Here is a 144,179-nt window from a genome sequence, read left to right on the forward strand (position 1 = left end):
GCGGTGTTCGTCACTCCGTTGAACTCTGCGCAGCCGCCTACGCAGTTCATGGGGCATTACTGGGGAAGCCGGCTTTGAGAACCCCGTCATGAAGAGGGAAGGCGGCGACCCCTCTACGCCGGACGAGATTGTTCCGCCGCCGCCTCCGCCGCTGTCTGTGAGTGCGCAAGGGGAGCAGCCAGCGGAGCATCCGGTGCCGCCAACCGAAGACGAGGCCGTGGCGAGGCTGCTCCTCCAAGTCGGCTCGCCAACGCGCCGCCGTCTGGAGAAGGCGACTTCGGCACCCCACCCCCTGGAAGCCGGCACCGCCAGCTCGGCGATCCCAGACGCTGAAGCGACAAGCGCTGCACCCATTGGGTGGGTGCGAGGAGGCGGCACAGGGCCGCTGAACCAGGCGCTCCTGGACGTCCAGGCGAAGCTTCGCGCTGAGGGCGACGCTCTCCAGAGTTGCACCAAGGCGTTCCTGGCATCGCGGGCAGTCGTCCGGGTATGTTTTTTCCTTTGGTTTTTGTTTTCTTGTTCCTCTCTGTGGGGGCGCGCCAACACACCCACTGGGTGTAGTCCCCGAGTTTCGGGCTGGCTGCTGAGCAGGCAGCCCGGAACTCCAATTGATGAACTCTGGGTATTAACTTTTTGTCTGAAATGTTCGTCGCAGGATTACCACAACCTCCGCGTCACTGCCTTCAACCATAACATTGAAGAGCTGGGCAAGCGGACCGCTGATCTGTCGGAGAGCCGGAGGAGGAGTGCAGCAAGCTTGCCACGGAGCGCGATCTGCTGGCCTCTCAATTGGCAGAGCAGGAGCTGCTTGTGAAGACGCAGAGGGAAGCGGAGGAGACGGAAACTGCCCTCCTGGCTGAGTTCGCGAGCGAGCGCTCCTCCTGGTCTGACAAGGAGGCAATGCTGGCCTCCGACTTCCACGAGATTGAAGACATCATTGATGGTGAGTTTCTTTATTTTCTTCGAGCTGCTGATTTAAGTCGTGCCGACTTATGGTTTTTGACTTGCTTCTTTGTTTCTTCCTGTCTTTGCAGACTTCTTTCCTGGGCACTCGCAGGCCGCCATCCAAGACATCGAGGCTGACCAAGAAGGTCGGAGGGCGGAGGGCGCAGAGAATGCCGCCGACGCCCCCCGAACTCTTGACGAGCACATCCTGAGCATCGAGGCTCGCCTTCGACCGGCTCACCGGATGCTGTGCCGGCCTCAGCGTGTTGGTGCCCAGGCGATTGCCGCCCTGTGGCCGGATATGCAGGCTCCACGCACCCCCAGCCTGAGGGCCGACTGGCTAGAGGTCGCGGTTGGTCGTCTTGAGGCCTGGAAGGGCTCTTCGGCCCGAGCTAGAGCGCATCGGGCCTTGGAGTTCGTCAAGGCATGGTATCCAGGGCTGGATCTAGACCGGCTGGCCACGCTTCGGTCAGAGGCCCAGCCGGAGCTAGCAGCTGCGGAAGACGCCCTCATCAAGCGTGCTGCGGCGATCGCCGAGTACACTGACACCAGTATCTTCGTCCCCGAGTGGTCTGAAGACGGCGAGGAGGTACCGCTGGAGTGGTTTGGGATGAACCCAGACTACGGCGAGGACTCGGCGGAGGTGATTGGCTCCAGCGTCGAGGAGGAGGGCGAGGCGGAGGACGGAGGCGAGGCGGAGGCACCAGAAGACGGAGCAGACAGCCAACCTCAGCTCGATCGCGCCTCCAGCAACGAGCCATGCGCGACCGAGTCGACTGCCGCTGGAGGCAATCAAACCGAGACTAGCCAGCCGGACACCTCGACGCCTGATGCTGCCGCCTCCTCCGACCCTCCGAATCCGTCTGTTGCTTCCTAAGTTGCCGCTTTATTTTATCTGCTTCAGTAGTCTTTGAAGAACTTGTTAATTCGCACAATTCCACCCACGGGGTGTATTTTGAACTTCTCCTGGAAGATTCAGCCAAGGGCCTATGTTATGTAAATATATTTATCCGAGTTCCATCTTTTCTTGCTCATTGCTCTTTTGGCATTTTTCCTTTGCTGCTTTCTCTTAGTTGCCTGCCTTGCCAATCGGACAGCTGCTCTGCGGACTGCCGCTGGATCAAATGCTTGGCTACTTTGGGAAGGCAAGTACTTAGCCATTTTTAAGAGTTTTTTTGAGCAAGTTGAATAGAAGACGGTAATCCGACTATTTGAGAGTCGGTTTGCGAGAAAGGCTGGAAGCCGTCTTGAGCTATGTTTTATGCTTTGAGTCCTTAGCCATTTTTCATGTGAATGCCCATTCTACCTTACTTCTGCCCACCGTTCAGTCGCTCTGCGAGCTGCGGCTTCTGACAGGAGACGGTTTAGGCGTTTACACAATACTTGTCCGACTGCAGGAAGCATTTCATAGTGCAAGGCGGCAAGTCCCCGGGCCGACTTGTCGAGCCCGGTGCCAAGCGGTATGACAAAGAGTAACATACTTGTAGGCATAATCTTTATCATACAGACAAAAGAGGGCAGTCCCCGAGTTCATCTCGGGGGCCCGAAGTCTTGCTACTTTAATACAAAAGGTAGCATGGTACATACTGCATCAACTGTAAAATCTTCGGAGGAGATTTGCATTCCATGGCTGCTCTGTCTCCTTGCCGGAGTCGTCCCTCTTGCGTGCTCGGGGCTTCTAAGCGTCAATCAGGTAGTAGGAGTCGTTGCCCAGTACTTTGTTGATGATGAAAGGGCCTTCCCAAGGCGCCGACAGCTTGTGCTGGCCGGCTGTTCGCTGGATCAACCGGAGCACAAGGTCGCCTTCTTGGGAAGATCTTGGCCTAACCTTCCTGTTGTGGTATCGGCGCAGGCTCTGCTGGTAGAAGCTGGACCGGCTAAGTGCCAACAGCCGGCCCTCTTCCAGCAGATCGACGCCGTCTTGTCGTGCTTCTTCTGCTTCCTCCTTGGTGTACATGGTGACTCGTGGGGAGTCGAACTCTATATCCGTTGGGATGACGGCTTCGGCACCATAGACGAGGAAGAAAGGCGTGAAGCCGGTTGACTTATTTGGAGTCATGCGCATACTCCAGAGGACGGCTGGTAGCTCATCGAGCCAGCAGCCAGCTGAGCGCTCCAGAGGCTCGATCAGCCGGGGCTTGATGTCGGACAGGATGAGGCCGTTTGCTCGCTCCACCTGGCCATTTGACTGTGGATGGGCGACGGATGCTAGGTCCAGTCGGATGCCCTGTGTTGCATAAAAACGGGCCAAGGCGCCTTTGGCGAAATTTGTGCCGTTGTCGGTGATGATGCTGTGTGGTTTGTCGTACCAAATTGTGATATCGGCGATGAAAGTCACGACAGTTGGACCGTTCAGCTTCTTGATTGGCTTCGCTTCTATCCACTTGGTGAACTTGTCCACTGCGACAACTAAGTGAGTTAAGCCACCTTGTGCTGTCTTGAATGGTCCCACCATGTCTAGACCCCAAACTACGAAAGGCCAGGCAATGGGGATGGTCTTGAGTGCAGAAGCTGGCTGGTGCGGCTTGGAGCTGAACTTCTAGCACCCTTTGCATTTTTGGACCAACTCCTTGGCCTCTTCCAAGGCAGTTGGCCAGAAGAAACCGTGTCGAAAGGCTTTGGCGATGAGTGCTCTTGAAGCCGCATGGTGGCCGCACTCGCCTTGATGGATGTCTTTGAGAATCTCTTGGCCTTGCTCTGGCTCTACGCAGCGCTAGTAGACACCAGTGATGCTGCGCCTGACCAGCTCTCTTGTAACACCCTCGATGCGACTATATCTCCCACATGTCGAGGCACGACTTAGAGGCATAATCGCATTGAAGGCATATGTCGCAAGTTAGGCAATCTTCACAACATCCCATGTAATATAGATAAATAAAGGGGAGATACATAGTTGGCTTACACTCGCCACGTCAATCAAGTACATAAATAACATTACATCATCCAAACACTCAGAGTGGAACAGACATAGTTGGAACATTATTTACTTGTTGGGATATCATTATATTGCCATGTTATCTTAATGCATCTATATACTTGGTAAAGGGTGGAAGGCTCGGCCTCTCGCCTAGTGTTTTGTTCCACTCTTGCCGCCCTAGTTTCCGTCATATCGGTGTTATGTTCCCGGATTTTGCGTTCCTTACCGGGTTGGGTTATAATGGGAACCCCTTGATAGTTCGCCTTGATTAAAGCTTTTCCAGCAATGCCCAACCTTGGTTTTACCATTTGCCATCTAGCCTCTTTTTCCCTTGGGTTTCCGGAGCCCTAGGGTCATCTTATTTTAAACCCCCGTGGCCCGCCTCCGCCGCCACTCGCCCGAGGCACGCCTCCCTCGCTGCGCCGCCCGCGCCGGCTGCCGCCTCGGCCGCGACGCGCCTCGTTGCCGGCGCCAACCCCGCCGACCGCCGCACGCCACCGCCCGCCACCTTCCTCGCCGGCGCTCCGCCGTGCCTCCTCCTACTCCGGCAAGGCCGCGCCGCCACCACCCGGAATCGGCGAGCACGCCGACGACCGCGCCCCGGCGAGCCCCTCCTCTTCTCGGCAAGTCCGGCGACGCCCCCTGCTTCTCCGGCGAGCTCCGGCGACTTCGGCAACGAACCTCGATCCGCGTGCAAACCGGATCCAGATCTGGAATCGGTTGACTTTTGCCCCGAAACCCTAGTTCATATGCTCATGTTTATCATGTCGTATCTCCTCACCCGTAGCTCCGTTTTTGGCATATAGCATATAAAAATGTTCGTCTCAGAGAGCACATCATTTCATCTCATTGCATCATTTTCATTTGAGTTTATCTTGATGCCTGAAATGCTGTTGGAAGAGTGCTACTTGAGATAATTGTCAGATCTGCTGCTCCATTTAGATATTTGTCATTTTTGCCATGATTATTGTGTGCATGATATGCCCATGAGCTCTACATGTGTTTTGTTAAGGGTTTTGCCATCTTTCCAGAGGTGAAACCCATGTATTTTTGTGATGTGTGTGGTGACTAGCACAAGCTTGCAAAGTGAGGCACTTGGTAATGCTGATTTCAGGGACTTAGCAATTCCACTAAGTCCTTGATCTGTTTTTCTCATGATGCCATATGTTCATGTTGTTTCCTAGTGATCCGTGCCTCTTTTGAGGATGATCAGTTAGTATGTTTTGTTAATCTTATAGTGCTCTATCCATCCATGCCTTTGTTTGAAATTATGGAGCACCCTAGCTTGAGTCAATCGAGCTCTACTTTTGCTACTTCGTGAATCTGGGCAGATTGTCTACTTGTTAGCAATTTTGCCGAGGATGTTGTAGTTGATCCGTGCATGCTATGTTATTGTTCTTGCAATGTCTAGCTTGAATTTTGTGTATTCTTGATGGGTGTATGCTTAGCTTGCCATGACTTGCTCTGTAGTGAGTGCTTCGAGCTCGTAAACATGCCTACTTGATATCTATTTCAGCATGCTCCAGTTTTCACTAAGTCTGTGATGTGATTATGTTTTTGCCATGTTCACCTGCTTGAAATTGTATTTTCTCATCCCTTTTGGCTCAAGGTCACTAAGGGACTTTTGTTAGCTCTTTGAGTAGCTCCATCCCATGCTTTACTTTGCCATGTTCAGGTCCTGTAGCTTGTAGTTTTGTTGCTCCGAAGAGTGCTATCTGATCTGAAATTCCAGACAAGTGTTAATTTCTCTAAGTCTGAGATCTGTTTATCATATGCATTTTTGCCATGCTTGTTTGAACCTGTTAATGGATGAATTGGCCGTAGCTCAGTGCTAGACTTTTGTTAAGCATCTTGAATGCACCCCTGCCATGTATTTTGTTGCCATGTTTGGGTGTTGTAGCATGTTCATCTCATTGCATTTAGATGGCTACTTGCTATAAATCGCAGATCGGTGTCATATTTGAATCGCTTGCCATTTCCAAACCGTAACTCCGATTCCGGTGATCTTTATATCGTTTTCAAGCGATTTCATCTCATCTTTCCAGTGGAACACTTGGATTTCCATGTTGAGGCCAGGTTCATGCATTCCTTGTCAATCTTGCATATGCATCACATATTGCATCCCGCATAGCATACCATGTTTGCATCATATTGTTTGAGTTGGCACGTGGTTGATTGTGTCCTTGTTGCTCGTTTGTCTTGTTTGGGTAGAGCCGGGAGACGAGTTCGCTAATGAGGAGCCCGTTGAGTTTGCTTTTGAGGATCCAGTCAACTCTGACAACTTTGCCGGCAAGATGATCATACCCTCGAAATCACTACTATCTTTGCTTTGCTAGATGCTCGCTCTTTTGCTATGCCAATGATACGATGCCTACCACTTGATTTCAAGCCTCCCAAATTGCCATGTCAAACCTCTAACCCATCATGTCCTAGCAAACCGTTGATTGGCTATGTTACCGCTTTGCTCCGCCCCTCTTATAGCGTTGCTAGTTGCAGGTGAAGATTGGAGACCGTTCCTTGTTGGAACATTATTTACTTGTTGGGATATCATTATATTGCCATGTTATCTTAATGCATCTATATACTTGGTAAAGGGTGGAAGGCTCGGCCTCTCGCCTAGTGTTTTGTTCCGCTCTTGCCGCCCTAGTTTCCGTCATATCGGTGTTATGTTCCCGGATTTTGCGTTCCTTACGCGGTTAGGTTTATAATGGGAACCCATTGATAGTTCGCCTTGATTAAAGATTTTCCAGCAATGCCCAACCATGGTTTTACCATTTTCCACCTAGCCTCTTTTTCCCTTGGGTTTCCGGAGCCCGAGGGTCATCTTATTTTAAACCCCCCCGGGCCAGTGCTCCTCTGAGTGTTGGTCCACCTGTCAGCTGCCGGTGGCCACCAGGGGCAACTCTGGGCTGGCCTACCCATACCTAAGACAATCTGAGTGTGCCCTGAGAAAGAGATATGTGCAGCTCCTATCGGGATTTGTCGGCACATTCGGGCGGTGTTGCTGGATTAGTTTTAACCTGTCGAAGTGTTTTGAAGAACCGAGGTACCGAGTCTGATCGGAACGTCTTGGGAGGAGGTCTATTCCTTCGTTGACCGTGAGAGCTTGTCATGGGCTAAGTTGGGACTCCCCTGCAGGGATTTGAACTTTCGAAATCTGTGCCCGCGGTTATGGGCAGATGGGAATTTGTTAATGTTCGGTTGTAGATAACTTGAGCCTTAATTTAATTAAAATGAATCAACTCTGTGAGTTACCGTGATGACCTCTTCTCGGCGGAGTCCGGGAAGCGGACACGGTGTTGGAGTAATGCTTGCCGCAGGATTGCCCTCTAGTTATGCGTTCACGCTTTGCCTCCTCTTCTCGCTCTCTTTTGGGAACAGGATAGCCACCATTCATGCTAGTCGCTTGCTGCAGCTCCACATATATTTACCTTGCCTTACCTATAAGCTTAAATAGTCTTGATCGCGAGGGTGCGAGATTGCTGAGTCCCTGTGGCTCACAGATTACTATTACACCAGATGCAGGACCCGATGATTCTGCTCCAGATGACGCGCTTGAGCTCAAGTGGGAGTTCGACAAGGACTCTCAACGATACTATGTTTCTTTTCCTGATGATCAGTAGTGGTACCCAGTTGGGGTGATCGGGACCGTGTCGCATGTTGGGTTGTTCTTCTATTTTGGCGCCGTAGTCGGGCCATGAGTGTTTGGATGATGTAATGTTATTTATGTACTTGATTGACGTGGCGAGTGTAAGCCAACTATGTATCTCCCCTTTATTTATCTATATTACATGGGATGTTGTGAAGATTGCCTAACTTGCGACATATGCCTTCAATGCGATTATGCCTCTAAGTCGTGCCTCGACACGTGGGAGATATAGTCACATCGAGGGTGTTACATCTCTGTTGACTATGGTGTAGGCTGCCGCCCGGCGTTGTACTTGCCGAGTTGAGGTCTCATCAGTCGGCAGCTCTTTGTTCACCAGGAACTTGAGGATGGGCTGGGCCCATGAGGGTGCTGCTATTTCTTCAACTACTAGAACTGCGACTTGGACGAGGGTGGTTGGGCTAGGAGGCGGCGGGTTGGAGTCAACAACCGCTTGCTGGGTTAATGAAGTCCCCAGGCCGACTGGCGCGGCCCTTGGGCCAAGTTCTGGAGTCTTCGAGTCCGCCACCGCGTTCCCCGGGCCAGGTTCGACTGTGGCGGCTTTGGAGTCATCCACCAAAATCCCCGTACAGACTGCCGGAGCTCTGGAGTCGGATCCGACGTCTTCGGGAGGAGCCGACACAGAAATGGAGTCTGATTCTGGTGAAGGCTTGACAGACGGCTTGAGGAGGCGTTGAAGGGCGACGCCAGATGGTATTGCTTGGAGGGTAGAGCCGATTCATGCCAAGGCATCTGCTTTGTCGTTGTCGTTTCTTGGCACATGGAGGAACTCGCACCCTTCGAAATACCCCTGAGCTGCTGCACGAGGAAACGGTAACTCGCCATGTTTGCGTCTTTCATGTCCCAGTCGCCAGATGATTACTGGACCACTAAGTCCGAGTCGCCATAACACAAGATCTGGCGGATGCCAAGTTGTTTGGCAAGCCGGAGCCCGTGAATGAGCGCCTCGTACTCGGCGACGTTGTTGGAGGCCGCGAAATGGATTTTTAATGCGTATTTGAGCTTGTCGCCTTTAGGAGGGGTGAGGACAACACCGACTCCCAAGCCGGTGCACATCTTGGAGCCGTCGAAATGCATCCGCCAATGGGTGGAGTCAGGAGCTGGAGGTAGCTACTAGGTCTCAGCCCAGTCGACGAGGAAGTTGGTCAGTGCTTGCGACTTGATAGCGGTGCGGGGCTGGTAGTGGATGGTGTAAGGAGCCAGCTCTATGGCCCACTTGGCCACTCGGCCAGAAGCATCTCGGCTACCAATGATCTCGGCAAGTGGGGCCGTGCAGACCACCGTGATTGGATGCTCTTGAAAGTAAGGCTTCAATTTCTTTGTAGTAAAGTGTACACCATAGCACATCTTCTGGTAGTGGGGGTAGTTCTGCTTGGAGGTCGATAGTACTTCGCTCAGGTAATATACCGGTCTCGGGATAGGTAGTGCCTTGCCTTCATCCTTGCGTTCCACTACAATGATCGTGCTGACCACCCGGCTGGTGGCGGCGATGTACAGGAGCATAGGTTCCTTTGGAGTCGGAGCCGCCAGGATGGGTGGAGTAGTCAGCATCTTCTTCAACTGGAGAAAAGCTTCGTCCGCCTTATGGTTCCACTAGAAAAAAGTGGTCATCTTCATGAGTTGGTATAAGGGGAGAGCTTTCTCGCCCAGCTGACTGATGAATCGGCTGATGGACGCCAAGCAGCCAGTGAACTTTTGTACATCCAGCAGTCGGCTGGGTACCTCCATTCTCTCAATGGCCTTGATTTTTACTGGGTTGCATTCTATACCGCGTTCAGAGACCAGGAAACCAAGGAGCTGGCCGGCTGGTACTCCGAAGACACACTTCTCGGGATTGAGCTTGATCTGGAATCGGCGCAGGTTCTCAAAAGTCTCCTTGAGGTCTTCCAGCAGTGTTCCACGCTTTTCCGTCTTCACCACCATGTCGTCCACATAGACGTGGGCGTTCCTGCCGAGCTGCTTGAGGAGGCACTTCTGCATGCAACGCTGAAAGGTGGCGCCAGCATTCCTTAAGCCGAACGTCATGGTGAGGTAGCAGAAGGCTCCAAACGGCGTGATGAAGGCGGTCTTCAGTCTGTCAGCCGGGTTCAGCTTGATCTGGTGATATCCTGAGTATGCATCCAAAAAACTCAACAGCTTGCATCCGGCTGTGGAGTCTATCACCTGATCGATTCTTGGTAGAGCAAATGGGTCCTTGGGGCAGGCCTTGTTGAGGCTCGTGTAGTCAATACACATTCACCACTGCTTGTTCTTCTTCAGTACCAGGACCGGATTTGCTAGCCATTCTGGAAATAACACTTCCATAATGAAGCCGACTGCTAGGATTTGGGCTATCTCTTCTCCGACAACTCCTCTCTTCTCTTTTGATAGGCGGCGCAGGGGCTGCCTGACCGGCTTTGCATCAGATCGGACATGTAACTTGTGCTCGGCGAATTCCGTCGGTACACCTGGCATGTCTTTGGGGGACCATGCGAAGATGTCCCGATTCTCATGGAGGAAATCAACGAGCTCGCCTTCCAATTTGATGTCGAGGTTTGCACCCACGATGACATGCCTCTCTGGATGCTCCGGATCCAAGGGTATCTTCTTTGTCTCTTTGGCCGGCTTGAACGAACCCTCAGCCTCCGACTCTTTTGGGTTGGGCGATACCTCAGGCTGCTTGCCGGCCATCGCCACAACTCGCTCAAGGAGCTGCTTCTTGGCCGCGATTACCAGGGACTCGGCCAGCCGACTGCTCTCAGCCGCGCAAGCAGATGACTTCCGGTAGTCGGCAGCCACAGTCAGAATTCCCCTGGAACTGGGCATCCTCATCTTGAGGTAGGCGTAGTGGGGGACTGCTATGAACTTGGCCAAGGCAGGTCGGCCAAGTAGCACATGGTATGGGCTCTCAAGGTCCACCACCTCAAACCAAACAGACTCTCTGCGGAAGTGATCTTTGTCTCCAAAGAGGGCGTCCATCAAGATCTTGTCGATTGGCGAGCAGGAAAGCCCAGGAACAATGTCGTGGAACACAGTTCGGCTGTTCTGACACTGTCTTTGCTTGATTCCTAACTTCTCCATGGTGTCCTTGTACAGGATATTGATGCTGCTGCCTTCGTCTATCAGAACTCGCGAAAAACGCGCGGCTCGTCTGTCCGTAGCAAAGGTGGCATCCAGGACCAAGGCAAGCCCGGACTCGGCATCACTTTTGGGTGGTCAGCCCTGCTCCAGCTGATGGGCTTCTCGGACCAGTGCATGAACTCTGGTGTCTCCGACGCTACTGCATTCACCTCTTGTCGCTGCAGCCGCCTGCTGCGTCGATCATCAGCCACACTGGTGAACACCATGTAGGCTCCGTGCTCTTCAGGGTATTCGTCTTGTACCACGCCGACTAGCCTGACAGCCGGCTGCTTGGGCGGCGGCGGAGGCGGCTGCCCAGCAGGTGGGGAAGGCAGGAGGTCGTCTCCCTTGGCGATCCTGGTGAGCCAGTGGCACTTCCGGGTGGTGTGATTCGACGGCTTCGCGCCGCTATGGAACTTGCAAGGTCCATCCAAGGTCTGATCATAGGAGAAGGCTGGCAACCAGTTTGGCTTGCCGCCTTTCTGTCGCTTGGGCGGAGGCTGCTCATTTGGCTGCTGGGCTTCAACGGTCGCGACTTGCCGGCTGCTGGAAGCCGGCTGCGGGGCCTTCCGCTTGTGGTCGCCCTGCTGTTGTCGCCGGTTGGCGTCTGCCGCCGGAGTTCTATGAGCTTGAGGAGCCACTTTGCCAGTTGTGCTGATTTGAATCTCCGCCTTCATGGAGGAGTCGGCCGTGGCGTACTTGTCCGCTATGATCAGCAGCTCGTCGAGGGTTTTTGGCTCGTCGCAGAGGAGCTTGTGCTTGAGGAGGGTGCCTTCTCTGCACCCGGCTGTGAAATACTCAATGGCCTGCACCTCATGCACGCCCTCACAGGAGTTTTGAAGCTCGGCCCAATGCGTGAGGTAATCGCGAGTTGACTCGTCGGGGCCTTGCACGCACAAGGAGAGCTGACGAGGCTTGGGAGGACGCTTGTATGTGCTGGTGAAGTTGCGGACGAATGCTTCGGTGAAGTCGACCCAGCTGTTGATGCTGCGGGGCTTTAGGCTGTTCAGCCATGTCCGGGCCGTGCCCCGGAGCATGAGCGGAACGTACTTTACGGCGACGCGCTTGTTGCCGTTCGCTATGCTGACAGCCGTGGAGTAGTCGACTAGCCAGTCTTCCGGCTTCACGGAGCCGGTATACTTGGGCGTGTCTCTTGGGAGCGTGAACCCTCTGGGAAAGGGCTCGTCCCGAATGCGGGGCCCGAAACAAGGCGGACCCAGCTCATCTTCTTCTTCCAGCGCTAAGGATCGGTGAAGTCGGTCGATCCGGTGGCGGGCGTCATTCTCTCCAACTCCCTCTCGGCGGCCAAGGCGGTCGCCGAGAGTCGGATGATCAACAAGCGGCGGGGAGACTCGCCTCTCCTTGCGGGGAGGGGAAGGCGGACAGTCGTCCTGTCGTTCCACTGCTCTCGGGCGGCCGTCTCGATCGTGCTCTATGGCAATGCGAGTCCGACTACGGCTGACAGCCGGCTCCCTGTCCCTTCTTCCTCGGGCGCCGCCAGTCGGCGTCCAAGACGTCGCGCCTTGCTCTCGGTGAAGGTCGTCGTTTGGCCGCTGTGGCGCCTCCGTGCGGCAGCCGGCCTCATTCTGCGCGGCGGCCGCGTCGAGGAGCCGCTGGACTCGCTCCATCATGAGGTGGTGCTCTTCGCCCTTGAAATTGTCCAGCTCATCCGCGGCTGCCTGGGTGGCTTGGATGTTCTCCGCTGGTGTAGCATACACAGGGCGGCTTGCCCCAAACAGGTTGGCGATGGCTATGCCGCGCTGTTGGACCGTGCCAAGGCGGCTGGGCCCCGCCGGGGCTGGCGAGCCGCCGACGGCGTGATCCATCTCCCGCTAGTAGGCTTCTGACAAGCGTCTCATGCTGGCCAGCTTCTTCACGCCTTCAACGAGCTGAAGGCGGCGCACCTCCATTGTCTCGGCGTCAGCGTCTTCTGGAATGGGTGCAGTTAGGTCTTGCAGCGCCACGTCGAGTGAGTCGTGCGCTCCTCCGCCGGGGAGCTCGTCATGACTGATGACGAGCACCTCGGTGACGGTGCTTCCGTTGCTCTCCGCGCGAGGGAGAGGTTCATCGTAGACCACCACGTTGGTGGGGAACGCGTCGAGCGACGCGGTGTCGGAGTCGACCATCATCGGGTCGATGGAGCCCACAGACTCCAAGTCTACGGCAGGCTCGCCACAAACATGGAGTTGATCGAGGAGGCCCGGGAGGAGGCTCTCGGGGCCGCCCGTGCCTGTGTTGGGTGCAGGTTCATCGGAGAGGCGGACCTCGCTGACATGTTCGGCCAGGCAGCTGGCTGCGCAGGCGATCTCAACGCCGCTTAGCGCGTCGGCGCAAACTCCGTCTGGCGTGCCTGGCTGGCTGCGCTCGCCAGGGAGAAAAAGGGTTCCCATCCAGAATCGGTCTCCGGACGGCGGTGCACTAGGCCCCATGGTGGGCGCCAAATGTCGGGGGTTTGGTGCGACATATGCCAAAGGATGGCTTATCATGGTGGGGGCGAGTAGAATGTCGCCGGTGCCTGGAAACGGGATGAGGCGAAGACATGCACGCCGGCGAATCTTACCCAGCTTCAGGGCTCTCTGAGGATATAATACCCCTACTGTTGCTCTGCGTGGTCTCCGCATGATCACTATGGCAAGGTGTTTACACGGTTGCTCCTTGAGCTGTTTCTAGGAGGTAGGAGAGGGCAAGGCTAGCTCTCTCCCTTCTATATGATCTGGTCTAGAGCTAATGGGTTCCAACCCTTTGCATGGGTGCCCTGGGGGGTTTATATAGGCCTACCCCCAGGGGTACAATGGTAATCCGGTGGGACGCGGGCCCAGCCGTCAGCGCCTCCGGCCTCCGTCTTCTCTGCCGACCACTGGGGCCCGCCGGCTGGCGGGCCCCGCTGATTGGCCTAGTATGGAGCCGACAGGCCGCGTCCGCCGCGGGCGGGTCTTGCCGGCTGCTGATTACTGTAGCCGTGCTTCTAATGACGCGGGCTTGATCATGGGGTCGTGGCAACAGCCCCGCCGCCTGGCGGGCGATCACTATTGCCACTCTCCATCACATCTTGATTAATGGTGCGTGGGCCCCGGGGGAGGGCTCGGCCGACTCCCCCAGGCCGACTTCCGATGGGTCTGACTAGTGGTCTTCTTGCCGTCTCTTGGGGTCTCACTGTCTGGTGGGACCCGCCGCCTCTGAGCCGTATAGACAAGCCGTCGTGGGTGCAGGATTCGGTCTTCGGTGCTGATGTCAGGGCCAGTACGGCAACAATGCCACGCCGCACGGAGATCTTCCGGGGTACGGCGTGCTGTCGCCATGCCCGCCCTTGGTAAGGGGCGGGAGTGGGCTTCACTGTAGCCACTCCCCTGCCCCATCCCCCCTTGACGAGGTCACGGGGTTTGTTGGAATCGCAGGCAGACTCCCCAAAGCCGGCTTCTCCGGAAGTCGCCAGTCAGGAGTCGGCTTACCTTGCGGTCGTCCCTGGGACTCGGCCGCGAGTGGTCAGTTGGCCGTCTTGTCGTGGACTTCTTGAAGGCGGCTCTCCGTCCTGGGGTCTCGAGGGGTGCAGCCTGCCCCGATGTCTTGAAAGGTTCTGGGCTCGGGTTGGCCTACCCGTGGCCCATTACTCCGACAATGATGAACCGCATCCGGCATAATTCTCCATCACCGATCCATTGCCTACGAGCTTTCCATATATTGTGCTTCGCTTATTTACTTTTCCGTTGCTATTGCTATCATCACTACAAAATACCAAAAACATTACTTTTACCATTGTTACCTTTTGCTACCGTTATCACTACTATCATATTACTTTGCTACTGAACACTTTGCTGCAGATATTAAGTTTCCAGGTGTGGTTGAATTGACAACTCAGGTGCTAATACTTGAGAATATTCTTTGGCTCCCCTTGTGTCGAATCAATAAATTTGGGTTGAATACTCTACCCTCGAAAACTGTTGCGATCCCCTATACTTGTGGGTTATGAAGACCATTTTCTGGCGCCGTTGCCGGGGAGCATAGCTCTATTCATTGAGTCACCTAGGATATATATCTGCTTATCATTATGAGGAACTTGAGAGATCCAGAAACCAAGATCTATCCCTCAACTACGAGGGGAGGTAAGGAACTGCCATCTAGCTCTGTACTTGATTCACCTTCTGTTATGAGTAAGTTTGCGACACCTACACCTGCTTCTGCTATTCGTTCTGATATGTCGCATGTTATTGATGATGCCACTCCTGCTATGCATGATACTTATGATGAAACTACCTCTATGCCTGATACTACTATGCCACTTAGTGCTTTTCTTGATGAACAACTTGCTAGGGCTAGAGAAATTGAAAATATTTAATCTGATGATACTGATGAAAGTGATGATGAAGAACCACTTGCCATTCCTAAGGGTTATGTCTTTGATTAAGATGCTTCTTTAGCCATTTTAGCTTGCAGAAATAGAACTGAACTTAAAAAATTATTAGCTAAATGGAGTAAGCAATCTCTATATGCTATAATGAAACCTGACCCTGCTTTTGCTACTTCACCTATCTTTATTACTAATAAGGATTATGAATTCTCTGTTGATCCTGATATAATTACTTTGGTTGAATCTGATCCTTTTCATGGTTATGAATCTGAAACTGTTGTGGTACATCTTACTAAATTAAATGATATAGCTACCCTGTTCACTAAAGATGAGAGAACTCGCTACATTTACATCCTTAAAATAATTCCGTTCTCATTAAAGGGTGATGCTAAGATATGGTTTAATTCTCTTGATCCTGGTTGTGTGCATAATCCCCAAGATATGATTTATTACTTCTCTGCTAAATATTTCCTTGCTCATAAGAAACAAGCTGCTTTAAGGGATATATATAATTTTGTGCAAATCGAAGAAGAGAGTCTCCCACAACTTTGGGGAGGCTTCTCCAATTACTTAATGCTTTGCCTGATCATCCTCTTAAGAAAAATGAAATACTTGATATCTTTTATAATGGACTAATCGATGCCTCCAGAGATTACCTGGATAGTTGTGTTGGTTCTGTTTTCAGGGAAAGAACACCGGATGAAGCTAAAATTCTATTGATAATATGTTGAATGAAAATAATTGGACACCTCCGGAGCCAATTCCTGAGCCTATTCCTAAACCAACTCCGAAGAAGAGGGGTATTCTATTTCTCAGTCCTGAAGATATGCAAGAGGCAAAGAAATCTATGAAAGAAAAGGGTATTAAAGGTGAAGATGTTAAGAATTTACCTCCTATTGAAGAAATACACGGTCTTAATTTACCGCCTGTTGAAGAAACATATAATCTTAATCCTTTACCTATTGAAGAAACTCATGGTCTGGATAACCCGACACAGGTAGTAAAGGTAAATTCTCTCTATAGATATGATAAAGCTGTCATCCCATTTACTAAAATTGCTAGCCCATGCTTAGATGAGTTTGATAAATTTATGGTAAAGCAAGAAGATTTTAATGCTTATTTTGGTAGACAATTGAAATACAATTCAAATATGCTTGGACACTTGGGTGATTATATGGCTAATGTTAAAGCTGAACTTAAACTTATTAGTAAACATGCTTCTATGGTTACCACTCATGTAAAACAAGTACTTAAAGCTCAGAATGATTTGCTCAATGAATTGAACAGTAAGAATAATGATAATGATGTTAGAGTTATGACTAGAGGTGGTAGAATGACTCAGGAACCTTTGTATCCTGAAGGCCATCCTAAAAGAATTGAGCAAGATTCTCAGAGAAATAATATAGATGCACCTAGCTCTTCTAAACAGAAGAAAAAGAAAAATGATAGGACTTTGCATGCTTCTAGTGATCCTATTGTTGAAACACCTGAGAATCCAAATGATATTTCTATTTCTGATGCTGAAACTCAATATGGTAATGAACCCGAAACTAGTGATAATGTTAATAAAAATGTTCATAATGATGCTCAACCTAGTAATGATAATGATATAGAAATTGAACCTGCTGTTGATCTTGATAACCCACAATCAAAGAATCAACGTTATGATAAGAAAGATTTTTGTTGCTAGGAAACACGATAAAGAAAGAGAGCCATGGGTTCAGAAACCCATGCCCTTTCCTCCTAAACCATCCAATAAAAAGGATGATGAGGATTTTGAGTGCTTTGCTGAAATGATTAGACCTATCTTTTTACGTATGCGATTAACTGATATGCTCAAAACCAATCCTTATGCTAAGTATATGAAAGATATTATTACAAATAAGAGAAAGATACCGGAAGCTGAAATTTCCACCATGCTTGCTAATTATACTTTTAAGGGTGGAATACCAAAGAAACTTGGAGATCCACGAGCACCCACTATACCATGCTCCACTAAAAGAAACTATGTTAAAACTGCTTTATGTGATCTTGGAGCCGGTGTTAGTGTTATGCCTCTCTCTTTATATCATATACTTGATTTGAATAAGTTGACACCTACTGAAATATCTTTGCAAATGGATGATAAATCAACTGCTATACCTGTCGGTATTTGTGAGGATGTGCCTGTTGTAGTTGCAAACGTTACTATTTTAATGGACTTTGTTATTCTTGATATTACCGAGGACGATAGTATGTCTATTATTCTTGGAAGACCCTTTTTGAATACTGTAGGGGCTGTTATTGATTGCACTAAAGGCAATGTCACTTTTCATGTTAATGGTAATGAGCATACGGTACACTTTCCAAGGAAACAACCTCATGTTCATAGTATCAACTCTATTGGAAAAATTCCATCGATTATATTTGGAGGTTTTGAATTTCCTCTTACTACTGTCAAGAAGAAATATGATATTCTTATTATTGGGGATGTGCATATCCCCGTTGAGGTAACATAGTGTTATTCGAAATTTCTCCGGTTCCATGTTATTCGGAATGAGTTCGTTAACAAGACTTGATCAACCTTGTTAGTGGATTCCTTTTGATGATCATGAGATGGATGAAACTAGAAGGCGGAACCTTCTGTACACCACTTATACTTTCTGTTATTTATATTAAATAAAATAAAAATAAATATTTTTCTGTCTGTTATCTGATTATCCATGTAATATAAAAATACCTCGAAAATAAAAGTTCTCCAAATGCCCTGAAAATTAAATATGATTTTTTCAGAATATTTGAGGATTTATGGAACTGAGAACACACCAGGGGGGTCAACCACCTGCCCACGAGGGTGGAGGGCGCGCCCCCTGCCTCGTGGGCCCACAGTGGCCCTCCTCCACTTATTCCTGCACCCACACACTTCATCTTCCTCCCCGAAACACGAATAACCAGCTCAAACCTGAGTCCAAGCTCGTTTTGCTGCCATTTTCGATCTCCTTGCTCAAAGCACCTCTCACAAAACTGCTTGGGAAGATTGTTCCTTGGTATGTGACTCCTCCATTGGTCCAATTAGTTTTTGTTCTAGTGATTTATTCATTGCAAATTTTTGCTGCTTAGGTGACCCTGTTCTTGAGCTTGCATGTCAAATTTATATGGTCAAAAGTAGTTTTGATGCATGATATAGGCCCTAGGCACTTGTAGGAGTAGTTACTATCATTATTATTGAGTTTGGTTTACTTTTATTTTGAAGTTACTAAAAAATTTCAGAATTTTTTAGAGGTAGAAAAATGCTTAGGAAAATGTTCCAAGGTGGTTCTTCCAAGAAGCACGGACCCAGGATTGCAATGCGTGATGCTGACGAAGAGCCACCAAGAGATGCTCCAGCGCGTCCTTGTGAGTGGCCTTCTGAAAATTTTATGGATTGAGCGGGAATAAAAGAACAATTGAACGCATATTTGCGTAACGCTGATCTTGTGAGCTTTGAGGAAGAGAAGTGCAGTCAGTATCATGATCTCACTAGCTCCTTTGTGAGGAGGTTTGAATTTTCAACTTCACGTAATTCTCCAATTGTCCTGTTTGATCTTTATGATAAATCTTATACCATGGACTTAGAGGATTTTACCATTGCATGCAAACTTCCACAATGGGGTAGTATAAGGGATCCTCGCAAATCTGAATTTAGAGATTTTCTTTCTAATATAACTGTGGGAGAATCTAGAGATATTATACAAGCTACCATATGGAGCATTCACTTTCCGGCTATACATTATTTTGCTATCTTCATAGGTAGATCCATAAATGGTAAAGATGAGGCATGTCACATGTGTGTCCCCGATCTTAGTATTCTTAGGAGTGCTGTGTTAGGAGACAAATCATATAATTTGGGAGCCATTGTTGCACGTAGGTTGCATCTGAATAGACTTGATGGAGATTTCTTTGATGGAATTTATGCAACCCGCGTAGCTAATTTTCTTGGTATAGATGTGCGCGAAGATGATATTGAATTACCTCCTGCCTATCTAGATTTTAATGCTATGGTTCACCACCAGTTTGTCGAGAGGAACGAATCACCTCTCAAGTATCTACTAATCTTTGACAGACGTCGTGATGTCCGTATTACTCTCCCTGCTCCTGCTTTCTTTGATTATCAGGCAAGAGGAGGACATACTATTACCAGAGAGGAGGTAGATGAGTACGAGAGGAGAGAGGAGGCAGCCCGTCGCCACGCTGTAGCTCAGCATGCGATAGCTGCTGCATCATAGTACGACCCTAGCTACTATTATGGATATCCGCCAGGCCAGCCGTGGCCATAGACCAACTTTGGCCAAAAGCCTAAGCTTGGGGGAGTATGTATTTCCCGCCTACACTACATTTATGTTCACACAGTCATTGCTAAATGTCGGCGCTCAAACTTTTTCATTGTATCATCCATGCTAGTTTATTTTACCTTTTATGCTTTCTTCTTGTGTGTTTAATAAACCTTAAGAAAAACAAAAAAAATAGTTGTAGCCTTTAATTAATTTACCTTCCATCCTTGTAGTAGTAATTAAAAAGAAAACCCAAAAATATTTCATGTTCTTCTTTTGCTTTTTGGGAGCTTTCCCGTGTAAATAGTTTTATTTCTTTTCTTTTCTTTGGGGGTCGATAGGAGAAGACCATAATTAAATTGTTGAAGTGGCTCTTATATGCATTAGTGTTGATCTCACAAAAGAGCCCATATTGCCTTGTCTTCCCCTGTTTGTTGAATGCCTGCAGATTCCAGCTTAGTCCAATGCTCGTGCACTATTATTATTATTCACATTGTTCGGTCATGCAAGTGAAAGGCAATTATGATGATATATGATGGACTGGCTGAGATGAGAAAAGTTGGTATGAACTCGACCTCTTTTGTTTTTGTAAATATGATTAGTTCATCGTTCTTGATTCGGCCTATTATGAATAAACATGTTTGCAATGACAACTAGAGATCATAGTTTCTTGTGCCATCCTTGATTAGCTATGAGTTATAATGGTTTACCTTGCGTGCCAGCATGCTATTAAAATGGTTATGATGCGGTATGATAGGGTGGTATCCTCCTCTGAATGATTTAAGTGACTTGACTTGGCGCATGTTCATGCATGTAGTTGAAACAAAATCAACATAGCCTTCACGATATTTATGTTCATGGTGGATTATATCCTACTCATGTTTGCATTCAGTGTTGATTAATTTTAATGCATGTTCATGACTGTTGTCGCTCTCTAGCTGGTCGCTTCCCAGTCTTTTGCTAGCCTTCACCTGTACTAAGCGGGAATACTACTTGTGCATCCAAACTCCTTAAACCCCAAAGTTATTCCACATGAGTCCACTATACCTACCTATATACGGTATCTACCTGCCGTTCCAAGTAAATTTGTATGTGACAAACTCTAAACCTTCAAATAAATATCCTGTCTTGTATGCTCGAATAGCTCATGTATCAACTAGGGCTGTCTGTATCTTCCATGTTAGGCGGGTCATTCTCAAGAGGAGTGGACTCCGCTCCTCACTCACGAGATAAATGGCTGGTCACTGGGATGCCCAGTCCCATGCTTTATGCAAACTAAATCAAAATAATTGCAAAAAAAACTCCCCCTGGGACTCTTGTTAGCTGGAGGCTCTCGTTGTTTCGAGCAAGCCATGGATTGATGCTTATGGTGGAAGGGGGAGCATAAACTTTACCATTCTGTTTGGGAACCGCCTATAATGTGTGTAGCATGGAAGATATTGCCATCTCTTGGTTGTTATGTTGACAATGAAAGTATACCACTCAAAATATTATTCACCTCTGTTTCAAAACCGAGCTCTGGCACCTCTACAAATCCTGCTTCCCTCTGCGAAGGGCCTAATATTTACTTTTATGCTGAGTCATCATCCTCTTATTAAAAAGCACCAGTTGGAGAGCACTGCTGTCATTTGCATTCATTATTGTTAATTTACATTGAGTATGACCTGACTGGATCTCTTTTACCATGAATTACAATGTCTAGTCATTCCTTGGTCTTTAAAGGTGCTCTGCATTTATGTTTTGCGGTCATATTATGATTGTTTTGAGAAAGTGTTGTCATCCGAGTTTTATTATTATGGCTTGCTAGTTGATTAAGCTATTGATATGAGTAACTTGAGACCTATGCGTTATTGTGAATGTGGTTAGTTATAATCTTTGCTGAAAACTTGAATGCTAGCTTTACATATTTACAACAACAATAGCAAACAGAGTTTGTAAAAGTTTTTCTTTATCACTTTCAGTTTGTCAACTGAATTGCTTGAGGACAAGCAAAGGTTTAAGCTTGGGGGAGTTGAGACGTCTCCAACGTATCTACTTTTCCAAACACTTTTGCCCTTATTTTGGACTCTAACTTGCATGATTTGAATGGAACTAACCCGGACTAACGTTGTTTTCAGCAGAACTACCATGGTGTTATTTATGTGCAGGAGCAAACATTCTCGGAATGACCTGAAACTTCACGGAGACACTTTTCAGAGGGCCAGGGGGCCCACCGTCTCTCCACGAGGGTGGGGGGCGCGCCCCCTACCTCTTGGGCCCCATGTTGCCTCTCCGACTCCAACTCCACCTCCATATAATGAGTTTCGGGGAGAAAAAAACCAGAGAGAAGAAATCATCGCGTTTTACGATACGGAGCTGACGCCAAGCCCTAAAACCTCTCGGGAGGGCTGATCTGGAGTCTGTTCGGGGCTCCGGAGAGGGGAATCCGTCGCCATCGCCATCATCAACCATCCTCCATCACCAATTTCATGATGCTCACTGCCCGTGCATGAGTAATTCCATCGTAGGCTTGCTGGACGGTGATGGGTTGGATGGGATCTATCATGTAGTCGAGTTAGTTTTGTTAGGGTTTGATCCCTAGTGTCCACTGTGTTCTGAGATTGATGTTCCTATGACTTTGGTATGCTTAATGCTTGTCACTAGGGCCCGAGTGCCATGATTTCAGATCTGAACCTATTATGTTTTCATCAATATATGAGTGTTCTTGATCCTATCTTGCAAGTCTATAGTCACCTATTATGTGTTATGATCCGTTATCCCCGAAGTGACAATAATCGGGATACTTACGGGTGATGACCGTAGTTTGAGGAGTTCATGTGTTCACCATGTGTTAATGCTTTGTTCTGGTTCTCTATTAAAAGGAGGCCTTAATATCCCTTAGTTTCCGTAAGGACCCCGCTGCCACGGGAGGGTAGGACAAAAGATGTCATGCAAGTTCTTTTCCATAAGCACGTATGATTATATTCGGAATACATGCCTACATTATATCAATGAACTGGAGCTAGTTCTGTGTCACCCTAGGTTATGACTGTTACATGATGAACCGCATCCGGCATAATTTTCCATCACTGATCTATTGCCTACGAGCTTTCCATATATTGTGCTTCGCTTATTTACTTTTCCGTTGCTATTGCTATCATCACTACAAAATACCAAAAACATTACTTTTACCACTGTTACCTTTTGCTACCGTCATCACTACTATCATATTACTTTGCTACTGAACACTTTGCTGCAGAAATTAAGTTTCCAGGTGTGGTTGAATTGACAACTCGGCTGCTAATACTTGAGAATATTCTTTGGCTCCCCTTGTGTCGAATCAATAAATTTGGGATGTATACTCTACCCTCAAAAACTGTTGTGATCCCCTATACTTGTGGGTTATCACTTACCAGCATGTCATACTTTGGTTCGGCGGTATTGTTGGATGAAGCATCCTAGACCGACATTACGCGTACGCTTACGCGAGACTAGTTCTACCGACGTGCTTTGCACACAGGTGGCTGGCGGGTGTCAGTTTCTCCAACTTTAGTTGAACCGAGTGTGGCTACGCCCAGTCCTTGAGAAGGTTAAAACGGCACTAACTTGACGAACTATCGTTCTGGTTTTGATGCGTAGGTAAGAACGGTTCTTTCTCAGCCCGTAGCAGCCACGTAAAACTTGCAACAACAAAGTAGAGGACGTCTAACTTGTTTTTGCAGGGCATGTTGTGATGTGATATGGTCAAGACATGATGCTATATTTATTGTATGAGATGATCATGTTTTGTAACGGAGTTATCGGCAACTGGCAGGAGCCATATGGTTGTCGCTTTATTGTATGCAATGCAATCGCCCTGTAATTGCTTTACTTTATCACTAAGCGGTAGCGATAGTCGTAGAAGCAATAGTTGGCGAGACAAGAACGATGCTACGATGAGATCAAGGTGTCGCGCCGGTAACAATGGTGATCATGACGGAGCTTCGGAGATGGAGATCACAAGCACAAGATGATGATGGCCATATCATATCACTTATATTGATTGCATATGATGTTTATCCTTTATGCATCTTATTTTGCTTTGATTGACGGTAGCATTATAATATGATCTCTCACTAAATTTCAAGATAAAAGTGTTCTCCCTGAGTATGCACCATTGCCAAAGTTCGTCGTGTGGAGACACCACGTGATGATTGGGTGTGATAAGCTCTACGTTCATCTACAACGGGTGTAAGCCAGTTTTGCACACGCAGAATACTCAGGTTAAAGTTGACGAGCCTAGCATATACAGATATGGCCTCAAAACACTGAGACCGAATGGTCGAGCGTGAATCATATAGTAGATATGATCAACATAGTGATGTTCACCATTGAAAACTACTCCATTCACTACAACAGGACCCCATATATAGCAACGCATTTTTCCATATCTAAAAGTTCATATATGCATTACTAGGGTCTGTACCAACGGTTTGGGATGCGTAGCCTTATCCAATGTTGCTAGCGCATAATGCAACTGTTATACTTCCGTTGGTAAAAGGAACAGTTGCAAGAGTACAACACATAAAACTGACTTTTGCAACACTCATATACGTTGGTGGTTAACATACAGGAATTCAAATCTCATCTACAGGCTTTCAAATCCCATTGATTGGCCACAAACAAAAATGTGAATAATATTTTATATATTGCCAACAATTAAATTAATGCACACAGTGATAAGTATGTATATCAAGTCGAAAGAGAAAATATATGCACAAGAGGAAGACATCATATATTAAATAAAACTGTGGGATTACAATAGTTGATATTACAGGAGGAATAACATTCAAATGTGATGCATAATATGAATATTCTCTTGACAGGAAAACTTAAACTGAAAGCATCCATCAACATCCCTATAACTTAACTAAAACTTAACCGAGGAACATCATCCAACAGGAAAAGCATCCCTACAACTAAACTAAAACTGAAAACAGCCATCATCGTCATCATCATGAACCAGAACATCATCATCATCATTGCAGTATACATGCCACGCACCCATAGAATCATCCATACATCTTTTGAATCTACAAAAAAAATAAAAAACTGAACTGTTAATAACTTAATACAAAATGCATTGACATGATGCAAATACTGATGGGTTGCCCAGCAAATAAGAAACATTACTTCTTACAGTGGGTCATTACTTTCGAAACATTGGTTGCCTGCCTAGATTACAACTATTACAAAGAAAAGTTGCAACGTGAAAGTATTCCCTTACAACTCAATATACTACTTCATAGAAGAAACAATGTAGATTATTAATTCACCTGCTCACTGAACACAAAGGTGGATGTGCTTTCCCCAACAGGTCCACATCCTCTCGTATTTGAGCTGGACGTGAAAGCCACCATTATCAAGCTACTACCTCCACCTAAATAACCTGATCATCAGACTCCTGAAAAGTGTGAAATTGCAACAAAAGCTTTGATTAGTAACTCATCACAACTGCAATACATAGACCTATTAAGACTAGATCCCTCCTTAAATATTGTAACTCTTGTAATAGACTATTTAATATGGGGTCCTATTAAGACTAGATCCCTCCTTAAATATTGTAACTCTTGTAATAGTCTATTTAATACGGGGTCCACATATATGAAGTAGTGCTTCTCTACATAAAAAAAGAGAAAGGATTAACGACTCATCTATCAAGGATGGATGAGTTAGCACTTAGCAGCGTGTAAGAATTTTTAAATTTTTGATGCTCCATTGATATCTAATAATACTAATTTAATAGAATAGCAATCAGTGCATAAATGTAAATCAACAGAGATCGGAAGTAAGTCTGCAGGACTATGAATGTTCGTCAATGAATTGCACCAGGGCCAAACTTTTTTGATAGAGATTTAGCTACAATAGAATCGGGGGTGCATACCTGTCAGATATAAAAGTTGCAAGAGACCAGGGTTCAACGTTTAGGACATAATAAGTATACCAGTTGTGGCTATACAAAAATTGCAGTGTAAGCTGAATAGACTTCTCCCCTGATAGTATCCCTTTAAGTTTTGCAAGCCTATCAGCATGCGCTGCCTCCTTTGGATCCACTGGGTGAGCATTTCCGTTTGCCGTAGTTGTGTCATCTCCCATCTGAACATCATCTGCTGGTTCTGTGCTAGTTGTACCAGCGTTAACAGTCTGATCAACTAGTAAAGATGACTGACCAGGAGTCTGTGAGTCCAGGCGATTCCCCACATTTAGAAGGAAGGCCTGATTTTCATTTTCCACTAGATCAAAAGCAATTTGGTATGCAATGAGAGCATCATCCTGCATAATGAACACAATATCTCAAGTAAGAAACAGAGACCACAATGTAAGTAGTGTGGTGGGCAGAGTAAAGAACAAACATATACCTGGCTTCCAGAAAGTAGTGTGTCCAATATATTCGCAACAGTTTCAAGCTCGCCCAGAACCATAAGGCACTGGCAAATGCTCGGATAGTCTAGATGCGGCAAAGTCTGGTATATTTTAACAAGACAGCGAAGAACCTGGCAATAAAATGAATTATTAGATCAACACATAAAGAATGTTAACTTTTGATTACTCTAAACTAATATTACTAGTTGCTTTTAACTTAATAAACCAACCATACTGGCAAATATTTTTAACATCGAAAAATTAGGATATATAACATGCCCCTACCTTAGAACGATATTCACGGTGACTAACATATTGATGAGAGAGGTTGATGCAATATGAAAGAGCCCCGGGAATATTAGCACACCAAACAATTGCTTCCTCCAGCTATTCCAGTTTCCTGCATTTAACAGCCATACCCATGGCCTGTTGGTATTTCCCATCAAGACTACACCTGCAGCAAAGAGTAACATTAGCTGAATACTCCATCTGATAAATAAGAGGATATGCGCAAACGGTAGGATATATTATCATACCTCTCCAACATCCTCTCCACTATGGTCTCTAGTCTAGGATCCACATTTTCTCTTCTTCCTCCATAGCTTTAGAAGCTCTTGTCTTGAAACTCACATATTCATCTAATGCTTTGGTTGAAAGAAAAGAACCACCAATTCAACACAATGAGGAAAAGAGATTCATGTGAAATAACATCCAGAATGATTGAGCAATAAAGACAACTCCTCACCTAAAAGAGCCTGAGCTTAATCTGAATCCTCAGAAACGTCAAACAGAGGTCCAGCACCAAGTGCATACGACAGTGCATCATTTAACTCGCCCAAGTAGTAAAACACCTACATGATAATGATATGCAGCAGTCATCAATATAAGAAATGCAAAATACACCTGAGGGAGTCCGGGATTAGGGGGTCTCCGGACAGCCGGACTATATCCTTTGGCTGGACTGTTGGACTATGAAGATACAAGATTGAAGACTTCGTCTCGTGTCCGCATAGGACTCTACTTGGCGTGGAAGGCAAGCTAGGCAATACGGATATGTATATCTCCTCCTTTGTAACCGATCTTGTGTAACCCTAGCCCCTTCCGGTGTCTATATAAACCAGAGGGTTTCAGTCCGTAGGACAACATACAATCATACCATAGGCTAGCTTCTAGGGTTTAGCCTCTCCGATCTTGTGGTAGATCAACTCTTGTAATACTCATATCATCAAGAATAAATCAAGAAGGACATAGGGTTTTACCTCCATCAAGAGGGCCCGAACCTGGGTAAAACATCATGTTCCCTGCCTCCTGTTACCATCCACCTTAGACGCACAGTTCGGGACCCCCTACCCGAGATCCGCCGGTTTTGACACCGACATTGGTGCTTTCATTGAGAGTTCCTCTGTGTTGTCGCCGTTAGGCTTGATGGCTCGTACGATCATCGATAGCGATGCAGTCCAGGGTGAGACTTTTCTCTCTGGACAGATCTTTGTGTTCGGCGGCTTCGCACTGCGGGCCAACTCGCTTGGCCATCTGGAGCAGATCAAAAGTTACGCCCCTGGCCACCAGGTCAGGTTTGGAAGCTTAAACTACACGGCCGATATCCGCGGAAACTTGATCTTCGACGGATTCGAGCCCCTGCCTTGTGCGCCACGCGGTCACGATGAGTACGATTTAGCTCTACCATCGGACCGTATTCAGGAGATCGCACCGGCAGCCGCACCGAGCCTCAATTCGGAGCCAGCTGTGCCATCCATGGACGTGTGGATAGACCCCGTCACAGAGGTCGTATCCTCAGCGGCGATAAAGCCGAATATCGACCTTACCCTTCATGAGAGCCGTGTTGCCAAACTGTCGGATCCTTCTCCGGCCACGGACTCCGAACTGCCTGCGCCCGTTCCTATCGAATCCGATTGGGCGCCGATCATGGAGTTTACCTCCGCGGATAATTTTTCAGCACTCGCCCTTTAGCGACATACTAAACTCATTAAGGTCTCTCTCCTTGTCAGGAGGATCCTGGCCGAACTATGTCCGACAGGATTGGGATGCGGATGACGAAGAAATTCGCCGCCCACCCACCACCCACTTAGTAGCCACTGTCGATGACTTAACCGACATGCTCGACTTTGACTCTAAAGACATCAACGATATGGACGACGATGCGGGAGACGAACAGGAACCACTGCCCACAGGGCACTGGACAACCAACTCATCGTACGATATATACATGGTGGACACACCCAAAGAAGGCAATGGCGACGAGACAACGGAGGATGACCCTCCAAAAAGCAACCCAAGAGCCGGCGTTAGCGGCGCCGCTCTAAGTCCCGCCAATGCAAAAGTGGTGATACCGGCACCGGAGATAATAGCACTCCGGATAGTGCCGAAGACAACAACAATCCCCTCCAGCAAGATTTAGAGCAGGAGGATGGAGGAGCCAGCCCTCCTGAGAGAGCGGCACATGGAGAGGCGGAGGATGATAATTACATGCCTCCCTCCGAAGATGAGGCAAGCCTCGACGATGACTAATTCGTCGTGCCAGAGGATCCCGTCGAACAAGAGTGCTTCAAGCGCCGACTTATAGCCACGACAAATAGCCTTAAGAAAAAGCAGCAGCAGCTTCAAGCTAATCAAGATTTGCTAGCTGACAAATGGACTGAAGTCCTGGCGGCCGAGGAATATAAAGTCAAACCCCCCACCAAGAGTTACCCAAAGTGCAGGTTGCTACCCCGACTGGAGGAGGAAGCACCAAAACCTACATGCTCGACGTATGACATGGCTGATCGGCCACCTCGTGGCCGCGACAGAGAGGCATTCCAGCCAAAAGCTTAGCCCGCACCCTGACGCCATTCAAATAAAAAGGCATGGGGAAATACGCCAGACCGGCGATATGTATTGGGGGACAAAGCAAAACATGCAAGATCGATCTACAGATCACGAGGGTGCGCCACTATGCGAGACGATAATCGTCACAAGAGCATGGAGCTCTTGCTGCACCTCGCCTACCCATGCCTCTTTCCTGCTCGGTGCGCTCCTAGGACGCTTTGTTTTCGTCCTCGGATAGCGCTTGCTTCAAGGTCGCCACCTCGGTTATGGCCCCTGACAAATTTACAATGATCCTGTCATTTTGCAATCACATTCTTTTTATATATATCCATAGACTAGGTACTACTTACCTTTTTTCTCTTCGAGCTACCTCTTGGCAAGGCCGAGCTCTTCCTTGGACCCTTCGAGGTCCTGCTTCAGTGCGGCGACCTCCGCAGTCAGTACGGCAGAGGCCAGCAGCGAAGCCTACATACGCATATAGACATACTTATATTAGACTCCTGCGATATTATTTGATCCTCTGTTCGGCTTTTCTTTGTGAACACCGAACAGAGCATCAGGGGCTACTGTCTATGCGGTAATATTTTTCCTATATTTCAAATACTTACCTCAAAGCCTGTTAGAAGGCTGGCACAGGCTTCAGTCAGTCCGCTCTTGGCGGACTGAACCTTCTGGATCACCGCACTCATAATAGTGCGGTGCTCTTCGTTGATGGAAGCGCTGCGAAGCGCTCCCAGCAGATTGTCCAGTGCCCTTGGATGGTCAGAGGTCACCGGCATAGGCGTCTTGCCCCTTTCGGAAGGAGGCCGCCTGCCCGAATCCGGAACCACTGGAGGTTCCGACGCGGTGTTCGGCTGAGGGCCGAACTCGGAGCCCTCGAGAGCCTTTTGCTCCTGGAGTCCGGAAGGTCGCCTTGAGGCACCTCCGGGATTGTCTCCCCTCGACCCGGTGCCTCTTGAGACAATACCTCGGCATTGTCCGTAGGGCAAGGGGAGATGGCGGTCAGAAGTGGATCGCTATCCATATCCGACGAGTCCAAGGAGCCGCCCGACGAAGATACGTTGATACGGGCTTGGGGCGGTCTGCATAATCATATTTGGCGTTAAGGGAAGAATTGCGACGAAGGTATGCTATGAGTTACTCTGGTATCCGAATACTTACAACTTCGCCAGGGGCTTGGCCCTGAGCAGCCACTCGTCTTTGCCTTCGGCGGCGGTGGTGGAGTAGTCCGGAAGGAGGGTTCTCCCCTTCTTGGACCCTTCGCCCCCCCAGTATGGGCGGACTTCCTTTTCATGTCTCCCCCGACTGAAGGGGGAGCATCTTCATCTTCCTCCTCGTCTTAGGGGGAGGAGTGCGTCACGGAGTTATCGGACGATGAGTCCGATAACACCTGGCGTCAGGAACTCTTTCGGGTTCCCTTGGCCTTCTTGGTCTTCTCCGGCACCTTGTAAGGAGCCGGAGTCAGCATCTTCGTTAGGAGAGCGTTCGCAGTGTCTTCGGGCAGAGGGCCGAACAGTTAATCTGCCCCGACATCGCCACCCAGTCCTGTTAAAGGCATGGAGCTTAGACCCCGCACATGGTTAAGTTAGGGGAAATAAATATCCTACGGGATGTATAGAACTCACCGAATGCGCTTGGCGCTTCGCGCTTAGCCCACGGTCCTTGGTAAGAGAAGGAGGGACCTCGGTGCCCTTGAACAGCACCCTCCAGACGTCCTTGTGCATCGTGTCGAAGAGCTCGCTTAGAGTCTGATGCCGGGCCAGGTAGAACTCTCATAAGTTAAAATCCCGTTGTTGACACGGGACGATCCGAAGGATGAGCATGACCTGGACTATGTTGACAAGCTTGAGCTTCTTGCTTGCCATATTCCGGATACATTTCTGGAGTCCGTCTAGCTCCACCGATGAACCCCAGGACAGACCCTTCTCTTTCCAGGAGGTGAGCCGCGTGGGGATTCCATATCAAAACTCGGGGGCAGCCACCCAATTGGTGTCGCGTGGCTCGGTGATGTAGAACCATGCCGATTGCCACCCCTTTATGGTCTCCACGAAGGAGCCTTCAAGCCATGTAACATTGGGCATCTTGCCCACCATGGCTCCACCACATTTTGCTTGTTGGCCTCCCACCACCTTCGGCTTGATATTGAAGGTTTTTAACCACAGGCCGAAGTGGTGACGGATGCGGAGGAAAGCCTCACACACAACGATGAACGCCGAAATGTTGAGGATGAAGTTCGGGGCCAGATCATTGAAGTCCAGCCCGTAGTAGAACATGAGACCAAAGACGGATGGATGGAGGGGAAACCCCAGTGTGTGGAGGAAGTGGTGGAGGAAAACTACCCTCTCGTGATGTTCTAGGGTAGGAACGATCTGCCCCGCATCGGGCAGCCGATGCGCGATATTTGCGGCTAAGTATCCGGCTCCGTGCAGCTTCTTGATGTGTCCCTCCATAACGGACGAAGCCATCCATTTGCCTCCCGCTCCGGACATGTTTGGAGAAGGTTGAGGAGAAGGATGTGGACTTGGGCGTTGGAGCTCGAGTGTGCAAGAATGGATGAGCAAGGAGGAAGAAGGTGTCGGTAGAGAAAGGTTAAGCCCTTATAAGGGCGGCCGAAACTATGCACCCCCACTAGCCTGGTAAAACTCGCTTATCCCCAAGCGCCGTAATTGATGGCGTGGTTGGGTTACCGACACCCGTACTGATGAGTATCCCATAATAAGGGGGACACGATCTCCGCTTTGACAAGACGTGTCAAGAAACTGCCTCGCGTTATGTGCGGGGCTAGTTAAAAGAAACGGTTCGAATAATCACCGGGCCATGGCATAATGTCATGTTGCCAAAACGTGTCAGCAGATTAGATTTGTGGAAATATTTTTCTCTCTACAATGGTATATATGTGGAACTTATTTTGCAGGGTCGGACACTATCCTTGTATTCAAATTCTTCAGTGGTGTATTCGGAGGAGGAACCCGCCTTGCAATGCCGAAGACAACACTGCGCGCCGGACTCATCGTCATTGAAGCCTGGTTCAGGGGCTATTGAGGGAGTCCGGGATTAGGGGGTCTCCGGACAGCCGGACTATATCCTTTGGCCGGACTGTTGGACTATGAAGATACAAGATTGAAGACTTCGTCTCGTGTCCGGATAGGACTCTACTTGGCGTGGAAGGCAAGCTAGGAAATACAGATATGTATATCTCCTCCTTTGTAACCGACCTTGTGTAACCCTAGCCCCCTCCGGTGTCTATATAAACGGAGGGTTTTAGTCCGTAGGACAACATACAATCATACCATAGGCTAGCTTCTAGGGTTTAGCCTCTCCGATATCGTGGTAGATCAACTCTTGTAATACTCATATCATCAAGAATAAATCAAGCAGGACGTAGGGTTTTACCTCCATCAAGAGGGCCCGAACCTAGGTAAAACATCGTGTTCCTTGCCTCCTGTTACCATCCGCCTTAGACGCATAGTTCGGGACCCCCTACCCAAGATCCGCCGGTTTTGACACCGACAACGCCGCTTCTAGAGAAGGTATAAAATAACATGAGATCCTACCTTAGAGACAACTAGTGCAACTAGCTGTCTCTAGTCAAACTCGTCGTCTTCATACATGCTCTCGCTGCAGGCAAAAGGATATGATGGAAACAAATTATTGAGTTGCCCCCTTGGAAATACAGACAAGAAATTTATAATCTGAACTAAAGAAACAAACACTAGATTGACTTCCCAAAACATGTCATCCTAAACTATTGCAAATTTGCAAATAACAGTTCAATGGTCAGTCTATCAAATATCTTTCAGGGCAAGCATTACAATACAACTGATTATAAGCAACTGAGTGAATCAAACTAGATGTCTACATGAGAAGAGAAGAACAGAGGTTGGAGAAAGGGGAAGAGAGAGAGGACAAAGCCAGGGGAGGGGATTCATTCAGTGGACATGGGGACGACATGTCCACCGGCGCCGGAGCCGATGGCCGAAACCCTAGCCATCGGGGGAAGGTCGTGGGTGGGCTTTGGTGGCCGCTACCGCCGGATCTAGCCGCATGGGAGGGCGCTGCGGTGTGAGGGGACGCCGGGCTGTCACTACAAAAAGAATACACTTCCGTGATGATAGATGTTTGTCACAGTAGGTCGCTTTTTTTGTCATGCATGTACATCCATGAAAAATTTATGACAGAATCAAGATAGTCATACCTGTGCTGTCGTAGAAGTGTTCCATGACATTACCAAAATTATCATCATGGAAGTGTCTAGTTCCATGACGATAAATCGTGCGTCACAGAAGTGCTTTCATCAAGGGTGACCGACACGTGGCATCCACCGTAACGGAACGCCGTTAAGCTATCGGGTCGGGTTTTGGATCCGATAACCCGTTAACAGCCCCGACCAATGGGAAATTTCCACGTGTAAAATTCTTATTGGCCGGACAAAACACGTGTCAGCTCGTCCGTGGGTCAGATAGGCGCCTATGATATGTCGACACGTGGCACGGCCCAACAGTGGCCCATTTAGCTTACAAAGCCGGCCCGTTTGACTTGGTCAAAAGTTAACGGGCTGGCCCATGAAAAGCCTGTTAACGGTCTCTTTGCAAATAGCCCATTTTATGGCCCGTTAACTCACGGCCCGTTAGGCCCTAAAGGAAATCGGCCCAACAACGTCATGTGGGCTGTCGAATATAATACCAGCCCATTTCACTTTTGGCCCATGTATGGCCCACGACGTCTTTCAGCCCATATGAGGCCTTCGTATCTTTCGGCCATTATAGGCCCACGGTGAGTCTAGCCCATAATGAACAGTAATTTTCTTTATACCCATTAACGGCCCGTTATTTACATGGGCCGTTTCCAGCCCATGTTAGCTGTCGGCCTATTGACGACCCATACGTTCTTGGGCTCCTTTTTGGCCCTTGATTACTTCCGGCCCGTTACTGGCCTGTTCCACTAATGGGCCAAATTCGTCCCATGGCAAGAGTCGGCCCGTTACTAGCCTGTTACCCTAATGGGCCAAAATCGGCCCATGGCAAGAGTCAGCCCGTTTCTGGCCTGTTAACCCGTTGCCCCGTTTCTAGCCCATCCTATATTCTGGCCCATTAACGACCCATTATGCCTGTGACAGAATTAACCCTTTGTTGTCCTACGGCCTATTAACCTCCTGTTACCGTGCTGGGCCGATACCAATTACGCCCGATTATGGCCCATGTAGACACATTTATCCGACGGCCCGAGGCCCACCGATTACAGGCCCATTTATCGACGGCCCGTAGGTGACCCATGGATCCTACGACCCGTATATGGCCCATGGTAGTTGCCGCCACTAGCAAACCAGGAAAAAAGAAGACTAGGAAATAAATAAGGCCGAAACTAACGCTAGGCTATGAAGGCGATTGCACAGCTTACATCCACTCGGCATCAAAGATCGCCACCAGTGCAAATATAGGGAACACCCTACACTATAGAAAAATGGCTTGCTGTTTTCTTCAGGCGGTGGCTGCACGTTAAGAATACATTTTGTATCACACCAAAACAAATTACAACTATATAACAAAAGGAAGGTTGGCATAAAACTTAACAGTCTAGCAGATAAATGCACCACCAGAAGTTCAGAAGCTCAGTTCATTTGACCTGACTGTTACGTTTTCATATTGTACTGTCCAATGGAGCACCATAACCCTCGCCTTCATTTCCCCTAGGCCCCTGAACAACATAGCAAATGTCTGATAGTCTGGTTTCAAAACCATGCATATCTTGACGACATTGAGAAATGTTTCTCCTTGTTTCACAAAGGGTCTCTGTTAGGGAATGGACTTGTGTCTGGAGCGCAGATACAACATTGCTTTGAGCTTACATATCTTGATCATGAGGCGGTTTGGACGATATTGCCTTAACAACCAACCTAGTATTACGCAGGAACGTGCTTTTGGCACTGTTAGTGGACAGGTACTGACCCACTGCAGCAAGAGCTGACATTGCGGTTATATTTGCCTCGCCACCTTCAGAAGGTGGCGGTTCCACCATTTTTTCCATAGCTTGCTGAAAAGTTGAGGTTTTACATTAGTAGTACTAGAACAGAAGATATTAAGGAGGCAGCAAAACCAAACAAAATAGCTTTGGTCTATATAGAACTTATTCTGGTGAACCCATGTAAAATATTACTTGTATTTTATTGCAAAGTAGATAATAAAACCAGGTTCCAAACATATGACCATGTACCATCGCTAATGTATTGTCTATTTTTTCACATTGTGTTGAGGGCTAAGGATGAAGAGACGAAGTTTATAATACGGTAAGCATAGTATGACGTCATTCATATCACAAAACAACTGAGAACAGACAAACATGCAATTGTAATGTTGTGTGGGCAAGTCCAGCACGGAACTAGATTTCGGGTCAAGATGAAAGGAACATCACTCCTCTCTTTTAAGCCTTGTAAGGTGCAATGATACGCGAAGAAAATTGTGTATAATATTGAAAAGAGTAATAGACATTGGCTGCAAACCATGCAGTTCAAGGCACAAGTCAGAGTAACTAGTAGTTAAAAGGCATGAGGATTAAGGACTTACAACAGCGGCTTTGACTGGTGTAGTCATGCCCTTCTTCTTGCTGGTGTGACAGTCCTTGAAGATTTCAACAACATTTGGTTCAGGTACTTTTTGGTCCTTGCGGGCTTTCCTCTGCATTTGGAACAAGTCAATATAGATCTGATAATATGGTACAGCGAAAAGAGTGAAACGGCAGCTAGTTACAAGAGCCTCGCAGTGTGCAATATAGCTACGACATCCTGTCGTCTGTTGGAATTTCACTTTCGTACGGTTGGCCTTGTTCTTTGAACAGTTCACCTACAAGAAGATAGATTTATATGGCACATGCGTAAATAGGACTTCAACATGTGATATGATGACATATGTATAATGTACCTGATACTTCGGATCGGACCAGTGTTTAACGAGGCCTCTCCAGTCTTCATCAGATATATTTTCCACTGGAGATGTTTGGGCAAGTTCACTGTTAGCCTTGCCTTCAAAGTGAGTTTTCCTCAAGTTATACCGATACTGTCACAGAGCAGACATGAAAACATGGGTGCAAGCTTGTCTGGTTGCATCATCTTGGCTATCCAACTTGAACCTCATCTGTTGAAAATTATGGGAGTCTCATTATCAGCAAGCTAGAAAGTATTGGACAGAGCAAGACGATATTACTAGTTTCCATACATAACCATACTTACAGATAAATGGTCGAGGAATGTGTTGAACTGGGTTTCGTCTTTGTCATTCCTGTACTGAATCCATGTTGGGAGGATACATACATGACACGTAACAGCAACAGGTGCCTCTGATACTAACTTGGCTGACTCTGTAGCATCACGTGGCCTCTTTAAACCTGCCTCAAAATGGATCTCCATTCTTCCTCCTCTAGATTTAGTTAACCTATCGAGCATTATCCCTGATGTTTGTTTCCTCTTGCGCCTAGGTATATGAGGAGACTGTGAGACTACATATAAAGAAGTGTTAGTGTACAGCAAACTGTGAGACTACATATAAAGAAGCATGCAACTGTAACTTGACTCCAGCAACTACCTTCTTGCTGTTGAAGCTCACAAGGTTCATCTGATATTGCCAACTCGTCTTGTGTCAAGAGTGCTTGGGAAGTAGTGTCAGGTGGCAAGGGAGCTTGGGAACGTGCTGCTAGCTCAGCTGACGCACGAGTACGTCGTGCAGCTGGTAGTACTGTGGTAGGTGTTGCAAGAACTAGGGTTGTCTCTTCTTGTTTGGTCGAAGCTATTTGTTTCTATTTGTCTTTTTTTGCAACTTGTGTAGCATGGGGTGACGTGTTTGTAGAATTTTCTGCTGGACTTTGACCTTCTATTGCACCATCAGTACCAGCAGAATCTGCAGGATTCATCCGCTTCTCATTCCCTGCCATTCTGTGTTTCTTCCTCTTTCTCTGTGCCATGTTAAGTCAAGCCAACAAGAAAAACGAATAACAGTTTAGTTCTTTAGAACAAATTGATGTGTGATGCATACGAACTGAACTTTGATGTTAGACAACCACATGATAGGAGGATGTAATATGTATGAAAAACAGGACGGAAGAGATAACCAGAACTATGATGTGTAAACTAAGAAGAAGACATTTCACCAAATTAGAAGCAATGCAATGGAAGTTAGACACCATATGAAAGATGCTACAAATATCGCTGTGCCAAGTTAACAGTGTCTCATCATAAATGGCATTTAAACAAATGTGAAGCAGTACAAGAAATAAATCATATGCAAGATGCAAACAACATCACACTACCATGTTAGAGGTCTCTCGTCATTAGTGCCATTGCATATTCACAACATTGCATATTCACAGCTTATGATGTGTAAACTAAGGAGAAGGCATTTCAACAAATTAGAAGCAATGAAAGCTAGACACCATATGAAAGATGCAACGAATATCACTCTACCAAGTTAAAACGGTGTCGTCATAAGTGCCATTTCAACAAATTAGTAGTACAAGCTAGAAAAGAATGTGAGATGTAACCTATATCACACTCCGAAGTCAAACGTGTCTTATGATAAGTGATTGTTGCAGGTTACACAACAGTAGTAATATGATGTAAGAACATGGTGTGATAGACAGATATTGTATGTTCTAGAAACAGGAACACGTGTCTTACTCAAGTATAATGTGTAAAGTAAGCAGATGGAATTCAACAAAATTAGAAGCAATACAAGCTAGACATCACACATAACATGCAACCACATATAACAGTGCCAAGTTAGAGGGAGCACCGGTGATGCTGCACTAGGGGAGACATGCTCATCATAAACACAGCTTTGTTGAGTGTCTATGCATGTGTTGTCTTGGAAATCATCTTGGGGGTGTGGAGGAGTAGAAGCTGTAGAGGCCCTCCGTTCGGAAGGAGCACCTTTATCCGCTGCCTTGCTAACTTCCTTCCGCTTTATTGATTTTGAATTGTCAAGTAAAACCAACAAGAAAAAGCTATAAAATTGTCTCTTCAGAACTCATTCATGCATGATACTGACAATCACTACTTTGATGTAAGGCAAACACATGATACCAGGATGGAATATGTACGAAAAACAGGACGACATGGCATGTTCACAACTGTTTGTGTAAACTAAGCAGAAACCATTCCAGCAAATAAGAAGCAATGCAAGCTAGACACCACATGAAAGATGCAACCAATATGACTCTGCCAAGTTAAAAGCCTCCCATCATAAATGGAATTTCAACAAATTAGAAGCAGCGCATGCTATAAATCATATGAAAGATGCAACTAATATCGCACTGCATATACTAAAGGTTTCTCTTCATGTTGATTGATGCGAGATACAAAAAAAACAATAGTTTTATATAAGGACATGCTTAATACACAGATGTACTATGTACTAAATACAGGAAGGCATGTCACATTAACATGTATAATGTATAAGCTAAGCAGACTAGCACATGCAGTTTAACCAGATTGGAAGAATTACAATCTAGACACCATATGCAACATGCAACCACATATCACGCTGCCAAGTTAGAGCAAGCACCTGCGATGCAAGTGTAGGGGAAATGCTGTAATCAACTACAGAGCTACGTTCACTATCTTCATGTAGCATTTCCGTTTCTTGAGAATCATGTCGGGAGGCTGACGCTGCATTCTTTAAATGAGGAGTAGTCCCCTTGCATGCCTGCCTCGTCATAAGTGATTGATGAGGGATACACAAGAACATTAGTTTGATGTAAGAACATGGTTAATACACAGATGTACTAGTATGTACCAAAAACAGAAAGGCATGTCATATTCAAAGGTATAATGTGTAAGCTAAGTAGATGCAATTTAACCAAATTGGAAGCAATACAAGCTAGACATTCGGCTGGAGTGGTGAGCATGATCATCTAGGACCCGAGAGCCTGGTGGGAGGCGGGCTGCTTCGCCACCATTATAGCTTTTTAGTTGGCTTCCAGGTGATGCCTATCTTTGCTGGGCTGGTCACTGACTCGGCCAGTGCCCTGACTAGCTATTTGTCTTCTAGTGCTCACGGGATGGTGGTTCATGTAAAAAAATATCTTTCCTCATCTTATCGACTTTGGCCTTTAGAATACAAGCTATACACCATATGGAACATGCAACCACATATGACACCGCGAAGTTAAAGCAAGCACCTGGGATGGTGGTTCATTGCAAGCGAGGTCATCAACTCTAGAGCTACGTTCCCCGTCTCCATCTGCTGACACTACACCCATTAAAGCATTGAAACGTTTCTTTCCTAGCCGCACAACAAACTGGAGCGACTTCTCTCTTTTCTTTTTGGCTTCTCTCATGGCAGCAGAGTCTGAAATACCCTTGCATAAAAACACAACAGTGAGAGTAAGGGTGAAGTGTGTGCAGAACTAGTGCACTGCAAAAGTAGCAGATAGCAGGTGGCTGAAAAATAAATGACAAGAGACATATGATAGCTCTACAATATTGCATGGCAAACAAAATTAGATTCTACTCCGTATGATTTTGTAATATATGAGCACAGGAAATGCAGGTACTCCTCCAGCACACCACCACATGTGGTCATTTCTAAGATAACAGTCGACTGAAAATAAATAGGTCAGTCGATTTTTTTAATGAACCGTCCGATCTATAAGGAACGGGCAGATGGCCTTTGTCTACCTCCCGCCAGTCACTGTTGACGATCTTTCTCAAACCGCCAGCGACCACCGGCCCAGACCCCTGCCTCCGCCGCCTCGCCCTCCCATCGACCTCACACCACCGCCGTGTTTAGCAACGCCCCCAGGCCATCCCTTTAATCCCGACGGACCTCCAGATCGGGTGCCAGTAGCTCTAGGCTGCACACGCCCCTATGATAAACACCAAGGCGCTGCTTCCCCAGCGTAATAGGCGTACTAGCGCCTGTTACGCCGGGGAATGCTTCCGTTAATTGGGAATCAAGTGGCCAGAAATTGAAATTCAGGGGGGCGACGGACCTCTAGCTAAGGTGAAATAGTATATGAGGAGAAACCTTGTGCATCGTGAGTTACTAGGAACATCTAGTATCAAGAAGAAGCAGTCAACTAGTGTTTTCTGTGGGATGAATACCGTCCAATCAGAAATGTAAGATTTGCATGAATAAGGGAAGAGGAGTACCTTTTTCGGTTGCCGGTGTGGTCACCCCCACATGTCGCGCCGATCTTCTTGTTTTTACCGGGGAAACCGATGTTCTAGAGGGTGCATGGTTGGACGAACCCACGGCCAAATTGTTGACTGTGTTGCCGTGGCCGTATGTCGGCGGAGGGGAAGCAGATCCGAGGCGGCGAAGGACGGCATAGCAGGACAGCTCCGGTGTGGTGGAGGACACTCGCAGCAGACGGCTAGGGCCTCGGTCCCCTGCTCGTATCCGGTTCGCCAAGTACCGTTGTCTCGGATTGCGCCAAGTACCACGACACTCAGAGCCTCGGGTCCGTCAAGTCCCTCGACGATAAGTGCATGACTATGCGGATTGTACCAAGAACCCCCTCGAGTTGACTGGATCGGCAAGTGTGAAACACCAAGTACCACGACGACCATCGACATGTACCCCTACACCACATGGAAACGCCAAGTACCCCTCATGTCGGCAAGACCCGCAAGTCGGACCCCGAACGATCGACGACCCGTCGACCGTGTACAACTACCGTCGCCTCGAGGACGTTGGATTCGTTAAGTACCTCTCCGAAAACGAAACGTATACCGCTACCATCGCAAGAATCGAGACTGACAAGTCCGAAGATGCAAGTACCACTCTGAACCATGTACGACAACCATCGCCGAAGACCTGTGTAACGCAAACGTCAAGTTCGACTACCGTCGCGTGAACCGATACTTCCACGACGTCCGTGAATGACTACTTCCACTACGAACGAGAACGATTACTTCCACTATGAACGTGAACGACTACCGTCACGAGAACAACTACATCCCGTCAAACTCGTTCCGCCCCGAAAACGCACGCTTCGAAGGTATAACCCCGAGATGACCGCCCGTGAACGGATTTATGTATTGTATGAGATGCCCATGTTTGCACCATGGTCAAATCGCTGCTTGCTCGGTCCTCCTCGTTTACCGTCGTCTCGTGGGACACCCGGTAACCGGGATCACCACACCATCTCTAGTTATTCCACTCCCGCCACACCACATTTTGCACCGGTATCTCCGTGAGCTACCGGAACCGATATGTTTTCGCTGCATCATTTTAGGATTCGTTGCCGTGGCACCCCTTTCATTTCCGCCACGGTGACAAATGCTTCATAATGCTCTTGTCAACTTTTAATGAAAATTGCATAAACTTGCACATGTCATCCGCATCATGATAACAACAATTAAAATGTTTAAAATTGTTGTTTGCTTTAAATTGCTAAATGCACATGAGAATTTACCAGAATTGTAGTTTGATGTTTACAACCTCATTTAAAATGCCTAACTATGTATTTTACTTATGCTTCACCTCTTGCGAGGCTAACCAACATTTAATATTGTTGAGTACATAAACGGGAGAGAACTAAATAAGTCATGTGGTGTTCCGTCAATATGCAACTCGTTGCATATTGAGCTCCACTTAATTTGTAGTTTTGCTTGTTGCACTTTGCCATGCCATGGATATTTAAACCGGACATGCATCATCCTTGATTGTGCATCATGCCATGTTTATGCTTGTTGGTTTACTATGTTGCTTGCTTCTTTCTGGGTTGCTTCTCTCGTTAGCTTCGGTTCCATTCCGGAGTTGTGAGGATTCGTTCGTCTACGTCCGTTTGTCTTCGTCTTGGACTCGTTCTTCTTCCTTGCGGGATCTCAGGCAAGATGAGCATACCCTCGAAATCACTTCTATCTTTGCTTGCTAGTTGCTCGCTCTAGTGCTATGCCGCGATACCTACCACTTGCTTTATCATGCCTCCCATATTGCCATGTCAAGCCTCTAACCCACCTTTCCTAGCAAACCGTTGTTTGGCTATGTTACCGCTTTGCTCTGCCCCTCTTATAGCGTTGCTAGTTGTAGGTGAAGATGGAGTTTGTTCCTTGTTGGAACATGATTATTGTTGGATATAACAATATATCTTATTTAATTAATGCATCTATATACTTTGTAAAGGGTGGAAGGCTCAGCCTTATGCCTGGTGTTTTGTTCCACTCTTGCCGCCCTAGTTTCCGTCATATCGGTGTTATGTTCCTTGATTTTGTGTTCCTTACGCGGTTGGGTTATAATGGGAACCCCTTGACAGTTCGCCTTGAATAAAACTCTCCAGCAAGGCCCAACCTTGGTATTACATTTCCAATAACAACTGTAAGTGCATCTAGTGCCACCCCTAGTTGGTTTTGGAGTATTGACGACAAACCTAGTTGAGGGACTAATGTGTTTATGAGAATTGCAGGATAACACAGGTAGAAGTCCCTCATTGATTCGGTTTTCCTACCAGAGATGACACCTAAAAATGTATGAAGACATTTAAGTCAAAGGTGGTATATGAAGATATTCACATTGAAGACTATGACAAGAGAAGACACCACATGAAGCCTATGGAGCTCGAAGACTTAGATCTGTCGTAGTTATTTTTTTTGTGTTGAGTCATAGGAACCACCGTACTGTTAAGTGGGGTCCAAGAGAATCAGTCAGAATGACTGAAGTGATGCCTAACCAAAACCTATGTCTTCGAGTGAAGACTATGAGAGCGAATCTTGTCCAGAGTCGGACAAGTCAGCTTTGCTTGCAGCCCAAGTAAAGTTGCCGTGTGAGTTTGAAATCTGACTGTTGGAACACGTGTCAGTTCCTTAGTGACCCAGGGTCATTTCGGACAAATCAGGTCGGGTTGCCAAGTGGCTATAAATAGCCCACCCCCTACAACCATAAACGGTTGGCTGCTCAGATTGAGAGTACGACTTTTGTCGTTTGAGAGCAACCCACCTCGAAGCCTTTGAGAGAGAATTCCTTGCAAGGATAAAGCCCTAATCACCCAGAGCCAAAGAGAATTGGGCATCACTTAAGTCTTCTTGCCTATGTGATCTGAAGACTTATTACACTTGAGGACTGTGCATCCTCCAGCCGGTTAGGCGTCGTGTTCTGAGCATCCAAGAGACATTGTGGATTGCCGGTGAACGAAGTCTGTGAAGGTTTGGGAGTCTACCTTGAAGACTTACGAGAGTGATTGGGCGAGGTCTGTGTGACCTTAGCTCAAGGGGAATACGGTGAGGACTGGGTGTCCTGAGCTGCGTGTTCAGGACTGGGTGTCCGGGACTGTGTGTCCTAAGGTTTAAATACCTAGCCGCCCCAACCTGATGTACAGTTGTCACAGCAACTGGAACTGGTCCAACAAATCATTGTCTTCAACGAGTCACTGGTTTCATCTTCCCTTCCCTTTACTTACTGTTACTGCTTGTGAAGTCATTGTATGTTTGCACTATCTTTTGTCTTCACTGAGTGACTGCGTGTTCTGTCTGGCTTCACAATATCTTCCTACCTAATCCTTACTACATTGCTGCTATTAGTCATTGTGCTTTCACTCTATTGAATACTTGACTATGGCTTGCCTAGTGTAGTCTACCTTCCGCTGCAGGGTATTAGGTTTATTTCTATCGTTTGTCTTCATAACTCCCACGTTTTGAAGACTTCCATAAAAATCGCCTATTCACCCCCCCTCTAGTCGATATAACGCACTTTCAATTGGTATCGGAGCAAGGTGCTCCCTTGTTCTGTGTGATTCGGTTTAACCACCTGGACTTTTAGCTATGTCGACTGCAGGGATAATTAAAGTCTCCGCTGCGTGCCCCGTCTTCGATGGAACTGAATATCCCTACTGGAAGAATAAGATGCGCATGCATCTTGAAGCCATTGATGTCGACCTATGGTATGTCGTTGAAAACGGCGTTCCCAAGGCTGGAGAAGGTGTCACTGCTGCTGATGTCAAGAAATTTGTTCAACTGGACTCTACTGCCAAGAATATCATCTGTGGTCACCTGACCAAAGGACAGTATGGCCGTGTGAGTGCTTTGAAGACTTCTAAGCTGGTCTGGGACTGGCTCTCCAAGGTCAATGAAGGCATCTCAACCCAGAGAGATCAGAGAATCAGTGTCCTTCGCAACCTCTTCAACCGCTTCAAGCGAAATGACAATGAGAATGTCCAGCACACATTTGACCGACTCACTGACATCACAAATGAGCTTCAAGCCCTCGGCGCTACTGAGATCACCAAACATGAAGTCGTCAAGACACTACTGAGATCACTTGATAGTTCGTTTGACATCCTAGCCCTGATGATTCAAGAACGTCCTGATTTCAAGACACTCGATCCATCTGACATACTTGAGAGGCTCAACACACATGAGTTTCAACTTTCTGAGAAAAGAGATATCTACGGTCCAAACTATGGGCGAACTCGTGCCTTGAAGGCAAAAGCTGTCTCCTCATCTGAAGAAGAATCTGACAGCAGTTCTGATGATCCCGAAGACATTGGAAGGGAACTTGTTATGCTTGTGAAGAAGTTCCAAAAATTCACCAAGAAGAAAGGTTTCAGAAAGTCTTCCCGATCAAGCTCAAGGAACGATGAAGCTTCTGCTCATGACTACAAGAAGAAAACATGTCACAAGTGCAAGAAACTTGGCCACTTCATCTCTGAGTGTCCACAGTGGGACAATGAGAACAAAAAGAAGAAGAAGAGCAAGGAATATGACTCTGACGAGAAGAAGAAGAAGAAATACTCAAAGTCTTCTTCCAAGTCTTCCTCAAATTCTTCATTACACAAGAAGAGCTCATCTGGCAAGGCACGTGCGTTTGTTGGCAAGGAAATGGATTCAGAGGAGGAGTCCGCTTCTGAGGAGGCGGAGGTGGAGTCTGAGGAGGAGTCTGATTCAGGCATCGCAAGTCTGGCTACAGCATACGTTGCCAAGTCCATATTCAATACTGAAGACAATGACCTCGTCACCGACACCGATGCAAATGACAAGGACTACTCCGCTTCTACCTACTGCTTCATGGCACGCGGTGCCAAGGAAAACACACACACTACTCACTATCAAACATCTAGTGACGATGACTCTTATTGTGATTCAAAACCCAGATACAAAACACTTGCTAAAATTGCAACTGAACAACAAAAAGCTATGGAACATATTCAAAAACTGTTAGACAGAAGCGATGATCTGTTAGGTGCTGAAATGACTCGATCTGAATCCTTAATTGAAGACATAAAAAATCTTCACGTTAAGTATCAGGAACTTGAAAGTCGTCATGAAACTCTCTCAACAACTCATGAAAAGCTTTCCTATGATTATCTTCAAAGGAAGCAAGATCTTGAGAAATTGAGAGCGGTTCATGAAGATCTTCAAAAGGAAAACGAGTCACTTCGCGCCAAACAGATCAGTCCTGCTCAGGAAGGATTTGAATCACCATGTCTTAAGTGCAATGAGCGTGATAATGCTACTTCTATTGCTGAATGTTCTACTGCTACTACTGTTGCAATATCTTCAACTGTTGATGTGGTAACTAACGCCTCTGCTGAGGATACCACTGCTATTGCTGATGAGAATGCTAGGTTGAAGACATTGCTTGAAACAGGGATGTACAAAAGTCTTAAAGGGCATCAGACACTATGTGATGTCCTCAAAAAGCAGATACTGAACCGAAACCCGAGGAAAGAGGGTGTTGGGTTCGTAAGGAAAACGAATGCTGATGGATCTTACTAGAAACCTGAGCAGTATCCCAAAACCATGTGGGTTGCTGCAAAGGAACCTTCAGCAGACCCATCCAATCTATCTGGCTTCACTTGTGCTAACCCCATTATCATTGATGAATCCTTTGATGCAAACTATATACTATTTAAGAATCAAAATGGTGAAGTGTTTGCCAAGTACATTGGTACTAACTGCAGGAATGGACCGCCTATGAAGAAGATCTGGGTTCCGAAAAGGTGTCTGGAGAATCTTCCTATGAATGTCATCATGACACCTCATGTGAAGAAGACAAACCTCAGACCAAAGGCTTCATACGGTCCAAAGGCTTCATACAGACAGAGGACTCACCTGAGTCGCACTAACGCAAATGTTTTGCAGGGAAACCATACTCAGGCATATCAATATGAGAGCGGTTCATCAAACTGCCATGTTCATAAGACCAAGAACTATTCAGCTTATTCTTATGAGTACTATTGTCCGCCTGCAAGACTGTTTGCTAGGGCTCCAAAGCCAAAATTCTCAGATGCTGCACTTAGACTTATTGCTTCTCAGCCACCCTTGAAGATGTGGGTGGCTAAGAAAGCTTAACTCTCTTTTGTAGGGAAAGGTCTCCAGCAGAAAACCAAAATCGTCTGACGCCATTGCTGGGGACCTTAAACATCTTGTAGGGTGCAAGATCAAATGCCCAAATGGTCTTACTATGTACTTCATTCCTGAATCGCTTGCTACTCTCCCTATTAGTCCTAATCTGGATCTAAGCTTTCATAACCCATTGGTTCGTCAAATGTTTTTGCTTCACAATGCTCTTGGTGAAGCCTATCCCCCTAACTGCACTGTAGGGTACGACACCAGCGTCTTCAGAATGGATTATTGATAGTGGGTGTACAAATCACATGACTGGCAAAAGAAGTCTTCTTATGGACTCAACCTTACGTCCATCTGACAAGAGCCACATCACATTTGCTGACACTGGTAAAAGTAAGGTATTGGGTCTAGGTAGAGTTGCAATCTCAAGGGATCAACACATGGATAAAGTCATGCTTGTTGAATCCCTTGGCTTCAACTTAATGTCTGTCTCAATGCTTTGCGATTTGAACATGATTGTAATATTTGGAAAATATCGTTGCCTTGTACTAATGGAATCTGACAAGTCTCTAGTGTTTGAAGGGTATCAAAAAGATGATCTGTACGGAGTAGATTTCTCAGCAGGACCATAGCTTCCCGTATGTCTTCTAGCAAAAGCTTCAGAATGCTGGCTCTGGCATCAGAGGCTTGGGCATGATGGCATGAGGAACCTCCACACCCTGGCAAAGAAGAAGCATGTCATAGGCATCAAGGGCGTCAAGTTCAAGAAAGATCACTTATGCGGTGCCTGTGAAGCAGGGAAGATGTCGAGGGCCAAACATCCCTCGAAGACAATCATGACCACTACTCGACCCTTCGAACTGCTTCACATGGATCTTTTCAGTCCCACTCTTTACTCAACTCTTACTACTACTGCTTGCCTCTATGGCTTCGTTATTGTTGATGATTATTCTAGATATACTTGGGTGCACATAATCCTTTACAAGACTGAAGTGCAGGATGTCTTCAGACGCTTCGCCAATTGAGCTATGAACAATTATGGAGCCAAGATAAAGCACATCAGAAGTGACAATGGCACTGAATTCAAGAACACTGGCCTTGATACATATCTTGATACCTTGGGCATCACACATGAATTCTCGGCCCCGTACACACCACATCAGAATGGCGTCGTCGAACGCAAGAACAGAACACTCATTGAGATGGCCAGAATGATGCTAGATGAATACAAGACTCCAAGAAAATTTTGGCCTGAAGCCATTGATACTGCATGCCATACAATCAATCGTCTTTATCTTCACAAGCTTCTGAACAAGACATCTTATGAGCTTCTTACTGGCAAGAAGCCAAATGTCAGTTACTTCAGAGTATTTGGAGCCAAGTGCTGGATCAAGGACCCACATCACACCTCAAAGTTTGCACCAAAAGCACATGAGGGTTTTATGCTTGGATATGGAAAGGATTCGCACTCCTACAGAGTCTTCAATCTCTTTCATTACAAAGTGGTTGAAACAGTGGATGTGCGGTTCGATGAGACCAACGGTTCACAAAGAGAGCAACTGCCAAATGTGCTAGATGAAGTTCCATCCAGTGAATCAATCAAGCTAATGGGAACTGGAGAAATTATACCTTCTGAAGCTCATCCTAAAGAAGAACTTATCATCTCAGCACCTGATCATCATGAAGACAATGCTCAGCCTGAAGACATTCCTTCTAACAACGACAATGATCAGCAAGAGCAAAATCTTCGCCCTGTACATCCTCGCGTTGCCAATGAAGTGCAGATTGAAAGAATAATTGATAACATCAATGCACCTGGTCCACTCACTCGTTCAAGGGCAACTTAGCTAGCAAATTTCTGTGGGCACTTCGCATTCGTCTCAATAACAGAACACAAGAAAGTTGAAGAAGCCTTCATGGAACCTGAATGGGTTCAAGCTATGCAAGAAGAGCTTCAACAGTTTGAGCTGAATAATGTATGGGAACTAGTTAAGCATCCTGATCCATGGAAGCACAATATAATACGCACCAAATGGATATACCGCAACAAGCAAGATGAGCATGGTCAAGTTGTCAGAAACAAAGCTCGTCTCGTTGCTCAAGGATATACTCAAGTGGAAGGCATTGACTTCGATGAAACATTTGCTCCTATGGCTAGACTTGAAGCCATACGCACACTGCTGGCCTATGCAAATCATCATAACATAATTCTATATCAAATGGATGTGAAGAGTGCTTTTCTCAATGGCAAGATTGAAGAAGAAGTGTATGTTGCACAACCGCCTGGCTTTGAAGATCCAAAACATCCTGACATGGTATACAAGTTCAACAAGGCACTGTGTGGCCTCAAACAAGCCCCTCGGGCTTGGTATGACACACTCAAATACTTCCTGAAGAGCAAAGGCTTCATACCTGGTTCCCTAGACCCCACTCTCTTCACGAAGACATATGATGGTGAACTGTTTGTGTGCCAAATATATGTGGATGGCATTATCTTCGGCTGCACCAATCAGAAGTACAGTGAAGAGTTTGGATATATGATGCAAGAGCAATATTAGATGTCCATGATGGGAGAGCTGAAGTTCTTCCTCGGTCTTCAAATACGACAACAACGCAACGGCATCTTCATATCTCAAGAGAAGTACCTCAAAGATTGCCTGAAGAAGTTCGGTATGCAAGACTGCAAAGGCTTCACAACACCAATGCAAGCCAAACATCATCTGGGTCCCGACGACAATGGTAAAGAGTTCGATCAAAAGGTATACCGCTCCATGATTGGTTCTTTACTTTATCTATGTGCATCCAGGCCAGATATTATGCTTAGTGTTTGCATGTGTGCTCGATTTCAAGCGGCACCAAAGGAGTCGCATCACTTAGCTGTGAAGCGAATTCTTCGATATTTGGCTCACACCCCAACTCTAGGATTATGGTATCCAAAGGGCTCAGAGTTTGATCTGGTTGGATTCTCGGATGCTGATTATGCTAGTGACAAAGTTGATCGCAAGTCTACATCAGGCACATGTCACTTTCTGGGACAATCACTTGTATGTTGGTCTTCAAAGAAGCAGAACTGTGTATCTCTCTCCACTGCTGAATCTGAATACATTGCTGCTGGATCTTGCTGCACTCAGCTTCTGTGGATGAAGCAAACACTCAAGGACTATGGAATTCATCTGAAGCAAGTGCCACTTTACTGCCACAACGAAAGCGCCATCAAGATTTCTAACAACCCAGTTCAGCACTCGAAGACAAAGCACATTGAAATTTGTCATCACTTTCTCAAAGATCATGTTGTGAAGGAAGATATTGATATCATACATGTCAACACTGAAGAGCAATTGGCAGATATCTTCACCAAGCCCTTGGATGAGAAGAGATTTTGCAAGTTACGGTGTGAGCTAAATATCCTGGAATCCTCAAATGTCATGTGATCAGGCACACATCCTAACCCTTATGCATATTGATGACTTAGATGTGCAACACACGAAGTAAAGTATATCTTCAATCAATGAAGACATACATTCTAAGTGTGAATACATTAATGTGGAATTTGACTTCGGAGCGCCACGACAATTGTGCGCCGTGTCTGGGTCTAATACTTCCTATACGGTGGGTAATGCCACCACCAAATGTTCTGTTTGAAGTGTTTCACTCATGGCGTTACATTTGCTATGTCTTCACATTTGGTTTGGCTTCAATCTCAACATATCTTCATGATTATCTTCACTATGTTGATTAAATAGATATATATATATATATATATACTAGTGTTCTGTCCTCTACAGCATTCACTTATAGCTATGTCTTCTTGTTAAATCTTTTGAACTAAGTGAATGTGATCGGACCCTAACCTCTCTATGCTTTCTATCTCAAATTCTATCTCTCCAAATCATATGCATTCTATTGAAACTGTCGAATGTCTTCTCTGCATCCTTGTCAGCAGAAGATACATAGACAACCATTAAGTCTGTTTTCAATGCTCATTCCTCCACATGAAACCCGGAGAAGTAGGAATGACCACCCGACAATCCAGGCGTGTGTGGGACGTGGAACAAACCCCAAAATTCTGCATAATGGCCACGTGTTCCTCAGATGCGAATCGCCAGGGGCACCTGTGTAATAGCGCAGTGCCGCCCATGTACCTATAAATACACACTTCACGGCGGTCATTATCTCTTCTTCCACTCTCGCACAAACCCTAGCGCCACCACTAGCCCTCGACGACACCAGCGACGAAGCGCTTCGCTGCCGCAACCTCTCCGACGCCGTCTTCACGCCGACCGCGGACATTGTCCTCTCCGCCGTCGCTGTAGGTGTCCTCCGTCGCCAAGTTAGGGCACGGAAGATCGAACTGCTCGGCCTCATCTTCCACTCCGTCTAGCAGTTCTTAGTGTGGTAAATAAAACTCCCTTTTTACAGCACCGCTGATCGTATGGATTTGTCACTTTCTACCACAAGCAGTTTCTATTCACACATGTTAGATCTCTCTCATACTGCATCTCATAACATGCCTAGTATATTCACTTATGCTTCACAAAGTAGTTAGATTCCTCACTTGTACTGATCTGTGGATTCGTACGAATCTGGAACCAACTCCTTATCTATGAGTGAATGTTTTCGCACGATGAGGTCAATGTCTTCTAAACTGATTTATCTTCAAAATCTTCTGAGAATGCATATGACCTCTTCCCCTTCCCTCGCACCTTAATGCTGTCACAGGTACATGTCCGTGGGAGAATCCTTTGGTTCTCATAGTCTGCATTCATTTGCAGAATTCTTACAGCATCACATTAATTCTCCCGATGCCAGTTCCTGTTGGTCCAGCAAGCAAAACCCTTTGAAGCCTTTGAACGTGTTGAAGCCTTTCAAGTTAAAGTTTATGGCTTCAGAGAAAGTAGCAAGGAAGGGTGGCAGAAAGCGTCGTGGAGAAACATCCAGAGATCTGCCAGATGAACTCTCAAAACTGTACAAGACAGATCCTGAAGAGGATTACAATCAGCTCAAGACCCGAATCCAATGGATTCGAAGATATTGGGCAGAACAATGGTTCAAATACCGATTTGTAACCCAGGAATATGCTGAGAAAAATGCCATCAAGAGACCATGGGGAGACATCCTATACAAGAATCTTCTACCCAGGTCCAGACATGAAGCCATTGCACAAGGCTTCTATCCCTGCATGGTCCGTGGGCCACAGCCTGCTGATGCACACCCATCGTCACTACTATGGTGTCGTGATGACAATTTGTTCAAGCGCAACTTCCAGTTTGCCCAGAACTCAGCGAAGCAGAACAAGAAGACTTTGGGGGTAGACTTCAACCCTGGTCCGTCAGCACCAAGGGCAGATGTCACACGATATGCGGAACCCAATGTCATCGGTCCTTTCTACAACCTTGAAGGCCTCATCACCCGCATCTTAGTTCAAGGGACTGCAGTGAATAAGCCTGCAGCTGACGCTGAATTAGATGAAGTGCCAAAGACAAAGAAGCTGAAGAAGCCTAAAGCTTCAAAGCCTGCCCCTTCACCAAAAATCTCACGGGCGAAGCCACTGGCAACTGCACCTCCTGAAGACAGTGTGCAGTCCGAAGACTTATCTCGCATCTCCAAGCCCTAGAAGGTCAAGATGCCTCTGCCTCACACCGGACAAGAGCTAACTACTGCTTCCATTCTGCGCAATGACGACATTGATCTGTCAAGTGATGAAGATCTAGCAGATGACGCTCTTGAGCAACTCATCAAGAGCAAAGAAGAAGTAGAAATCTTTAATGATCTGCCTCTCTTTGATGTGACCATCATCCACAACTTCATTGACGAGTGGTTTGACACGCCAAACATCAGCTTTGAAGATCTGCAACTACCAATTGGCCTCAGTGTAGCCTTCCAAGGCGCCATTGCTTCAGAACTCGCTATTGCCCAGCGCATTGTTGAACTGAAGCAAAAGATTGACTATGAAAAGGCTCAGTTCAAGAAGCATATGGCCAAGCTCAGCGTGCAGGAAGTGCAAGAGTATGATGCACGAGCTCAAGGAAGCCTTTGTAAAGAAACTGCAGAAGCTCAGGGCTCGCGTGAGCGCATGAAGACTCTGGCTGACAGATGTGTGCAAGCCTACAATGAGGCTAAGAAGCGTAAGGCCCTTGGGCGTCCTGGCATCGACCCCAGGATGGCCGCAAAGAAGAAGAAGAAGCCTGATACGGCTGAACCTGACGCACCAAGGCAGGAAGCAGTTCTGATTGTCTTCCCAACTGGACTGACTGGCTCGAAGCCAAAAAGCCGGTCAACCGCTTCAGAGCTCAAGAAGACAAGGACTGCTGAGGCTGAAGCCAGGAAGAGGAAACATTCTGAAGCCTCTCCAACTGCCCCCTCCAAGAAGAAGAGGAAGACCAAGAAAGATCGGGCTGCTCCCACAGAGCCCTTGATAGTTGAACCCATCTCTATGGTCTATCCTGAAGCTTAACGCCAACTGACTATCAATGAGCCTGCTTCCACAGAGGCTCATGAAGCTGAAGACTTTCCAGCAGCTGATCCCATCGCTGCTGAAGACATTGGTCAACATGACAATGTAGAAGATGGTGCAGTCCTTCCTCAGCTTGAAAACAGCGAACTCATCAGCATTGGTCGTCCACTGACGCCAATTGCACAGGATGCTTCATGGGCAGATCGCCCACAAGAGGAAGAAGACTATGAGGCCCAACCCACTCCAACTCCACAGGCGTCGTCCACGTTGTGCAGGCTTCGCAAAGGTCCAAGGCCTCAAGTCTCTGCTGAAGACAATCCGGCTGCATCAGCCGTAGAAGAAGAAGTCCCACAAGTTCCCACTCCCCTGTCCCACCAAGAAGCAGTTCTCAAGGAGAATGTGCTTGTAACCGACCCTCCATCTCGTCAAGTGCAGGATGAACATCTTGAGGCTGCCACAACCACCAATGAAGCTAATGTGGAGCCCTCCCCAACGGAAGAAGAAGATAGCGAAGCCACTGATCCCGTCACTTCTGTTCCTGAGTCTGCTGCCGGTCCCCAGTTCGACTATCATGTTAAGCACAGGCCTCAGGTATAGAAGCCAATCCCAAGATTGCCAAGGTTCCCAGGTCCTGCATCAGCACCTGGCTCCTTTAATATCAATGGCTTTAGGGCAGACAACACATTCTTCGATAGCTCCAGGAACCCCTACTCAAGGGAAAGGATATCATCTGATCGGTTCTGGAGCTATCCTCAGCGAAGCTATTACTCATGCATTCTTTACAACCAAGGTCGCATCTTCCCACACAAGCGCCTTGACATTGAAGCCATAGCTAGTCTGCCCTGTCTGGAAGAAGCTTTGGATTGCTTCAAGGAAGTTGGACTGCTGCCGTTCGTTACTGACCAAGAGCATTGGAATGAAGAGCTGCTGCTCCAATTCTATGCCACACTTCACATCCGTGGGTACAGCAGAGATCCGAAGACTTGGGTCCTCGAGTGGATGACCGGAAACGTTCATCACGAAGCCAATGCATTTGACATCATTGAGCTCACTGGTTTGCCCACTCCTGGCGATCTCTATGAGCGCTGTCAGCTACATAGTGAAGCTATTGAGAGCATCTTTAAGAGGCCGGAACCTGATATGAGTCAGATGCTCAGCATGATAAAGCCATTGCCCCAAGATGCTGCTTATCCAACAAAGTTCTTCGTTGAAGACCTTGAGTATCTGCCAAGAACCATCTATCACATCATCAGGCGAACTCTCTGGCCCATCAAAGGGCACTCTCCAAATGCCAAGCTTGAGGGTGCAATGAAGACTTTGGTCTTCTATATTCTTCATGGAAAATGCTTCAATGCACATGACTTATTCATCCGCCAACTTGCTGCATCAGGCTCTGATCTGTTTGGCTTGAAGTTCTACGCCCCATGGGTAATGTGGCTAATTAAACTTCACTCTGATATCTCATATCAGCCATCTGCTCGCAATCATAGGATTTTTCTGCCTGATGTGGATATCTCTACTGAAGCCATCTATCCTGAGCCTGCAAAGGAACCTCTAAGTCTTCAGAATGCAGAGCATCAGAGTTTCTCACAGAACATTGAAGGAGTTGAAGCAGTCACTCGGGTGTATCCTTTGGCTGGCACTACACGTGCACCACACCCTACGTCTACTGAAGCCACTGATAGTACAACTGCTCCAAGACCCAAGAAGCATACTCGTGTTCTCAACGACCGAGAACTTCTTGTGGCTCTTCATCAGAAACAGGATAGGCATCATGACTGGCTGAAGCGTCAGATGAAAAGCCTCTTGGTGGATGTTAATCGCATTCGCAATCTTGCCACCAAGAATGCTTTCGTTGCCCATGAAACCTGTTACCGCACATGGAAAGGGCTAACGATGATGTGTTCTGAAGATGATCTCCAAGAGGATGGCTTCACTGAGCGATTCAAGTTTGACTCCACACCTCCTCGAAGAGCTGTGCTGCTAGGAACTCCATCCCTTGAAGACTCTGAGTTCTCTTCATCTGCTGCAATAGTGACTGTCAGAGTTATCGAGGATGAAGATGATGCTACTTCACCACCACCTCCTTCAGCACACGTCAACTCTGCTCCAAGCTCTTCAGCACCGCCCAACACCACCAACGACCCTGCTACTTCACCTACTCCGCATGGGAATGAGTAGATGCTCTATGTCTTCAAACCTTTTTGGTCCTTACTGACAAAAGGGGGAGAAGCATATGAGGTTGATAGTCTTCAAGCGGGTCCATATGGGCGGGTGCTTTATATTTTGCTTCATGCTTAAAACTCTCATTTTGGTACATTTGGTTCTTTGAGTTGTAACACTTAAACTCGATGGTCGTCTGCTACTTATCTGCCACTTTGTTTTGCGATGATAAATTCCGCATGTGCGACGATAAATTCCGCACTTAGATCATTCTGCAGACGTCCATTTTCCATTATGCATTGTCATTATCTTCATATACTTTCACATGCATAGTGGATTGTCATCATAAGTTGAAGTGGATCTCCACAAGTACAACCTGCCATGTGCATTTGCATTCCAAAAGCAAATTACTTATATGCACATCTTCATAGGGAGCCCTTGCAACTTATGAAGACAATTCCTTATCCTTTACAATTTCACAGATTATATTCCCCGTTGAAAACTTCAACTAGTTTGTCATCAATCACCAAAAAGGGGGAGATTGTAAGTGCATCTAGTGCCACCCCTAGTTGGTTTTGGAGTATTGACGACAAACCTAGTTGAGGGACTAATGTGTTTATGAGAATTGCAGGATAACACAGGTAGAAGTCCCTCATTGATTCGGTTTTCCTACCAGAGATGACCCCTAAAAATGTATGAAGACATTAAAGTCAAAGGTGGTATATGAAGATATACACATTGAAGACTATGACAAGAGAAGACACCACATGAAGCCTATGGAGCTCGAAGACTTAGATCTGTCGTAGTTCTTTTTTTGTGTTGAGTCATAGGAACCACTGTACTGTTAAGTGGGGTCCAAGAGAACCAGTCAGAATGACTGAAGTGATGCCTAACCAAAACCTATGTCTTCGAGTGAAGACTATGAGAGCGAATCTTGTCCACAGTCGGACAAGTCAGCTTTGCTTGCAGCCCAAGTAAAGTTGCCGTGTGAGTTTAAAATCTGACCGTTGGAACACGTGTCAGTTCCTTAGTGAACCAGGGTCATTTTGGACAAATCAGGTCGGGTTGCCAAGTGGCTATAAATAGCCCACCCCCTACAACCATAAACGGTTGGCTGCTCAGATTGAGAGTACGGCTTTTGTCGTTTGAGAGCAACCCACCTCGAAGCATTTGAGAGAGAATTCCTTGCGAGGATAAAGCCCTAATCACCCAGAGCCAAAGAGAATAGGGCATCACTTAAGTCTTCTTGTCTGTGTGGTCTGAAGACTTATTACACTTGAGGACTGTGCATCCTCCAGCCGGTTAGGCGTCGCGTTCTGAGCATCCAAGAGACATTGTGGATTGCCGGTGAACGAAGTCTGTGAAGGTTTGGGAGTCTACCTTGAAGACTTACCAGAGTGATTGGGCGAGGTCTGTGTGACCTTAGCTCAAGGGGAATACGGTGAGGAGTGGGTTTCCTGAGCTGCGTGTTCAGGATTGGGTGTCCAGGACTGTGTGTCCTAAGGTTTAAATACCTAGCCGCCCCAACCAGACGTACAGTTGTCACAACAACTGGAACTGGTCCAACAAATCATTGTCTTCAACGAGTCACTGGTTTCATCTTCCCTTCCCTTTACTTACTGTTACTCCTTGTGAAGTCATTGTATGTTTGCACTATCTTTTGTCTTCACTGAGTGACTGCGTGTTTTGTCTGGCTTCACAATATCTTCCTACCTGATCCTTACTACATTGCTGCTATTAGTCATTGTGCTTTCACTCTATTAAATACTTGACTATGGCTTGCCTAGTGTAGTCTACCTTCCGCTGCAGGGTATTAGGTTTATTTCTATTGTTTGTCTTCATAACTCCCATGTTTTGAAGACTTTCATAAAAATCGCCTATTCACCCCCCTCTACTCGATATAACGCACTTTCAACAACCCAGCCTTTTTTCCCTTGGGTTTCCGGAGCCCGAGGGTCATCTTTATTTTAACCCCCCCGGGCCAGTGCTTCTCTAAGTGTTGGTCCAACCTGAGCGATGTCCGGCGTGCCCTGGGCAACTAGGGTCTATGCCAACCCGACATCTTGCTCATCCGGTGTGCCCTGAGAACGAGATATGTGCAGCTCCTATCGGGATTTGTCGGCACATTCGGGCGGCTTTGCTGGTCTTGTTTTACCATTGTCGAAATGTCTTGTAACCAGGATTCCGAGTCTGATCAGGTCTTCCTGGGAGAAGGAGTATCCTTTGTTGACCGTGAGAGCTTGTGATGGGCTAAGTTGGGACACCCCTGCAGGGTTTTGAACTTTCGAAAGCCGTGCCCGCGGTTATGGGCAGATGGGAATTTGTTAATATCCGGTTGTAGAGAACTTTACACTTAACTTAATTTAAAATGCATCAACCGCGTGTGTAGCCGTGATGGTCTCTTCTTGGCGGAGTCTGGAAGTGAACACGGTTCTTGTGTTATGCTTGAACGTAAGTAGTTTCAGGATTAGTTCTTGATCACTTCTAGTTTACGACCGTGCTTTGCTTCTCTTCTCGCTCTCATTTGCGTAACTTGGCCACCATATATGCTAGTGCTTCCTGCAGCTCCACCTCACTACCTTTTCCTACCCATAAGCTTAAATAGTCTTGATCGCGAGGGTGTGAGATTGCTGAGTCCCTGTGACTCACAGATTACTTCAAACAGTTGCAGGTGCCGATGATAACCGTGCAGGTGACGCAACCGAGCTCAAGGAGGAGCTCGATGAAGATCGTGTTCATTGTGTTGTTTCGTTTCTAGTTGATCAGTAGTGGAGCCCAGTTGGGACGATCGGGGATTTAGCATTAGGGGTGGTATTTCTTTATTTTGGTTTCGTAGTCGGACCTTGATTGTATTCTGGATGATGTAATGCTATATTCTTATATTGTGTGAAGTGGCGATTGTATGCCAAGTCTTTATCCCTTTCTTATTCAGTACATGGGATGTGTAAAGATTACCCCTCTTGCGACATGCCTACAATGCGGTTATGCCTCTCAGTCGTGCTCCGACACGTGGGAGATATAGCTGCATCGTGGGTGTTACACAAGGTCATCAAGGTCATCAAGGCAATCAAAGCAATCAGGGTGGTTACCATCAACAGTCAGGTTAGGGGAGTCAGCAGCAGCGATCTGGGTATGAGAGTAACCCGAAACAGTTGAATAGTGGGCAGTACCACGTCTTCACCACGAGTTTGTGCAAAACAGGATCAGAAGCTTCATAAAATGGCATTAAACTCCGTTGAACCGGAAGTGCCCCATTACTTGCGCTGGTCTGAGCAGCCAATTGTGTGGAATCGAGAGGATCATCCGCGCAGGGTTGATAATTCGGGTCATCTGGCTTTGGTGGTCGCACCTCAGGTTGGAGGGTATAAGTTCACCAAAGTGCTCATGGACGGAGGGAGCAGCATCAATATCATTTAATATGAAACCTTCGGTCGCATGGGGTTGACAGATAAAAGTCTTAAGCCATCAAACACTGGTTTCCATGGTGTGGTGCCTGGTAAATCGGCATATCCGGTCGATAAGATAGCTCTGGAAGTTGCTTTTGGAGATGATCATGACTCTAGATCAGAGACACTGACCTTTCAGGTGGTGAAAATAAAGAGCCCTTATCATGCTCTGTTTGGACGACCGGCTTATGATAAGTTCATGGCAAGGCCCTATTATGTTTATCTGCAGCTAAGATGCCGGTCATAAGGGGACCATCACAGTACATGGGAGCCGGACGATAGCCTTGGAATGTGAAGAGGGTGATGCGGCTTATGCTGAGTCGGTTTGTGCAATGGAGGAGTTGAAGTTTTATAAGGATAATGTTGACCCGGCAGATATGACGTGTTTGAAAAAACCAACCACAGAGCATGATCCAGTTTTAAAATTTAAGTTGGAAGATGACACCAAGATGGTTGACTTTGTTCCTGGTGACTCATCCAAACAGTTCAACATCAGTGCTAATCTATATCCGAAATAGGAAAGCACGCTCATCGAGTTCATCCATGCGAACCGGGACATCTTTGCATGGAAACCCTCAGACATGCCGGGTGTACTGAGAGAACTCGCTGAGCACAATCTTAATATTGATCCAAGGTTTAAACTAGTCAAGCAGTTTCTTCATCATTTTAATGAGGAGAGACGGAAGGCCATTGGAGAAGAAGTAGCCTGGCTCTTGGCAGCTGGGTTTATCATTGAAGTTTTTCATCCTGAGTGGTTGGCTAACCCGGTGCTGGTACTTCAGAAGAATGGCACTTGGCGTATGTGTGTTGACTACACAGATTTAAACAAATCTTGTCCGGCTGATCCTTTTGCTCTCCCTCGTATTGATCATATTATTGATGCTACGGCGGATTGTGAGCATTTGAGTTTTTTAGATGCTTATTCTGGTTATCATCAGATCAAAATGGCAGAAGGACCAGGAGAACACGGCTTTCATAACTCCCTTTGGAGCCTTCTGCTACGTGTCTATGTCTTTTGGGCTCAAGAGTGCCCAGGCGACTTATCAGAGGTGTGTGCAAAATTGCCTTCATAACCAAATTGGGCGTAATGTTCATGCTTATGTGGATGATATTGTGGTGAAATCCAGAGAGAAAGAGACACTGATAGATGATTTGAAGGAAACCTTTGATAATCTCTGGGTCTACAAGATGATGCTTAACCCGACCAAGTGTATTTTTGGTGCGCCGGCAGGCAAGCTCCTGGGTTTTTAGCGTCTAACAAAGGGATTGAAGCTAATCCGGAGAAGATTAAAGCTATCACCTCTCTGGCTAAACCGGCGTGTATTAATGATGTGTAGTCTCTGGCAGGTCGTATCGCGGCGTTAAGCCCGTTTATAAGCCGGTTGGGGGAGAAGGATATCCCTCTGTATCAGATGATGAAAAAGACAGATAACTTTGTCTGGAGTGATGCTGCTGATGCAACATTTGAGGATTTAAAGAAGCCTTTATTGATAAAGAGCCTTTGTTATTATATGTGGCTGCTAATAGCCGGGCCGTCAGTGTTGCCATTGTGGTAGAAAGAAAGGAAGCAGGAAAGGAGTATCCGGTTCAAAGGTTGGTTTACTATATCAGCGAAGTGCTTATTGAGTCCAAACAGAGGAATCCACACTGGCATAAGCTTGTATATGGGCTGTTATTGGCCAGCCGGAAGCTTAAACATTATTTTCTGGGTCATCCTATCACTATGGTCAGCTCTGCTCCTTTGGGAGATATCATCCAAAACAGAAAAGCAACTGGCCGGGTCGCCAAGTGGGCCATTGAGCTTGGACCTCATGAATTAAAATATGTGCCTCGCACGGCCATCAAGTCTCAAGCACTGGTGGACTTCATCAATGATTGGATAGAGCTACAGATGCCTGAGGAAAAGTCGGATAGCACATACTGGACTATTCATTTCGATGGTTCTAGGAAATTGGAGGGCTTGGGTGCTGGAGTTATTCTTGCTTCCCCTCGAGGTGATAAATTTTGTTATGTTCTTCATTTGATGTTTCCCTATACTAACAATGCAGCTGAGTACGAGGCTTTATTCCACGGTCTTCGGATGGATAAGAAAATGAATTTAAGCTGGGTTAGATGCTTTGGTGACTCAGATTTCGTGGCTCAACAAGTCTTTGGTACTTGGGATTCTAAGGATCCACTCATGGCGGCTTATCGACGAGAGGTGGACATCATTGTTGGTCACTTAAAAGGTTATCAAGTTGAGCACATTGATAGGAGGAAAAATGAAGCGGCAGGCGCCTTAAGCCGCCTGGGCTCTCAACGTAAGCCGGTGCCGCCTAATGTCTTTCTTGACGTCTTGCATAACCCATCGGTTAAGATTCCTACAGAGGAGGATTTGGCTATTCCTGACCCGGAGGCTCAGTTGGTGGCGGCTCTTCATGTAATCCCAGATTGGACAGTCCCTTAGTTGGCCTATATGACCCGGGGCGAGTTACCTGAGGATGAGACCTTAGCCAGGCAGATAAACTGGTGGTCTAAGTCAATGTCTATTGTCAACGGAGAGTTACATCATCACAGTGTCACTGGGCATTTTAACGTTGTGTTTCTCCAGAAGAAGGATGTGAGATCTTACGAGAAATTCATGAAGGAAATTGTGGTCATCATGCCAGTTCAAAGTCCCTTGTGGCTAAAACTTTCCTTCATGGGTTTTATTGGTTAACAGCTCATGCTGATGCAGAGGACCTTGTCCGCAGGTGTGATGGATGTCAGAAATTTTCACGCCGTGCCCATGTGCCGGCTCAAGAGTTGAGGGTGATTCCAATTACTTTGCCATTCGCAGTTTGGGGGCTCGATATGGTTGGGCCATTCAAAAGATCCAAGGACAAGAATACCCACCTTTTGGTGGCGGTGGATAAATTCACTAAGTGGGTAGAGGCAGAGCCGGTCAGTAAGTGTGATGCAGCAACGTCGGTTCAGTTCATGAAGAAGGTGATCTTCCGTTTTGGCTTTCCACACAGCATTATAAAAGACAATGGCACTAATCTCTCTAAGGGTTCCATGGAAGAATTCTGTCAACATGAGCATATCCAGCTTGATGTGTCATCAGTGTCTCACCCCCAATCCAATGGTCAAGCGGAAAGAACAAACCAAGAGATCTTGAAGGGCATTAAACCCCAGCTTATGGTTCCCCTGCAGAGGACGCCGGGTTGTTGGGTGGAAGAGTTGCCTTCCGTGTTATGGAGCATCAACACCACCCCAAACAGATCCACAAGATATACACCTTTCTTCATGGTTTACGGAGCAGAGGCGGTTCTCCTTAGTGACATCCGTCATGACTCACCGCGGGTGGCAGCTTATGTGGAAGCGGACAATGAAAGAGCACGTCAAGAAGCGCTTGATCTGTTGGATGAGGAGCGGGACATAATAGCAACTCGTTTGGCAATTTACCAGCAAGATCTGTGCTGTTATCATAGCCGCTGGGTTAAAACTAGAACCTTTCAAGAAGGCGACCTGGTGCTCCGGCTTATCCAGGACTAGACTAATATGCACAAGTTATCACCACCTCGGGAAGGACCCTTTATGGTCATCAAGAATCTAAACAATGGGTAATATTACCTTATCGATGTTCGAGACCACAAGGACTCACGCACGTCGGAGGAGGAGACCCACCGGCCTTGGAATATTGCTCAACTTAGGCCATACTATACTTGAGCCACAGGCTCTCCTTATGTACATATTTAGACAATGTATATATTATGATTGATATAATAAACCGGCATCCCTGCTAAAGCAGGGCCTCTTCCCTTCTCATAAATGAGTTTTTGATTACCGACTTAGGCATGAAGTTATGATTACCCTTTGAACCGGATAAAAAAAATACTTGGGGGCTTCCTACCCAGGTTAAAGGAACCAAAGAGAATCTGTTGTAAAAACACAGCTTAAACATAGGTACCTCTTGGGCACAGCCCACAATATCACTTGGGGGCTTGGTCGTATTCGAACCATAGCTTAAACCCTCTTGATTGGCGTAAGGCCACCAGGGAAATCACTTGGGGGCTTGGTCATATTAGAACCAAAGCTTATACCCTCTTGATCGGCGTAAGGCCACCAGGATGATCACTTAGGGGCTTTGGTCGGATCCGAACCATAGCTTAAACTCTCTTGATCGGCGCAATGCCATAGTTATGACTATTCAAAACCTCTTGATTTTTTAGGTTTATTTAATGCTTCTTATCATACTTTATGATTCCAATGCACCAGTGTTCATTAAGCCGGCCTGGTTTTGACTATAAGTCGCCAGGATAATATCCGGTATTTTTAACAATACCCGGTCCAGTTTTATTCATAAACCAGCAACATCTGATAATTATCAGGGTTCCAGTTGTGGGTTATAACCCTCACTGCACTAGTTTGGTAAACCAACAGTGTGATCAACCATCACAGGTATGATATCTTTTTAATGGTTATTATTTCCACTAGCTTTGGTTATGAATCATGATAAATTCATGTTAGAGCAGTATAATCTGTCCAGCGGTAAACCACCAGGACATTTTTTATTTGTCGCATGAAGGAATAGTTTCAGGATGGATAATATCATCAGGCATACATTGCGTATCCTCTCATGACGGATAAAGAAGTATCATAAAATAGCCAAATATGCACGAGGGCATGGCAAAGCAAAAAGTTTGAAGCTAGCCTATTACAAGGCATGTCGAGCCCAAAAGATAACTATTTTTTAGTCTCGCAAATATCAGCTGATAAACCGGCCCCGGCTCATGAATCCTGACCTCGCTGACTGGATGGTTGCACCTCACCCCATGCCGGTTTGTCTTCCTCCACTGTCTGGAAGTTAGGTTTGGACCAGTCAAAGCCATGAAGGGCAACGAATTCAACCTTGTCATCAATCAGACCAGATGGGTCAACCTCAGGGGCGAAAGTGTGCTTACGAATTGGCAGGATTAACTCCATCACTTTATATGAAGGAGGCACCATCTTCTTATTATCAGCATCAAAACCCGGCTGATACTTGGTGAGGTTGGTTTCTTCACCAATGATGGTAGCATGAGGACGAATTTCCTTCACACAAGCAGCCAAGTCTAATTCTAGCACCTAGGCTTTAGCTCGGCTTAAAGCTATTACAACTCCAGCTCTTGCGCACGATCGCTTGATTTCTTGGAATCGAGCGGGCAAGATAGACAACTTCTTCAAGATGTCACTTAATAGAGTCAGCCCTTGATTCATAGGGGAGATGGTGGCAAGGGTCCATTAGGCTCTGGTGTACAGCTGTTCAACTAGAGTGTAAACCGCCTTCAGCTTTACTATGGTATCTCGGCTCAGATTACTGCTCTTGGGAACTTTAAAGATTACACAATGAGTTAAGTAGCGGTTTATAATGGAAAATACTCAATTTGAGTACGTAACAAGGTGATTTACCGAAGATTGCAGAAACCATCTGCGACACACAGTTTTTTAAATCGGTGAGTTCAGCGGTAACCTCTTCCAGAGCCGCCTCAGCCTTCTCAGCACGCTGCATCAAGGTAGTCTTCTCATTGGTCCAAGCCTCTTTCTCTGCCGTGAAGCTGGTCTTCAGCTTTTCGGCCTCAGACACGCTCAACTGGAATTTGGATTCAGCTTTCTTTGTCTATGTCTCTTGAGTAGCCAGCCGGGTCTTGGCCTCAGACAGTTGGGATTCCAATTCTGCAGTTGCAGCCTACATATAGCATAACGCTGTTAAGTTTCATGGCCGGTTATAAAAGACAAGTCCCAAGTGCTTTGCAAGCAATAAACACTTGGCACTTGGGGGCTAATGTCTATCAACGCAAATTTTTCAAAGGGGACAGCTCTTTCTAAAAAAAGTCCCAAGTGTTATACAGGTAGCAACACTCGGCACATGGGAGCTAATGCATATTGCTTGACTTTTTTCTAGAATGAGTCGGATAAGTTGTCAATAGTCTCAGCCGGTTCATGAGGGCTATACGGTTCAGTTCTAAGCAATAATTAGTAGGAACGGCTCATTCATACTGATTAAACTAGCCCTTGGGGGCTACACATGCAAATTGAAATATTATAAGCATCCAGTTTAGTTGCAAACCTGACTTGGAGGGACTCTAAGATAGAGGTTTCTAAGGTAATCTAAGTCTACAGATCACTCAATATTTTCATAATCAGAATACTTGGAGGCTAGCAGGGTATATAACTTATATAATCCGGAGAACGTACCTCATATTTTTGGTGCATCTGCTTGACCATCTCAATTTCTGAATCGCGGCTAGAGTGCACTTGACTGAGATAACCAGATAAAACTTCACTAATACTCAGGTGAGCATAGTGGGAGACATCAAACCTCACCTTCTGCCTTTCCATAACTTCTTGTTTGGCAGAGTGTCTAGCCAGAACAGTTGGGTTCCCCGGTTCAACAAATCTAGTACCAGTGATTAAAACATCATCATTTTGTTTCTCCGGCGGGTTAGCTAAGCTTGATGGCTCAATACTTGATGGATCAATAGTAGTTTCGTCCACAGACGGTTCAGGCACATCTGGTTGAGCGTTAAAGGCAGGGTCCTCTGGTTCAGCATGTTCTGGTACAAAAGTTGACTGCTCCGGGTCCTCAAGATGTTCTAGTACAAGGTTTGGCTGCTCCGGTTCAGTGGTTTTTGGATTCTTAGCCGGCTTAGTCACCTTTGCTTTCTTGGGCTTTGCTTGACCGCTAACAAAGGATTTAGACAAGTCAGTATAATGATGCATATGTAAACATATATAAGAAGGGCATTTACCTTTACCCGGGGGCGGTTTTGAAGGCCGGCAATTGAGTTTGTGATGAATCGCTAGAGGAGGATCGGGAAATCTCCTGCAAAGGTAGAATCAAAAATGAGTAATGAAAGTAATTCATTGAACAAATACAAGGGTTCAAGGTCAAAGAGAACCTCATTCTGGCGTTTTCGAGGAGTCTTTGGTAAGTGTCGGTGTCAAAACCGGCGCATCTCGGGTAGGAGGTCCCGAACTGTGCATCTAAGGCGGATGGTAACAGGAGGCAGGGGACACAATGTTTTACCCAAGTTCGGGCCCTCTTGATAGAGGTAAAACCCTTCGTCATGCTTGATTGTTCTTGATGATATGAGTATTACAATAGCAGATCTACCACGAGATCGGAGAGGCTAAACCCTAGAAGCTAGCCTATGGTATGATTGTATGTTGTCCTACGGACTAAAACCCTCTGGTTTATATAGACACCGGAGGAGGCTAGGGTTACACAAGGTCAGTTACAAATGAGGAGATATGCATATCCATATTGCCTAGCTTGCCTTCCACGCCAAGAAGAGTCCCATCTGGACACGAGACGAAGTCTTCAATCTTGTATATTCATAGTCAAACAGTCCGGCGAAAGGATATAGTCTGGCTGTCCGCAGACCCGCTAATCCAGGACTCCCTCAGTAGCCCCTGAACCAGGCTTCAATGACGATGAGTCCCGCGCGCAGTGTTGTCTTCGGCATTGCAAGGCTGGTTCCTCCTCCGAATATACCATGGAAGAGTTTGAATGCAAGGATAGTGTCCGATCCTGCAAAATAAGTTCCACATACCACCGTAGAGAGAATAATACTTCCATAAATCTAATCTGCTGACATGTTTTGATAGTATGACATCACTTCGTGGCCCGGTTATTATTCGAACTGCTTTTCGCAACCAGCTCCGCACATATCGCGAGGCGGTTTTCTTCATATGTCTTGTCAAAGCAGAGATCGTGTTCCCCTTATCAAGGGATTCTCATCAATACGGATGTGGGTAACCCAACCGCGCCATCAATTACGGCGCCTGGGGAATAAACGGTTTTGCCAGGCAAGTGGGGAGACTCATCGCCTCCTCCGCCCTTATAAAGGGACAAAGATTTACTTTTTACACCCACGCCTTCTTCCTTCTCGCTTACCCATTCCCGCACACTCGAGCTCTAGCGCCCAAGCCCACATTCTTCTTCTCAAACCACTCCAAGCATGTCTGGAGCAGGAGGCAAGTGGATGGCTTCCTCCGTCACGGAGGAAAACATCAAAAAGTTACGGGAAGCCGGATACCTAGCTGTGAATATCGCGCACCGGCTACCGAATGCGGGGCAGATCGTCCCCACGCCCGAACCCCATGAGAGGGTAGTTTTTCTTACCCATTTCGTCCGCGAACTGGGATTTCCTCTCCACCTATTTGTCTGCGGGCTCATGTTCTACTACGGGCTGGATTTTCATGATCTAGCCCCCAACTTCATCCTCAACATCTCGGCTTCTATCGTCGTGTGTGAGGCCTTCCTCCGCATCAGGCCCCACTTCGGCCTATGGCTGAAAACCTTCAATGTAAAACCGAAGGTGGTGGGTGGCTAGCAAGCAAAGTGTGGAGGCGCCATGGTGGGCAAGATGCCTAATGTCACCTGGCTCGAGGGTACCTACGTGGATACCATAAAGGGGTGTCAATTGGGGTGGTTCTACATCACCGAGCAGCGCGACTCCAACTGGGTGGCATCCCCCAAATTTCGATCCGGAATCCCCACGCAGCTCACCTCCTAGAAAAAGAAGGGCCTGTCCTGGGGTTCTCCGGTAGAGCTGACCAGACTCCAGACCTGCATCCAGAACATGACAAACACAGAAATTAAGCTCGTCAATGTGGTTCACGCCATGCTCCTCCGCCGGATCCTTCTGTGCCAGCGACGGGCATTTGTCTTGTGGGAGTTCGACTCGGCCAAGCACCAGATGCTGCGAGAGCTCTATGACACAATGCACGAGGATGTCTGGAGGGCGCTGTTCAAGGGCGCCGGGATGCTTCCCTCCCTCAATGAGGACCGCGGACTCAGCGCAAAGCGCCGCGCCCACCCGGTAGGCTTTTATATCTCTTCGGGTATTTATGTGCCCTGGTTTGGTTATGTGCTGGATCTAAGCTTTCATGTTATTAACATGACTGGATAAAGACAGCGGAGCAGCTTGATTGCCTAGCCCCCCTGCGCGAAGATCCTGCAAACGCTCTTCTAACGAAGATGCTGACTCCAGTGCCTTACGAGGTGCCGGAAAATACGGCCAAGAAGAAGGCCGCGGGGACCCAAAAGGGTATTCGGCGCAAGACGGTTCTATCAGACTCGTCGTCTAATGAGTCCGATGCGCACTCCTCCCACGGAAATGAGGAGGAGAAAAGTTCTCACCCCCAGCCGGGGGAGACAAGAAAAGGAAGGCCGACCCATCCGGGGAGGCCGAAGGGTCCAAGAAGGTAAAGACCCTCCCTTCGGACTGTGCCACGACGGTCGCCGACAGCGGCGACGAGTGGCTACCTAGGGACAAGCCCCTGGCGAAGTCGTAAGTGTCCGGACACCATAGTACTTCATGGCACGTTTTATTGTACTGCCTTTGCTTATGCCGAACATGAATATGAAGTCCGGCCCAAGCTCATCTCGACGTACCCTCGTCGAGCGGCTCTTTGGGCTCGTCAAATATGAACAACGGTTCTCCTCCGACAGCTTCCACCCCTCGCCCTGCGGACAACGCCGAGGTGGTGTCTCAAGAGGCACCGACCCATGGGGAGGTGATCCTGGGGGCGCCTCACGGCGACCTCCTGGATCCTGAATACCAAGGGAGCGAGGCTCCTACGGGCTTCGAGTTCGGGCCCCAGCGGGACACTTCGCCGGAACCTTCGAGGGTTCCGGACTCCGGCAGGCGGTCCCCCATTAAGGGGGGCCAGCCATCCGTGCCGGTGTCCTCTGTCCAACCAGAGGCACCGGACAACTTGCTGGAAGCGCTTCATAGTGCTTCCATCGATGAAGAACACCGCACTATGATGAGTGCGATGGTTAAGAAGGTTCAGTCCGCCAAGAACGGACTGACCGAAGCTTGCGCCAGCCTCCTAACAGGCTTTGAGGTAAGCATTCAAAATATAAAAATATTACCGCATAGATAGTAGCCCCTGATGCTCTGTTCGGCGTTCGCGAAGAAAAGCCGAATAGAGTATGAAATGATAACCCAGGAGTCTAATTAGAGTATGTCTATGTGTATGTGCAGGCTTCCCTACTGGCCGCTGCCGCATGTACTATGGAGGTCTCTGCGCTGAAGTAGGCCCTAAAGCGATCCGAGGATGAGCTCATCCTTACCAAGGGGTAGCTCGAAGAGAGCAAAGATAAGATATACCCTAGTTTATATAGTTAAAAAGAAGTTCGGTGTAAAGTAATATGATCATCATGAATTTGGGGAAAACTTTGTTTTTGCTACTCTATCTTTTGCCAATTTTGCTTATGCCACTCTTGAGTTTGACATCTCACTTTTTTCACTCTTAACTTTTGACAATACATCACAAATGTCATTCCATGGCAAAAACAATAATTTTTCATTTCACTTTTGCCACTGTTAGCTTTTGACAACGTATCACAATTGCCACTATGAAAATTTTGCTTTTGCCATGGAATGACAAAAGTGATACATTGTCAAAAGCTAAGAGTGGCAAAAGTGATATGTCAAATTCTAGAGTGACATAAGCAAAATTGGCAAAAGTTAGAGTGGCAAAAACAAAGTTTTCCCATGAATTTGTCAGGGGTCACGACCGAGGTGGAGATCCTGAGGAAGGCGTTGTCCGCGGCCGAAGACAAAGCGGACAAAGAACGCATTGAACGGGAGAAACAAGAAGCCCGAGTGGGCGAGGTGCAGCAACAGCTCGAGGCTCTCGCCCAGAAGCACGAGTCCTTGGAGCTTGACTACAAGACACGGGAGTCCAAGCTCGCGCAGGTGCTTGAAAGCGTCCGGAGCGCCAAGGCCGAAGCACACAAGGCCCTCCAGGAGATTGATGCGGCGAAGAAGATAGCAGCGGGTAAGGCATTCAATATGCAAAGCAAGCATGTGAAGGAGACTTTCCTTTTTCTTACCCGAGTTTGGAACTCTCCAGAAGTGTTTGCAGATCTTCCCCGCAGTGTGCTAGATGCCGCAGAGTTTTTCTGGGCTGAGGAGGGGAGCTCAACAGAGAAGTTGTTCTGGTCTCAGTATTTTGGGACCGAACACCCCGTGTCCTTGAGCGACCAACTGAAGCAGTTGGTTGAACTTCACAAGGCGGCCGAACAGGCCATGAGGGGCCTTATAGTCCGGATGTGGCCTGGCGAGCCCCTGTCTGGCAGCTACTTTGGTCTGGTGAGGCGGCTGGTGGAAGCCTGCCCATGGCTTGAAGTCATCAAGCGATCCGTCTGCAACGAAGGTGCACACAGAGCTTTTGCCCGGGCGAAGGTCCACTGGGCGAAGCTGGACCCGGTGAAGCTTGTGAAGGAGGGGCCGCCCGAGGGCAAGGAGCATCGCTGCCCCGAGAATTACTATGAGAGCGTCCTGAAGGGTTCCCGCTTAGTGGCAGATGAGTGTGCCAAGGATGTAATTTTTGAATGAACATGCCCATGTGATCCTGTCATATGAAACGAGTTCTTTTGTGCCATGCGACGCTTTCTTAATTTAAAATATTACCTTTTGTGCGGCCGTTTATAAAATCTGAGAGTTGGCCAGTCGTCGGCTTCCGCCCCCATGTAACTAGTACTGGGGTGTTCGGGGTAAATCTGAACACTCTTTACCCCAATTTTGGGTCCTTCAAGGGTGGTGCTCAGTGCAATGAACCAGGCAATCAGACTATAATGCTTTATCTATCTCACTTAGCCATAGAAGTCTATGATTTTAAATTTTTGGCGAAGCCCCTGGTATTCGGAGGGCCGAATTTGGGGCGCTATACACGCCAAGCCGGACAAGGCCGACTCCTCGCCCGAAGCGGAAAAAGTCTTTAAGGACTTGAGACCTCTCGAACAACGACCAGTCTCCCGCCTTATCATGACAGTCAGTTTTTGGCTTTCTCTACTGAGGTGCTCATCCGGAAGAACCAGGACACAATCACAGTAGTTCTCCCACCGCTACCTTAGCCGATATAGCGGAACGTAAGGTACCAAAGCATGGGAGCCGGGTAACCCAACATTTGACCCAAGACATGATTCAAAGCTGATGCATATAATGCTATAAGTTCGGGGTGCCACACTATCGAAAGTGTTCGGACTTCTTGCGCCGTATTACGGGGTAAATGAGAGTACCTGGCGTACTGACCGCACCCGAGCGTGCAGGTGCGAAATGTCGTAAATGGACATATAAGAGAAAGAGGAAAGCTTAAATAATTCAATGACAGAGTAATAAGGTGCATTGTTATTTGAATAATACGTCCAAGCGTACTGGTACAAGTAGTGCAATAAGCATAAAGTAGGACAATTCGAAATGTCCTATCCCAAGGCAAGCTACACATAAATAGTGAAAAGTGGGTATATCAAATATTACTAGAGACCACCTGGCGGTTCCCGTGTTCATCCTAGCTTCTTGCCGCCTTGGTTGTTGCTTCTGGAATGTGTTCGGCAATCGGATTGCCGGAAAGGGCTTCCGTAAAGTTACACCCTGAAAGAGAAAAGGAATGTCAAAGGTATACAACCCCTGGTGTGGTTAAGCCACAATGCGGGCCGTGTCCTGATTGTGCCCCCGCCTATGTCCATGGTATTTTTAATGCGTAGTTATGTACGCGCAGCACGAATTTCATCGCTGAACTAGGACTGGGACGGGTGCCTGGTTGCTAGGCGAGCGTTGATCGCGCTAGGCGATCCTGTTGCAGATTGTTCTGAACTCGCTTGAAGGTGTGCGGGGGCTGTAACGCCAAATGAGTGGTCTGCCTGAACAGGCTGCTTTGTGCCTCTACTGCAAGAGCCGCAGTGTGCTCTTCTGTACGGAGCGAGCGTTCTGTGTTTCCATTTACTGTTATGACCCCGCGGGGTCCTGGCATCTTGAGCTTGAGGTATGCGTAATGCGGCACTGCGTTGAATTTTGCAAATGTTGTCTAGCCGAGCAGTGCATGATAGCCACTTCGAAACGGGACGATGTCAAAGATTAACTCTTCGCTTTGGAAGTTATCCGGTGATCCAAAGACCACTTCCAGTGTGATTGAGCCTATGCAATGGGCCTCTACACCTGGGATCGCGCCTTTAAAGGTGGTTTTGCTAGGTTTGATCCGTGAGGGATCGATACCCATTTTTCACACCGTATCCTGATAAAGCAGGTTCAGGCTGCTGCCGCCGTCCATAAGGACTCGAGCGAGGTGAAATCCGTCAATGATGGGGTCTAGGACCAGTGCGACGGATCCGCCATGACGGATGCTAGTGGGGTGGTCCCTACGATCAAAGGTGATCGGACAAGCAGACCATGGGTTGAACTTCGGGGCAATGGGCTCCATCGCATAGACGTCCCTTAGTGCACGCTTCTGCTCCCTCTTGGGAATGTGGGTTGCGTATATCATGTTCACTGTCTTCACTTGTGGGTGAAACCCCTTCTGTCCTCCTTGGTTCGGCGGCCGTGGCTCCTCCTCGTCATCGCTATGCGGCCCCTTATACTTGTTTTCGGCATTTAACTTGCTGGCCTGCTTGAACACCCAGCATTCTCTGTTGGTGTGATTGGCTGGATTGTCAAGGGTGCCGTGGATTTGACACGAGCGATCCAGTATGCGATCCAGACTGGACGGCGCCGGAGTATTTCTTTTAAATGGCTTCTTCCACTGACCGGATTTAGAGCCTCTGAATCCGGCATTGACTGCCGTATCTTCAGTGTTATAGCCATTATTGCAGCGCTTTGGTCTATTACGATGCTGCCTACCGTTAACGTCCTTGGTATCCGAGGTATCCGGATTCCTTGATGTGTTGTTGCGGCGATCCAGCCAGCTGTCCTCGCCTGCGCAAAAGTGGGTCATGAGTGTTGTGAGGGTTGCCATAGATTTCGGCTTCTCCTAGCCGAGGTGGCGGGCGAGCCACTCTTCGCAGATGTTGTGCTTGAATTCTGCTAGGTCTTCTGCATCCGGACAATCTACAATTTGATTTTTCTTAGTCAGGAACCGTGTCCAGAATTGTCTGGCCGATTCCCCTAGCTGCTGGGTTATGTGGCTCAGGTCATCAACATCCGATGGCCGCACATAAGTGCCCTAGAAGTTGTCAATAAATGCATCTTCTAAATCCTCCCAACTGCCAACAAAATCTGCTGGCAAGCTATTCGGCCAATGTCGAGCTGGTCCTTTGAGTTTTAGTGGGAGGTACTTGATGGCATGTAGATCGTCACCGCGAGCCATGTGGATGTGAAGGAGGAAATCCTCAATCCATACAGTGGGATCTGTTGTGCCGTCGTATGATTCAATATTTACAGGTTTGAAACCCTCCGGAAATTCATGATTCATAACTTCATCAGTGAAGCATAGGGGGTGTGCGGCGCCTCTGTGCCGGGCTATATCCCGACGTAGTTCGTCTGAGTCTTAGCTGTTGTATTCGGCCCGGCCGGATTTACTCTTGGTGTATCCGATGCGACGATTATCGTCCCATGTGGCCGCACGTGCTCGTGTCCTGTATATTGACCTTGCGATTTTTTCCTTACTGTCGAAGATGTCGCGCAGGTCCTCTATGTTGCCCCAGGCCTTAGTATTTTTGAGTGAGTGGCGACGGGGTGCGGTCTGGATTTTAGGTTGAAATGCCTCTCTGGCTCGACCGCGTAGTGGCCGGTCACCCGCATCGTACACTGGTGAATGAGGTTGCAATGCTTCCTCCTCGAGGTGAGGTAGCAACCTGCGTTTGGGGTAACTCTTGGACGGGCGCTCAAATTCATGCTCCTTGGCCGCAAGGACTTCGGTCCATCTGTCTGCTAGCAAGTCTTGATCAGCTTGAAGATGTTGCTGTTTCTTCTTTAGGCCACTTGCCGTGGCCATAAGCCAGCACTTGAAACGCTCTTGCTCGACGGGGTCCTCAGGCACAACAAACTCATCGTCGCCGAGGCTTGCCTCGTCTTCGGAGAGAGGCATGTCATTGTCCTCTTCCGGTTCCGGTTCTCCATCTGCTGCCTGCTCTGGCGAGCTAGCTTGTTCGTCCTCTAGCTCTGCACCGTGTTGGAGGGGATTGTTGTTGTCTTCGGCGCTATCCGGAGTGTTATTATCTCCTGTGCCGGTATCACTGCTCTTGCTGTGGCGGGACTTAGAGCGGCGCCACTGACGTCGGCGCTTGGGTTGCTTTTTGGAGGGGTCATCCTCTGCTTTCTCGTCGCCATTGGCTTCTTTGGGGGTGTCCATCATGTATATATCATATGAGGAGGTGGCGGTCCAGTGCCCCGAGGGCGGTGGATCCTGTTCGTCTCCGGCTTCGTCATCCATACCGTCGAAGTCTTCGGAGCCGAAGTCGAGCATGTCGGTTAAGTCGTCGACAGTAGCTACTAAGTGGGTGGTGGGTGGGTAGCGAATTTCTTCGTCGCCCGCATCCCACTCTAGCCGGACATAGTTCGGACAAGGTTCTCCTGATAGGGAGAGTGACCTTAATGAATTTAGCACATCCTCCAAGGGTGAGTGCTAAAAGATGTCCGCGGAGGTGAACTCCATGATCGGCGCCCAGTCGGACTCGACGGGCATGGATATGAGCGGCTCGGAGTCCATGGCTGGAGATGAATCCAGTGGTTTGGCGACACGACTCTCGTAAGGGGTGAAGTCAGTATCCGGCTCTATTGCCACTGAGAGTGCGGCCTCCACGGCGGGGTCCATCCCTCTGCTCTCGGATGGCGCGACTTGCTCCGGATCGATGGACGGAGTGGCTGCAGCTGCGATCTCCCAAATACCGTCCGACGACAGAGTTACGTCATGCTCGTCAAGACTGTATGGCGCGTCCGACATGGGCTCGAATCCATTGAAGATCAAGTCTCCGCGGATGTCGGCCATGTAGTTCAAGTTTCCAAATCTGACCTGATGGCCAGGGGCGTAGCTCTCAATCTACTCCAGATGGCCAAGCGAATTGGCCTGCAGTGCAAAGCCGCCGAATATGAAGATTTGTCCGGGGAGGAAAGCCTCACCCTGGACCACATCGCTAGCGATGATCGAAGGAGACATCAAGCCTTACGGTGACACACAGTGGAACTCTCAATGAAAGCACCAATGTCGGTGTCAAAACCGGCGGATCTCAGGTAGGGGGTCCCAAACTGTGCGTCTAAGGCGGATGGTAACAGGAGGCAGGGGACACGATGTTTTACCTAGGTTCGGGCCCTCTTGATAGAGGTAAAACCCTATGCCCTGCTTGATTGTTCTTGATGATATGAGTATTACAATAGTAGATCTACCACGAGATCGGAGAGGCTAAACCCTAGAAGCTAGCCTATGGTACGATTGTATGTTGTCCTACGGACTAAAACCCTCCGGTTTATATAGATACCGGAGGAGGCTAGGGTTACACAAGGTCAGTTACAAAGGAGGAGATATGCATATCCGTATTGCCTAGCTTGCCTTCCATGCCAAGCAGAGTCCCATCCGGACACGAGACGAAGTCTTCAAACTTGTATCTTCATAGTCCAACAGTCCAGCCAAAGGATATAGTCCGGCTGTCCGGAGACCCGCTAATCCAGGACTCCCTCAGTAAGCCAGAGGGTAAATCGTCATCTCCACCAGACCGGGTCTGCGGGCGACTCTCATGTTGTTGTTGTTGCAAAAGAAAATGGGGATCTAAATAAGCCAAGCGGTGTGAAAACCTTACTTTCCGGGTTACTCACCGAAGTTTCTGCCTTGGTAAAGGTTGTGAGTCGGAGGAAATGATATTTACCTCTTCTTCAACTGCCTGGCTGGCCCCCGTGTCATCTTGGTAATAGTTAGTGTCAATAAGGTGGTTAAAAAATATACCAAGAGAGTCAAGGACTACCTCCGACTCAGAGGTGTCATCCAGCTTGAGTAACTCAGAGGCGGTTGGCTTCTTCTTCGATTTTCTGACGGTTTAATTGGCGGCTATCGCAGCTGCTCTAGCTTTCTTGGCAGCCTCATGATCATACTTGACTTTCCAAAAGTCAGATTTAGCCTGTGGAGGGATAACATGTTGAAATTCATGCAAATATTTAAAACTACTAAAGAAAAAGAAGTCAAAGGATTTACCTCTGGCGCTGGGTTAACCTTGTAGAAAGGATTCAATCCTACTATGCTGCAGTCTTCATACTTGCTATTGACAAGAGTGGTTGCCATTTCTACAATGGCTTCTTCGTTCAGACACAGGGAACTATGACGTAATGGATCATCTGTTCCTCCGGTGTAGTTACCCATCAAACCGGATCGGCGGCTCAGATGGATGACCCGCCATGCGATCGAACAGCGGATCAAATCAACTCCAGTTAAGTCATTTCCTAATAAAGCTTGGACTTTTCTGATTTTTGGGACAAGTTTCTTGTGTTCGGTGGTAGTAAGTTTGTCAAGGAGTGGGTGCTTTGTGTCAAGACGATCAGCTCGAGAACCCGCCATCGGATTTTCATCAGACGGCGTGGTATCTTTACAGTAAAACCATGTTTGGTTCCAGTCTTTGGGATGGCTTGGCAGAACTACTAGAGGGAAGACGGCATCTCATCTGCGTTGAATCGAGATCCCGCCAAGTTCTAAGCTGGGACAGTTGGTGTATTCATTTTGGCGGTTCAGGTAGAAATATTCTCTGAAAATCTCCACAATAGGTTCTTCTTGAAGATAAACCTCGCAGAAAACTTGGAAGTTGCAGATATTTGATATGGAATTGGGTCCGATATCTTGCAGATGAAGCTTGAAAAAATGCAGAACATCTCTAAATAATTTTGAGCCGGGAGGTGAGAAGCCCCGGTTCATCTGGTCAGTGAAAACAATAATTTCACCATCCTTCGGCTGAGGTTTCACTTTAGCCGGGTCAGGAGCATGGTAAGACATGACACTTTCTCCGGTAAGTATCCAATAGTGGCAAAGTCTTTCGAGGTACTTTCGGTGACTGTGGAAGTGACCCAGTTGCAAGTGGTCATCGTCTTTGGAGGCATGATGAAAGGACGATCTAGAAAGAAATAATTTTCCGGATCAAGTTAGTTGATGGGATTGCAAATCAACAACTATAGAGCAGGTTTATAATGGCGTCTTAAGCGAGGGCTAATGCTATATGAGGTACAGGTAAGCCGGCGGAGTAACCCGCCATGACTAAGATATTCAAGAATGACCAAAAACAAAATTGGATAAGTACTGAGACAAACAAGTTCCACAGATGGAGGTTACAAATTTGGATCTACCATCATTCAGAAAAAGGGAAAATTCATCTATAAAAGGCGACAGTGGAAAACAGAGAAGCCCTAGAGGAGATCTATCATGGTGGGGATGTGATCTCGTATTAAAACAAGTTCTAAAATTGTCACCGCGCAAGCTTTGCATATCTTTTGGATCTAATACGGGGATCTAAATAGAGGAAAAGAAGGACGATGATGAACACCAAAGAACATCGAAGAACACCGATGAAACCCTAATGGCAGATTAGTGATGAACAAAGGAAGACTTACTGGAGCTGTAAGAGCAGTGGAGTTGCACCACAGTTCTCTGGTCTTCTCAAGGCGATGCAGCGGCCGGAGTCGAGGACGAGGACGGAGGTCGACGGCGGCAGGGTTCGTATAGGGACGACACGCTGTGAGGAAGGAAGGAGAAGGAGAAGAATGGAAGATGGCTTTCGGGTCCTATTTACAAGGAAACAGGAAACAGGCAGGCGCGAAAGACGAGGAGGCCAAATAATAGTTATCCAGCTAATTGGATGCCTCAATTTTTGGAAAGACATTAAGATAAAGATCCGTTAAATATGACGTCGTGCTAGGTTTCCGAAAATCTTGGAGATGACGTCATGGTGGGTTACAAGGTTTTTGCAGTGGGAATTGAAGGATTTTTCTAAGTCTTGAAGGTTGACATGAACGAGTCCAAATCAACCTGGGGCCGAATGTTGGGGATATAACTATTAGGTATGACCCTCCCAGGAGGGGCCTGGTCAACCCTATGAAGATTCATCATAATGAAGCCCAAGGTCACATGGAGATTCATAGATAGTCTTAGTAGAGGGCCCAGACCCAAAGGCGACTCTAGGCCCATGAGTATAAACTGCCATGTATGTAAACTTGTACTGTAAGGCATATGTAAAAGGTCACCGAGCCAGATACGTCGTATAAGCCGGTTGGGACTCTGAGGGCCGCATGGCTTCTACCCGTCTATATAAGGGGACGACCTAGTGGCGGCTTAGGACAAGAACAACATATCGAGAGCCGGGTCAAGCGTACTCACTCCCCGTTCATCGAAACCCTAGCAATACCAACTACAAACTAGACTAGGCTTTTACCTTCATCGTAAGGGGCCAAACCAGTATAAACTCCCCGTGTCCTTTGTCACGATTAACCCCTTTAAGCTAACCTCAACGCGATGGTTCCACGACTAAGTCCTCACACTAGGACATCTGCCGTGACAATTCCACGACACATGCTCTTATTGCCACTTTTTTGCTGTTAGTATAACGCCAGCGGTAAAGTCAAGAAATGCTACTGCTAAAGTGATGCCACATTTAACTAATGCCGCATTCAGTCTAATGCCACCGATAAATTTAAGCAATGTCATTTAATGTCACCGGATTATTTAAGGGTTAGCTGTTGATTGTGGATGTATTAAAGATTTTTCAGCTAAGGCATTCTAATGTTGTTGCACAGCCAGTATACCAACGATGAAACTTGTTACTACCTTTAGATTTTTACACTGTTAATGCTTATAGATTACATACCTCACTTTCATGAGATAAGTCAATTTTTTGTATAGTGTCACCAAAATGCCAAGGCACTGATGTCATTTTTTTGGTTGAACTGCACAAAAAATTATGAAGAGAAGAGGAAAGGTCAAGAGTGAGCACCTCCTCCTACGGCTGTTCTCTTGATCCGTTCGATCAAGTTTTTATGTTTGATCGATTATCAACATTAGGATAGCAATTTTTCAAGTACCCTCGAGTTTGAAATGATATTTACCTTAAAGGTACATGGTTTGCATTTTTATAGTATCATTAGTTAATAATGCTAGTTACATTCCGACTTTTGTATTTGGTTTAATGTTGTTGCATAGCTAGTATACCAATGCTGAAACTTGTTACCTTTACATTTGTATTGTTAATGCTTATAGAAATCTTCCAGTGCTAGCTTATGGAAATCTTTTGAGTAAAACCATTGTATTGTACCCCGTAATAAAAAAATACTCTACTATTGCACTAGCCACTGGATTAGTATATATTTGTACTATTCGAATGGTGCTCAAGAAAACTACTACCTGTTTTTCTAAATACTAGACGTTTGGGTACTTTAAACTGAACTGCGAAAATGTCTTATATTAAGGAACAGAGGGTGTAGAGTTCACTCAAATTATCCCGGTAAAGCTAGTCACACCTTTGTTAAAATTAATGTTCATTATGTTATCGGAGGACGTCTGTATGTTTGTGTCTAATGCTTGTCGATTACATACCTGACATCATGATGTAATGTTAAGTCATTTATTTTTGTACAGTGTCACTGAATTGTCAAGGCGGTGATGGCATTTTATTTTAGTTGAACTGCACAAAATATGCTTAAAAGAAGGGGAAAGGTCAGGAATGGTTCACTTTTTCAGAAAAAACTATGTACACCTTCCTGACATCAGTCATTGTTGCCTTATTTATTCCTTCAAATAGATGGTTAGAAACAGTCTTGCTACCTTTTCCCATTAAGAAATTGGAATGCTTATATTTGTGAGTCTATGCTTCAACTAGTGCCACTTTTATAGTAATCACACTTTCAATATCTATGCAAACAGGGATGCTCGATTTTAGTGGAACTGCACAAAAAGTCCAAATGGTTCAACATTAGGAGCATGTTTTTCTCCAAACCTCTATATCCAATTGGTGGCACTATGGGTTGTTCATTACGAAGGTACATGGTTTGCTACTATCTTGCTACTCTTTTTGTACTATCATTAGATAGTAATATTAGTGGTTTGCATGTGAATTTATTGGCAGGGTGTATCTACATTGGAGGTGCAGGACATGATTCAATGATTGGATGCTCAATTTCGGTTCTATCGATTTCACCTCTTCCATCACTGCGAACATGGATATCCTTGGTCTGATGAAGAATATGCGCTATATTTCTACTCTGAACCAGCAAATGAATTCAGTATGAAATTGTCCAGGGCAAAACATGATAGTATCACATTGTCGAGTGCAAAAGATGGCAGATGCTAAGTGGTAGAGGCATGTTTAAACCAAAAATACAAGGTGGGGTATATGTTTACTAGCTGGTTGATATTTATGCAGATAGATGTCTGCCTGAACAAACAAAGTGATGGCAATTTTGGTGGAACTGCACAAAAGAATAGTATAGTCACTACATGTAGTGCCATTTGAAAATAGACATAGAAAGACTGGATAGTGACTTGAGGGACTGCACAAAGTAGTACTGTACTATTTATTGGCCAATGGTAGGTGCTTCATTGCTTTGGTATAATTATACAATGGACATCATTTTGCCTAAGTTAAAGTCTTTATTCCGAAAATAGTCTCACCATGTGATCAAGAGAAGACCCAGTCATATTGAAGTGGTTGCTCCTCCATCATGTGTGGTTCATTCTCATGGTTCCAACTATTGGTAAAACCACTTACAGTTGCAAGAGGTATTGTAGACATCACAAACAAATTTGTCTTCCACTCTGTACTGAATGTTGGCCCAGAGAAGCATCCATGTTAGTAGGAAGAACAGATGTTTTTTCTAGATCTTTGCTTTTGGAGCTACATATTTGTATATGACCTATGAATCATTTAGATGCATTAACATGTTACTAGTTGGTTGTGAATTTGGGCTACTAATGTGAACATATTATAATACCAGGCCTGTGACTCTCGTGTGAACATTTCGAACAGATCGGCTCTTACTACTATGCATAGTATGATCCTCATTTCTATGTTCTTAGTGTTTACAAGTTACTAGCAGTTCCTCATTTCTGTTCGCCCAGTGTTTGCAAGTTACTTATTGATCACTAGCTAGCCTACTAATATGCTACTGGCAGTTTTAGTTGTGACGCAAGATCCAAAGGTGGCAGTTTTCTGAATAAAAATGCCTACCTTTGAAGAAAATGACAAGTTGTTTTGAAGAAAATGCCATGCGAATCTGAAGAAACTACCAGCAAAATTGTTCGCAAATGCCTTATCTCCCAGCGATCGTTGATCAGCTAATACAATTACAGTATCCGACCTACTCGATCCTACACGTACACTATTTGACCTACTCGATCCTACATGAATAAATAGTGGATCATGCACATACTACCTCCTTTCTGGTTTGCAGGGCTCAATTCAAAAATCTCACCAACCAAGGTAGATGATGAGTGGTGGAATCATTTTTGACAAGGAGGGAGTACCTCATCTGGATGATTCGAGGGCACTCGTTTAACCGTCATGCCGATGTGCGATCCAACACAGATGGGATGCACCACTTACGGGATGGGATGACACATCAGTTTTTCCAGTTTTCCACGATAAGTTGGTGCGCTAAGCCATGCCTGCTTATGCATTGAATTTCGATGGCTATCACATTTCCTGCGACATGCTGCTCCAACTACCTTCCGCCTATAATTACTAGTTCCCATCATTCTCCGGTAGCACCGTCACCCAACTCGCCCTATCGGCTCCCCTCACAACCCCCACCGGCTTGACGTCCCTCGCCACTTACCCTCACTCTTGCCACATCTGTCATGCCCCCGACCGTCTGCAATAGGTGATGCTAGAGGCGCTCACCACCGGAACTAGTGTTCGGTTATTCACCGGAAGGAAGATGGAGGGAGGAGGCATTCTTTCGGTATTTAGATGGCAATGCGGACTACAAAGACTTGTTGGAGCATGGCTGCTGATACGTCCATTTTGCATCATGCTTTTATATTGATATTTATTGCATTATGGGATGTTATTACACATTATGTCACAATACTTATGCCTTTTCTCTCTAATTTTACAAGGTTTACATGAAGAGAGAGAATGCCGGCAGCTGGAATTCTGGGCTGGAAAAGGAGCAAATATTAGAGACCTGTTCTACACAACTCCAAAAGCCCTGAAACTCCACGAAAGTCGGTTTTGGAATATATTAAAAATATTGGGCGAAGAAAGCACCAGACGGGGGCCAGCCACCGTGCACGAGGGTGGGGGCGCGCCCTACCCCCCTGGGCACCCCCTGCCTTGTGGGCCACCTGGCAGGCCCCCGATGCCCATCTTATGGTATAAGTTGTCTTTTGCCCTGGAAAAAAACAAAAGGTAGCTTTCGGGAAGAACGTTCGCCGTCTCGAGGCGGAACCTTGGCGGAAGCAATCTAGGGCTCCGGTGGAGCTGTTCTGCCGGGGAAACATCCCTCCAGGAGGGGGAATCGTCACCATCGGCATCACCATCAATCCTCTTATCAGGAGGGGGTCAATCTCCGTCAACATCTTCACCAGCACCATCACCTCTCAAATGCTAGTTCATCTTTTGTATCTGATGTTTGTCTCAAAATCTCAGATTGGTACCTGTGGGTTGCAATTACTGTTGATTACTCCTAGTAGTTGATGCTAGGTTGTTTATTTGGTGGAAGAGTATATGTTCAGATCCAACATGAATAAGACTTGTGAGTAGTTACATTTGTTCCTGACGACATGGGAGAAGTCTTGCTATGAGTAGTCATGTGAATTTGGTATTGTTCGATATTTTGATGAGATGTATGTTGTCTTTCCTCTAGTGGTGTTATGTGAACATCGACTACATGACACTTCATCATTGTTTGGGCCTAGGGCAAGGCATTGGGAACTAATAAGTAGATGATGGGTTGCTAGAGTGACAGAAGCTTAAATCCTAGTTTATGCGTTGCTTCGTAAGGGGCTGATTTGGATCCATATGTTTCATGCTATGGTTAGGTTTACCTTAATTCTTCTTTCATAGTTGCGGATGCTTGCGAGAGGGATTAATCATAAGTGGGATGCTTGTCCAAGGAAGGGAAGTACCAAAGCACCGGTCCACCTACATATCAAATTATCAAAGTAACGAACGCAAATCATATGAGCATGATGTAAACTAGCTTGACGATAATTCTGATGTGTCCTCGGGAGCGCTTTCCTTTATATAAGAGTTTGTCCAGGCTTGTCCTTTGCTACAAAAAGGATTAGGCCACCTTGCGGCACCTTGTTTACTTTTGTTACTTGCTACCCGTTATGAATTACCTTATCAGAAAACTATCTGTTACCGATAATTTCAGTGCTTGCAGAGAATACCTTACTGAAAACCGATTGTCATTTCCCTCTGCTCCTCGTTGGGTTTGACACTCTTACTTATCGAAAGGACTACGATAGATCCCCTATACTTGTGGGTCATCAAGACTCTTTTCTGGCGTCGTTGCCAAGGAGTGAAGCGCCTTTGGTAAGTGGAATTTGGTAAGGAAAAATTTATATAGTGTGCTGAAATTTACTATCACTTGTTACTCTGGAAAATAATCCTTTGAGGGTCTTGTTCGGGGTATCTTCACCCCGAACAGTAGAGCAAAGGGTTTCTCCTCAACCTACTGAACCTACTGAAAATGTTTACTTCGAAATTCCATCGGGTATGATAGAGAAACTGCTAGCTAATCCTTTTACAGGAGATGGAACATTACATCCCAATATGCACCTAATCTATGTGGATGAAGTTTGTGGATTATTTAAGCTTGCAGGTATGCGCGAGGATGTTATCAAAAAGAAGGTCTTCCCTTTATCTTTGAAGGGAAAGGCATTGACATGGTTTGGGCTATGTGATGATATTGGATCTTGGAACTACAACCGATTGAAATTGGAATTTCATCAGAAGTTTTATCCTATGCATCTGGTTCATCATGATTGTAATTATATATACATAATTTTTGGCCTCGCGAAGGAGAAAGTATCGCTCAAGCTTGGGGGAGGCTTAAGTCAATGTTATATTTATGACCCAATCATGAGCTCTCTAGAGAAATTATTATTCAAAATTTTTATGCTCGGCTTTCTCTCAATAATCGCTCCATGCTCGATACTTCTTGCACTAGTTATTTTATGATGAAGACTATTGAATTCAGATGGGATTTATTCGAAAGAATTAAACGCAACTCTGAAGATTGGGAACTCGATGAAGGTAAGGAGTCAGGTATAACACCTAAGTTTGATTGTGTTAAATATTTTATGAATACCGATGCTTTTCGTGAATTTATCACTAAATATGGACTTGACTCTGAGATAGTAGCTTCTTTCTGTGAATCATTTGCTAATCATGTTGATCTCCCTAAGGAGAATTGGTTTAAATATCATCCTCCCATTGAAGTAAATGTAGTTGAACCTATTAAAGTTGAAGAAAATACTATCACTTATAATGTTGATCCTATTGTTCCTACCGCTTATATTGAGAAACCACCTTTCCCTGTTAGAATAAAGGATCATGCTAAACCTTCAACTGTGGTTCGTAAGAGTAATGCTAGAACACCTACACTCTCTGAGCAAATTAAAGCTGAACCTAGTATTGCTATGGTTAAAGATCTCATGGTCGATAATATTGATGGGCATGTTATTTACTTCTGTGATGAAGCTGCTAGAATTGCTAGACCCGATACTAAAAATAAACATAGACCTGTTGTAGGCATGCCTGTTGTTTCTGTTAAAACAGGGGATCATTGTTATCATGGCTTATGTGACATGGGTGCTAGTGCGAGTGCAATACCTCAGTCTTTATATGAAGAAATTATGCATGATATTGCACCTGCTGAGATAGAAGGTATTAATGTTACAATTAAGCTTGCCAATAGAGATACTATTTCACCAGTTGGGATTGTTAGAGATGTTGAAGTCTTGTGTGGGAAAATTAAATATCCTACTGATTTTCTTGTTCTTGGTTCCCCACAAGATGACTTTTGTCCCATTATATTTGGTAGACCCTTCCTGAATACTGTTAATGCCAAGATAGACTGCAAAAAGGATATTGTTTCAATCGGTTTAGGGCATATGTCTCATGGTTTTAATTTTTCTAAATTTTGTAGACAAGCCCTTGATAGAGAATTTCCTAGTAAATATGAAATTATTGGTCTTTCTTCTATTGCTGTGCCTCCTAATGATCCTTTAGAACAATATTTGCTAGACCATGAAAATGATATGTTTATGAATGAAAGAAGGGAAATAGATGAAGTATTCTTTAAACATGGACCTATTTTGAAGCACAACTTGCCTGTTGTAATGCTAGGGGATCCTCCTCCACCCAAGGGTGATCCTGTGTTTGAGCTTAAACCATTACCTGATACTCTTAAATATGCTTATCTTGATGAAAATAAGATATATCATGTTATTATTAGTGGTAACCTTTCAGAGCAGGAAGAAGAGAAATTATTGAAAACTCTAAAGAAGCACCATGCTGCTATTGGATATACTCTTGATGATCTTAAGGGCATTAGTCCCACTCTATGCCAGCACAAAATAAAATTGGAGAAAGACGCTAAACCGGTTGTTGATCACCAACAACATTTAAATCCTAAGATGAAAGAAGTGGTAAGAAATGAAATACTAAAGCTTCTAGAGGCAGGTATAATTTATCATGTTGCTGACAGTCAGTGGGTAAGTCCTGTCCATTGTGTCCCTAAGAAGGGAGGTATTACTGTTGTTCCTAATGATAAAGATGAATTGATCCCACAAAGAATTGTTACAGGTTATAGAATGGTAATTGATTTCCGCAAATTAAATAAGGCTACTTGAAAGGATCATTACCCTTTACCTTTTATTGATCAAATGCTAGAAAGATTATCCAAACATACACATTTTTGCTTTCTAGACGGTTATTCTGGTTTCTCTCAAATACTTGTGTCGAAAGAGGATCAGGTAAAGACAACTTTTACTTGCCCTTTCAGTACCTTTTCTTATAGACGTATGCCTTTTGGTTTATGTAATGCACTTGCTACCTTTCAAAGATGTATGGCTGCTATATTCTCTGACTTTTGTGAAAATATTGTTGAGGTATTCATGGACGATTTCTCCATGTATGGAACTTCTTTTGATGATTTCTTAAGCAACCTTGATCGAGTTTTGCTGAGATGTGAAGAAACTGATGTTGTCTTGAATTGGGAGAAGTGCCACTTTATGGCTAATGAAGGTATTGTCTTGGGGCATAAAGTTTCTAAAAGAGGTATTGAAGTTTATAAAGCTAAAGTGATGCTATTGAAAAGATGTCGTGTCCAAAGGACATTAAAGGTATAAGAAGTTTCCTTGGTCATGCCAGTTTTTATAGGAGGTTCATTATATACTTCTCAAAAAATTCTAGGCCTCTGACTAATCTCTTACAAAAAGATGTTCCTTTTGTCTTGGACGATGATTGTGTAGAAGCATTTGAAATACTTAAGAAAGCCTTGATTTCTGCACCTATTGTTCAGCCACCTGATTGGAATTTACCCGTTGAAATTATGTGTGATGCTAGTGATTATGCTGTAGGTGCTGTTCTAGGACAAAGAGTTGATAGGAAATTAAATGTTATCCAATATGCTAGTAAAACTCTAGACAGTGCCTAGAGAAACTATGCTACTACTGAAATTGAATTTTTAGCAGTTGTATTTGCTTGTGATAAGTTCAGACCTTATATTGTTGATTCTAAAGTAACTGTTCACACTGATCATGCTGCTATTAAATACCTTATGGAAAAAGAAAGATGCTAAACCTAGACTTCTTAGATGGGTTCTCTTGCTACAAGTATTTGATTTGCATATTATTGGTAGAAAGGGAGCTGAGAACCCCGTTGCAAACAACTTGTCTAGGTTAGAAAATGTTCTTGATGACCCGCTACCTATAGATGATAGCTTTCCTGATGAACAATTAGCTGTCATAAATGCTTCTTGTACGGCTCCATGGTATGCTGATTATGCTAATTACATTGTTGCTAAATTTATACCACCTAGTTTCACATACCAGCAAAAGAAAAAGTTTTTCTATGATTTAAGACATTACTTCTGGGATGACCCGCACCTTTATAAGAAGGAGTAGATGGTGTTATTAGATGTTGTGTACCTGAGCATGGACAGGAACATATCCTATGCAGTGTCACTCCGAGGCTTATGGAGGACACCACGCTAGAGATAGAACTGCACATAAGGTATTGCAATCTAGTTTTTATTGGCCTACTCTTTTCAAAGATGCCCGTAAGTTTTTCTTGTCATGTGATGAATGTCAAAGAATTGGTAATATTAGTAGACGTCAAGAAATGCCTATGAATTATTCACTCATTATTGAACCATTTCGTGTTTGGGGCTTTGATTATATGGGACCGTTTCCTTCCTCTAATGGGTATACACATATTTTAGTTGTTGTTGATTACGTTACTAAGTGGGTAGAAGCTATTCCAACTAGTAGTGCTGATCATAACGCCTATATTAAGATGCTTAAAGAAATTATTTTTCCGAGGTTTGGAGTCCCTAGATATTTAATGACTGATGGTGATTCACATTTTATTCATGGTGCTTGTCATAAAATGCTTGCTAAGTTTGATGTTAATCATAGAATTGCATCTCCATACCACCCACAGTCTAGTGGTCAAGTAGAACTGAGTAACATGGAGATTAAATTAATTTTGCAAAAGACTGTTAATAGATCTAGAAAGAATTGTTCCAAGAAACTTGATGACACATTATGGGCCTATAGAACTGCATATAAAAAAATCCTATGGGTATGTCTCTGTATAAAATGGTTTATGGAAAAGCATGTCACTTACCTCTAAAACTAGAACATATGGCATATTGGAACATTAAAGAGCTCAATTATGATTTCAAACTTGCCGGTGAAAAGAGACTATTTGAGATTAGCTCGCTTGATGAGTGGAGCACCCAAGCCTATGAGAATGCCAAACTATTTAAAGAAAAAGTTAAAAGATGGCATGACAAAAGGATACAAAAGCGTGAGTTTAATGTAGGTGATTATGTTCTGTTATACAACTCTCGTTTAAGATTTTTTGCAGGAAAACTCCTCTCTAAATGGGAAGGTCCTTATGTTACTGAGGAGGTCTATCGTTCTGGTGCCATAAAAATCAACAACTTCGAAGGCACAAATCCGAGGGTGGTGAACGGTCAAAGAATGAAACATTATATCTCAGGTAACCCCATAAATGTTGAAACCAATGTTATTGACACCGTAACCCCGGAGGAGTACATAACAGACACTCTCTAGAACATTTCAGACTCCGAAAGGGAATAGGTATGTGGTACAGTAAGTAAACCGACTCCAAAACAGTTCTAATGGCAATTTCTCTATGTTTTGGAATATTTAAGAAAATAGGAAAATAAGTAGTAGTCCGGAAAGGACACGAGGCATCCATGAGGGTGGCGGGCACGCCCTACCCCCTGGGCGTGCCCCCTACTTCGTGGGCACCTCGTGGGCCCTCCGGACTCCGATTTCTTGCACGATACTTCTTTTGGTTGGTAAAAATTCATTATATAATCTCCCGAAGGTCTTGACCATCGTACCACACAAATATCTCCTGTTTTTGTTCCGAGCTATTTTTCTCACAGATCTAGATCACCATGACATCTTCAAGCGCCTCCAAGGACAAGTTTTTTGAGAGTGTCATCAACCCCTACCTCGTGGAGGTTCTGCAACACCCTCAAACCATTGAGATGCATTAGGGGGTGCTGCACATCTGCGATGTTGAGGGACCAAGGAGGACCGGAAGCATGGAGACAAGACTCGAAGCAATGGAGCACCAAGTTTTCAAGTGCTAGGGATGGTGGAACGTGGACTCGACACCAACCACATGATCATCGCAGAGTTCACCAACAACCACAAGCTGGATGCCAAGAACATTGGGGAGACCATCCTCAAGCTTCATGAGAAAATTGAGCACCTCCAAGCCCACATCTATGACCTTCAAAACCAAAACTGTGAGTATGAATATAGATTCAAGATGATGAGTTTGGCTGCAGATTTGAGGATCCCGGAGACTTGATCATCTTTCTATGATGGTGATCCTATGCCTTGGAAGATGGACGACAAGCCTACATCATCAGCAACTCCATCATCACCACCTCCGAAGAAAGATACATAAACACATGGGTATGGGCACTCCCCTTGCCAACTGCTAAGCTTGGGAGAGTGCCCTGGTATCGTATCACCATCACACTTCTATCTTTACCACTTTTCTTAGTTCAATCCTTTTGGTTATATCTTGATCTAGTAGAACAAAGTTTAGTATGATCTAGCTTTGAGTTTTGTGTTGATCCTTATCTATGTAATCGAGTCCGTGAGCTATATATAATAAAGATTAGTGTTGAGTCAAGGGCTTGGTTATCTTGCTATGATCTTGGGGGAATAAAATAAAAAAGGGGGAGAAAGAATAAAAATAAATAAAGAGATCATATTGATCTTATGGAGAGTAATGACGTCACATATAAAGAGTATGATGAATAAAAGTTGTTGAGAGTTGACAAACATAGTTTTGGTCATGTTGCAATTAATAGGAAGTAATAAAGAAAGAGAGGTTTTCACATATAAATATACTATCTTGGACATAATTTTTGATTGTGAGCACTCATTAAAATATGACATGCTAAAAAGTTGATGTTGCACAAGGAAGACAACATAATGGGTTATGTTTTCTTATATCCGAAATAAATTATATTGTCATGGATCATCCAACATGTTGAGCTTGCCTTTCCCCCTCATGCTAGTCAAATTCTTTGCACCAAGTAGAGATACTACTTATGCTTCCAAATATCCTTAAACCCAGTTTTGCCATGAGAGTACACCATATCTACCTATGGATTGAATAAGATCCTTCAAGTAAGTTGTCATTGTTGCAAGCAATAAAAATTGATCTCTAAATATGTATGATCTATTAGTGTGGAGAAAATAAGCTTTATAGGAGCTTGTGATATGGAAGAAATAAAAGCGACAGACTGCATAATAAAGGTCCTTATCACAAGTGGCAATATAAAGTGACGTTTTTTGTATTAAGATTTTGTGCATCCAACCATAAAAGCACATGGCAACCACTGCTTCCCTCCGGTAAGGGCCTATCTTTTATTTTTTGTCTTATACCTTATACAAGAGTCATGGTGAACTTCACCTTTCCTTTTTACACTTTATCCTTTGGGAAGAACTATGTGTTGGAAAGATCCTGATATATATACCTTATACAAGAGTCTATGTGTTGGAAAGATCAAATTGGATGTGGGTTTTCGTAAAGCATTATTGTTGATGTTACCCTTGAGGTAAAGGGTTGGGAGGCAAAACTATAAGCCCCTATCTTTCTCGGTGTCCGATTAAAACTTCATACCCATAAGTATTGCGTGAGTGTTAGCAATTGAGAAAGACTAAATGATAGTTGAGTATGTGGACTTGCTGAAAATCTCTTATATTGACTCTTTCCGATGTTATGATAAATTGCAATTGCTTCAATGACTGAGATTATAATTTGTTAGTTTTTCAGTGAAGTTTCTGATTCATACTTTACATTGTGAATAGATTGTTACTTAGCATAAGAAACCATATGACTATATATTCTAAGAATGATCATGATGCCCTCATGTCCGTATTTTATTTTATCGACACCTCTATCTCTAAACTTGTGGACATATTTTTCGATATCGGCCTGCGCTTGAGGACAAGCAAGGTCTAAGCTTGGGGGAGTTGATACGTCCATTTTGCATCATGCTTTTATATCGATATTTACTGCATTATGGGCTATTATTACACATTATGTCACAATACTTATGCTTTTTCTCTCTTATTTTACAAGGTTTACATAAAGAGGGAGAATGCCGGCAGCTGGAATTCTGGGCTGGAAAAGGAGAAAATATTAGAGACCTATTCTGCACAACTCAAAAAGTCCCGAAACTCCACGAAAGTCAGTTTTGGAATATATTAAAAATATTGGGTGAATAAAGCACCAGAGGGGGGCCAGCCACCGTCCACGAGGGTGGGGGCGCGCCCCCTGCCTCGTGGGCCACCTGGCAGGCCTCCGATGCCCATCTTCTGGTATAAGGTGTCTTTTTCCCTGGAAAAAATCAGAAGGAAGCTTTCGGGATGAAGCGTTGCCGTCTCGAGGCGGAACCTTGGCGGAAGCAATCTAGGGCTCTGGTGGAGCTGTTCTGCCGGGGAAACATCCCTCCGGGAGGGGGAAATCACCACCATCATCATCACCATTAATCCTCTCATTGGGAGGGGGTCAATCTCCATCAACATCTACACCAGAACCATCTCCTCTCAAACCCTAGTTCATCTCTTGTATCGGATCTTTGTCTCAAAACCTCAGATTGGTACCTGTGGGTTGCTAGTAGTGTTGATTACTCCTTGTAGTTGATGCTAGTTGGTTTATTCGGTGGAAGATTATATGTTCAGATCCTTTATGCATATTAATACCCCTCAGATGATGAACATGAATATGATTTGTGAGTAGTTACATTTGTTCCTGAGGACACGGGAGAATTCTTGCTATGTGTAGTCATGGGAATTTGGTATTCGTTCGACATTTTGATGAGATGTATATTGTCTTTCTTCTAGTGGTGTTATGTGAACATCGACTACATGACACTTCACCATTGTTTGGGCCTAGGGGAAGGCATTGGGAAGTAATAAGTAGATGATGGGTTGCTAGAGTGACAGAAGCTTAAACCCTAGTTTATGCATTGCTTCGTAAGGGGCTGGTTTGGATCCATATGTTTCATGCTATGGTTAGGTTTAGCTTAATTCTTCTTTCGTAGTTGCGGATGCTTGTGAGAGGGTTAATCATAAGTGGGATGCTTGTCCAAGGAAGGGCAGTACCCAAGCAGCTGTCCACCCACATATCAACTTATCAAAGTAACGAACGCAAATCATATGAGCATGATGAAAACTAGCTTGACGATAATTCCCATGTGTCCTCGGGAGCACTTTCCTTTATATAAGAGTTTGTCCAGGCTTGTCCTTTGCTACACAAAGGATTGGGCCACCTTGTTGCACCTAGTTTACTTTTTTTACTTGCTACCCGTTACAAATTACCTTATCACAAAACTATCTGTTACTAATAATTTCAGTGCTTCCAGAGAATACCTTACTGAAAACCGCTTGTCATTTCCTTCTGCTCCTCATTGGGTTCGACACTCTTACTTATCGAGACGACTATGATAGATCCCCTATATTTGTGGTTCATCAGCCGCCTGGTGGAGGAGTAGCATATCACCGCTTTGCGCCGCCAACGCGGCATGGAGCAGCAGCGCACCGCCGCTTTGAGTCACGAGCAGAGTGCCCTCCACTGGGCTGACTACGTGGAGGCCGGAGCCCGGTAAATAGCCCTAGAGGCTGAAGGGCACGCACGCGTGTGTGAAGCCGAATTTTACTACCACCTCGTCAAGTGGGTTTCCTTCTTAGAAGCCGAAGCTTCAGTGGACCACGCCGGCATGGAAAGGGACAACGCACGCGAGCAACGTGCCCTATATCGCACATCCGGCAAGTTCAAGGCGAGGAGGAGGACGTCGGTGCCGGCATTTAGCGTGTACCGCAGATGGCGGCCGACATCGTCTAGTTAGCTAGGAGTAAGTTAGTACTTTTCACTAGAGTATTAGTGGGAGTAGATAGTTAACTTGGCTACGATGGTTGTCAACGTGGAAATTCAGTACTCTATATCTGGTCAGACCTATTACTTTGCTCTGTATGTTGAACTTTCCATGTGAACATATGGAATGGGCTGTTATTTTTTTAAATGGGCTGTATTTGTCCGCCACGGGTTTAGAGGCTGACTTCTGAGCCTACTAGGTTGACGCGTACACAATCAGGAGATGATTATACGTTGAGAGGATGACAGCAGGGACCCACCAGGGTCATGGCAGTACACAAGCAAGTGCCTCCTTATTTCAATCTGGAAAATGGTTCCTCCTAATGGATTTCTAACATTTGGGACCCATGCCATTGTCAATGTAGTCAATAAACGAGAGAATTAAACAACGAGCGGCTGACACGAGGGACCCAGTAGCTTGCCTAGTTTTTTTATGAAAGTAGCTTGCCCAGTTATCTTTGTTTTTGAGATGGAAGCAGGGTGTCAACTGGGCTGTGCTAGGCACTCTAGCCTGTCTAGCCAACCTTTTGTTTTATGTTTACCACAAGACCAACCCATTAGTTTTTTTCTTTCTGAAAATGGCTACCCTAGTTTTTTTGTTCTTATGCCGAATAACCAACCGAGGCATACTTGCTTTGTTAGTCCTGCTGGGCTGGAAGTCTTTCAAGATGAGAAAATGGGCTATCAGTAATGAGAAATGGGTTGCACATTTTTAATACAAATCAAACCCGCAATTAGTTTCAAATTTCTTTTTTTTCATTTCGAGATTTTAAATTCCATAGATTTTTATGCATGGACTATTATTTGGATTTTATATTGATATGAATTTATATTTCAAATTATATTGAATGTGACTCAAAATTTCGAGATTAAAAACAGTTGAACGCACCGAAATATGAAAAAATTTGTAAATTTTTTATCCATGGCCACAATATGGACTGTAATGCTAACAAAAAGAAGATGGGCTCCAAAAAAATCCTTACGAATTAGCAAATGGGTTGTAAATTATTAGAAATAATGGCGGATGAGATGTATGTTGTTTCCCACACATTTGAGGCTGACATGTGCGCCTACTATAGGTTGATGCACATGCAACGCCGTGTCAACATAGTCAACACACGAGAGCAGTGACTATTCGATGTCCATCCAACGGCCGCCGTGCTTCTTCAATCTCTGCTCTTCCTGCTCCCGCCGCTCAAACAAGCGCCTGCGAGACTACCTGCTCCCTCTTCCCACGATCGACTGTGCTGCCGTGCGGGCCTCCCCGCCCCACCGTACTCCCATCGCTGGCCTAGTCATCCCTCTACTCACCCACACCTCCTATTATTCTCCGGCGACGGCAGGCGAACCAGTAAACCCTCGTACTCCCCTCCGCGTGGGAAACAACTGTCGAGTCTTCGCTGGCTCCATGTCGTTCCCTTCCTAGGCATCTCCGTCCACCGCCATAGTGCTCTCGGCATGGCATGGTCAACATGGTCAATGAATGACATCCATCGGAAGTGGACTATATGTGGAGAGGCTGACAGCTGGGTCCACGGCCGCACGCAAGGAAATGCCTCATTATTACGCGCAAAATAATGATTCCTCCACCTGACAACTAGGACCCACCAGAAGGGCCTCTGTATTTTGCAAAAAAACGTTGCCCCAACTGACAGCTCGGACCCACCAGCTATATCTTCGCACGCAAGGAAGTGCCTCCTTATTACACACAAAAATATGAATACTCCCCTGCTAGCTAGGACCCACCGTAGTTGGAGGCTGACTTGTGGGCCTACTGACGCAGACAGAGGGCTTTGTCTACTTAGTCAATATGAACGATTCTAGATCCAGTGACCGTATGATGTACATCCAATGGCCGTAGTGCTTCTTCAACCACTGGTCTTCTTGCTCCAGCCGCCCAAACCAGCGCCAGTCGTGCCGCTTGCTCCTGCCTCCCATGGACGGCTGTGCTACCGCAGAGGCTTCACTGCCCCCTACTACTCCCACCGCTGGCCAGGCTATCCCTCTACTCACCCACACCCCCTGTTATTCTGCGGTGACGACAACCTCACACCGCAGCCGGACCAGTGAACCCTCGTACTCCTCTCCGTGCGGGCATCCACTGTCGCCTCTTCCCCGGCTCTATGTCATCCCCATCCTAGGCCTCGCCGTCGTCCACCGCCTTGGTGCTCTCGGTGCGGCGTGGTTAATGTGGTCAAGGAACGACTTCCATCGGAAGAGTACTATACATGGAGAGGCTGACAGCTGGGTCCTCGACCGCAGCAAGGAAGTGCCTCCTTGTTACGCGCAAAATAATGATTCCTCCACCTGACAGCAAGGACCCACCGGATGCGCCACCGTATTTCATAAAAAAACATTTCCCCCATGAATGCTAGGACCCACCAGCTACATCTTCGCATGTAAGGAAGTGCCTCCTTATCCTCGACCCACCTGGTCGAAGAATACATAGCGTTGTCATTCTGGTCGCGTACGTGTATGTACATACTGGTCGATCGATCTGTCTGTAGGCTGAAGTGATGAAACGTGGCCAAGTAAGGAAGGGCACATGTTGTAGTAGAGGCGCAGACATAGCATGTACACGTACGTACGACCAGGGTGCAAGAAAGTAAATACGGACACGTACATACATACGGGCGTTCTGGAATGCCTACTCGCGCATACGTACGGCCAGGGCTCTTGTACATGGAGAGGCAGCGATGGTGTCCTATTCATCGGCAGCCAACCGGCTGGGTCGGAATGGAGAAACTGGGTCGTCGTGTTCATCGGGAGGCAACAGAATGCGTCGTGTTCATCGGGAGCCAACCGGCTTGGGCGGAACAGCCGATCGAAACGAGGCCTGGCATACCGCTGAACGGAGGAAATGGCCTTGTGTTCGACCGCCCATGATCGAAATGGGATCCTTTTCATTGGGACGGGTGTGGCATACCGGAAAATGGAGGAAACAAACTTTTCTTCGACCTCCTACGATTGAAACGGGGTCCTGTTGATCGGAAGGGGTGTGGCGTACCGCAAAACGGAGGAAACGGACTTGTGTTGGAGGCGCTACGGTCAAAATGAGGGTCCTATTCGTCGGGAGGGGTGTGGCGTACCGCAAAACGGGACTCCACAGGCTACTGTTCATCTCCACCGTCGACCTCCACCAGCCTCCACGGGCTATTGTTCATCCACCGTCGACCTCCTCCAGCCTCCACCTATGACTGTTCATCCACGAGCTCATGCTCATCCAGCCTCCACCGCTCCTCCACCGGCTACTATTCAACCAACCCTCTCCATCGGGTCCTATTCAACAACCCCTCCACGGGCTACTGTTCACCCAGCCCTCCACCAGCTATTGATCAACCAGTCCTCCACGGGGTCGCCCTATTCACGCAGCCCTCCATGGGGTACTGTTCATCCACCCCAACCGGCTCGATCGATTGGGCTCCTGTTTATCCAGCAGCAATGACCTCTACTACCAAGAGGTCCTGTTCATCCAACCCCCACTGGGAACTGTTCATCCAACCCCCCCCCCACCCGCAACAACTCTCACTGTTCATCAAGAGGCAGCAGGTTTCGATCGGCCTTAGTTAGCAGCAGTAGCGAAAGAACCGCTCGATCGGGTTCAGGTAACAGCCGGATCGATCGACCGCTCAGGTTCAGTAACGCGTAGCCTACAGTGCAATCGCTCGGGTTCAGTAGGCGAACGCCTCGCTCGGGTTCAGTTAAAGCCCAATGCCTCGCACCCACGCACGTATGTGTATGAGAGAAATGTGCATCGCTCGGCCCCAGACCACCCACTGTAACCGGGAACACCCCTATATTTTCCTCGCCCTCACTTCTACCATGGTTTTTTCCGTCATGCATGGCCAAAAGAATGTCATGCAGCTGCGTCTCCGGCCCGCCCAGGATGAAAAAGGCCCATTTTTGTCATGATTTTTTGTCATAGAAGTAGGAGCCCACCACATCTATGATGATACCAGGTTTTGTCATAATTATCATCATAGAAGTGTCATAAGCATGATAGGAAAAAATTCGTTCGGCCCAAAATGTCACAGATGTGTCTTTTTTTTGTAGTGGCACCTAGTCCTCTACACACACCGCCCGAAGGGATCTGGCCGGATCTGTGATGAGCGGTGAGCAAACAGAAAATGTCGCTACCGCTGTCTTGTTTAGATCTGATGAGGATGAGAGAATGAAGAGAGCGACCCTAGTAAAGCAAGCGCTCACGCCCCTACCTATATATATAGTGGACTGATTATCTTTTTCTCTCCACAACAAGTGTTTCATTTTGTGTATGTGGCATTAAAGAAAAGAAACTATCTGCTCCCTCCATTTTCAGTTTATAGGGCTTACGTCAACTTTTTTGTTTTTCCAATTTAAAGGGCTCATCCTCATCTCATTTTTTGTTTTCGAGGCACATTAAATCTTTGCATGGAAAAATTAAACAGGAAAACACCAATGCATGTAATGTTCCTACTCGTCTAGTGGCCAAGCATGCATGCACTTCAATTAATCCAAATTAATGCATGAGTTTAATTTGAGTAGTTTTGTAAAGTACAAGATACATTCCTCCATTCACAAAATGCCTTGGTTGATGAGATTTTAGATTTCAGCCCTATAAACCGGAAAGGAGGGAGTATTTAACGTGACTAACTGTACGACTCCTACTTACTAGTAGTAGTATTGTTCACGTGTGCTCCCCGGCCCTCCATTCATTGAACAACCCCACGGGTGAATAAACATACAGTACTAGTATTTATATAGAACGAACAAGCTCGAACTATTTTCGTGTAGTTAAAATTTGAGGGCGGGGCTTTTCCCGGGCGGTACGTGTGGCAGTTTTCGTGTAGGTGCTTTGACAAAGAGGCGAGGAGGGTGAAGGAGTAGCGGATTCAACTTACTGCTGGAAAGGTAGGGCTGTGTGATTTGACGGCGTGTTACTGCTAGAGAGATGGGGTCTTGTGATATGACTACTCACTATAGTCATGAATTACTGGCGCTACGACCAGGGTGATGCCCCCCTTCCATTCCCCACTCTAATCTGGTGCATGACACGTCGACCCGGATGCAGGCTCTCCCACATGTCGGTGAAGTACGTAAGAAGGAGCAAAGAATCATGCGGTATATATAGTGTATATACTAGTACTACTACTCACATCAGAGGAGTGCGAACCACGTCAGCCCAGTGAACCGGCAGGCGATAGGCCATAGAAAACAATGTGGTGATATGGCCATAAAAAACAAAGTGCTACAGTCCAGTCTGTAGCATGTACAGTACTACTCCTCATCTCGGTTCATCGCCATCATACTTTCCCCATTCCTGTATTTTCAGTATCCTGGGAATCAAAGAGGCCCTTAGACTGGTTTAGGCCTGGTTGTTTTTATAAACGTGTTATGTCCAAAATATAATGAACGTGCTCCGGTTTTTACGAAAATAATTCGGTTTCATGTACTAATTCATTTATTTGTTTATTCTTTTGCGGGGGTTTGCATGTAATTCGTGAGGTCTGAAATGTAAAGTACGCCTGCATGGTTGCATATGCTTCGAGTCGAGCATGGACTACGACCCAGATGCTCTATGTCCCACCTGTCGGTGAAAGAGAGCACGTGGAAATAGCCTAGGAGTACATATAGGAGGATAAATGCGTGAAAAATATGTACTATGAAGTGTAGCTACGGTTCGAAAAGGAGACCTAAAGTGATGACCCGAATAGGTCGCACGCACCCAACTAGTGGTACTATACGTACGACTACATTTCCACTAAAAAAGAGGTATGAGTGCTTAGTTCTCCTATTCTATCAACACGAGTCCCATCTGACGACAGCGTCTGTGCTACAACTAGCTCTTCTCCTCGTTTCTATCTTCTAATTCTAAATTCAACCGATGTACGGTGGGCGGGGTCGGGATTTGCTCATGGTTGGTTTGCTCAACTGTGGCCCCACCTCACAGTAAAAATGCTACGACTGGAATAAAAATGCCATACACTAATAAAACATTAAGGCCATGGGGCGATGTAGTGCTGCTTACAAGAGGCAAGAAGAGAGATGCATCCATCGACGACGTCGACCTCCTCGACCCAGGGCACCGGCCAACCGAACAGCGGCTAAGTAGCAGTGGCTTTCGTGGGTAGGTTGATGTGCTTCTAAACGCTTCCAAAGATTCCAGAAGCTAGAATAAGGCCAACATCTTTCTGTCCTCACTAGCCTTGTAGTGGCCTATGTAGACGATTTCCTCATAGACGTGCACTACTGCAGGTTGCTGCTGACGCGACACTACGATCAGAGACCCTCCGACGAAACTATGTGTGATGCAATAATTGCAAACGGTCGTGTAAAAGAACCGTCAAAAAAGGTGCAAAATGTTTGTGATGCTGGATGCATCAAACACGGTTCTGATTTTAATTGTGTGTGCGATGCAGGGCATACGGTTCAGTTCAATGAACTATTTGCAATGATGTGAAACAAAATAAATGGGCAGCCAGATGAAGGTGTGTGCGATATACAGCATACGGTTCACTCGGATGAACTGTTCATGATGAGGAGGAACAATAGAAACGGGCAGCTAGATAAAGGTGTGTGCGATTGAGGGCATACGATTCAGAAGAATTAACTGTTTGCTATTAGGTGTAACATCCCAAATTTTCAGTTTGGAATGTTATACATTAGATCATCATTGCATATCATATTTTATTGCATTTTGGCTAGATCCTAGAAATTCTACGCAACTCAAGGACCCACAGAGAGAGTTGGGAATTTCGTTATTTTCATATTTGAGTTTTTCTCAAATTTTGAAAAGAGGATCATTTGATTTTAATTATTTTATATTCAAGTATTTCTTCTATAAAAATAAAAGAGAGAGGATAAAATGACTTCCTCAAAATAAAGAAATATTGGAGATTTAATATTAAAATCAAATAAGATTTTTATTCGGAGTTTTATTGCTATTTTATTTAGGGATTTTTGGTGTCCGTTTAGTATTTCTTTTCTTTCTTTGTCTGCATGTCAGAATTATTTAAAATAAAGTCAAACCGACTTCGGGCCGGCCCTCTTATAAGCCGCCGCCCCGCACCCCGAGCCCACCAGCTATGCCCCGCCCCAAACCCTAGCCCTAGCCGCCGCCCGCCATCGCCCCGCCGCCCATCGCCGCCGACCACCACTGCCGGACCCGCCGCCGCCCTCGCCGGAGTCGTCGAGGTAGCCGCTGCCGCCGCGGTTTTTATTAGAAAACCGTCGGTTTTTTTAGAAAATCCTAGATCCGTGTTTTTAGATCCGGTTCGGTTTATATTTTTTTCTGGTTTATTTATTTAGTGAACGCCCGTCCATACGTTCGTTTTAACGAACAGTTTTCACCGTTTAGTCGCAGACAATGAACGTTCATTCGTTAGCCTGTTCGTCAGTTTTTCTTTTTCTCGGATTTTCCACGATTATTTTCGATCGCGATTTCTGATCCGATATTCGTTCTAGTATAAATTTCCGCTCGTTTATCAAAATCACGTGATTTAAGCGCCTAGAGTTTCATCTCAAAACCCTCTTTCTGTTTAATCAACTTGAACAAGATTTTGCTACTGTAAAATTTGACTTTAGTCCAGATTAGTAATCGGAGCTTGTTTTCTTTCGCCGTTTGAGTTTTGTTGCTTCGTTTGATTTGATTCTTTTTGCCAACCGGAGTTCTTAAGTTGAAATTTCTGGTTAGATCTCTTATTTGAGTTTTGCCCATGCTCTTGCTTGATTGCTTATTGTATGTTTGCTTGTTTGCGATAGAGTACCCGGAGTGCGCAGCATGCTACATCGAGTCTCTAGGTTTCATGGGTCATCAGCAAGGCAAGTAACACTTTGATCATGCTTTTCATTACCCAGTTTTTATGCATTAGCTTCAACCCTCACACATTGCATGAGTAGGATTGATAAATTGTGGGTTGGGAAGTAGTTTATGAGGTAGAACCTATTGTCCTGTTTATTATCAAACCTTTGGGAGTTACTTCTATGTTGCTTATATTGCCATGCTATGCTCGTAGACGTGGTTTGGGTTTGAGTGTATCCATGATAGATGTGAAATTGTTAATTAATGGTTTAACGTAAGATGGAAACTTAAATACACATCTCTGTGGATTGAGGCACCTGGGGTATCCAGTGATTGCCTGTATTTTTTTGGAAATCCCGGGGTACCGTGTGATTTTTCCTATGGACCGCCACCCAGGCTCAAAGGGATCATGACATTATTCATACTAGAAACTTCCGTGTGCAGCCACATGCCATTATGGGCTCTGGCATAGTTGATTAAGTAGTGTGAACTCTTATAGTGGTAGACTAGAAGACGTAGGGGATGTAGGTAGTACTGTCTACCCATCGTAAGGTGCTAACGCTTCTGAAAGACTATGTCTCGGTATTCCGTTTCTCAAAAATCATGTAGTGCGAGAAATCCAACGGAGGAGATCGAGTCTTGTGGGGAAAAGTGCACAAACCTCTGCGGAGTGTACAAACTAATCATGGTTAGCCGTGTCCCCGTTTATGGACATCTTGAGTATCTGGTTCTTGGATTATCATGTTGATATCATCACTCCAAATTAATTTTGTTGGGTTATTAATTACCTTTAATTGGGATTGAGATGGGGTTTACCATTCTCAATGTTTTCAACCAACTTTGTAGTTAAATAAAATATATTCCTTTGCAGTAGGGAAAAATTGGCTTTTCGCAAAAGCTATTAACCATACGGCCTCCACCAGCCATATATGCATAAAGTGATTGCATTATTCTGTTCAATACTCTCTTGTGTTAGATTGCCAGCATATTCCATGTGCTGACCCATTTTCGGGCTGCAACGTATCATGTTGCAGACTTTTCAGACGATGAGTAAGGAGCCTTAGGTCGTGGTCCTTCACTCAGTGATGACACTGGAGTTGATGGACTCACTTTATGTACCAGGCCTTCTGCTGTTATCGTATTAGATCGCCTTAAGCCATATTTATTGTAATAAGTTCTCTTTTGAGACATTCGATGTAATAAGTGTGCGATTGCTACTCTGTTATAAATCCTCAAGTATTGTGCGTGTCAGCATTACCGATCCAGGGATGACACTGATGCATAGAGACTCTTTGAGGTCTGGTCGCTACATTAGGCAACAGAACAGAAACGGGTCAGCCAGATCAAAGTGTCTGCGAGTGATGGCATACACTTCACATGGATGAACTGTTTGCGGTTAGCCACAACAAACAAAAACACTGTGATGACCTGGCTTATTAGGGATGATAGACTACTCATATCAATAAGGAATTCCTTCTTTTTCGGGAGCCCATTCGGATAGAACTCCAAAGTTAAGCGTGCTCAGCTTGGAGTAGTGTCAGGGTGGGTGACCGACCGGGAAGTTGCTCCCGGGTGCGCACGAGTGAGGACAAAGTGCGCAGAAAAGACTAGTATTGATCTGTGGGGCCAGTCTAGATCCCGCCAGGAGTAACGACCACCGGCGGGTGTGTGTGGGGCGTTACAAGTTGGTATTAGAGCCGACCCTCGCGGTTACATGGATGTTTGTGGAAAGGTGCGTGGTCATGTTGCTCATGACGTTTATGACCCGTCATGGCACACGGCATGGTACATGTACCGGACTGGATACACAGACGTATGTGCCAAGAGGGAACGTTCCTGTGGCCCAACGAGGACGTCGGTTCCTTTGAGTGGGGGTGTATGTGATGACCTGGCTTATTAGGGATGATAGACTACTCATATCAATAAGGAATTCCTTCTTTTCCGGGAGCCCATTCGGATAGAACTCCAAAGTTAAGCGTGCTCAGCTTGGAGTAGTGTCAGGATGGGTGACCGACCGGGAAGTTGCTCCCGGGTGCGCACGAGTGAGGACAAAGTGCGCAGAAAAGACTAGTATTGATCTGCGGGGCCAGTCTAGATCCCGCCAGGAGTAACGACCACCCGTGGGTGTGTCTAGGGCTTTACAAGTTGTTGTGACACTCCAAAAATTTTCATTTGGTTTTCAGCAAAAACCTTGTTGGATTTGAAGAAGGTCATTTAAATTCTTCCTAAAACCTCTCTCTCAAAACTTTTTATTTTCCTTGGCAAGGATTTTATTTTTTTACTTTGTATCTTCTTCAACTCTGGTGTTTGAATTATGAAAACTTCCTTCTAATTATTCCCTTCTCAAATAAATTCTTGGGATTTATTTATTTCTTCAAATAGAAACCCTAGGAGTTTTGGGACTTCTCTCATTTTGAAACCACCCATGGTTTTAGCATGCCTCATGTGATAAAACGTCCCAAAACCCCTCCCTCCATTTTCGGGCAATCAAAACTTTCTGTTCCAACAAGTCCAAACCATTTTTTGGATTTTATTTCATTTATTTTATCTCCCAAATCAATTCTGTCATTTATTTTGAGCCTAGGTGATTTTCAAAGCAAGTACCTAATTGCCGTTGAGTTTTGATCTCAAAACAACTCCTCTGGATAGTCCTTAGCACCCACAACCTAGAACCATCAAGATCCACTCTTCTTCTTTTCGAATTTTTCAAATTTCAGCCTTTGCAAGTTTGGACCAGATTTGTCAAATTTGATGAAATTCATATCTTCTCTTCTCCAAAAATTCCACCAAAATTCAGGCAGCCCCCAGATGCACTGAGAGGCCACCCCACCAAAATTCAGCTCAAGGAGAGCCTCCCAGATACCAAAATCATTCTGTCGAACACCTGGCCAGCACTGTTACTATGCACTTTCAAAAAAAATCAGAGTTTCAGAAGATTTCAGTGTCGTTTCTTCGTCAGTGTTCGGTCACCTGTCAACTGTGCGCCTGGCGTGTTGTGCACGGCCCCTCCTCCCTGTCCAGAGCGCCGCACGCGCACTTGGCTGGTTCCAGGCGTCGGTGGCGGCGAGCATCGCCGGAGTTGGCGGCTTCTGCGGTGGCAGCACCACCCGTGGCGGCCAACAGAATACAGCGCCAGCTCGCAACGCCGTTCGGCGCCGCCCAATGCACCCCTGCCCTCCGCGTGGCCTCATGCACACCAGCACACCCCGCTGCACCGTCGCTGTGGCCTCGCACGCACAGGGCGCGCTCTCTGCCGCCGACGTGCCGCATGGCCGTTCCGTTGGGGACAAGCCATAACCGCCCCTGCCTTGCGGAGTTAGGCACCAGGATGGAGTAAGTGCTCGGTCTAGACATTGCTCAAGCCCTAAACCAACCGTCCAGCCACTGCGCCGCCGTAATCACTCGTCGGACTTATCCTGTTCACGACAACCGCCTCGGGCCGGCTATAAATAGCGCCCCCGAGCTCGCTCTCGACCTCGCACATCTCCACCACCTCACCAGACACCGCTCAGCCTCGGCCTCCAACTTGATCCACTCCGATGAGGCCATCCCTGGCGCCCAAGCCTCGTCAGTAACCTCCTCGAGCACCCAGTGAGCTAACCCGAGCTTCAATTCGATCCTTGCAGACCTTCTCGGCGAGATCCATCAACGCCCGAACCACCATCCGCCGGAGTTGAGGCCGCCGTCGACGTGGTGCTCACCGAAGACCAACTCCACCACCCACAGGTGCGGAAGGACACGGTGAACACGTTGATACCGAAGGAGGTGACGGAACCGCGAACTTCACCGAGCTAGGCTCCGACTACTCTGAACCAGGCAAGCATGTTTGAACTTTTGATATGATGAGTGTCTTTGGCATGATTGCATTAAGTAGTTTCATGGCATGTTTATGAGTGTATAAATGAATATCATATTACATGCAAAGTTGAGGCAAGTGAGTTTTGGAAATCCATAAGTTGTTGGATATGAGTTTGCATGGCCATGTGATGGCATGGGGATGGGTAAGATGGCAGTGTTGTTGCATGCCAGTCTTACGCCAGACTATTTGACTCTAGTGTCAACATGAATCAGTCCAGTTCCCATCCGTTTTCCCTTCCTGTACTACCACATGTTTTCCGCAAGGGATATGGATTAGTAAGTTGCAAACCGCTTTCCTGGTACACACTAAATCGAGAGGCCGTGATGATGGTTCCATGGCCCTGGATTAAAGCCAGTAATCCGGTCAGGGGGCATGGGTGTTTCCGGTTGGGACCGAGAGGGGGGCACCCCTTAGAGCGTGCGTATATAAATTTGATCCCATGCTATTCGAGATTGTGATCTCCCCGTCTCAAAGTTTTTCTTGAACGCGGTCTAGGGTGATTCCTAGCATCGTGAGGTGGGATGCGTGTGTACTGGTTAGATGTGTTTCTTCCGAAATACTGTAAACGGAACTAGTCCTTCGTGACTACGGAAATCCGTTGGCTATGGGAAATTTAGTACAAACTCTGCAGAGTCAAAAATCCATGAATCATCTTATCCATGTCCAAGTACTGTGTTCAACTTATCTTGTCCAGTGTCAGTGTTAGTGAAAGAAACTCCGGTGAACCACATGAGTGTTAAGTCCGGTTAAATGCTTATTCCTGTGGATGGACTAACCCGTTTATTATTATGTGTTGAATATTTCCTATGAGTATTATATCATTGTGAGCTTAACAGTTATGAATAATGAAATTTAAGCCCTTTCTGTGATGTCGCATAGACGTCCGACTGTGGCATAATTGTCCTTTACTATTGATATAAGCCCTTTCTGTGATGTCGCTCAGACGTCCGACTGTGGCACGCTTGTTATTTACTTTTCAGTATAAGCCCTTTCTGTGATGTCACTTAGACGTCCGACTGTGGCACGCCTGTTATTTACTTTTCATTATAATCCCTTTCTGTGATGTTGCTCAGACGTCCGACTGTGGCACGCTTGTTATTTACCTGCGATATAAGCCCTTTCTGCGATGTCGCTCCGACGTCCGACTGTGGCACGCATGTCATTTTCTTCTCAATATAAGCCCTTTTCGTGGTGTCGCTTAGATGCCCGACTGCGGCATGATTATTTATTTGTTCACCCTTCGAGGCGTCGCTCCAGACACCCGATCGGCTTTTCAATTAATTTGTTGGGATTTCGGGAAGACTACCGCCCAACTCCTTTTTTTTACTTACCATGTTGTTCCAATAATTATTAATTTGAATGTGCAACACCAATTACTAATGACGCATTCATGCATGCATTTGTTATATCTTATGTCTGAACTGTCTTGCGAGTACTTTCAAATTACTCACCTAGCTTGTTGATTTGGCCAGAGGTTGACGAAGGCGATCTCATGGATGAAGAGTTCGATAGCGAGTCCGACGCCTAGAGGAGTCCCAGTTAGTCTCGAGTGATCCTGGATTTAGTTACTGTATTATATCCGCTTCCGCTTCCCGAATAAATTCATCGAGCCTCACCTCGATGCTCGATGAGCTGCCAGTTTAGGAGTCATATTATCCACTCTCCACTGTGATATTCCACCACCACTTTTATCTCGAGTCAGTAGTATGCCACCACACCATTGTGTCATATCCGCCATTATGTATAATTATTGGCGTGCTTGTAATAATTTGTTGAGCAGCCTTAGGTCGACCTTGTAATATATTATATGCTACTGGCTTATTGTATCAAGATTTTGTCTACCAGCAAGGAGGATTTTCCTCATACTGGACTCAAAAGGTCGGTTTCTCAATAAACATTTTTATTGGAAAACCGGTTGTGACAAGCTTGGTATCAGAGCCAGGCTGACTGTAGGAAGCCACTAGGTGCGATCGCTAATCGGTTATTAGCATAAGAGCTAATTCGTGTTGCTCCACCTCTGGCGCCCGCTCCATCTACTCGGCGCAGCACTTCACGTATGGAGCCTATTAGTAAGGAGGAGGTCGAGTCCCCAGCCTCTCTGCGCCACACCCTCGGCAGGGCAAAGGAGATCGTCAACATCTCCGACTGAGTACGCTTAGCCGCCATGCGATGTACCGCTTTGTACGATATGTTTATATGTACATAGGTTGTGAGGAGTAGCTTGTTTGCGCATCATGTAGGAACTGGGAGAAGTGCACTAGCCTAAATAACATGTCAGGAATATGTACGCATATCCTGAGTGATGTAGTGTATAATTACCGCCTGCGTGTAAGATATGTAATGAGCAGTCCTTCTCCGTGCGCAATCGATCTTTTATCTTGAGTCATCCTGGAGCATTTGATTTATTTCCCATCTTTGTGCATTTATTGATTTTTGCGACTCTTTTCCCTTTCTTATGAGTTTTACAAAATATATCCCAGAGTGAAAAATGTCTCGTCCTTGGACGGCTCCATGCCAACTCCGCCAGAGGAAAATTATGGCACTCAACCGGGCAACAATTTCACACGGGGACAGTCGAGTCAACAGGACAGTGAAACAGCATTTTCCCAAATGTGCCGCCTTTATGAGCAAAGTCAGCAACAACACCAGGAAATGATGAACCAAGTCATCAATATGGGAAAGCACCATGGACAGTATCAGCAGCAATCCAAGTTATCTGAGCTACAGAAGACGCGTCCCCAAACATTTTCTCATACTGACAAACCTCTTGAGGCCGAGGATTGGCTCCGAGACATGGAAAGAAAATTAATTATTGCACAATGTTCAGACCTCGAGAAAGTACTATATGCTCTGCACTATCTCACAGGAGCAGCTACATCATGGTGGGAGAATTTCCTGCACATGCACCCCAACGAAAATGATATAACCTGGGAGGATTTCAAGGAAGGTTTTCGCGGGGCACACATTCCTAAAAGTCTTATGAAGATCAAGAAGAGAGAGTTCGATGACCTCAAACAAAGGGCCATGACGGTGTCAGAATACAACGGTCAGTTTACTCTATTGTCTCGCTACGCCAACGAAGAGCGTATGACTGAAAGCAAGAAGATGGAGAAATTCCTAGACGGTCTGGCGCCCGCGCTTAAATGCCAGCTGGTTGTGCACACTTTTTCAGATTTCAAAACGCTAGTGGATAAGGCCATTACCTTGGAAAATGAGAGACGCAGCTTGGAGGATTTCCGCAAGAGAACAAGGGACCAGACTACTCTTGCTCGCAGCCACCGAAGCAAGACAGATTTTCAGAAAGGTGGGACACACAAACCCACGACGAACATGTGTGCTCTAGACGGGCACACACATTCTAATTAAAAGAAGCGTGCGCGATGGTAATAACGAGCGCGCACGATTGTTGGAACAAGACTTGTGCTAACATTGCCTATTGCAGTGCACCCTATGGTGCAAACGCCACGTACGCGGGCGAGAAGGCATGCCCACATTACGCCTTCCGGGAATAGTGTTGCACTTATAACCGTCAATAAATTTTGACCCTGCGTCCCGTCACATTCCAAATTACTGTCATGCTATATTTAATTCCAAACCTGTTCACACCGATCAAAACCTAAACAGTTTCACACTTAGGAGCGTATTAGTACTCGTTTATAAATACTACTACTCCAAGATGACTGCACATTCCTCCTCAACTCCTCATCCACAAAAACAAACAAGTCATTTATCATCGTTCCTTTGTGTCTGCCATGGCCAACGGGAGTTCTGGGTTGAGAGATTGCCACTAGGGAGATGCGAGCATGGAAGCAGAAGCACGAGAGATGTCCTGCCTTGCCGCGAAAGCAGCTGGCATGTCCCGCTGCGCGGCCATAGCAGCACAGAGGTCCCACCGCACCGTCGAAGCAGCACGGAGGTCCCGCCGCACCGTCGATGCAACAGACTGGTCTGGCCGCGCCGCAGAAGGAGAAGAGATGTCCCACCGCACCGCGAATGTAGCAGAGATGTTCTCCCGCGCTGCGGCGGCCTAGGACAATGTCTCACGGGCAGGTGAGGGCTCTTATAGGCACATGCATGCGATCGTCCATAGCCAGATGGATCAGATCTCTGGTTGGGCGAGGTTTCAGGACGACATGAAAGCGTCTTTTGAACAGGCTACTGGCGTCATCCGGCAACTAAATGAGAGTATTGCAAAACAACAGGCCGAGTGCGACCTCCTGATAATCCACAAGTATAGGGGATCGCAACAGTTTTCGAGGGTAAACTATTCAACCCAAATTTGTTGATTTGACACAAGGGGAGCCAAAGAATATTCTCAAGTATTAGCAGCTGAGTTGACAATTCAACCACACCTGGAAACTTAATATCTGCATCAAAGTATTTAGTAGCAAAGTAATGTGATAGTAGTGATAACGGTGATTTTTTCATTGTGGGTTATCAAGATCGACAACAGGTTCAATTTCTACATCATTATCATTACTAGGTTGAGCATCATTATTATCATTATCATTAACATTATCACTAATTTTAGGTTCATTACCAGATTGAGTTTCAGCATCGGAAATAGAAATATCATTGGGATTCTCGGGTGTTTCAACAATAGGATCACTAGAAGCATGCAAAGTCCTATCATTTTTCTTTTTCTTCTTTTTAGAAGAACTAGGTACATCTGTATTATTTCTTTGAGAATCTTGCTCAATTCTCTTAGGATGGCCTTCAGGATACAAAGGTTCCTGAGTCATTCTACCAGTTCTAGTAGCCACTCTAACATCATTATAATTATCTTTAATATTCAATTCATTGAGAAAATCATTTTGAGCTTTAAGTACTTGTTCTACTTGAGTGGTAACCATAGAAGCATGTTTACTAATAAGTTTAAGTTCACCTTTAAGATTAGCCATATAATCACCCAAGTGTTCAAGCATATTTGAATTGTATTTCAATTGTCTACCAAAATAAGCATTAAAGTCTTCTTGCTTAGCCTTAAATTTATCAAACTCATCTAAGCATGGGCTAGCAAATTTAGTAAATGGGATTTCAGCTTTATCATATCTATAGAGAGAAGTTACCTTTACTACCTATGTCGGGTTATCAAGACCATGAGTTTCTTCAATAGGAGAAGGATTTGGATTATATCTTTCTTCAACAGGCGGTAAATTAAGACCATGTATTTCTTCAATAGGAGGTAAATTCTTAACATCTTCAGCTTTAATGCCTTTTTCTTTCATAGATATCTTTACCTCTTGCATATCTTCAGGACTGAGAAATAGAATGCCCCTCTTCTTCGGAGTTGGTTTAGGAATATGCTCATGAATTGGCTCCGGAGGTGTCCAATTATTTTCATTTGTCAACATATTGTTCAATAGAATTTCACTTCATCTGGTGTTCTTTCCCTGGAGGCATCGGTTAGTCCATTATATAAGATATCAAGTATTTCATTTTTCTTAAGAGGATGATCATGCAAAGCATTAAGTAATTGGAGAAGCCTCCCCCAAGCTTGTGGAAGACTCTCTTCTTCAATTTGCACAAAATTATATATATCCCTTAAAGCAGCTTGTTTCTTATGAGCAGGGAAATATTTAGCAGAAAAGTAATAAATCATATCCTGGGGACTACGCACACAACCAGGATCAAGAGAATTAAACCATATCTTAGCATCACCCTTTAGTGAGAACGGAAATATTTTAAGGATGTAAAAGTAACGAGTTCTCTCATCTTTAGTGAACAGGGTGGCTATATCATTCAACTTAGTAAGATGTGCCACAACATTTTCAGATTCATAACCATGAAAAGGATCAGATTCAACCAAAGTAATTATATCAGGATCAACAGAGAATTCATAATTCTTATCAATAACAAAGATAGGTGAAGTAGCAAAAGCAGGGTCATGTTTCATTCTAGCATTTAGAGATTGCTTACTCCATTTAGCTAATAACCTTTTGAGTTCATTTCTATTTTTTCAAGCTAAAATAGCGAAAGAAGCTTCTTGATCAAAAACATAACCCTTAGCAATTACAAGTGATTCTTCATCATCACTTTCATCAGTATCATCAGATTCAATATTTTCAATTTCTCTAGCCCTAGCAATTTGTTCATCAAGAAAATCACTAAGTAGCACAGTAGTACTAGGCATAGAGGTAGTTTCATCATAAGTATCATGCATAGCAGAAGTGGCATCATCAATAACATGCGACATATCAGAACGAATAACAGAAGCATGTGTAGGTGTCACAAACTTACTCATAACAGAAGGTGAATCAAGTGCAGAGCTAGATGGCAGTTCCTTACCTCCCCTCGTAGTTGAGGGATAGATCTTGGTTTTTGGATCTCTCAAGTTATTCATGATGATAAGCAGATATACATCCCAAGTGACTCAAAGAATAGAGCTATGCTCCCCGGCAACGGTGCCAGAAAATAGTCTTGATAACCCACAAGTAAAGGTGATCGCAACAGTTTTCGAGCGTAGAGTATTCAACCCAAATTTGTTGATTCGACACAAGGGGAGCCAAAGAATATTCTCAAGTATTAGCAGCTAAGTTGTCAATTCAACCACACCTGGAGACCTAATATCTGCAGCAAAATATTTAGTAGCAAAGTAATATGATAGTAGTGATAACGGTAACAAAAGGTAACGATATTAAAAGCAATGTTTTTGGTATTTTCCAGTGATGATAACAATAGCAACGAGAAAGTAAATAAGTGAAGAACAATATGTGGAAACCTCATAGGCAATGGATCGGTGATGTAGAATTATGCCGGATGCGGTTCATCATGTAACAGTCATAACCTAGGGTGACACAGAACTAGCTCCAGTTCAGTGATATAATGTGGGCATGTATTCCGAATATAGTCATACGTGCTTATGGAAAAGAACTTGCATGACATCTTTTGTCCTACCCTCCCGTGGCAGCAGGGTCCTTACGGAAACTAAGGGATAGTAAGGCCTCCTTTTAACAGAGAACCGGAACAAAGCATTAACACATAGTGAATACATGAACTCCTCAAACTACGGTCGTCACTGGTAAGTATCCCGATTATTGTCGCTTCGGGGTTAACGGATCATAACACATAATAGGTGACTATAGACTTGCGAGATAGGATCAAGAACACTCATATATTGATGAAAACATAATAGGTTCAGATCTGAAATCATGGCACTTGGGCCCTAGTGACAAGCATTAAGCATAGCAAGGTCATAGCAACATCAATCTCAGAACATAGTGGACACTAGGGATCAAACCCTAACAAAACTAACTCGATTACATGATAGATCCCATCCAACCCATCACAGTCCAGCAAGCCTACGATGGAATTACTCACGCACGGCGGTGAGCATCATGAAATTGGTGATGGAGGATGGTTGATGATGGCGATGGTGACGGGTTCCCTCTCCGGAGCCCCGAATGGACTCCAGATCAGCCCTCCCGAGAGGTTTTAGGGCTTGGCGGCGGCTCCGTATCGTAAAATGTGATGATTTCTTCTCTCTGATTTTTTTCTCCCCGAAACTCAATATATGGAGTTGGAGTCGGAGAGGCAACAGGGGGTCCACGAGGTAGGGGGGCGCGCCCCCCACCCTCGTGGAGAGGTGGTGGGCCCCCTAGCCTTCATCTTTTGCAGGTATTTTTCATATTTTCTGAAAAGTGGCTCTGTGAAGTTTCAGGTCATTCTGAGAACGTTTGCTCCTGCACATAAATAACACCATGGTAATTCTACTGAAAATAGCGTCAGTCCGGGTTAGTTCCATTCAAATCATGCAAGTTAGAGTCCAAAACAAGGGTAAAAGTGTTTGGAAAAGTAGATACGTTGGAGACGTATCACCTGCTGAGGGCGAGGATTGTTGGAAGTTTGAAGTAGCAGGAGGAGACCAATGCCTTGTTGAAGAGGACCGGCGTCATTGTCGAGAAACTTATGGACAAGAATGCCATGCTGCGCATCAAGCGCAGAAGGCTGGTGGAGGAATCCGTGGATGCTCTCAAGCAGCATCTTGAGGACAAGGAAGAGCTCATCGAAGCTCGCCATGGAGACTAGTTCCTGCGGCCTACAGCAACACATCAAGAAAGTAGAGATCAGCAAGCTAGATCATTAGCTTCCTTCTTCTTTTGCCCTTGTGTATTTCGGGTGTTGCTGCATGTGGCTTTTTATAATTATGTTCCTAAATATGCAAGACAATTATTATCCACTGTCATCGTCCTTATATATGCTTGCTATAAGTCGCAGTCGATGCTATATAGGTCCGTCAGATCTTAAATTAAGATTTGTGCAAAACTTTCTTTTCCGATTTTCATTTTTCTCTCTTAAATCATAGTCTAGTGAGACATATAGCCACGCCGTAGAACAGGGGCTCAAGCGCCATTAATGGATACGTTGGGAGGGAGGTGCGCGGCGGGTAGAGGTCAAAGGGCTCTCGTCCCGATGAGCACGCGCAGGGGTCTGATCGCACGTAATTGGTAAGTAGAACGCCCACGGTTTCAATAATACTTGTGTTTACGATTTTTAATGTGACAACCCTTGTTCCAAAATGACTGTGTTGATTGTTAATGTGTGCACCTGATCTGACAGAAAAATTACCACAGCATGTTGGTGCCATGTCATGACACCATGCCAAGTGTCATGATTTTCAGGCTTTTTTTGGATTTACAGGAATTAAAGAACCAAGTTTCTCAATCTTTCCGGCCGAGCCACGACACTGAGATCTTTGAATTTCATTCCCATGTGTTGCATGGGACCTAGAATTTCACCCCCGGACACACATGTGATTTTTCAACCAACTTTGGTGCACTGGAGCATGTGCTTGTAGTTCAAATTTGAATTATGCACATTAAATGCCTAGAAATTCAATTAACGTATAAGAAAGGACAAACGAACCCGGAATAATTCCAAAATTTTGCACGATACTTCTATTTGGTATACTCTGCATGTGAAAAAAATTAAGGCGGGAGAAGGTAGTGTATGCATGTCGTTTCGCATACGGAGGTGACACATTCCCACTCGGAACCACAAGCCTTACTGAGAGAAGCTCCGGCTTGCAAGAGGCTTAAACCAAAGCGTGTACCAATTTGGCCAAAAAAATTACGGCAACATGTTGGTGCCATGTCATGACACCATGGCAAGTTTCATGATTTTTAGGCGGGGTTTGGATTTACATGAAATAAAAAACCAAGTTTCTCAATCTTTCCGGCCGAGCCACGACGCCCAGATGTTTGAATTTCATTCCCATTTCTTGCATGGGACCTAGATATTCACCCAAGGACACACATGTGATTTTTCGACCAACTTTGGTGCACTGGAGCATGTGTTTGTAGTTCAATTTTGAATTATGCACATTAAATGCCCATAAATTCAATTACTTTATGAAAAAGGCCAAACGAACCCAGAATAATTCCAAAATTTAGCACGATACTTCTATTTGGTCTGTTCTGCCTTTGTAAAAAAATTAAGGCAGGAGAAGGCAGTGTACGTATGTCGTTTGTCACAAAAAGGTGACACATTCCCTCTCAGAACCATGAGCCTTCTTGAGGGAAGCTCCGGTTTGCAAGAAGCTTACACCAAAGTTTGTCCCAATTCGGCCAAAAAATTTACGACAACATGTTGGTGCCATGTCATGACACCATGCCAAGTTTCATGATTTTCAGGGTAGTTTTGGATTTACATGAATTAAAAAAACCAAGTTTCACAATCTTTCCGGCCGAGCCATGATGCCCAGTTGTTTGAATTTCATTCCCATTTCCCGCACGGGACCTAGAAATTCACCCAAGGACACACTCGTGATTTTTCAACCAACTTTGGTGCACTGGAGCATGTGCTTGTAGTTCAAATTTGAATTATGCACATTAAATGCCTAGAAACTCAATTAATGTATAAAAAAGGCCAAACGAACTCATAATAATTCAAAAAGTTAGCATGATACTTCTATTTGGTCTAATCTGCCTGTGTAAAAAAATTAAGGCAGGAGAAGGCAGTGTACATATGTTGTTACGCACACGGAGGTGACACATTCCCTCTCGGAACCACCAGTCTTCTTGAGGGAAGTTCCGGTTTGCAAGAAGCTTATACCAAAGCTTGTCCCAATTCGTCCCAAAAATATACTACAACATGTTGGTGCCTGATAAACCACAAGTATAGGGGATCGCAACAGTTTTCGAGGGTAGGGTATTCAACCCAAATTTACTGATTCGACAGAAGGGGAACCAAAGAATATTCTCAAGTATTAGCAGTTGAGTTGTCAATTCAACCACACCTGGGTAACTTAATATCTGCAGGAAAGTATTTAGTAGCAAAGTAATACGGAAGTAACGCTAATGATAACAAAAGGAATATTTTTGGGTTTTATAGTAATTGTAATAGTAGCAACGGAAAAGTAAATAAGTGGAGAACAATATGTGAAAAGCTCGTAGGCATTGGATCGGTGATGAAGAATTATGCCGAATGCGGTTCATCATGTAACAATCATAACATAGGGTGACACAGAACTAGCTCCAATTCATCAATATAGTGTAGGCATGTATTCCGAATATAGTCATACGTGCTTATGGAAAAGAACTCGCATGACATCTTTTGTCCTACCCTCCCGTGGAAGCGGGGTACTAGCGGAAAATACGGGATATTAAGGCATCCTTTTAATAGAGTACCGGACCAAAGCATTAACACATGGTGAATACATGAACTCCTCAAACTATGGTCCTCATCGGGAGTGGTGCCGATTATTGTCACTTCGGGGTTGCCGGATCATAACACATAGTAGGTGACTATAGAATTGCAAGATAGGATCAAGAACTCACATATATTCATGAAAACATAATAGGTTCAGATCTGTAATCATGGCACTCGGTCCCAAGTGACAAGCATTAAGCATAGCAAAGTCATACCAACATCAATCTCAGAACATAGTGGATACTAGGGATCAAACCTTAACAAAACTAACTCGATTACATGATAAGTCTCATCCAACCCATCACCGTCCAGCAAGCCTATGATGGAATTACTCACGCACGATGGTGAGCATCATGAAATTGGTGATGGAGGATGGTTGATGATGACGACAGCAACGGATTCCCCTCTTCGGAGCCCCGAACGGACTCCGGATCAGCCCTCCCGAGAGAGTTTAGGGCTTGGCGGTGGCTCCGTATCGCAAAACATGATGAATCTTTCTCCCTGATTTTATTCTCCCTGAACACGAATATATGGAGTTGGAGTTGAGGCCGATGGAGCACCAGGGGGCCCACGAGGCAGGGGGCGCGCCCAGGGGGGCAGGCGTGCCCCCCCACCCTCGTGGCTAGGGTGTGGGCCCCCTGGCCTTGATTCTTTCGCCAGTATTTTTTATTATTTCCAAAAATAAGTTCTGTGGAGTTTCAGGTCATTCCGAGAACTTTATTTCTGCACATAAATAACACCATGGCAATTCTGTTGAAAACAACGTCAGTCCGGGTTAGCTCCATTCAAATCATGCAAGTTAGAGTCCAAAACAAGGGCAGATGTGTTTGGAAAAGTAGATACGACGGAGAGGTATCAACTCCCCCAAGCTTAAACCTTTGCTTGTCCTTAGTGATAAAGAAAAACTTTTACAAACTCGGTTTGCTGTTCTTGTTGTAAATATGTAAAGCCAACATTCAAGTTTTCAGCAAAGATTATGAACTAACCATATTCACAATAACTCTTAGGTCTCATGTTTACTCATATCAATGGCATAATCAACTAGCGAGCAATAATAATAAATCTGGATGACAACACTTTCTCAAAACAATCATAATATGGTATAACAAGATGGTATCTCGCTAGCCCTTTCTGAGACCGCAAAACATAAATGCAGAGCACCTTTAAAGATCAAGGACTGACTAGACATTGTAATTCATGGTAAAAGAGATCTAACCATAGTCATACCCAATATAAATTAATAGTAATGGATGCAAACGACTGTGGTGCTCTCCAGCTGGTGCTTTTTAATAAGAGGGTGATGACTCAACATAAAAGTAAATAGATAGGTCCTTCGTAGAGGGAAGCAGGGATTTGTAGAGGTGCCAGAGCTCGATTTTGAAATAGAGATGAATAATATTTTGAGTGGTATACTTCCATTGTCAACATAACAACCAAGAGATGGCAATATCTTCCATGCTACACACATTATAGGCGGTTCCCAAACAGAATGGTAAAGGTTATACTCCCCCTCCACCAACAAGCATCAATCCATGGCTTGCTCGAAACAACGAGTGCCTCCAACTAACAACAGTCTCGGGGGAGTTTTGTTTGCAACTATTTTAATTTGATTTGCATAAAGCATGGGATTGGGCATCCCGGTGGCCAGCCATTTTCTCGTGAGTGAGGACCGGAGTCCACTCCTCTTGAGAATAACCCGCCTAACATGGAAGATAGGGACAACCCTAGTTGATACATGAGCTATTCGAGCATACAAAACAAAATGTTTATTTGAAGGTTTATAGTTTGGCACATACAAATTTACTTGGAACAGCAGGTAAATACCGCATATAGGTAGGTATGGTGGAATCATATGGAATAACTTTGGGGTTTATGGAATTGGATGCACAAGCAGTATTCCCGCTTAGTACAAGTGAAGGCTAGCAAAAGACTGTGAAGCGACCAACTAGAGAGCGACAACTGTAATGAACATGCATTGAAATTATTATACACTTAGTGCAAGCATGAGTCACTACAAAAAAAGACACATCCATGACAATTTGGGCCGAACGAAAAAAATTTCTATCATACATATGACACTTCTATGAGGATAATTGTGACAAAACCCGATATCATCATAGATGTGGTGGGCTCCTACTTCTATGACAAAAAATCATGACAGAAAATGGGCTTTTCGTCCTGGGCGGGCCGGAGACACAGCTGCATGACATTCTTTGGGCCGTCCATGATGGAAAAAACCGTGGTAGAAGCGAGGGCGAGAAAAATTTCGGGGAGTTCCTGTCACAGCCCTAGAGTACCTGAGTGAAATTGTTGCATCTGCACTCATGCATCATGTCTAAATTTTTTGAAAGTTGAATTGAGGTTTGTTGAAACCCTCAGAAACCAGTTCAAAAATAATCAACATTAATATGTCTTCAAAGAAGTCCAAGAAAATGTTCCTCTTAGTCTCTGAAAATATTGGCAAGAGGTAAAATTCAAACCAATGTTTTTGGTATCTCAGAAACATTTATTTTGGTCCTTTGAATTAATTCAATAACTATTTGCATTGGATATATATTCTTTATATAATTAATATATGTCCAATAATTCGGGAACATTTTATGTGGTTTTGGATATTTTAGTTCTGGCCACATAATTATTTTCAGGATTTCATAAAATGGTTTGGTGTTAAAACTAAACCCAAAACAATTGCAGAAAAATAGAAAAAAGAAACAATTTAGAAAACAGAGAAGAGAGACAGCTTACCTGGGCCACTGCTGGCCTGACACTGTGTCGGCCCAGCCGACTGGCCAGCGCCAGTCACCCCCTACCTCGCGCCAGAAGGCAAGGGCGCGTGCTCGCCGCGCGCCGGCCACACGCCGGCCACCTCCTACCTCCCTGCCTGCCTCCTTGTCGCTCTGGCCCTCCCTCGCGACCCCACGCATCCCGCGACCTCTCTCACACTCTCCCTCGCCCTCATCCCCTCCTCTGTCTCTCTCTCACGCGCGCGACCAAACGCAGCCGTCGCCGCCGACGAGCTCCCCCACGGCCAGAGCCACCTACGAGCCTCTCCGACGCGTCCCCGAGCTCTACCATGATGCCCCAGTCCTTTCCGCCGAGCCACATGACGCCGGACGCCTTGAAGCACCATCCCCGACCCCTTCATCCTCCTCGGGTCGCCGGAGATTCGCCTCGCCGCCCCGCTCGCTCCGACACCTCCCCGGCCCCGCCGTCTGCATCGGAAGACTCAACGTAAGCCCCTGCCCCTAACCCCCTCCTCTACGCCTCGGATGCGCCCCTAGCCGCCATCTCCACCGAGCCCGAGCACTCGGCTCCGTCGGCGACGCCGTCGTCGTGGCCACAGCCACGCGGGGTCGAAACCGAGCGTGTCACCGCGTTTGCCACACTCCCAGGAGGCCTTAGCCCCTCTCCACGCCCCTGTTGTGTATCCCAGCGCCGAACCCGAGCACGCTCGAGCTCTGGCCGCCGCGGCCGAGCTCCCCGCCGTCGCCTCCGGCCGTCCCAGGCCCGGCTGGCGCCACCATCCGACGCGCGCTGGTTTGGGCTCTCGAACGAGCCCAACCACGCTGCGAACGGGGCCCCAGAGCCCGTTCCCACGGCCCTCCGCTGCGTCTGGTCATCGCCGGCAGCTAAACGCCGGTGGTTTAGCCCCGATTGACAAGGGGTTTGACCTCCCCTGACGTGTGGGCCCAGGCGCCTACTTAATTAGTGTTAGGTTTAGTTAGTGTTAATTAACTTAGCTAATTAGATGAGCCACTGACATGCGGGCCCGGCCCGGCTAACTTAGTTAGTTAGGGATAATCCTATTTAGGTTAGTTAGGTTAGTCGCTGACCAGTGGGCCCAACCCAGTTAGTTAGGGCTAACTAACTTGGTTAGTTGACTGGGTCACTTATCAGTGGGTCCCACTGGTCAGGTTTGACCTGGCCGACCAGTTGACCGCTGACATCACCCTTGCGCAATGCTGACGCAGTAAAGCTTTTCTAGGATTTTAAATAAATCAGAAATGATTTATTTATTTCAGAAAATAGCTAAAACTTCTAAAAATCATAGAAAATAATCTATAACTCCAAATGCAATAAATTATATATGAAAAATTATCAGAAAAATCCAAGGAATCTGATTATGGCATTTTCATGCATGTTTGAACAACTTAATCTCACTGTTTGTCCAAAACATGATAATGCACTATTTGAATTCATAGTTTGAATTTGATTTTGAACCTAGTGTTCAAACCAACTCCATTTAACTTGTTGCTAGTTGCATTAGCTCAATCAACAGCATATTGCCATGTCATGATCATGCATCATATTGTTGCATCGCATTGATTGTGTTCTTCCCTGTTTGCCGGTAATTGTCCCCTCTCCGTAGACGCTGCTCCGACGCTGTGATCATTGACACTGATGAAGACTCAATGTTATCTTCAGAAGTGCCAGGCAAGCAAAACCCCCTTGTTCATTCCGATACAATTCCACTCTCTCGCTCCTGCTCTCTTTTACTGCATTAGGACAACAACGATTCAACTGTTACATGTTGCGGTAGCTGAACCCCTTTCCTCTGCATGACCTATCATTGCCACAGTAAATAGATGAAATCCACTAGCATGAGTAGGAGTTGTTTGAGCCCTGATATGCCTACTCATTCATGCTTATTTGTCATGCCTGCTACTGCTTAGAGTTGAGTCAGGTCTGATTCATCGGGGATGAATTGGAACAGTGATGAACATGTCCTACTGTGTGTGAGCTAAGTGTGTGAACACGATTTGGTAAAGGTATCGGTGAGAGGCCATGTAGGAGTACATGGTGGGTTGTCTCATTGAAACCGTCCTTAGGAACTGAGTTCTGTGTTTGTGATCCATGAAACAGTTACTACCACGCATTGGGCCCGAAACCAATGGACCCTCTCGGCTTCTTGATCACCCTTGTCCTGTGTCCAGGAGTTGCAACTAGTTTTTGGTGTTTATAGGATATGTGTTGGCGGCCGTGCGTAGCGCTGATCCTAGGGGTGGGCTATGATGCGGTAGATACACCGTGGCCGGGCATGCCGGGCGCCCGTTTGGTGTCTCGAAACCCTGTACACATCGTCCGGGGCCGTATGTGGAAACCTCGGCCGGACTCCCTGCGGATGAAACCTGGATAGGCGATAAACCTGGACTAGAGACTTGAGTGTTTAGGTAGGCTGTGGCCGACACCCTCGTTGGGCTTCCGCTTGAAGGTTGTCGAGTACATGTCGTGTAAACGGCGGTAAGTGGTGAGAGCGTGTGTGAAGAAGTACACCCCTGTAGGGTTAACATCATCTATTCGAATAGCCGTGTCCATGGTAATGGACTTCTGGGTTTCCTATAATAGTTCATAGACAAGTGAAAGTGGATACTCTAAAACTCGCAAGATAAGTGTGAGTGCTATGGATGGCCTTCTCGTAGCGAGACGAGAGCGGATCCATAGTGGTGTATTGAATGGTGAACCTGTGGACTCATGTGCGCCACCTCAAAAGAGTTGCTTGCAGTCGTAGTTCAGGTTAGCCACTGAGTCAAAGCTGGCTTGCTGCAGTTAAACTCCACCCCCCCTTTGTTGATACCGATGCATATGTAGCTAGTTCTGATGTAAGTCTTGCTGAGTACTTTTGTACTCACGTTTGCTTAATTTATGTTTTGCAGAGAGACTCCAGTCTCGCTAGTAGTTTCGCATGGACTTCGGCGTTAGCTTCATTCCTCAGCTACGATCTTGTGCCCTCGGCAGGATCTGGTAGATAGTCAGGCTTCTTAGCCTTTTTCATTTGTAGATGTCTGTACTTAGACATGTTAAGCTTCCGCATGTGCTTGATTTGTATGCTATGATTGTTGGGTCATAAGACCCATGTTTGTAATATCTCGCTCCTCGGAGCCTAATGAATAAATACTTTGAGTCGTAGAGTTATGTTGTGATGCCATGTTGTATTTACACATATCGAGCATATTGTGTGTATGATTGAAATGCTTGGTATGTGTGGGATCCGACAATCTAGTTGTTTATCCTTGGCAGCCTCTCTTACGGGGAAATGTAGTCTAGTGCTTCCTTGAGCCATAGTAGTCCGCTACAGCCCGGTTCACCAGAGTCCTGCTAGCCCAGCACTACTGCTCAGGACACTTGACTGGCCGGCATGTGTTTCACTTTGTTCCTGTGTCTGTCCCCTTCGGGGAAATGTCACGCGGTGACATCCGGAGTCCTGTTAGACCAGTGCTACAGCCCAGATTCACACGCTGTTGACTGACATGCTCGAAGTTGATTCATGTATGCCTGTCCCCATGGGTTAGTGCCGCTTGGGTTCACGACTAGCCATGTCGGCCCGGGTTCTTTGTCATATGGATGCTAGCGACACTATCAACACGTGAGCCAAAAGGCGCAAACGGTCCCGGGCCAGGTAAGGTGGCACCCATGGGAATACCGTGCGTGAGGCCGCAAAGTGATATGATGTGTTACATGCTAGATCGGTGTGACTTAGGATCGGGGTCCTGACAGTTCTCGGTTACGGTGGGAGGTCGGGGGCCGAGCGATGCGTGTTTCTCTCGTACACGTACGCGCGTGTGTGCGAGGCGTTGGCTCTAACTAAACCCGAGCGAGGCGTTGGGCTCTAACTGAACCCGAGCGATTGCACTGCAGGCTACGCATTACTGAACACGAGCGATCAATCGATGGTTGTTAACTGAATCCGATCGAGCGATTCCTTCGCTACTGCTGCTAACTGAAGCCGATGGATGCTGCCTCTGGGATGAACAGTGAGCGCTGCGGGGGGTTTGGATGAACAGTGAGCGGTGGCGTTGCCTCTGGATGAACAGGACCCCATGGTGTGGAGGGCTGGATGAACAGTAGACGGTGGAGGGGTGCCCGTGGAGGGGTGGTTGAACAGGACCCCGTGGTGTGGAGGGCTGGATGAATAGTAGATGGTGGAGGGGTGGTTGAACAATAGCCGGTGGAGTAGCGCGCGGTGGAGGCTGGATGAACAGGAGCCCGTGGAGGCTCGAGGAGGTCGACGGTGGAGATGAACAGTATCCCGTGGAGTCCCGTTTTGTAGTACGCCACACCCCTCCCGATGAACAGGACCCCCGTTTCGACCGTAGGAGGTCCGTTTCGTCTGTTTTGCGGTACGCCACACCCCTCCCGATCAACAGGACCCCCGTTTCGACCGTAGGAGGTCCGTTTCCTCCTTTTTACGGTACGCCACACCCCTCCCGATCAACAGGACCCCAGTTTCGACCGTATGAGGTCCATTTCCTCTGTTCTGTGGTACGCCAGTGTCAGGACCCCGATTCCAAGTCACATCGATCTAGCCGGTAACACCCCATATCACTTTGCGGCCTCACGCACGGTATTCCCACGGGTGTCGCCTTACCATGGCCCGGGACCGTTTGCGCCTTTTGGCTCACGTATATGATAGTGTCGCTAGCATCCATATGACAGAGGACCCAGGACGACATGGCTAGTTGTGAACCCAAAGCGGCACTAACCTATGGGGACAGGCATACATGAATCAACCTCGAGCATGTCGGTCAGCAGCGTGTGAATCCGGGCTGTAGCACTGGGCTAACAGGACTCCGGTGAATCGGGCTGTAGTAGGCTAGGCAGGACTCCGGATGTCACCGCATGACATTTCCCCGAAGGGACAGACACAGGAACGAAGTGAAACACATGCCGGCCAGTCAAGTGTCCTGAGCAGTAGTGCTGGGCTAGCAGGACTCCGGTGAACCGGGCTATAGCGGACTACTATGGCTCAAGGAGGCACTAGACTACATTTCCCCATAGGAGAGGTTGCCAAGGATAACAACTAGATTGTCGGATCCCACACATAGCAAGCATTTCAATCATAGACACAATATGCTCGATATGTGTAAATACAACATGGCATCACAACATAACTCTACGACTCTAGTATTTATTCATTAGGCTCCGAGGAGTGAGATATTACAAACATGGGTCTCATGACCCAACATTCAGAGCATACAAGCAACAACCACATCCGGAATCTTAACTTGTCTGAGTACAGACAACTACAAATGAAGAAGGCTTAGAAGCCTGACTATCTACAAGACCCTCCCAAGGGTACAAGATCGTAGCTGAGGTAACAAGCTAAACGTCGAAGTCCACACGGAACTACTAGCGAGACTGACCTCTCTCTGCAAAACATAGAGTAAGCAAATGTGAGTACAAATGTACCCAGCAAGACTTACATCAGAACTATCTACATATGCATCAGTATCAACAAAGGGGTGGTGAAGTTTAACTGCAGCAAGCCAGCTTTGACTCAGTGGCTAACCTGAACTACGACTTCAAGTAACTCTTGAGGTGGCACACACGAGTCCACATATTCACCATATCAATACTCCACTACGGATCCGCTCCCACCTCCCTGCGAGAATGCCATCCATAGCACTCACAATTATCTTGCGCATTTTAGAGTATCCACTTTCACTTGTCTATGAACTATGCAAGGGGTCCAAGTTTCCATATCCGAGGAATCCGACTATTCGAATAGATAATGATAACCCTGCAGGGGTGTACTTCTTCACGCACGCTCTCGCCACTTACCACCATGTACACATCGTGTATCTCGGCAACCTTCAAGCGGAAGCCTGGCGAGGGAGTCGACCACGACCTCACTAACCAACCGGGGTGTCGCTCACGGCCCCAAACGATGTGTGCAGGGTTCCCAAGCCCACCATCCGGGTGCCACTTGGTACACCGTGCCACTGTGCCTAGTCTGTCCCAAGCCCACCTGTATCGGGTGCCACTTGCTAGACTACTGACACAACCTACAAACACCAGAAACTAGTTGCAACTCCTGGACAAAGATCATGTTGATTAATAAGTCAAGAGGGGCACTTAAGCATTCCAATGCATGGTAGTAGTTGTTCATGGATCACAAACACAGAACTCAGTTCCAGAGGACGGCTGCAATGAGACAACCCACCATGTACTCCTACATGGCCTCTCACCGCTACCTTTACCAAATCGTGTTCACACACTTAGCTCACACACAGTAGGACATGTTCATCACCATTCCAATTCATTCCCGATGAATCAGACCTGACTCAACTCTAAGCAATAGTAGGCATGACAAACAAGCTTGAATGAGTAGGCACACCAGGGCTCAAACAATGCCTACTCATGCTAGTGGGTTTCATCTATTTACTATGGCAATGACAGGTCATGCAAAGGAAAGGGGTTCACCTACCGTAGCATGTAACAGTTGAATCATTGTTGTCCTAATGTAGTAAAAGAGAGCAGGAGCGAGAGAGTGGGATTGTATCGGAATGACCAAGGGGGTTTTGCTTCCCTGGCACTTCTGAAGATGATATAGCTCTTCATCGGTGTGATCGAACTCATCGCCGAAACATACACCTACCGAGGGGTAACAACCACCGGCAAACAAGAGGGAACACAATCAATGCAATACAACAATATGATGCATGATCATGACATGGCAATATGATGTGATTTGGCCTAATGCAAGTGGCAACACAATTAAGTGTAGTTGGTTTGAACCCAAGGTTCAAATTCAAACTCCACATATGGTTATTGAAATGACATACATTTGATTTGTCCTAAACAGTACCTATAAGTTGTTCTAACATGCATGAAAATGGTACATATGGATAGATTGGATTTTTCTGATCATTTTTCATATATAATTTATCTTATTTGGAGTTACGGTTGAGTTTCTATGATTTTTAGAAGTTTTAACTATTTTCTGGAATTTTCTAAACCTTCTCTGATTTATTCAAATTTCATAAAATAGTTACAGCGTCAGCATGACATCAAGATGACATCCTCAGGTCAACACAGCTGACCGAGGTCAAACCTGAGTTGTGGGTCCCACATTCCATGTCACTGTACTGATTAGGTTTAGATTTAAACTAATCCAAAACTTAATAGGGGCTGGCCCCACCTGTCATGGACCCAGGGGGTCATTAGGTTAGTGCCGGCCATGGACAGATGCGGCGGAGGTGCTCGGGAATCACCCACACGGCTTGGTCGAGGTGTGCTTGGGCTCGTTGGAGAGCCCTCGCTGGCGCGCGTCGAACGGTGGTGGTGGCCGGGCCTGTGGTTGCCGGAACCAACGTCAGCGAGCTCATGAGCGGCGGCCGGAACTCGGGTGCGGTCTGGTTCGGCGCTGCTGCTCACAAACGAGCGAGCTGAGGCGCTGGGGGTGCTCTATAGGTCGCGGCAAGCACAACGGGTGCACGCCCGTGACCAAATGGTCACCGGGGCTTCGCCGGCGACGAGGCCGTGCGGCGGTGGCTGCTATTAGTAAGGGGGTGGCGGCTACGGCAATCAAACGGAGGCGGGGTTAGGGGGAAATAACCGGGGGCTCACAGCGGTTGCAACGGGGGCCTCGGCGAGCTCGGGGAGGGCCTGGTGATGTCGGAAGGTCGCCGACGATCTCAGGGCAGAGGCGGCGAAGATGGCGGTGCAGAGGGTGATGCAGGGCATCCGGTGTCGCGTGAGTTGACGGAGAGGCGCGAGAGATGGAGGCGGAGTCCGTGGACAGTACGGGGAGACGAGGGAAGCATGGTGGTTGCGGCTTTACGGCGGCGCGGCTACGTTAGCCATGGCGGGGAGAGGCGAGGGAGAGGAGTAGGGGGGTGAGGATGTCGGCCCAATCCAGACGGCAGCGGGGGAGGCCGAAGCGGCGTTGACGTGGCCTGGGGAAGCAGGCAGGCAGGAGGCGTGGCGGCACGGCGGTGCGTGTGCGCCGGCCACACGCCTGGCCGACTAGCGCCAGGAGGACGACGGCGCTGATGGGCTTGGCCGCCAGCAAAATTAGCAGGCCGGCTGGTGAGTGCCAGGTAAGTGGGGCTGCCGCTATAGCTAAGTGGCCCAGGTGGTTTTCTCCCTTTCTTTTCCTATTTCTGTTTTGTTTCCTATTTTGTTCTCTTTGTTTGGTTTGGTTTAACTACCAAATCACTTTATAAACTTCTGAAATTCAATATGTGGACTTAGGGAACTAGTCCAGAGCCACATACAAACTTTCAAAATTATTGGACCCATATTTAATATATAACAAATATGTCCAATGCAAATAATTATTAGATTAACTCAAATTCCCGAAATAAATATTTCTGACATTCCAAAAATACTGGTTTGAATTTTACCTCTTGCCAATATTTTCACAGAATAACATGAACATTTTCTTGGACTTATTTGAGAAAATTTTAATGTTGATCATTTTAAAAATGTTTCTGAGGCTTTGTAAATTCCCTCAATTCAAATTCCTTGAATTTAAAAAGATGCATGGATGCTCACAAATGCAATTAATTACCAAAAAGATGTAGGGCTGTGACAACTCACCCCCACTAAACAAGAATCTCGCCCCGAGATTCAAGACGTGAGGTAAGAAGACAGCGGGGACATGGAACTGACACAGTCTTCACGATCCACGTTGCACTTCATAAGAACGTTGATTCGTCACCATCTTTGTCTCAATGTCTTGCTCTGAGAACTCCATCCAACACGACAACGAGAGGAAAGGGAGAATTTTAGACGATCATCTTGAGGTTCGAGCCACTTAGGATCATCTCAATGATCACAAGATCAACTCACGAAATGAGACGTAGAAACATCTCTTGAGTTGGGACACAAAACATACATCAAGACGGATGGATAGTAACAGATGATGAAGTTCGATTTGGTAGGCAACTATTCCACAAGATGGCGGATGGGTTCAAAGTAGCAAGGATATAATTACCACAATTCCATAACAGGGCATCTTAGAGGAGGTGACTCGTAGAATTATTGCCTTAAGTGCAAAAAGAATTACTTTTGATCCATAGATCATTGAAACTCTTCATACCAGCCTAAGGAAATCACAACCGACCATTCGAAGGAGTTCAAAAGAATGACATACTCGGACTAGAATGGATGATGTGGACTACGTTGTTGAAGACAACGCAATGGATGATTTTGCTTATCATCGAAAATGGATGGGACCCATGGTAAGTCCACTTTCGAAGATGATCCTGAACAACAACTACTGAGGTGCAAGCTGGGAACAAAATGCAAATGTTGGGAATGATTCTGGTAACTGGGGAAGAACTCAACAGTCGAGAGTGTTTTGAATGTTCCAATGGTTATAGAGTCATCGAAGAAACTGAGAGCAGAAGGATCCTTAAGGAACAACTTCAAGAATAAGTCATGCGAAATCCTCATGGGAGGTGACCAAACGGCTTAATCAAGATAGTACAACAATAGTGCTTCCAGCAAGGTGTGTCCACTCCACTGGAACCTATATCATAGTTCTCGCAAGAAGTTCCAACCATCATATATGCCTGAGATTCAAATCTGGTTGGTAACAGGATAATTCAGACAATGTGTCTGGAAAGAAATTTTGCAACACAAATTGACAAGATGGCATTGCGAGATTCTCGGGAAATGGACTATGGTAGTAAGCTACAAAACATGAGCTGGTTCTGCTACACACTTGTGAACATGTTGTCCAAGACAAGCATGACCACAGAGTAGTCTTACAATAAAACACTACCAAAGTTCAGGTGAGGAACCATCATCGAGGATATCGAAGTCCTTACACAAGTCCGGATTAGCTCTTAGGAAGGAACTTATTCTCCTTGAACAAATCAATTAGTGGCTTGGTGTACTAGGGAATACATATGGAGTGGAGGTAATTAATCTACCAAACCATATAATACTTCGCACGTATGCATGACTGATTTGGGATGGTTCTAGAGGAAACAAAACAAACCTTTCTCAATTCTTGGCGGCAACTTACACCTAATGCACGTGAACTCGGAAAAAGTCACTTCTTTCACCAAAACATATACTTCATGAACGGGAGATGAAGAAATGCTTTCAAAAGTTTCCAACACTAGCTTAGATGTTCAACATGAATCATGGACAAGATGAAATGTTGATGATGAGCTCAACAACAATCATCGAGATTTCCATGAAGATGGAGTTCCACAACTATGTGAACAAGGTTATAGCATTGGTCAGACCCAAAAGATATAATGATGTATGCTCGAGGAAACAACCACGAGTAAGACAACATTATGAATATCGTTGGTTCTGATTTGATTTGAGGATAGCCCATACTTGAATCAAAGATTGGATAAGACGATAGCACCGACAATTGATCACGTGGGTCAATCGATGAAGATATCATGTTTCTTCAACACTGATACAAGATATCCTTTAGGGATGAGCATGGTCGGACAAGCTTTTATCTTCCAACTCTCCAAGTTGTTTGTTAAGCTTAACCAACTAGCTCAGGGTATCCAACATAGAGTCTTGGAGAAAAGGGTGGCTACAAGAAACCAACTTGATCCCGAACTCAACATAGCGGTCAGGTGACAACCTGGTGATACCTCCGAGAAGATATCCGGAAAATCACGAACCACCGATATGTTACTAAGCTCGAGAACAATCTTGCTTTTCAGGGCAAGACGATATGATCAATAGAGCAAGGGTTTGACAAAATCCTAACTCATTGATCGACGAGTGCACCAGAAATAAGGACTAGGTAGCACGATCAATCTTAGGATGATGATTTAGTAACCAGCACACTAAGAATGAGCGTTTTGTCCATTAACTACCAAGCAACAGGGTTGCCAGGAGTATTGATTTCGCACATCACAGTACACTTGTCGGCATTCCGGTTACAACAACACATGATCGAGGAATGGATAATGATGGCGAGAAGTATCACTTCGTCAAGAATTCATAAGAGGTGGTGCAATTCTCATGGCAATCTTGACATAAAGGGATAATACTCCGAGGTAGAGCACAACAAAAGCAGGATTGGCATTTTGATCTGCGGAATACAACTACTTTGACCAGTCCAAGAAATGGATGAGGTACTGGAGTTTGTTTCTCCTAGTCATTCCGGAATATAATGGCTTGACGGACCACAAGAATAATAGACATCGATGAACACAAATGCACAACTATTCCTGACTATCAAGTGATAGACTAGGGTCGGAATACAGGCTGAGGAGGGTCAACTCAAGAAATGTATAACCTTCTGAGTTGTGGATGCATAGATTAGTATGTCAAACCAAGTTCAACACATTTCTTCCAGATAATCCATGCAGAAAGGTAGGACTAGCAGAGTCACAGCATAGAATCGAGAGCTCGTCAAGAGCACTCTTGTTGTGATCTTTCGGTTCAACGAGGAACTTCTGCCATGAATGGTTCATGGTATTTGGAAGAATGATATACCACAGACCTCGAGGACTATCGCAAAGGTTACTAATATCCTAAAGGAACTAGCAAACACTATCAACATGAAGTAAGTAGGGTGAATCTCGGGTTCAAGAACCCAGGAATAGAATACCTACTACTAAATGGCATCACGGGATGCTTTCAAGAATGATGGCCAGAATCATCACACTGGGGATACGGAAGCATTGCTAAATTCTCGAGGACACCTAGGGTCATAATACTAACTCCAACATACATGTCAAGGCAACGGAGTACCTCAACCCACTGGTCAGTGTGGTTAATCTGGCCCAAAGGACATCAGGAACGGGAGGAAGGGATTTGCAGATGCATCAGACTATTTAGAGACCTGGGATGACTCGGGCAGCATAACGGCTGTAATTGCTCAAAACGATTTTAGACAACCTGCAAAAATGGTGGCATAGCTACTCAACATCACAAACTCAAGGTTCTGAGGCCAGCTATGAACATATGGAGGTAGTACAAACTAAACTGAGGCTTGAAATCAACAATCCTAGGCAACTATGGTTTAGTACCACATCATCCTGAGAGATAGAAGAGAAACCTAGTTCTTAATCCCGTAGAAAAGATAAGATGACTCAGATGAGAAGGGCATAGGGTATAAGAAGTAAAAAGAGCCTTACATTCCCTTCCACAATCAATTCCCTTATATAACTAAGCATTTCTAGACTCAACTTCGACCAGCTTGGCTTGGTAATTCTACAGGCAGTCAGGCTCTGATACCGAAGCTGTCAGGACCCCGATTCCAAGTCACATCGATCTAGCCGATAACACCTCATATCACTTTGCGGCCTCACGCACGGTATTCCCACGGGTGTCGCCTTACCATGGCCCGGGACCGTTTGCGCCTTTTGGCTCACATGTATGATAGTGTCGCTAGCATCCATATGATAGAGAACCCGGGCCGACATGGCTAGTCGTGAACCCAAAGCGGCACTAACCTATGGGGACATGCATACATGAATCAACCTCGAGCATGTCGGTCAGCAGCGTGTGAATCCGGGTTGTAGCACCGGGCTAATAGGACTCCGGTGAACCGGGCTGTAGCAGGCTAGGCAAGACTCCAGATGTCACCGCGTGACATTTCCCCGAAGGGACAGACATAGGAACGAAGTGAAACACATGCCGGCCAGTCAAGCGTCCTGAGTAGTAGTGCTGGGCTAGCAGGACTCCGGTGAACCGGGCTGTAGCGGACTACTATGGCTCAAGGAGGCACTAGACTACATTTCCCTATAGGAGAGGCTGCCAAGGATAACAACTAGATTGTAGGATCCCACACATAGCAAGCATTTCAATATACACTCAATAGGCTCGATATGTGTAAATACAACATGGCATCACAACATAACTCTATGACACCGGTATTTATTCATTAGGCTCCGAGGAGCAAGATATTACAAACATGGGTCTCATGACCCAACATTCAGAGCATACAACCAACAAGCACATGCGGAATCTTAACTTGTCTGAGTACAGACAACTACAAATGAAGAAGGCTCAGAAGCCTCACTATCTACAAGACCCTCCCAAGGGTACAAGATCGTAGCTGAGGTAACAAGCTAAACGTCAAAGTCCACACGGAACTACTAGTGAGACTGACGTCTCTCTGCAAAACATAGAATAAGCAAACGTGAGTACAAATGTACCCAGCAAGACTTACATCAGAACTATCTACATATGCATCAGTATCAACAAAGGGGTGGTGGAGTTTAACTGCAGCAAGCCAACTTTGACTTAGTGGCTAACCTGAACTACGACTGCAAGTAACTCTTGAGGTGGCGCACACGAGTCCACATATTCACCATATCAATACTCCACTATGGATCCGCTCCCGCCTCCCTGCGAGAATGCCATCCATAGCACTCACACTTATCTTGCGCATTTTAGAGTATCCACTTTCACTTGTCTATGAACTATGCAAGGGGTCCAAGTTTCCATATCCGAGGAATCCAGCTATTCGAATAGATAATGATAACCCTGCAGGGGTGTACTTATTCATGCATGCTCTCGCCACTTACCACCATGTACACATCGTGTATCTCGGCAACCTTCAAGCGGAAGCCTAGCGAGGGAGTCGGCCATGACCTGACTAACCAACAAGTCTCCAGTCCAGGTTTATCGCCTATTTGGGTTCCATCCGCAAGGAGATCCGGCCGGGGTGTCACTCACGGCCCCTAACGATGTGTGCAGGGTTCCCAAGCCCACCATCCGGGTGCCACTTGGTACACCATGCCACTGTGCCTAGTCTGTCCCAAGCCCACCTGTACCGGGTGCCACTTGGTAGACTACTAACACAACCTACAAACACCAGAAACTAGTTGCAACTCCTGGACAGAGATCATGTTGATTAATAAGTCGAGAGGGGCACTTAAGCATTCCAATGCGTGGTAGTAGCTGTTGACAGATCACAAACACAAAACTCGGTTCCTGAGGACGGCTACAATGAGACAACCCACCATGTACTCCTACATGGCCTCTCACCGCTACCTTTACCAAATCATGTTCACACACTTAGCTCACACACAGTAGGACATGTTCATCACCATTCCAATTCATTCCCGATGAATCAGACCTGACTCAACTCTAAGCAATAGCAGGCATGACAAACAAGCATGAATGAGTAGGCACACCAGGGCTCAAACAACTCCTACTCATGCTAGTGGGTTTCATCTATTTACTGTGGCAATGACAGGTCATGCAAAGGAAAGGGGGTCGACTACCGCAGCATGTAACAATTGAATCGTTGTTGTCCTAATGCAGTAAAAGAGAGTAGGAGAGAGAGGGTGGGATTGTATCGGAATTACCATGGGGGTTTTGCTTGCCTGGCACTTCTGAAGATGATATAGCTCTTCATCGGTGTGATCGAACTCATCGCCGAAACATACACCTACCGAGGGGGAACGACCACCGACAAACAAGAGGGAACACAATCAATGCAATGCAACAATATGATGCATGATCATGACATGGCAATATGATGTGATTTGGCCTAATGCAAGTAGCAACACAATTAAGTGTAGTTGGTTTGAACCCAAGGTTCAAATTCAAACTCCACATATGGTTATTTAAATGCCATTCATTTGATTTGTCCTAAACAGTAGCTATAAAATGTTCTAACATGCATGAAAATGGTACAGATGGATAGATTGGATTTTTCTATGATTTTTGGAAGTTTTAACTATTTTCTGGAATTTTCTAAACCTTTTCTGATTTATTCAAATTTCAGAAAATAGTTACAGCGTCAGCATGACGTCAAGATGACGTCATCAGGTCAACACAGCTGACCGGGGTCAAACCTGAGTCGTGGGTCCCACATTCCATGTCATGGTGTTGATTAGGTTTAGATTTAAACTAATCCAAAACTTAACAGGGGCTGGCCCCACCTGTCATGGACCCAGGGGGTCATTAGGTTAGTGCCCAATGGCGTTTTCGCTGGAGTTAGGCCACCGGCCATGGACAGACGCGACGGAGGTGCTCGGGAATCGCCCACAGGGCTTGGTTCGAGGTGTGCTTGGGCTCATTGGAGAGCCCTCACTGGCGCGCGTCGAACGGTGGTGGTGGCCGGGCCTGTGGTTGCCTGAACCGACGACAGCGAGCTCGTGAGCGGCGGCCGGAGCTCGGGTGCGTTCTGGTTCGGCGCTGCTGCTCACAAACGAGCGAGCTGAGGCGCTGGGGGTGCTCTACGGGTCGTGGTAAGCACAACGGGTGCATGCCCGTGACCAAATGGTCACCAGGGCTTCGCCGGCGACGAGCCCGTGCGGCGGTGGCTGCTATTAGCAAGGGGGCGGCGGCTACGACAATCAAACGGAGGCAGGGTTAGGGGGAAATCACCGGGGGCTCACAGCGGGTGCAACAGGGGCCTCGGCGAGCTCGGGGAGGGGCTGGTGACGTCGGAAGGTTGCCGGCAATCTCGGGGCAGAGGCGGCGAAGATGGCGGTGCAGAGGGTGATGCAGGGCGTCCGGCGTCGCGTGAGTTGACGGAGAGGCACGGGAGATGGAGGCGGAGCCCGTGGACAGTACGGGGAGACGAGGGAAGCACGATGGCTGCGGCTTTACGGCGGCGCGGGTGCGTCAGCCATGGTGGGGAGAGGCGACAGAGAGGAGCAGGGGGAGTGACGATGTCGGCCCAATCCAGACGACAGCAGGGGAGGCTGAAGCGGCGTCGACGTGGCCTCGGGAAGCATGCCGGCCACATGCCTGGCCGACTAGCGCCAGGAGGACGACGGCGCTGATGGGCTGGGCCGCCAGCAAAATTAGCAGGCCGGCTGGTGAGCGCTAGGTAAGTGGGGCTGCCGCTATAGGTAAGTGGCCCAGGTGGTTTTCTCCCTTTCTTTTCCTATTTCTGTTTTGTTTCCTATTTTGTTCTGTTTGTTTGATTTGGTTTAACTACCAAATCACTTGCTAAACTTCTGAAATTCAATATGTGGACTTAGGGAACTAGTCCAGAGCCACATACAAACTTTCAAAATTATTGGACCCATATTTAATATATAACAAATATAAGTCCAATGCAAATAATTATTAGATTAACTCAAATTTCCAAAATAAATATTTCTGACATTCCAAAAATACTGGTTTGAATTTTACCTCTTGCCAATATTTTCACAGAATAACAGGAACATTTTCTTGGACTTATTTGAGAAAATTTTAATGTTGATCATTTTTAAAATATTTCTGAGGCTTTGAAAATTCCCTCAATTCAAATTCCTTGAATTTAAAAAGATGCATGGATGCTCACAAATGCAATTAATTAGAAGAAAGATCTAGGGCTGTGACAGCCAGGCCTCATTTCCATCGCCTGTTCCATCCAAGCCCTCCCGATGAACACAACTACACATTTTGTTCCGACCCGGCCGGTTGGCTCCCACGCGTTCCGTTGCCTCTCGATGAACACGACGCAATCCGTTGCCTCCGGATGAACACGACGCATTCTGTTGCGTCCCCATAAACACGACGCATTCCATTGCCTCCCCATGAACACGATGCATTCCGTTGTCTCCCCATGAACACAATGACGATGTTGTTTCTCCGTTCCGACCCATCCATGTACACGAGCCCTTGTTGTACGTATGCGCGATTAGGTGTTCGAGACCCTGCCCGTATGTACACATACGTGGCCGTATTTTCTTTCTTGCACGTGTACGTACGTGTACATGCTACGTGCGCGCCTCTACATCGACCAGTATGTACGTACACGTTCGCGACCAGAATGACAACGCTACGTACGCTTCGACCAGGTGGGTCCCGACTGTCAGGCACTTTGTTGCCTGCGAAGATGTAGCTGGTGGGTCCCAGTAGTCAGGGGGCGAATCGTTTTTTTTGCCCGTACGCACTTCCTTGCGTGCGAAGGTGTGGCTGTTGGGTCCCAGCAGTCAGGGGGGCGAATCGTTATTTTGCCCGGACAACACTTCCTTGCGTGCGAAGGTGTAGCTGGTGGGTCCCAGCTGTCGGGGGGCGAATCGTTTTTTTCGGACGCACTTTCTTGCGTGCGAAGATGTAGTTGGTGGGTCCCAACAGTCAGGGGGGCGAATCGTTTTTTTCGGACGCACTTCCTTGCGTTTGAAGATATAGCTCGTGGGTCCCAGTAGTCAGGGGGCAAATCATTTTTTTGCGAAATACGGTGGCCCGTCCGGTGGGTCCCCGCTGTCAAGTGGAGGAATAATTATTTTGTGTGTAATAATGAGGCACTTCCTTGCGGCTGTCGTGGACCCAGCTGTCAGCCTCTCCACGTATAGTCCACGTCCGATAGAAGTCGTTCCTTGACCGCGTTGACCACGCCGCGCTGAGAGCACCAGGGCGATGGACGACGGCAAGGCCTAGGAAGGGGACGACGCGGAGCCGGGGAAGATGCAGCAGTGGATGCACATGCAGAGAGGAGTACGAGGGTTCACTGGTTCGGCTGCGCTGCCGTCGCCGTTGAATAACAGGGGGTGTGGGTGAGTGGAGGGATGGCCTGGCCAGCGGTGGGAGTAGTAGGGGCGGTGAGGCCTCCGCGGCAGCACAGCCGGCCACGGGAGGCAGGAGCAGGCGGCACGGCCAGCGCTGCTTTGGGCGGCTGGAGCAAGAAGACCAGAGGTTGAAGAAGCACGACGGCCGTTAGATGGACATCGTACGGTCACTACAGCTAGAATCGTTTATATTGACTAAGTTGACAAAGCCCTTGGTACATCAACTTAGTAGGCCCATAGGTCTGCTTCCGAAACGGTGCGCCCAGATGTCAGGGGGAGGAATCATTTTTTGGGCGGGTGAAGCTAGAATATCCGAGATTGAAGAAAAAGCACAGCATCCGTTGGATGGACATCCAACGGCCACTGCTGCTAGAACCGTGTGTTGACTATAAGTTGACAAAGCCTTGCATACACGTCAACTCTGTTTTTTTAGGGGACGCGTCAACTTAGTAAGGCCAGAAGTGTGTGGCGTAGAACTTATAGCCCATTTGAGATTTGTAAGAATGTGTAGCCCATTTTTGAATTCTAATGGAATTTACTACAGCCCATTTAGAGTTTGTTAAAAGTATAGCCCATTTCAACCAACCGTTCAAAACAGAACTCAATAAAATTTCCCACATTTTGATGGGATCCAAAATATTTTTATCCCGAAATTTCTAGTCAGATTAAATACAATTTCAATATAAATTTATATTACGTAAAAATCCAACGAAACATTGCGCTCGCAAAAATTAATGAAATTAAAATTTTCAATATCCAAAATATTTTATACAGTAATCATGTGTTTGGTGCATTTTTTATAGTTACTACCCAGTTTTTACAATTACATCCTATTTATTATTCCTTAAAGCCCATTTTCTTGTTAAGCCTAATGCATCCCTCCTAGAAAAGATTTGCAGCCCAGCGGGGCGGAGAATAACAACTTGACCTTGCATGGGTATTCCTAAAAAAGTATAGCTGGGCTAGCCATTTTCAGCTTGAAAAAAAAAATATCTGGGCTGGATATCTGGCCTGGGCTAGATGGGACACAACCTGCCCAGTTAATACTTGCAGCGATGTTTTCATTATTGTTCAGAGGAGAAAAATTAATATCTGGGCTAAACATCGAAAAACTCTGCAGTGCTCACACCTCAAAAACACAAATACTGCTTGAGCTGCTTGGTCCCAGCTGTCGGCCGCTTCTTGTGCAATTCTCTCGTTTATTGACTACTCCCTCCTTTCCGGTTTATAAGGCTCAATTCAAAAATCTCACCAACCAAGGTAGATGATGAGTGGTGGAATATTTTTTGTAGTTTGGAAAAGCACCCAATTAATGCTCTTGTTTTTCTCAAAAAATTATGTTTATGAATGCATTAATTGCAATGCATGCATGCATAAAGTGCATGCATTGATCAGTTTTATCTTAATACTTGCATGCAATGATTTAATGCACCTTGAAGTCTGAACATGTGATGGGGAACAACCAAATTGAGCCTTACAAAATGGAAAAACTAAAATTTTGAGATAAGCCATATAAACCGAAAAGGAGGGAGTACTACATAGGTTGACAATGGTGTGGGACCGTGATATCAGGAAACCAGGAGGAAGCAAAATAAATTATAGCTATATATATATATATATATATATATATATATATATATATATATATAATAAGGAGGCACTTGCGTACGTGAGGCTATGGACCTGGTGGGTCCCCATTGTCATCCTCTCCAAGTAAAGGCATCTCCTCGCCCGCGCGCGCTTTCCGCCCGAAACAGTCAGCGCCGCCCGCCCCGCTTCCCGGTGCAGGCGATTGCTCTGCCTTTAAATGACACAAGTGTCATCCGTCCGTCCATCTCCCGCCCACATTAATGATACGCGGTTGCCGAGGCGGCTACACCGGCGCCACACGTCCGTCCCTCCGCCCGCCCACCATTGTTATATAAACTACTGCGCCGGCCATAGCCGCAGTCATCCGCATTCGTTCCCTTTCTCCTATCCACACCACTACTGCCCACCATGGCTTCGTCGCGCTCAAGCGCTCTTCGGGACAGGCGGACGATGGACCACAAGGAGATGGCAGCCATTGCTGCCAACCGGCTGGCCGGCAGGCAGCCGGAGGGCGACGACGTCGCAATGGAGAACATGGTAGTCGACGATTCGGCGCCAACCCCCTCCTCCGTGCCATCCTCGCTGGTGCATTGCACCATGACCATCGGCGAGGCCATGCCCAATATATGGACAGGGCGAGGCAGATGTGTGAGGAGCAGTTCCGGGAGGCGCAGGCCGACGCCGCCTACAACCACCATCTCCTCCAGGAGCACCTGCAGGCGGAGGAGCAGATCGCCACGGAGCGGGCGGAGCAGGAGGCGCTGCTTGACTCGTACCGCTCCGCCCGCAAGGGCCGCCTCGAGCGCTGGCAGTACCGCATGCAGGTGGCGGAGGCTATGGCCGCCTACAAAGAGGCTAGCAAAGAGGGCGATGAAGCGGGTGAGGCGTTGATTGGCGAGACCGAGGATGAGGCAGAGGACAATGTCGGCTCCAAAGAGTCCCCGCTCCGTTGGCGTCGACGAGGCCCTACTCCACCGAGGCTCCGCGGCGCCAACAACGAGGCAGAGGACATCGCCGGCTCCGATGAGTCCCCGCTCCGCTGGCGTCGACAAGGCCCTGCTCCGCCGAGGCCCCACGGCACCAACAACGAGGCAGAGGACACCGCCGGCTCCACCCCGCCAACAACGAGGCAGAGGACATCGCCGGCTCAGCCGAGGCCCCACCTTGCCGGCAACGTGGGGGAGGATTTCCACCGCTCCGCTAAGGCACCGCCCGTCGGCAATGAGACAGGGGACATCGCCGGCTCCGCCGAGGCCCCACCCTGCTACCAACAAGGCCGCACCACACAGAAAACGAGGAAGAGTAGAACACGGTAGGTCGCCGCCGCTCGGGTACAAGTAAGGCCACCGCTGCTACCCTCCGGTTGAAGCCAAGCTAGGCAGATTGACCATTGACGGTCGGTTAGCTTCTTGGCGGCAACGTGGACTCGGAGAGCTGCGCTGGAGAAGAACGCTGCTACTACTTAACTGCTGGTGCAGTTGGCTGACTGACACGTGAGCCCAACAGGCCACATGTCAGTTACGCAACTGCACCTGCAGTTAAGTCACTGAAGCTTCTGTTCGGCTCAGCAGGACACATGTGTGTAGCTTCGGTTAATTAATTATACCCCCAGGGCACCCCTTTTTAGTTGAAGAATGTATGAAATGTAATGAAATCCGGCATGTTTATATGAAATTTGACCGTGTATGAATGAATTTATTTCGATTAGTTTGAATTCATGTATCACTGGCATTGGGTGAACATGCAAAACAATACGTACTAGCATTATTCCCAGGGTGATCACCTCGTTTGTAGCAGTTTCACATGTACTCCCTCCGGTCCTTTCTAGTCTGCATACATGTTTTGTCTGTAGTCAAAGTATCTCTACTTTGACCAATCTTATACAAAAAAGTATGCACTTTCACAATGTGTGAAGTAAAAAGGAACAAAAGGAGTACAAAGAGTTTGAGAAGCTTTTTAGCGTTTCTGTACATTGCAATCAAACACACAGGCCTGGCAACTCATAGAGAATATTCAAAACAGTCGATGATTATGCATCTCAGCGACTCACATGTCAGAGGCAATATTTACTTCACAACTAAAGAATAAAGAAAAAATTGATCGACGCTACTGACAGCAAAGGGCATCCCATTCGAAAATATCAAACGCATGTCTTGCTAAAATCAATGAGCAAAATTTGACAAGGTTGTCCCATTCCAAAATATCAAATGCCTATGATTGTGGAATGGGCAGGGTTTGTCATCATTTCGGACATTGACATGGCACCTCGTGCTAAATAAACCAGCTGTTCTTTTTGTGCAGTTCCACCAAAATCAACCAAATTCGCGCGTAGCTTGTATGATTTCGCCCTTATATGTTGCAACGCCTTGAACTTATCGGCACCTCCTTTCTTGTGGTGGAAATGAATGATTCAATGTATTCATGAACATTTTGTGCAGTTCCCATTGAAATCAAGCTGAGCACCCCTGTTTGCACAAATACAAAAAAGTGATTAGTATAAAGCAAATTGTACAATGAATTGACAGTTTCAACAGGCACATACATGGTCCATGTAGAGCACACTTTTAGAAAAATGGAACTCACCAGAAAGAATCCTAGAACAACATTGTACTCGCGCATCACAGTAAAAAATGGAGATTTGTCAGTCCTTCTGAGCTGAAGTTAGTTTGGTCTTGTGGGGAGTAATGTAACCATCCTTCAACTGCTCCTTCTGATGAGAAGGTAGACAGGGCTTCTTCATCCTGGCATAATCAGAACTAGTCACTTCACGTACTCCATATTCTTCTTCAGAGGAAGATGATCCTGTTGTGCAAAGACAAGAGGACTACTAAATGCTAGCATCCCTGTTTTCTCAAAAAAGGAAAGGAAATATTTAAAACAGCACAGAGGAAGCACTTCTCAAGGACAATACCACTTTTTCATGACAGTATCTAAACAGTAGCACAACACCAATAGAGATGACAAAGCTCAATCATATGGATGAAATCAGTGGGTGAGTACCAACTTTTGTCAGGAGGCTTATTGTGTAGAGCATACAGATGAAGCACTTCTCCGGAACCATCTGTTGCTATATACGGTGGTGGCCATGCTTACTATATACTCCTCGATTAGTTTAATGTTTCCAACATCTTCTTGTGTAGTTCCTCTAAAATATATGGTATCTTCAAACAAGATCCCTGTTTGCACAAGTAGATATAATTACATATTACATTAAGAGTGGCATCAAATCAGTGGCAAAACAATTGCTCGTTCCAGCCATAGCAATAAATTAAGATGCAAAACTATATCATTACTTGTGTCATCACAGTTCCAGTGCTTCATTACAGCACCGGGAGTTGATCTGTGTTTTTCTTCCGCTTGTTCTTCCCCTTCATCACTTGGTTCAATAACAGACAAGCTTCGCCTTCAATGTAAGATTTGGCATGTCAATTAGGGAGCACAAATATAGTACTAAACTTAATTTTCTGATGGAAGTGGCAAAATACAGGCCAGCAGTTGTGAAATATCCTTATCTTACCTCAATGGGATATTACTGTGCACATACAGATTGGAAGTCTTGTCTCCATTTGTGCAGTTCACTAAAATCAAGCAACATTATCGTACAAGTAGCACAACATATGAAAGCACACTGCAGAATCATCTGAAAGAAGGCTAGTACTGACCTCTCATGATGCGGAATTAAAACAACTCACAAGAAGAAGATCTAAACCAAATTCGCCTTAACGGATAGGAAGTAAGATCTCCTCTTGTGCAGTTCCACTAAGATCAAGCAATCAAGCAACATTGTCGGTGTGACATTTTGGTTGAACTACACAAAACACTCTTAAAACAAAAGTGTTTTGTGCAGTGCAACAAAAGGTCACAATGGCAACAAGGTGATGTAGATAACCCTGTTTCCACAGAGGTGCAGAGGAAACAATTAGTGGTCAATAACGATGGATGACACAGAAGCCAACAAAAAGAAGCATCTACCTTATCTAAATGGGAAAGAAAGCAAGACAGTAGCATTTCTCAAACGATGGCATTGATTAATATTACCATAGAGATTATATTAACAATAAAATTCATTAAACATGTAATTTGCTTTTAACTATGGCATTGCATCAATTTTCCAGCGGCATTATTAGAGGGTATTTGTTTACAGGGACATTCTGGTGTAGGGACTAAAAAACTCCGTGTCAGTCCCATCTAAACCAAACAGGAGGGACTTTTAGGGACTAAAAGTGGGCATTTGGGACTAAAGAAAGAAGACCCTGAGGGAGCCTTTTTGGGACTTTTTCCCACAGTTGCCCCTGCCACGCATCGCACCTTGTCTCTATTAGTTCATTACTAGGGGTAACATGGTCTTTTAGCATGTCATTTAATAACCTCTAGTCCATGTTTAGTCCCTGGAACCAAGCAGGTAGGGACTAGGGAGTTTTTAACCAAACAGGGCCTTAGATTAACAATAGCTAATGAGTTGCACGGGACAGTGGACGCACCAGCACCATGTGCATCTACCGATGTACTGTGGTCATGCACAGTCTATTGCAACAAAGAACAAACAACCAAGGAGCATATTTGTGTTGGTCCCAGTTTTGTTATCTTTAGACACCTTTCCCTATGTGAGCGCAGCAAATCTAGTCCTGCTCAAACTCTACAGCCTTGTCCCTTCCTTTCCTTTTTTGAACTAGTACTTTCGCCCCTTCCTTTCCTCTTTGAACCATGTCCTAGATTTATGCGATACAACTTTCCCCACAACTTTCCCCCATTCCTTTCCTCTTTGAACCACTTCCTAGATTCATGCTATACAACTTTCCCCCTTCATTTCCTCTTTGAACCACGTCCTAGATTCATGCTATATACAACTTTTCCCACTACTTTCCCCCACTCCTATCCTCTTTGAATCACGTCCTAGATTCATGGTATACATGCAGCTAGAGCAATGCATGTGGAGTAGGTAAATTATACCTTAGGTTCTTGGGGCGTGGTTTGGTGGGCGACGGGACGACGGCGAATAAGAAGGGGTCAGAGGCCCTCCCGTGCCGCCGCTGGGTGGAAAGTGAACAGCTGCGCCGGTAGTCCCTCGCCGACGGCGACATCGCTAAGCCTCCTTCCCATCTTGACGGACGGATCCTGCCGGCTCTTTGAGCAGCAGTGAGGGGAGAGAGAGGCCAATGAAGTCTTGTTTAGATCTGCAAAGGGCGAGAGAGTGTGAAGAGAGCAACTACAAGCACTGAGGCTCCAGCGGGAGAGGGCGAGAGAGTGTGAAGAGAGCAACTACAAGCGCTGAGGCTCCAGCGTGTATATATATACTAGAGAGAGTGTGTGAAGCATGCAAACCCTAGAAAACATTTTGACCAGTCAAAGAATCCTCCTGGCACAAATTATGCTCAAGTGTAGTTATCGAACCCGAGACCTCAAGTTTGATGAGCGAACAGGCTAACCAGCTACACAACCCTCTCATTATGTTCAACGAAAGGGAAATAACCTTTTATACATTCCTGCATTCGTGTGACAAGCATGCCGTGTTTTTTTGTGTGTGTGGGACTCATTGGGATTTCAATCATAATCGTGTCATGTGGCTTTGGTGGTAAGACTATCCAAAGTGGTGCAGAAATAATGCAGCCTTAGTCACCTTACCTCTCTCCACGTAGTATGTTGGGTCCCACCAGTCAGAGGGTGAAACAAACAAATTATTAAGAAAAATTAAAAGCGCCAGCGGTGTTTCTTACCTCACACATCTCGCTACTGCTCGGGAACACTGTCCAATTGATCCCTCTGTTCGCTCACGTACTATTTTAAGTGAATCCTTATTATAACATGCACACAAATTTTGGGCACTTGTATTTGACTTAAGTCAGTGTGCCACCGTATTTCGTATACTTACTACTCCCTCCATCTAGGTGTAATAAGTCACGTTAGAAGGTGCAATGGGACCAAGGTGCGTGCTTGTGCGTGTGTGTGTGTGTGTGTGTTTTAACAGGATGTGTGTGTTAGAGAGAGCGACAGATTGACCTAGTCCTACAGAGAGATGTTGTGTAGTGTACGATTTTAGCCGCGAGAGATGGTGCATCCTCTCGTTTCTGGGCGTGTCCGGTAGGGACATGCGGACAGCTGCCACGCCCGCTCCTGACCAGCCTGGCCCACCCAAAGCCCCTCCATTGCCCGCGCGTGCTTCCCGCCCGAAACGGTCAGCGCCACTCCAAAGAATCGGTGCCGCATTCATGCCCGGGCAGAGCGGACGCGACCTCTCACTGGCGCAAGAATGATGGTTGCTTCGTCCGTCCAACTTACTGCTGGGTTTATGTGATTTGACGGCTCATTGGTCTTTATTACTGAGGTGGTAGGACTGCTGGATGTCCCACGCTTTCGGCGAAAGGAGGTACTACTACTAGATTACAATTTTCTCCATTCTTACAGCGGAGGCATGCAAGAGAAGTGAAAACACACAGGCTCAGTGATTACATGGCCCACCTCACACTATCACCGTGCGACACCTAACTCTTTACATAGTACTCCCTCCGTTCCTAAATATTACTAGATGAGTCCCCGCGTGTTGCTGCGGAACAACGGTATATCTCTCTATGAAAAATTATCGATTTCATAGAACTAAAAAAACTCTATAACCGCATGACAAATGTGGTAGCCAAACTAAATAAACTCCCATCATCATTTAGATCATCCCACGTAAGGAAAAAAGATCAGCCAACTCCTATTGCATAATGGGATTATATTTTTCTTTTTGACATGTTAATGGGACTTAAAAGCTCACTTACATGCATGCTACCGGTGCATGCTTGCATGCAGACATGTTGATGTGATTTAAAACCCACTCACATGCATGTGCCACGGTATTTCTGCATGCTTCCATGTGGCTTAGTGCAGAGCCTCTCAACGTCTAGATCAGACGGCTATCATGGACTGATTTACTTCATCTAACGGCTACATCAATTTTGATGACGTGGCTCAAGGTGAGGATAGAGAATTCCTAGTAGTGGGGGCTAGCTATTACTAGTAGATAAGTCTTTGTAGAGATTCCACTACATACGGAACAAAATGAATGAATCTACACTTAAAATGCATCTATATACATCCGCATGTGGTTCATGGTGAAATCTCTACAAAGACTTATATTTAGGAATGAGGGAGACGGCGTACTAAGCAAGCTTCTCCTCATTCTACGAGTTGACGGGACACATCAAAAGTACTCCAGTGTATAGAGACTTGCCTCTAAGGTAGGCCCCACATGGTTTGCCTCTTTTCTTAACATAACACGTCAAGTCACAATTTGTTTGTTCACCCGTGGTAGACGATCCTCCCTCCACCAAGTGGACAACCAGTACACGTGCCAAATTACCATGTGGGCTGCCTTTTTGTACAGAAATGAGCTCCATCGTGTACCCGCGCGTGTGTGGTTGGGAAAGAGACGGGAGTACGTGCGCCGTGCATGCACCTCTTCTCTTCGTGCATGTCCCCCACCTACGTGGGTGTGTGTGAGAGATACAAACCGCGTCCGTGAGTGTTTTTTGTTTTGGGGTGGGGGTGGGGTGGGGGTTGATTTCGTGAATTATTTGTCAGAATATGTGTCGATGACATCTCAAACAAAATTTTGCATGCAATGTGTGTGAAATGGAGGCCTATCCATATCATACATAGAGGGTCGGGCAATCCACGAGAATAGAGGGAGGGGTCATAGCTATCGATAGAGTCGAAGAGAGGATCAAGTGGGTGGGTGCGCGATCGATGAAGAGAGCCATCGAAATTGTGTGTGTGTGCAAGTCAAAGATATAGGGCGACTGGCCTACCGGATTGTTAGAGGGCACATGTCAAGTTTGTGTGTGGCAGGGAGACATGACTAGAGCGCTCGATGTATCGGTGTGTGTGGTGGGGATGGGGTGGGGGAGGGGTAGGCAGAGGCCTAACTATAGAGGTAGAACGACTCGTATATGTGTTGAGAAGGAGAGACCCATCTATGTCTTGAGAGAGAGAGCGGTCGACATCCATACATAACTGAAGGACGGGAAGTATGATGGGACAGAGAGAGAGAGAGAGAGGAGGGAGAGAGGGAGGGAGAGAGAGGGAGAGGGGTAGAGTGTTGGATGGGTGATGGAGTTGCTTCTTGAAGATCGTGGGAGAGGCCTACTAGACAAACTGAGGGTGGAACTGCAATGTTATCAATAAGAGTGGGGATGTGTTTCTGTGTGTGCCTGTGCGTGATAGATCCGTCGGGATGCATCCATGGATGATGAAGGGGAACCATGTGTTTGGTGAGCAAACCTAACTAGATCGGTAATTCAATTGTTGTTTGTCGGATGAAGGGAGAGACACAACTAATGAGGTAGATCGATTTACGTGTGGGTAAAAACGAGTTATAAGGACCTAGCTAGCTATATGTATAGAGAGAGATCGGTCGGTGTACGTCCATTTGTTAGAGGCAAATAAGGCCCAGCGAGACGGATAGACAGAGAGAATGGAGCTAGGAGGTGGTGCGAGAGGCCCAACTACTAGCTAGATAGGGGGAGGAGTGTGCGGTTGTGAGATCGATGAAAAGAGGGGCGAGAGTTTACACGTGTGTCTGATCGTATGAGAGACACGAGGCAAGGATACATAAAGGAGGAGATTGAAGGTGTGTGTGTATGTTGTAGGCAGGCATCGCTGGAGAGGTTTATCGATCGATGTGTGTCGGAAAGGAGTTGCGGAGACTCTGGGAGAACAACCTAAAGAGAAAAATGAATGTGCCCGGTGGATAGAATGCCGAGGGAGGGGGAGGGCGAGGAGGGCGTGTGCATGCACGAGAGAAAGTTAGTGGTAGCTACAAAGGTTAGAGGATTGTGTGGGTGTAAGAGACTAACAAAGATCATAATTTGATATGAAAGCGGATTCATATATTTGAATAGGAGATCATAGTGTTTTAAACATTGCATGCATGAATATAGCGGTGATACACGTGTTGTGCACATGTTATAGCATAAT

This window comes from Triticum dicoccoides, chromosome 1A (genome assembly GCF_002162155.2).
Source record: "Triticum dicoccoides isolate Atlit2015 ecotype Zavitan chromosome 1A, WEW_v2.0, whole genome shotgun sequence".
Classification (NCBI taxonomy): Eukaryota; Viridiplantae; Streptophyta; class Magnoliopsida; order Poales; family Poaceae; genus Triticum; species Triticum dicoccoides.